Below are 144,179 nucleotides of genomic sequence, written 5' to 3'. Positions count from 1 at the left end.
GTTCGGTCATCTAGATCCTTCCTACATTCCGACAGTTGCCATAACCATACACCACTACTAGGCTTCCTCTGTTTCTCCATTATCATATTCCTGTAACTGTTTTTTCACGATTTCTTCTTCATTAGTCGCTTGGATATTAACGTGGCACTGTCTAATATGTCTCAGCTATTGTTTGTTAAGAAATCTTTTCAAATATCCAAATACATCACGTGGATTTGTATAAATCACATGTAATCTATCCTGATTAGCCCTTAAGAGGAATGATGATAATGGAGACGAACATTGGCCCCCCCATGTCGCTTCACCATTGGAAAAAGGTGAAAGCAATGTGTGATCCCTCATTAATGCAACATTTATTGCCTACATGTGGCAGCGAGCCGATAACCATCTTTGGTTGATTCAGCCTAACACGTCAGCAATGGTTGCTCTTTGTCTAAGTAAGAGTCAAACCCTCTTCCCTTACGATGCGTTGTTGAGATGTCGAACCACATCTGGACAAGGCTGCTCGACCAGTTGAGTGCCCTGCTCGACCGGTCAAGTGGCCCACTCGACCAGTCGAGGGCTAGCTTGACTCAAAGTCCAGCGAGCTATGATTTTTGGTTCTGAGGTGCTCGACCGGTCGAGGCCCATGCTCGACCAGTCGAGCAGCCAGTTTGACCAGTCGAGGTTACGCAGATTCGTTTTGTGGATTTGATACGGACTGCAGAAATTTGAGGCGATTTTCATAGAGGTGTGAAAGGGAAGTTGTCTAAACTATAAATATGGGTCCCTAGGGCTTTTTTAGGGTTATGGGAGTTATTCTAAAGTGTGGGCAAAGGGTTTTCTCTATACATCTAAAAGGAAACAGTTAGTATATTGCTTGTAATCTCATTTTCTTCATAGTGGAAGTTTGCACCCCTGGTTTTTTACCCTTGTTAGGGTTTTTTCACGTATATCATGTCTTGTGGTTTAGTTTAGAATGCTTTGATTCTTCTTCTAGATTATATTTCTTTCTGTTTATCGTTTGTGGGTGAGACCGGAGATTGAATCTCGATTCACTAGCATTATTGGCGTGCTACGCAACAACTGGTATCAAAGCTATGGTTTAGTTCTAGTGGGAGCGATGACGGAAGAAGGGAAGACTAGAATTGAGAAGTTTGATGGTTTAAACTTTGCCTTCTGAAATATGCAAATGGAGGATTATCTATATTAGAAGAACCTCTATATTCCTCTAGAAGGAAAAGAGAAGAAACCAGAGAATATGACAGATGATGAATGGTTTTTATTGGATCGGAAGGCTTTAGGAACGATCCGACTCTCTTTGTCTAAGAGCGTCGCCTTCAATATTTCTAAGGTGAAAACCACAAAAGAATTAATGGAAGCCCTAGCTACAATGTATGAAAAACCCTCAGCATCCAACAACGTTCATCTCATGAAACAGCTATTCAATATGAAGCTGTCAGATGGTGGGAGTGTAGCTGAACATCTAAACGAGTTTAATACAATCACGAGCCAGTTGGAATCCGTTGACATTATTTTTTAAGACGAGGTCAGGGCGTTATTGATCTTGTCTAGTTTGCCAGACAGTTTGAATGGTTTGGTGATTGCCATGAGCAATTCTTCAGGGTTGACAAAACTGAAATTCGATGATGTGGCCGGTCTAATTCTCAGCGAAGAATCTAGAAGAAAGACATCGGGAGTTTCAGGGGATTCAGGGAATGCTCTAAACATTAAAGGAAGAGGAAGATTGCTAAACAAAAGAGGCAATAAACACGGACGTTCTAAGTCGAGGAAGAAGTCCAAGGGACCGAAAGACAAAGACGGGTGTTGGCATTATGGGAAGAAGGGGCATATGAAATATGATTGCAGGGCTCTTAAGAAACAAAAAGGAAGCTCTCAAGGCGGGAAGGATTTAGTAAATCTATCTGAGGAGAGTAACACAGAAGTGTTGATCTTGTCTTTTAATGCGAGGAATGCGTCTTGGGTCATAGACTCGGGTGCTTCGTTTCATGCCACTTCTTGTAAGTAAGTTCTATGTGATTATGTATCAGGTGACTTTGAGAGAGTCTACCTGGGTGATGATAAGCCATGCAGTAATGTTGGAAAGGAAGATGTTCATATAAATCAGAAAGATGGAACGATTTTAAAATTGAAGAATGTCAGACATGTACCGAGTTTGAAACAGAACTTGATCTCAGTGGGGTAGTTGGCCGATACCAGATATGTGACGACCTTCACTAGTGATTCTTAGAAGATCACAAAAGGTGTCTTGGTGATATCTCAAGGCAAGAAGGAAGGTACTTTGTACTTGACTTCAGGATCATATAGTTCACTCGCAGTCGCATCAACTGGAGTGAACGGACAGTTATGACATCAGAGGTTAGGACGTATGAGTGAGAAAGGGATGAAAGTGTTATTGTCAAAAGGGAAGCTACCAGGGCTGAAGTCTATCGACTTGGAATTATTCGAGGATTGCATGTATGGCAAGCAGAAGAGGGTAAGTTTCAAGAAAACAAGACGCGCTCCAAAGACACATCTGTTGAAGCTTGTATACACTGATGTGTGGGGACCGGCACAGGTATCATCTCTTAGTGGCTCACATTATTTTGTTTCTTTTATTGATGATGCTAGTAGAAAACTGTGCATCTATTTCTTAAATCATAAATCTGATGCATTTGATATATTTAAGAAGTGAAAAGTAATAGTAGAAAACGAGACAGGTAAAACAGTAAAATATCTTAGATCAGAAAATGGGGGAGAGTACTGTGATAAGAGGTTTGAGGAGTATTGTGCAGCAAATGGAATCAAACATTAGAAAATGATTCTAGGGACACCACAACAGAACGGTGTGACTGAGCGCATTAACAAAACCATCCTTGAGCGCGCCAGGAGCATGAGGTTACATGCAGGGTTGCCTAAGACGTTTTGGGCAGATGCTGGGAATACTGCCGCATATCTCATTAATAGAAGTCTCTCAGTACCGTTGGATGGTGGGCTACCAGAAGAAACGTGGACTGGGAAAGAAGTGAATCTTGTACATCTCAAAGTGTTCAGTTGCACTTCATATCTTCACATTGATGAGAGCACAGAAACAAGTTGGATGTGAAGTCCAAGAGGTGCACATTTATAGACTACGGGTAACATGATTTTGACTATAAGTTTTAGGATACAGAAAATAGAAAAATCATCAGAAGCAAAGATGTAGTCTTCAATAAAAAAAGTGATGCATAAGGATAATGTGCAGTAAAATAAGGCCGATAAAAAAGAATTGGTAGAGTTGGAAGAGTTACTAGACACAGGTGTTACAGCGCCACAGGATGATCATGCATAGGAGCATTATGAGGCAGAGCCGCTCTGCAGACATCGATTGTGAGGAGATCTACTTAGGAGAGGAGACCCATGGTCCGATACTCACCCTCCTTACATTATCTGCTGCTGACAGATAATGGTGAACCAGAGTGTTTTGAAGAGGCATTATAGTCATATACACGGGTTAAGTGGGAGCAAGTCATAGATGATGAGATGGACTCTCTTGAGTCTAATCGTACGTGGGAGCTAGTCACTCTACCCAAGGGTAAGAAAGCTCTTCATAACAAGTGGGTTTACAGACTGAAGGAGGAGCATGATGGTTTAAAATGGTACAAGGCTAGATTAGTTATGAAAGGGTTCTAATAAAAGGCAGGTATCGACTTCACTGAAATAGTTTCACTTGTGGTGAAAATGTCTACTATTCGCATGGTCTTGAGTATAGTGGCTACAAAGAACTTACATCTAGTACAGAGAACTTACATCTAGAGTAGCTAGATGTTAAGACAACCTTTCTTCATGGGGACCTTGAAGAAAAGATATATGCATCAGCCGATAGGATACGTGGAACTAGGAAAGGATAAGAAGGTGTGTAGACTGAAGAAGAGTCTATATGGCCTGAAGCAGGCCCCGAAGCAGTGGTACAAGAAGTACGACAGTTTCATGTCAAGAAACGATTTTAGGAGATGTCATGTAGACCATTGTTGCTATTTGAAGAAGTTTGATACATCATACATCATCCTTCTTCTGTACGTTAATGATATGCTTGTGGCCGAATCAAGCATGAAGAACATCTCAGATATCAAAAGACAACTGTCTAGAGAATTTGCTATTTTTAGGAGTTGCAAAATAAATCCTAGGCATGAGGATAAAGCATGATAAAGAAAACAAGAAACTAGTTTTGTCACAGGCAGAGGACATAGCCATGGTACTTGATCGATTCAGTATAGGAGGTGCTAAGACTACATGGCTAAAGTCTCATACGCGTCAGTTATTGGGAGTCTCATGTGTGCTATGGTGAGCACGAAGCCAGACATTGCTCAAGCAGTGGGAGTTGTTAGCAGGTTCATGAACAACCCCGGGAAGGAACATTAGGAAGCTGTGAAGTGGATCCTCAGATACCTGGTAGGTACTAAGGATATAGGGATGTGCTATGGAGGATCAAAGATCAAGCTATAAGGCTACATAGATTCAAATTTGGCAGGAGATATCGACGGCAGAAGAAGCACTACAGGGTATGTCTTTACTCTAGGTAGTGCTGCAGTCAGTTGGGTCTCCCAATTACAGAAGATAGTATCTATCAGTACAACGGAAGTAGAATATGTTGCAGCTACAGAAGCGTGCAAGGAGATGGTATGGATGTAAGGTTTTATGGAAGAGTTGGGAAAGAAACAAGTAAATTGCAAGTTGTACAGTGACAGTCAGAGTGCAATATACTTGGCTAAGAATCCAGCCTTTCATTCAAGGACCAAGCATATTGACATCAGATATCACTTCATACATTCGTTCCTAGAAGATCGATCGATTGCTCTGGAGAAGATTCATACAAGTAAGAATCTTGCGGATATACTGACCAAGGCGGTCACATGGGAGAGGATGAAGCTCTGTTCAGCTTTAATTGGTCTTCAGGCTTGAAGACAGGCCCAAACTCGGAAATCGGATTCATAGGAATCCCGATCGCCGAATCTAGTGCCGATAGCCTCCATAGTACCCCATTTTCAGATCCTAGCGTCCATACGCCAGATTCCGATCTTGGGATCCTATAAGGAGGATTTTTTTAATGTACATTTAACTCGTAATAAGTATAACCACAAGTATACCCAAATCACAAAGACAACATCATCATCACATATCCACTAATATAAACTTTTGAATACAGTGCTGAAAGGAAAATACATATGTCAATAATTAAAGCTCCAGAAGTCCGTTATATGCTCCAAGGTCAACGCTGCTGCAACCTATCGCCACCTACACGCATCTATCGTGCATAAGCTTATAGAAAACTTAGAGGGTAGTGAAAGTTTATGTATAAGGTAAGTGCCAAGTAAGCAATATTAGAGTAATCAGAATAAGCGGAAATACTGACAAGCCCATAAATCATACAATATCAGAGAAATGCGAAAACATGCTAATAGGCCCATAAATACCATCAGCCTTATCCAAATGATGCGATGCAACAATATAATAAAAATAATATCATATACTGATGAAGCATTGTAGATCAGTTATGCAATGCGGAGACAGTAAGCTAAATATCAGATGTCAATGATGCAATGCAATATGCAATGCGAATGAAATGACTAAGCTGGAGTGAAGTCGAGATGATAGTACGTAGTATCGCAGGCTATGGGGTCCATCACAAGGGGCTTCTATCCAAACCAGTCTCATACCTAAATTTGGATAGCCAGACTCAATGTAGTAGACTCCTGATCTCAAGTTAGTCGCACGCCCAACCGAAATCCTGGTCATGCGAAGGTACACGTGACAAATAGTTACGTACTACCAACCCGAGTGGATAGTGAATGAATGAATATGCAATTCCTGCTCAATAAGTCCACATATCAGTACGCTTGCTCTCTGGAGAAATCACCGGGGTCTATTACACTCCAAACCAAATTGTTCCCCATCGCGTGCAACAAGATGGGTGGAAGAGACCTCATTATCCGCCTATTAATATCGAGTTTAGCTCGCCGATAGCGGACCCATTCCTTGAGCTGGTCAGACTCAGCCTAGCATTGCCCCCTCCTCTTGGGCAGGTAAGGCTGTACCTCCCCTTCCAACCGACCACGACACAATGGGAGACGCGACCTAATGTATACAGCCCTCATGTGCTCATGCATCCACTCGGTCTAGACGTTGGAGCAACCTCTGGAACCAAGAGGGTTTAGGGACTTTCACCCAGGGATATCTATAGCACCCTGTGCAGAACAGATTTTCGGTGTCCCATCTGGCCATCCACGATACGCCTGTGGAGGCTACGGCCCTGATGTTGCTAGGGCGTACAGTAATCATAATGCAAGATGCATGAGTCATACAATCCAGTCATGCATCAATCCTGCCCATACCGTGCGCTCATGTGAGATAACCTCCGCCTATCAGGGAGTCTCATAACAACATGCTCAATGAGATATGTAATGATCAACCTCATTTCATAACAAACATGCAGATGATGCGTATGGGCATGTATCATGATGCTATGTTGTCACATACTCATAATCGGCATCAACAACCGGCATCGACAATCGACCTCTATAACGTGGATTGCCCTCGAGGAAAGACCCACATAAAGCCTAATATATAGTAGATTCATGGCCTCATACAAGGACCTAATATACAACACCATGGGCCTTACTCAAGGGCCACATATATACAATAGGTGGGCCCTGCTCATGGGCTTCAAATACATGACATGTGGGCCCTACACATGGGTCATGAATACATCAAACGCATCATACATCATGGGCCTAATACATATCACAATGGCCTTGCCCGTAGGCTACGAATACATAACAATGGGCCTTGCCCATGGGCCATGAATACATCACAGTAGGCCTCAACTATGGTTCGCATATACATCATATAGGTCTCGACAATTGGAATCGACACTTGGAATCAGCCTCAACAATCGGGGTCGTCCTATACAATCGACCTCAACAATCGGAATCAGCTTCGATACTCGGCCTCGCCAATCTAATCGATCGATAATCGAGAATCGGTAAATCGGTCACGATAATCACCTCGATCGCTAATCGAATCGACAAATCGGTCACGACAATCGAATCGATCGATAATCGTAATCGATAAATCGGTCACGATAATCGAAATCGATCGATAATCGTAGTCGGCAAATCGGTCATGACAATCGGATCGATCGATAATCGAAATTGGCAAATCGGTCACAATAATCGGATCGATCAATAATCGAATTGGCAACTCGGTCACGACAATCGAATTGATCAATAATCAAAATCGATAAATTGGTCATGATAATCGAATCGATCAATAATCAAAATTGGCAAATCGGTCACGACAATCAGGATCGATCGATAATCGGAGTCGGTAAATTGGTCACGACAATCGGATAGATCGATAATCGAATTGACAAATCGGTCACGATAATTGGAATCGGCCGATAATTAAAGTCGGCAAATCGGTCCACGACAATCGGATCGATCAATAATCGAATCGGCAAATCGGTCACGATAATCGGGATCGATTGATAGTCAGTCGAAAATCGGTCATGATAATCGGATCGATCGATAATCATAATCGGCAAATCGGTCATGAAAATCGGAATCGGCCCATTTGTTCAGGTTAACCCACTAGAGAATGAGGAGAATAGGCCTAACAAGACCCAAGGGAAAGTCACAATGTGGACATTCAACCATCATTGCCCATCAATGTGGACATTTAACTAACACTGCTCCCAAGTAGTAGCCCACATAGGGCCGAACATACAGTGGGCCCACGGCCTCACACAAGGACTTAATATGCATCACAATGAGCCTCACTCAAAGGCCACATACAACTACCATGAGCCGTATCAATAGGTCGCACCAACGAGCCTCTTATACACAACAGGTGGGCCCTGCCCATGGGCCATAAATACATTACATTGGCCGCACGAAATGGGCCACATATACATCGTATTGGGCCTCGCCCATGGGCCTCAAATACATCACAATGGACCACAACCCATGGGCTTCAAATACACAATAGATGGGCCCTGCACTTGGGCCTCATACATATCAAGTGGGCTACATCCACGGGCCGCACTAAAGGGCCTCAAATATATCCTGGTGGGCCTCATGGATGAGCCGTAAATACATCAAGGTAGGGCCCACCATAATGTTTATTTTCTATTCAATCTATTCATACGGTCACAAAGACCTAAATTCAAGAGGAAAACAGATATTATATTGATCTAAAACTCCTGTGACCCAAAAAGGATTCCAATGGTAGCCGTTCAATCTCCGTGGTTTTCTATAGTGTGGTTCACCTGGTAGATCGACGATGTGGATCTCACATATTCAACCAAGGTGGATCTCACCGTCCACCATTATGGACGGTGCAGATACAACAGATACATTAGGGTGGGGTCCACAGATGTGACCCACCAGCAAAAGGATGGACAGTGTGTATATAACACACACGTCAGAGTGGGAGATGTCCCGCCGTTCTGGGGTAGATGGACGGACACTGGATATAAAACACGTATGTCAAGGTGGGTCTCATACAATCTGGATGGCCCAGATAAAATACATAAATCATGGTGGGTCCCACAGACCTTCCACTGAACGGTGGTGGATCAAAGCACACGTCAGGTGGCCCTACAGCTGCTGGACATCACTCCAACAACATGCACAAATAGATGGTCGTGGATGAAACATACATCAGTGGTGGGCCTGTTGTCTGCTGACCCGCACGCTGGCCGTTGGTCCTGGCCCTAAAATGATTTGGAAAACTGGATGGGCGGTGTAGATGCATCCCACAATGGTGTGGGGCCCATGCTAGTGGACCGGATGGCATGAATAAAACACTTACATAATGGTGGGTCCCACGTCCATACAATGGACGGTGAGGACAGCACTGATACATCAGGGTTGGTCCCTGAAATACATAAATCATGGTGGGTCCACGTGGAAGTGGCCCACATAAATATGTATTATATTATTAATATATATATATATATTACATATATAATATTTATAATATATTATATTTATAATATTTATAATCTAATGTTACACCATCCAGTCCAGTGTCCAGATTTTCCGGACGTGTTGGACTGACGGTGGATGCATGGCACGTACATTCAAGATGGGTCCCACGTATGTGCTGGCCACACGTGCAATTAAGGTGGGTCCCACGTATGTGTGGACCACGCATACCATCAAGGCCAGCCCACAACTGCTGATGGTGTAGATTTAAAACACATACATCGTACATCATATGGGCCACATCCACATAAATCGCTTACGTCGCTATAGTGGGCCCACAGTCCTGAAATCTGATGGACGACAGAGATGAAATGCATATATCAAGGTGGGTCCCATGTCAAGGAAAATAGATGAACGGTGGGAATACAACACCACGGTCCAACAAAGGTGAGAATGATATACATGAGGTGGGTCTCACGTGATGGCCACCCTTCCCAATAACGTAATACTATAATATTACATATTATAATAATATTATATATATATATATTTTTGCTTTCTTTTGTTGCAGGTGGCTAGTACACCCCCACTGTCAGTTTACACTTCATTGCTCGCCATGTCCAGCGTCCAAGGACGCTGGACGGACAGTGTGGATATGTACGCATCAAGGTGGATCCCACCGTCTATTGCTGGACGGTGGTGATAAAATACAAACATCAAGGTGGCCCCACCCCCTTCACACGTGCAGGGTGGGTCCCACACAAGCCACGTGGACCCCCACTACAAGGAAACAAGCTAATATTTGTGTCTCCCTCTCAACCAGCCCTGTCCAGACGGACAGGCAGCTGGCCTGCTCGCTGGACAGGCTGCAAAGGTGGGCCCCACGTATGGGCGGTGGAGATAAACCCATACATCACAGTGGGGTCCACGTATGTGGGTCACTCAACTAGGATCAAGCCGATATTTGAGTTTTTTTTTTCCTTTCATTTGGGCCAGCTCAAAATGGACAGCAAGGTAGGCCCCATACATGGCAGCGAGGTGGGCCCACTTGGACAGCAGTGTGGTCCACGTAGTGGACAGCATGGGTAAAAAAAATACATCATGATGGGCCACAAAATAAAAAAGAGAGATAGAGAGGGAGAGAGAAGCACCCACCTTCCTTATTCCTCCCTAATGCTCCGAAGCTCCAATGGGGCTCCTTCAACAGTGGAGATGAGTTTTTGATGGCAGGATATGGGGGATCTAAGGTGAGAAAGGGCTGGGAATCTTGGAGAGCTTGGGACGTCCAAGGTCTTGCTACAATGGTGGAAATGGAGAATGAAAAAGGGAAGAGAGATGAAGGGGAGAGAGTAATGATGATAGCTCTCTCTCACTCTTAGCTAGGTAATAAGTGTTTTGGGGAAAAGGGAGTAATTATGGGCTATGGTCATTATTGCTTTGACTAGTAATTATGGATGGCTTAGAGTGATGTCATCCTAGCCTTGGGAAAAGTGTCATTGTGATAGGTGGGTCCCACCAAAACACAATCAATGGTCCAACTAGAGCGTGACCTATATCCTTTGATGTATAACTCGGATTGTCACATGAGACGCGGCGTTGGAACCGCAGCGACGATGCGGTCGCAATGACATAGGTCTTAGGTCAAGCCGACTGACTAAGGCGGTCATACGGGAGAAGCTGAAGCTTTGTTCATCTTTGATTGGTCTTCAGGCTTGAAGATGGGGAGGTGGGGTACTCCGGATGTAGAAAGACGTGGGTTTATGGTGATGTGTCTCTAAGTGGGACATTGTTGGGATGTGGAGTCACATCTGTATAGGGTTGCTTGACCAGTCGAGTGCCCTGCTCGACCCGTCGAGGGCTGGCTCGATTCAAAGTCCAGCGAGCATCATTTTTTTGGTTCTGAGGTGCTTGACCGGTTGAGGCACATGCTCGACCAGTCGAGGTTACGTACTTCGTTTTTTGAATTTGATACGAGCTGCGAAAATTCAAGTCGGTTTCGTGAAGGTGAGAAAGGGAAGTTGCCTAAACTATAAATAGGGGTCCCTATGACTTTTCTAGGGTTATGGGAGTTATTCTAAAGTGTGGGCAAGGGGTTTTCTCTATACATCTAAAGGGAAAAGGTTAGTATATTACTTGTAATCTCATTTTCTTTATAATGAAAGTTTGCACCCGTGGTTTTTTACCCTTGTTGGGGTTTTTCCACGTATATCCTATCTTGTGGTTTGGTTTGGAATGCTTTGATTCTTCTTCTAGATTATATTTCTTCCTGTTTATCGTTTGTGGGTGAGACCGGAGATTGAATCTTGGTTCACTAGCGTTGTTGGTGTGTTGCGCAACTTGCACACCTCTAGGAACCCTTAGATCCCTTGAGAAATCATTCACAAGCCCTTTGCAAGTGTAGAAAACCCTCTCCCTTAGCAAACGCTAGCCCCTTGAGAGAAAACACTTGAATTGGAATAAAGTCCTAATGACAAATTAGACTTAAATATCCTATTTCACGCAAAATCATGATACTCGACGATCGAACCATGGTTGACCGTCGACCATAAACATCACAACTAGTCACAGTCGACAGTGACTCATAGTGAGTCCCGGTCGATTGTGCCCTGCAGAATGTAAGGCATTTGCACAACAAATCGTGGCATCCCATGTCTGGCCTATTTTGATTAAATGTTGTTATCGCTACATTCTTTCTCTATTGTCTCCCAACTAATAATTTTTTTTTAATGATTGTGATGCAACCATTTGGGGGATTTTTGGCACATGGGAAATTCATGGTAAGGTCCACAATATCAACGGTTTGGATCATTGAGGTATGTGCACATCTTTTACTAATTAAAAACCAAATGCTTATATAAACTCTCCCAAGCATTTTACAATGGGGTTTTGCTAATTCTACACACATGTGGAAGCTATATATCGTGTTCAATAATGTAATGCATGTGTGAGATTTGAGCTTTACATTTGTTAGTTTTTACAAAAGATCAAATGACATTATCAATCTTCTCTCTCCAATTCGAGTATATGCTCTATGACTCGTCGGGATATCAGATCATGCCTATCAAAAACTAGGATTGATTGGATTTCGATCACTTCTCCAAGTAGATGAGTCTGAGTAAAGAAGTCTTTCCCGATCCATCACTTAAAGTAGGCAACGCTTTGCCACGCTATTGAAATTTGACGCCTTTAATCTGTGTTGGAAAAAAAATAAATTGCTTTTGTGGAATTCTTTTGCTATGTTTTTATTATTTTGAAATTCAAATGCTCTCTCTCTCTCTCTCTCTCTCTCTCTCTCTCTCTCTCTCTCTCTCACACACACACACACACACACACACACACACACACACCTCTCTTTATTTCTCACCATTTTGCAAGGAAACCACTCTATCAAATGACATTATCAATCTTCTCTCTCTATGTGTTAGGATTTATTTATTAGGAGCAGGCTAAAGTTCTAAGGATACACTGGTGATGGTACTCTGCCACCCTACAAACTTAGTATATGCCCTATTGTATGATTTTCATTTAACCATAGACCCTAAATGATAAAATCTCTCCACTCACCCTGGCCACCATCCTTAGCCAAAATCACATGCCAGCCTAAGATAAAGATAAATAAATCTTAAAATTGGATATTCATCAAGCATGGTTTAAAACAAATAAGAACGGATGGACATGATGAGGTCGATTGGTCGAAGCTAAACGATAACAGTTGAAAGCTCTCAATTAACCAATAAAGACTTTAGATACATTGGCTAGCCTTTAAAATACTTGATAAACAATCTAAAAATAAGATCTGCCCAAAAGAGTGTCTCAAGTAATCAAATGGATCCCATCTTAAATTGTATGTGACAGACCCTAACTTATGTGATCAGCTACACCCACTTTTATTGGTCATTAGATGACCTTGTAAAGTGAGCCAAAGCACATGTAATTAAAATCTCTCATACCACATATCCTCAGGTATAGGGACCATCAGGTATAGGGACCATCAGATCTAGTGCCCCATAAGTTGATCTAGTTTGGGCATTATAGGTTTTCCAATTTACTGGCTTCTACTTGATCCAACCAATGTAAGTGCCTAATAGGTCCAAACCAAAAGCCTAGACCCATGGTATACTCATACTTACATGTGTAGGGCCAAGACCCATTAAGTCGTTGTCATGTCCAACTGTGAAGACCTTCTATCTTGACTCGTCGTCAGTCTCTTCACACAAGATGATCAAGATAAGAGTACCATGTAATTATCCTACAAGTTCTTAAGTGGTCATAACTAAACTGGGTACTAAGATCCATGGCCCTACAACTCTCCATTCACCGGTAGTTAACCTATCTAATTTCAAGTTCTCGAGGACAACTAGAAGAATCCCTCTCCATATCCTATGTGATTTTCATGTTTCACACATACTACTGAGGCTAATGAATAAATATATCATATAATAAACTAATGTATGAGAGTGTAATGGTGGTTTTCCATGGCTAACCTAATACCATTGGGTGAGATACATTGTATATATCTGCTACCATGAAATTCAAGTTATTTTACACCTAAGGATGCTACAACATATATATATATATATATATATATATATATATAATGACTACAAAGAAATTTTAACCATCAATTTAGGGGGCTTCTTTACAAATAACAGCTTATAGCTTATTTCTTTCTTTAGAAAAAAAAAAAAGCTTTTAAATTATCTAGTAAGAGTCTAATTAGAGTGCTTATTTATTTAGAAAGTAGCAAATAAGCTCCAATTTTATGAGTTATGGAAGAGTTACTTTTTGAAACGAAGCTTATTTGGCTTTAATGGGTAGACATTTTGGACTAATTTTTGGACAAGTTTATCCTTAAACTTTCCAAGTAATTCCCATCTTATCCTCTTCTCTTCTCTTTACAATCTCTTTAAGGTAGGTCCATATGATGAGCTACTCATATTGAAGGTGGGCCCCATATCAAAGGTAGGCCCACATAATGCAAGGTCATATTAAAGGTGAGCCCCGCATAATGGACAATCCACATCAAGTAAGCCCTACCCGATGGATGGTCCACATCAAAGGTAAAACCCACATGATGGATGGTAGACATCAAAGGTGGGACCACATGATGGAAGGTTGACATTAAAGGCGGGTCCACATGATGAATGACCCATATTGAAGGTTTGGCCGCGCATGCTAGATGATCCACAATAAAGGTGGGACCATGCATGACGGATGATGGACATCGAAGGTGCGTCCCACATGATGGATGGCTCATATCAAAATGTAGCCCCACATGATGGACTATCCACATCAAGTGGGCCCCACATGATAGATGGTTCATAACAAATGTGGGACCCACAAGACTTGTACCTTTGCGACTGCGCCGTCGCCGCGATTCTGACTCCGCGTATTACGCGTTGAGGCGATAACTGGGCCAGGAGATGTGGGCCTGCGTTCATTTCAAGAAAAATGCCGCGCGTTACAAATATCGAGGGAATCTCTACGGCACATTACATCAATCCATCATTTCACAAGTCAAGTACACCACTCATGCTCCATGCCACCTCACCCCTCATAAGTCAACTCTCTCTCTCCCCACCCATACCTTCTTTACACTATTTTCAAACCAACCCATACCTTCCCTTTCCCATCTCTTACAACAACCACACCTTATTAATCCATCCCATCCTTTCTCTCTCTCTCTCTCTCTCATTTTTCTCCATTTTACAAGCAACCAACCCAATGTCCATGAGAGCTTCCCATGAGAGAGCTAGTGTGGCCCACCTTCCTATCTCTCATCTCCACCATCCAAAGTCCATCTAAACCGTTGGATCCTTGGAGCTCTAGATCGCATTGGCGGAAGAAGGAAGAAGAGATCTTGAGGTGGGTGATCTTATCTTTTAATTTTATGATTTGAGGACCACTTGTTGTGGGACCCATCATGGTGTATGCATTGTATAGGGAGGGCCCATAGTGGCGGGGTCCCTCCCCTTCTCACTGGTCTCTCTCTCTCTCTCTCTCTCTCTCTCTCTCTCTCTCTCTCTCTCTCTCTCTCTCTCTCTCTCTTTTGATGGGCGTGGCCCACTAGATCCACACTGATCATGGGCCCACTGTGTATGTATTTTATTCATGCCCACACGGGCCTCACCTGGCGTACGTCCCTCATCTAGGTCGTTCGTCCGTTTGGCGGATTCCAGCGTCCCTGTATGGAGTGAGAATGCAAATATCAGCTCGATCAATACATGGGGCCCACCTTATAGATATGTTGTACCCCGTAGTGTGACCCACTGTTATAGAAAGCAGATTGGCAGGTGTACCTGTTGTATTGAGGCCAGCAAGTGATGTGGGTTCCATCCCAACCATCCATTCACAGCCCACCTTAATGTATTAACGTCATCAAGTATGTGGGCCACACCATGTTGTATTGGTTCCGTCCACACTGTCCAGATGATCTGGATGGTGCTGGAGTGAGTGGTCGGTGCACAACTGCCACTGTGATGCATGAGGAGTAACTCCACATTATCCAGGAGCGTGGATAAATTCCACACCGTCCAAGAGTGTCCAAACCCCCCTGGACGCTGGACCATTTAATAAAACAATATATATATATATAGTAACAATAATAATATAACATATAAATATATATATATACGTGTATAATATATAGATGGAGGTGGGCCACACACACGTGGGACCCACCTGATAAGCGGATTGGAGGGCGTGCCTCACACACGCTGGTTGCTGTGAGGTTGACATCAGCAAGTTCTGTTGGGACCCACTGTAGCTGCATGTGTTTTATCTGCACTGTCCATCTGGACGGGGCCACGTTCATCCCACCCCTGGTAGATGTGTTCCATCCAAACCGTCCATCCTTTTTGGCATGCTCATTTTAAGGCTTGGGACTAAAAATGAGGCAGAGCTGATGATCTAGTGGGCCACACTGCAGAAAACAGTGTTGAGTAGATGTCCACCATTGAAAGCCTTTTTGGGGTCACAAAAGTTTGGAACAATATGAGATTTATTTTTTTCACCCTCTTAATTTAGGTCCTTGTGACCTTATGAGCAGATTGGATAGAACATAAATATTATGGTGGCCCTGTGGGGTTTTAATGGTAGAAATCATTATCAACACCGTTATTTGGTGTGCGGTCTAGATAATTTTTCGATATGATTTTTTTGTGAAATGCTCTAGAATGATCTTTTATCATATAGTTGAATCGTGTAGATGGTGAGGCCCATTAATGCAGCCCATAAAATGTGACCCACATGATATATGAGGCTCGATATTGAGGCCCATGGGTAAGGCCCAATATGATGTATTCAAGGCCCATGGGTGTGGCCCACTTGTGGCCCATCTGTAAGGCCCACCTTGATATATTTGTAGCCCACCTGATGTATGCGCTATATTCTCACCGTCCTGATGGTGGAACCCGCCTTGATAAAGTTTGCAGCCACGCCGTCCACATGTTTTGGCTGCCAATGTGAGGCCCACCTTAAGTATGTGTTGTATACCTGTGCCATCCACTCATGTAGCCCACCGCAATGTATGTTGAACCCACGCTGCCCATCTGGTGGGGCTCATTGGCTGAATGTGCGAGGCCCACCTGTTATGTGCATGTGATAGGGCCCACCTTGGTGTATGTATTCTATATTCACACTGTCCACCTTTGGATGATGCCACGTGGGGCCTACCATTGATGCGTGAATTGTATATTTATGTTGTTTGGCCTACCAGGATGTGTGTGTCGCATGCACACAGTTCATTCACTTTTCTAGGCCCATCGGTGAGGCCCATTGATGCGGCCCACTTGAGGAATATGAGGCCCATTGGTGCGGCCCACTTGATGCATTTATGGCTCATTCGTTAAGGCCCACCTTGATGCAATTGCAGCCCATGTGATGAGGCCCATGTGATGTGTATTAGGCCGTGGGACGTGGCCCATTGTGATATATTTCCGGCCCATTTGGTAAGACCTATTATGATATATTTCTGGCCCATATAGGTGGCCCAATGTGATGTTTATGTGGCCCATTTGGTGAGACCCATTATGATGTACTGAGGCCCATGGGTCATGTCTCATTGAGATGTATTTTCGGCCCATATGTCGTGGCCCATTGTGATATATTTCCGGCCCATACGATTAGGCCCATTGTGAAGTGATGAGACCCATCGTAATGTATATTAGGTCCTTATGCGAGGCCATGGGCCCACTATGTGTTTGGTTCTATGTGGACCATTGCTTGGGAGCAACGTCGGTTAAATGTCCACATTGATGGGTGATGGTGGTCAAATGTCCACATTATAACCTTCCCTTAGGCGGATTATCGATTAATACCGATTGTCGTAGCCGATTGCCGATCATTGATCAATTCTAATTGTTGTGGCCGATTACAGATTATCGTGGCCGATTGCCGATTCCGATTGTCGAGGCCCAATGTGATGTATATAGGGCCCATATTTGAGGCCCATTGTGATGTGCATTTGGCCCAAGTTTGAGGCCCAATGTGTTGTATATGTGGCCCGTATTTGAGGCCCGTTGTGATGTGTATTTAGTCTGTGTCAAGGCCCCAATGTGATGTCTATGAGGCCTATGTAATGAGGCCCATTATGATGCATTTGAGGGCCGGGCGATGGAGCCCAATGTGATGTGTGTTAGGCCCATGTGAAAGGCCCATCATGATGTGTATTAAGCTCTCGAGTGAGGCTCATGGTGTTATGTATTTAGCCCTTATGTGAAGTCGTGGACCACTATATGTTAGGCTCTATGTGGGCCACTCCTTGGGGGCAATGTTGGTTAAATGTCCACATTGTCGAGATCGACTGTCGATGTCAATTATCGAGGCCAGTTATTGGTACCGATTATGAGTATGTAACAGCATAGCATCATGATACATGTCATACGCATCATCTGCATGTTTGTTATGAGAAGTGGTTGATCATCGCATATGTCATTGGGCAGATTGTTATGAGGCTCCCTGATAAGAGGAGGTTATCTCACATGAGCGCAAGGTATGCGCATGATTGATGTATGACTCATGCGTCTTGCATAGTGTGTTGTGATTACTGTACGCCCTAGCAACTTCAAGGTCGTAGCCTTCACAGGCATGTCGTGGATGGGTAGATGGGACACCGAAAATATTTTGTTCGAGCATCTGGGCACTTTGGATGTCCGTGGGTGAAAGTCTCTAAACCTCTGAGGCCAGGAGACGCCCCAACATCGAGACCGAGTGGATACATGAGCGCCCGAGTACCGAATACCAGGAGGTCGCGTCTCTCACTATGTCGTGGTCGGTTAGGAGGGGGTGTGGCCTTACCCACCCGAGAGTAGGGGGCATAGCTAGGCTGAGTTTGACCAGCTCGTAAATGGGTCCACTATCGACATGCTGGGTAGATATTGGCTGACTACTGGCCAGGTGGATAGTGAGGTCTCTTCCACTTACATGTTTGCGTGTCTAGTGGCGATTGCATATAGAGTGTACTAAACCCCGGTGATGATCCCAGAGATGTACAGTACTGATATGTGGACTTATTGAGCAGGAGTTGCATACTCATTTATTCATTCATTCACTATTCACTCGGGCTGGTGGTGCGCAACTATCTGTTACGTGTACCTTCGCAATGGCCAGAATTTCGGTTAAGGTGCATGACTAACCTGAGGTCAGGAGTTTACCACATTGAGTCCGACTATACAAATTAGGTATGAGACTAGTTTGGAAAGAAGTCCCTTGTGATGGACCACATAGCTTGCGATACTACGTACTATCATCCCTACTTCACACTCTAGCATAATCATTCCATTCGCATCCCAACTTTACACTCCAGTATGGTCATTCCATTCGCACCGCATATTGCTTTACATTCGCGGCATATGGTATTTTGGGTTACTGTGTTTCTGCATTTATATGGTCTAGATACGGCATCTGATATTTGATTCTTTATGACTCCTTATTTGTATAGCTGATTTATATTGCGTACTCTGATATTATTTGACTCATGGATTTGTCAGTATTTTCGCTTACTCTGATATCGTATGATTTATGATCTTACCTATATTTTCGACATTGTATGATTATGATGTTGTATTTGTGTGCTTGGCACTTATCTTGCGCACACACTTTCACCACCCTCTAAGCTTTCTATAAGCTTATGCATGGTAGATGTGTGCAGGAGATGATAAGTTGAGCTTGGAGCGTGCAGCTGTCTTTTGGAGCTTTGATTTTATTTTGACATACGTATTTCCCTTTCAGCATTGTAATCAAAGTTTATATTAGTGGATATGTGATGATGATGTTGTTTTGTGATTTGGGTAAACTTGTGGTTATACTTCTTACGAGATAAATGTACGTTGAAAAAAATCCTCCTTGTAGGATCCCAAGATCGGAACCTAACATATGAGCGCTGAGAACTGAGAATGGGGTACTACGGAGGCTGTCGGCATCGAATTCGGCAATCGAAATTCCTGTGAATCCGATCTCCGGGTTTGGGGCGTGATAAAAGGTGGGTCCCACATTATGGATGGTGGACATCAAAGGTGGGTCTCACATGAGGGATTGTCCACATCAAGTGGGCCCCACATGATAGATGGCCCAAAATAAAGGTGGGACCACATGATGGATGGTGGACATCAAAGGTGGGGTCTTCATGATGAACGACTCATATTGAATGTAGGCCCCCACATCAAGGTGAGCCTACGTAATGAACAGATCACATCATAGCTGGGCCCTACATGATATATGGCCTATGTCAAAGTGTGGTTAATCATGATAGAACATGCACATCAAGTGCATCTCATTTGATGGGTAGTCCACATCAAAGGTGGGACCCATATGATGGATGATGGTCATTGAAGGTGGGCCCACATGATGGCCAGTTGACATCAAAGGTGGGCCCACATGATGAATGACCCATGTTGAAGATGGGGCCCCACACAATGAATGTTTCACATCAAGGTGGGCCCACATAATAGACAGAGTGATCTTCACATGATGGATAGCCCACATCAAGGTGTGGCCTCTCATAATGGATAGTCCACATCAAGTGGGCCCCACCTAATGGATGGTCCACATCTAAGTTCTCGCATGATGGGTAACCCATATCCAAAGTGGGCCACATGATGGATGATCTGCATAGAAGGTGTGCCCCACATGATGAATGCTAGATATCAAAAGTGGGCCTCACATGAAGGACAATCCACTTCGAAGGTAGGGCCTACACTATGGACACATCAAATGTGGACTCCACATGATGGGTGATGGGTAGTGGATATTGAGGGGCCCCACGTAAAGCACAATTAGCATTAATGTTGGGCCCCATATTATGGATAACCTACATCAAGTTGGGCCTCTAGTGATGAATGGTCCACATCCAAGATGGGCCTTGTATGATGGACGACCCACTTTGAAAGTTTAGCTCATACAATGGGCAGTCCGCATCAAAGGTGGGCTCCATATGATGGTTGATCCACATGTAATGTACAACATAATGGATAACCCATATGTCTTAAAATATGAAGATTGTAGTCTTCCAGTCTTTTGTCATTTGGGGTATGCTTCATTTATAGTGAGATCCACTAAAACAACTATTTGGATTGCTCTTATAATAGAGTTGTTGTAATCTTTTAAAATGACGTTAATTATTCCTTAAAAAATGTCTTATTTAAAATATTTACTAACCGTGCTTATTTCAAATAAAAAAATTATTTAAAATAATTTTACTAAACAAGCTTATTTAAAACAAATAAAATTTATTGGAGTTGCTTTCATTGAAAAAGTTATTATTGAATTAGAGTAAAGATGTCAGACCAGCTCTTCTTTTGTACGTGGTGGCCCACCTGAAGAGAAATTATATGAGTTTTACACAATATCTAGGTAGTATTTTCCAGCCTTATGAAAAGCTCAGTTCGGACACGTGTTTCGTGCTTGCATGAGTACCTCTGTTTGAAAGTGTACAACTCGTGCATGGAACTAGCCAACCTCATTTATGATACCTACTCTTTTTCAAAGTGAGTTGAATAAGACCAAATCAAGGTGGATCACTTGCTCTCCCATCTTTTATACACCCATATTTTTTTCTATGGCCTAGACTCCTGTGATAGTTTGCCACCAGTTTAAACTTGGTGATGACCCTTTAATCGTAAACATGTTATAGTTGCATGGCAATCCAGACCGTCGAAATCACTATCCAATTGTGGATGAAGTATAAATAGTAATCATCCAATATGTTTCCTTGGATATTCAAACCTATCTTATTTTAATCCATCCATTTGATAGCCACCAATTGCATGTAGGGATAGTGTTGAGGCACAAAAAATGCACGAGTCAATAAGAGTTTGGTTTGTTATGCATCAATGATCTAAGATAGGCAGCCCTGCCCATTTCGTGGCCCTCTCTCTATCTCCCTAGATCTCTCATTGCGCATCATTCTCCTATTTGTGCAGCCCTCTCTCTATCATCCCTCTCTCTAAAAAATCTGTTGCGCATGAATAGTGTTGTGCGATGAATAGTGTTGTATGATGAATAGTGTTGCGCGTGAACAGTGTTGCATAAGAATAGTGCTGTTGCGTAGGATGGGGCCCATGGCACATAATTTGAGGTCTCACATATATAAAAGTCTATAAATACCCCATCCCCCTCTCATTTGCATCATCAAAAGTTCCAGAGAGAAAAGGACTAGGTACTGGGAATAGTGTTGCGTAATGAATAGTGTTGCGTGGTGAATAGTGTTGTGCAGTAAATAGTGTTGCATAGACCCGCGGAACAAAGATGTGTTGTGCACACTCGCACAACAGGGTACACTGCATAAGAGTACAACAAGTGTCCACACAGCTCTATTCTTTACAGTTTTGTGGATTCTTTTACGATTCGACTTACAATATATATATATTCAGTGAATGTCGGCTTGGAGTAAGGATCTTGGACCCACACAACTCTTCTGTCACCCCGATGGATGCAAAACATGTTGAAATGCTGCCGAAATTGTCATTGGATTACTTCTTTTTCATGTCATTATGTTGATTCATTGTACTTTGTTATAGAATCAAGGGAAACACGAGAATGTAAATGAACCTAAAATTAATGAAATCTATAATGATGAATTTTCTTCGTTATTATTGAATGATAATTCCCCTATTAAACGACATTTCGTTTCTTATTGAAACAAAATAGCGACTCGACTAGGGATTGTTATTATTTAATGATAACTTAGAAAATATTTATAGGATTTTCATCACTGTTTTGCGTCGTATAGACACCAAAATGGCGACTCTCAAAGGAAACATCCTCCCCTTCATCTCTAAAACAAAATACAACTTTATTAAATTAAAGTAACTGATACTCTATTTTGAATAGTAGGTATTATGTCCTTATGTAACCGGAATGGCTTTTCTCCCGACTAACATGGTTGTCTACTTCACACCCAATGGATTCGTTGTGGATTACATCGACAATACGTGATTAATACTATAAAAAAGTACTAAAGAATGTTAAATCAGTTATGATCAAGGATAGGCGATGTCATGTGATATCCGGAATATTGGTCTCTGCTTCACCAGTAGCGCAGCAAGATGATGAAGGATGGATAATAGTAACATCCAAAAGACAAAGGGTTCGATCTACCCCCATAAGAAGTATCATCCCATTAAGTAGGTTAGAGGGTTGATTATGAAAAATGTCTTGAGACGCAATCTTACCTTAGTCACGCAGTCATTTCATTCGAAAATGACTAACAAGCCCATTACTCCCGAATGTCTTCTAGTACTGCCAACTACAACTGTAAAGACATCTTCTACAGAATCATTATGAATTTAGAAGAATAAAAGGAAAGTCGTTATGACAAGCAACTATTCGCTTACAACACCCCCCCTAAAAGAATTTAACACGAATGTTGAGTATGAAATATTGTATATTTTTCCCTATTTATACCTTAGTTTTATAAAATGATATTGCTTAATTGATCTAATTATGTGTGTTTTCATGTGCAAAGTGATTTCAAGAGCTTAATGTGAAATTGATGTCAAAAGGAATATTTATACTCAAAAGATTACTAAATGAAGATTTAGAGATTTGGAAGTCATTAATGAAGAATTCACATGTCAAAAGATCCAAGGAAACATAGTGAGGAATGAAAAGAATCAAAGATTTGAAGTGAATAAAAAGAAAAGGAATCCTGAAAATTGTCTTAAAAAACAGATTCCTGAAAAAACCTATTATGAAACTCCAAGATTAAAAAATGAAAGTTCTGGAAGTCTATTTTGGAAAACTAAGCAGTGTGTGTAAATTTAAGGCAGTTTCTAGATTTTTTCAACTTGGTGCGAAAGTTAGAGATCCAAAACTATAAATAGGACTTCCTAAGATGCTCTAAAGCATCTTTTAAGGTTTAGAATGTCTCAAGGAGCGTAGCACAAGGGTGGAGTAGCTGTTAAAGAGTTTTTCTTCGTCTCTAGTTTATTTTTCATGCTTTGTTTAAGAGATTTAATTTCAATCATGCCTATGGTTGACTAAACCTCTTAGCTAGGTTTTTATTTAGCGTGTTTGGATGATTATTTTGCTTTGATTCTTATTTTTATTGAACCTCATTGATTTATAGTTTGATATTAAAGGAATATTTTCAGTTTTCTATGATTTATTGTGACTCAAATTACAATAAATGTTGTGATAGCTTTGGATATTTTTTTTTCTTGTTTTAAGATTGTAAGATTGGTAAATCTTATTGTTTACCTTATCTCTTGGGTATGGTAAGGTGATGGAATCCCTTCCAATCATCACAATTCTCCTTCATTGAGAATTAGGTCAATGAAAAGTTCAGATTTGATTTAAATTGCTTTATCTTCCAATTGGATAGGATATGATTCTAATTCTAATTGTGTTCCTTGAATCAAGTAAGGTAGCATCTTGATAGCTACAAGTGGATCCTTGGCACGCCAGTTCTCACCTTTAAATTCATAAGTTTTAATCAACATTATTCACCATTACTCGTAATTATTCAGATTTCAAGTTAGATCTTTCTAGTTCTAGTTCCAGTTATTTTCAGAATATGTACAAGTTTAGTCCCTGTGAATTCGACCTCGATCTTACCAAGTTATTACTACATCGCAACCATTCACTTGAGGTTGTGAACAATGAACTCATGCACCAAGGATATTGTGATTCGAGTCAGTTAGTCCTTCGAAGCGGTAGTACGCTGGTTTTGAATTAAACAATAGTTCATCTTCCACAATAGCACTGGCAATGCAGCGCTCGTTTCTTCTTTCAATATTAGAACGATTGAAGAATAAAGAAACAGAAGTCTTGCCAGCAGACATCAATCAGCCCAATCAGTCTTCACCAGATAAGCACGCGGCTAAAGAAATCCATAATCTTCCAGTAGTGACTGTCGTGAACAACATTGAACCACAAGTAGAAAGGCCACAACCACAAGTGGTTAGATTTCAGGGGTCTGTGCCAAATATTCCTCAAATCATAACACAGGAAGAAATTCGATAGATTGTTATAAAAAACATTCATCTAGAGAAAGAACGAAATCAGAATAAAAAGTTCCGATACCAGACACCATATCCTCATGAAATAGAAGAAGTACCATTTTCGGCTGACTTCAAACACCCGAACTTTCAGAAATTTAATAGGGACGAATCACCCAAAGAACACATGATGCACTTCATAATAATAATAAGAAATCTTTCTAAAGTTCCTCAATATTGTTTACGATCATTCGGGTCATCTCTAATAGGAAAAGCCTTTAGATGGTATTTAGCTTTGGATCCATGGTCTATTCATACTTGGGAACAAATGCAAGTTCTTTTATGGTAAACTTTTTCTCTTCCGACAGAGAAGTCAATTTGACTAAATTAGCCTTTACACACCAACGAGAAGACGAACCAGTCGAAGAATTCATCAGTCGACGGAAAGACTTGGGGGCATCATGTCAATATCTTCTAGGAGAATCGGATCAGGTCAAGTTATGTTTGGAAGGTATAAGACCAGAAGTGGCATGTAACCTGATTAGTGCAGACTTATAGAACTTTCGTGATCTTACTACTAAGGCTCATACTCTTAAAAATATGATTGAAAAAGTGTCTGTTTTTTTACATAAAGTCATTATATCAAAATCTTCATGAAACATCAACCAATATCGTTAGCAAATAAAAAAAGAAAGAAGATTATCAGAATGAAGGAAGAAATAGCGGTGAAGAAAATTGGAAAAGTCATATGATTAGGATGATGTATGAAAAATGCAAACAATATAAAACCCATAAGAAATGGGCATTGAATGAACTGTTGGCTAGAGATGAAATTAAGCTACCTCAGTCAAAGCACTGTAAAGAAACAGAGAAGATGATAGCAAAAGGATATTGTCAATATCATCGTACGTTCAAGCATCAGACTGAAAATTGCTATGATATTAAAGATATACTCCAAAGGATGATTGACAATGGTGAACTTATTATGGAAGAATATGATAGAGAGAGAAGAATGGTGAGTCAATATAATTTTCGTTTGAAACATGGCATCGGCAACTCCTCAAGAAATGAGATGTGATCTTAAGTAGTAGCACGGTCCATTATGCTTATGCGCTAGAAGGAAAATTAGAATGGCTATGCAATAGCATAATAAGACAAGCAATAGTTCAGTCATATATTTTCATGAACCTTCATTCTCTAGTGAAGTAAGAATAAAGACTGATCAATGAATAGATATACAATTTCTGAATGTTCTTTTTAAACATATCCTTCTGAACAATTGTGCAAGACTCTTGATCCTTTGATCCCAAAAAAGATAATTGTTGATTTCCTGAGATGATAATTGTCAATATTAATTTTTTGCAAGACAACACTGGGGCCAGAACCATTACCACGTTTAGTTATTATATATTGACACTCAAGCTCGGGATTATTATTGTAGTTAGATTATTGCTGCGACCTTCAAAAGTATCATCAAAATTATATATTCTAAAAAGGCTATTGCAAAATATTTTAGAGATTACTGCCGATTATCTCTGAGCCCTGGCCAGTTATCTGCAAAGATTTATTGAGCAACAATTATATCCAAATTATCACCAATTATCAAGTTTATAATGCCAATCAAAACATGGAGATATTCAATATATATATTCTTCAAGAAAGGCAATATACTACAGACTTATCAATCCATGAATCAGAATAAACAGAGTGTCGGAATGCCTGCAAATATTCATTCTATCAAAATTATTGTTCTTGAAAGATAAAGAAGTTTTGATTGTAAAGATTCTTAGAAAAAATCTCATCCAATCAAAATGGGGCAGATCAGGCAACAATTATATAATAGATGCAATAAGCATACTATCGCCTGAAGCTCTATCAAAATCACAAGTCTGTTTACTATCTTCAGCAAGCAATGATTATTGGCATTAAGGTGATAGCTACCTTATATCATTCTTATGACATAATATTATATCAGTCAACCGACAAAATCATTGCCAAATAATTATCGTCTTATATACATTACAGGGCATTGCCGATTACTGAGATGGTCATTGCTGACATTACCGATGATTAATGACTATGAAATATTTGAAAGCTCCATATAAAGCTCTAAAATATTCGATCGCTAATAAAAAGTAAAATTGTGATTGAAGAAATATTAAGATAATATACTATCACCAAGCAAAACTACGAGAGCAAAGCTATCTTGATATTATTGCTGGGCAAAGCCACGAGAGCAAAAGCATCTTGATATCATTGTCAAGCTGATATATTTCTCTATTATCATTATCATTATCATTTATATATGACAGTAATGAGCGCCCAACAAGGCCAATGACACATAAGCCCTGTATTATCAGCGATGGCGATTCATTTATATACAGCAGCAGTGAGCGCCCGAGCAGGCCAACTACGCATGAGACATACGTAAGAGACTTATATCGAATGGTCTAATGACTTAAGAGCCTAAACTATGAATGCTCCAATAACTTAAGAGCCTAAACTGTGAATGCCCCAATAACTTAAGAGCCTAAACTGTGAATGCACAAAATCGGCGGTAAACCATAATTACTCTTTGAGCCCAGTCAAATCAAGTCCGGTCAAGTCGAAGTCAAGTCTAGTCAAAGTATATTTAGTCAAAGTTATATTCGCCCCAATACCTTAAGAGCTTAAACTGTGGCCTGAAGTTGACATAACTAAATTCTTAAACAAAGAATGTAACAAATGCAATGCAAAGTATGCTGACAAGCACGGAAAATGAAATGACCAAATCATTATCATATTACACATTGCAAATAAAAAGGAACATTGCAAATAAAAAAAGAACATTACAAATAAAGGGAACATGCAGTTCAAATCGTTATACAATTTAATTCCTCCAAAGTCATTAATACATTGTGATGATTTCAAAATTGTTAATATATTACAATCATTCTAAAGCCTTTAATATATTTTGAATTTACCAATATATCATGAAACTAAATTATGAAATTATGAATATTCTGATACACTAATTCTAATTAATTTGGTAGGAAATATTATCATTTGAAATCCTAGATTATGCAGGCCATGAATAAAGGAGACATTCTCAAAGATTGTTGCAGTAGGAACATCATTAAAGAATAATTCTCTAGTCACGAAATTCAAAGAAAGAGTTGTTGGAGCTGATCAAAGAGATTGTTGCAGTAGGAGCAGCATTAAAGGACAATTCTCTGACCAAGTTACTCAAAGATGGAGTCGCCACAGTTATTATAACGACAAGTTCCGATGAAAAGAGAATCTCACGAATAAGGAGAATAAAAACTATGGAGGATGAAATTGTAGCCTTATTCATAGAAAGTCGTTCTATATGGTTGACCGCTATGTAGACAAAGCGCTTTCGTTATCCTCCATATCGAAGCATTCACTCATTGGTTCTAACTGGGGGCATTCAGTCTTTCGTTCAAGCATGATCATTTAGTCTTTCGTTCGAGCATAATCATTCAGTCTTCTGTTCGAGCACGACCATCTAATCACTATTCAAGTATAATTCTATTGAGTATGATTCTCTATTCGGAAATGATCACTCAATCATTGTTCAAACGCGATTCCTTCGACAGCAATCCATTCAAGTGTGATTCTCTGTTTGAACGCGATTCTTCAGTTTTCTATTCGAGCTTGACTTTTGAGTTCTCCGTTCAAGCAATGTTTCTTCATTGTGCGACCAGTTCTACCTCCATCGTGACAGAATTTTTGTACAAAAGAAGATCGATCCTCCATTTGATTTCGTAAATCAATTAAAGAAGGATCGATGGGGCATCTATTGGGGCACAAAAAATACATGAGTCAATAGGAGTTTGGTTTGTTGCACATCAAAGATCCAAGATAGGCAACCTTGCCCATTTCACGGCCTTCTCTCTATCTCCCTAGATCTCCCATTGCGTAACATTCTTCTACTTGTGCAGCCATCTCTCTATCATCCCTCTCTCTGGAAAATCTGTTGTACGTAAATAGTGTTGCACAGGAATAGTGTTGCGTGGTGAATAGTGTTGCACGGACCTGTGCAATAGAGATGTGTTATGCACACTCGCACAAAAGGGTAAACTGCATATGAGCACAAGAAGTGTCCCCACGTCTCTATTCTTTGCAGTTTTGTGGATTCTTTTACGATCCGATCTTCAATATATATATATATATATATATATATATTCAGCAAATGTCAGCTTGGAGCAAGGATCTTGGACCCGCACGACCCTTCTGTCGCCCCGACAGATGCAAAACACGCTGAAATGCTGCTGAAATTGCCATTGGATTACTTCTTTTTCATATCATTGTGTTGATTCATTGTACTTTGTTGCAAAATCAAGGGAAACATGAGGATATAAACGAACCTAAAATTAATGAAATCTATAATGATGAATGTTCTTCTATTTTCTTCATTATTATTGAATGATAATTCCCCTATCAAACCACATTTCATTTCTTGTCGAAACAGATGGATCGATCTGTGTGGTTTAAGAGATGTGCTTTATCCTCAATGTGCGCCTTGGTTTAGATGGCTTGTCCCACATGTAAGAAGGACGGGTCACAAACATTTTCAAAATGGTGATGAACAGTAGTTTTACCAATTCTCTTCCCATTATTCAAAACCTCGATCTAGTCCCTTTTAGGGGCTTCTATTTGTTGAAATTTACCACCAGATACATAATACTTTTCCTTTGAACACTCCTCATTTTTGTCTAATGCTTGAAAGAGGATTAGGGCATTGTGTACATGATCTGGTCCAAAAATAACATTGGTCTGCTCATTGGGTGGGCTGCAGTGGGAGATAACATGTACTGAATCTAGAGGCACATCTCTGTCTACCCATCTCCTATACAATGTGTGTGAGAATGACACAAGGATGGATGTGATGAGGTTGAGCACCATCTTCCTCAGGGATAACTACTTCGAATTCACGGAGTTTCTTTGGACTCCTCACATAGATCTCTCGAATCCAGGAGAGGAGATAGAAAATAGAAATAAATTCTAAATAAATATGAAATAAATTGATCGATAATAAAAATGAGTTTACAATTCCTTAAATAGTGATATGAACCCTAGGAAGAAGTTTCAGAATCAAACTCCAACTCAAACCCTCTAAAATTGTGACTTACTATAAATAGTAAACTTACTATTTATAGACTGTAATGATTTCCACTAGACCTCATGGTTTTCTGCCAAAACTAGTAAGTGTCCTATTTGGCTTAACCATGTTATTCTCCTAATAATTTTTCTAAGAACTTTTCATGTTGGACACAACTCTTAAAACTCAATGGATCAAAAGTTATGATGGAACTAAAACTTACTATAAATAGTAAAAATGGAAATAAAAATGATTTTCGACCATCGATTTTATAGAATCTCGCAAATTCGGCATAGGCAACCTGGCACAGCAGAGTTGGTTGGCTAAAGTAGCTTCTCCTACCACAAAATTATATATGGTACATCAAATAACTCATTCCGATTTGCGAGATATGCCTTTTTAAGATTCCGATGATCCGGATCACATCCGCCTCCGATTGGGCCTTCTCTGGTCCATCTTGGCCATGAAATTGTCCCTGACCTGCTCTACATCAGAGAAGGTTCAAAGGCCATCATGATGAGTTGAGTTTCTGTTCACTGCAGGCTAAGGCCCATATTTCCATGTCATATTCCTAACGAGATTAATGGTGTGGAGGACACATTGGCCAGAGTGGAGAGTGGGTCTCAATGCAGTAGAGAATTCTTGGAGGTTGGTAATTAAAGGCTCCCTTTTCCTTGACCGTGTGGGCTTAGGTAACCTAAGGAGGGGTGTTCTGTAAAGGGACCCTAGGCTGTCAAAGGATATATAATAGGAGAGCCTAAGCTGATTATTTTAGGCGTTGGGCTATCCTGAATACGTGTACTTCTGAGTGTTCTGCTCTTTTCCTACTAAATAAAAAAATTTTTCAAAAAAAAAAAAATTCTTTACACAACATCAGTACAAGAAAAATATCATCCAAATAAATAGGAGGTACTGGGCAAAAAGACTCCTACGAAATCAACTCTAAAGACAAAGGGCACATTTGGATGTAAGAAAAGTTACCCCTCAGCGCATGTTGTCTGAATTAGAAAGCTATACGTTGCACTGTAAATGTTACATGTGTCACCATCTATTTTAAGCTCGTCATATGTCACACATGTCATAGTCGATTTTACACCTTGTTTTAGGATATTTAACAAATAGAGAACAAAATAGCTAGCCTATAACAATAATAACCTAAATAACCTATTCAAGACAATTCGACCTAAACAATCTATCAAGAAAACACAACTTAGCTTGCATCCAAACAGATCCAAAGTACCCAAAAAAAAAAAGGTACCTCCCCTTTCCATGGTACCTAGTCAAAATCACATCTAGCAAACATGTTTTTCCAAAATAAAGGAATTTAGAAAAATGTGTGTGTGTGTGTGTGTGTGTGTATAATGATTTTAGCATGCATCCAAACGCACCTAGATGACTAAGAAAATAATATTTTTCTCTACTTGGCCGACAGTTTTTGTCATACATGGTAATCAAGGCTGCCCATGCATCTGTCAAGATCTAAGATTGATTAACGACTCTTCAATTTCTTATAATGAGGACAATTACAAAGTGGAAGTAGTTAAACCACGTCATTATTTTACTCCAACTTCATATATCTCATATTTATAAGCACATGGTCATCTTTTTTACTGCTGACCCTGACCGTGCTCAATCACCAAGTCTGAGTCAACTCGAACAAGTTGCATCCCAAACTGGATAGTTAATCATCCCGACACTTGATACACAGGCACTCAAATATTGTACACTATGTATATATTAGCTGAAATTATGTACACTATGTATATATAAGCTGAAATTAAACTAAGTTGTGGGACGTACTGTTGCTAAGTCGGTCCCATAATCAAATCGGTCCAACTTTTCTAACCTTTGTTGAAATAGGACCATTTGATATTTTTAAATCTTCAATCCTCCAATAAATGACCACTGATCATAGTCAGCCAATCAAATAAGCATACTTTCTGGTTCATGGCACATTTAATCTAGGACCCACAGTCTGTACAGTTTAATAAGGAAAATGCTCCAATGCTGTCAAAGCACTGCACTGTAACTTATAATGCTTCTGGTTGCATTGGGTCACTTCTACAGTATAATTAACCAATTTGAACTGTCTGTTAAGTCTAGAATTCATTTAATGAGTTATCGTATAAAAATCACACTAATTGGTTGATGCAATCCATCCTTGATTAGGCCTTATTTTTTATAACCATCCTTTTTCTTTTCTTTTCTTTTTTTTCTAAACCATTGATGGAATGGTTAAGATATCCAAATAAAAGTGATCCTTTATTATCATAAGCAATCCATGATGGGCCTAACGAAAACACACATCAAACTGTTGACTTGAGTTATTTTTTTGAGTAAATGATCTTGGCCATCAATATTCAATGCTACATTGATCATATGGTTAAGATTGTCAGATCGGTGTAATGTTTGCATGGCAGCTTAGTAAACGAGCATTAAACCTAATGAACAGTCTAGATCAATGGATCAGAATATCTAAGTGTCATAACACAGCTGGGACTATTGTTACAAGATGATAAATCCGATCCTGTTTGATACCATAAGTAAGAATTTTTTAAAGTTGAACCATTCCAACTTCGATTGGTGCGTTTTCTATCTTTTTAAATTTCAATTTCATTTGAGTAAGTTAATAAATTTATTATTATAATAATAATAATAATAATAATAATAGTGAGTCCTCACTTGACTCAGGGTTGAAAGAATCCATCAGGGAGTCTTCTACCTTAGCTAACAATATCTCTCCAATTAAATTATTTGTGTTCCAAGTATGTAATTTCTTGACAATTTAGAAATCCATGCGTATCATCTGTCACACTCCATAAGAGTATCAATGTATTTTATTTTTTTCCATGACTTTAATTATTGCATGGATGTATGTGGACGGGTTCCATGACTAAATTGCATGGATGTAGGTAGACGCAGAAAAAGGCACGTGCATGGATGCCTTTTTCAAGGGGTGACTCAGCATGACAAGGACTGTTGGGGCATGTAGAAAGAAAGATTGCCAAAGACATTGATGTAAGGTTTGGTGGGTGAGTGACAAGATTTTTGGATGACGTTAACATTGGGTTAGGAAAGCTAATGATGAATGCTAATTCCACAAGGGTCGTCTTCAAGTGCCAAACACAAATGTACCATCGGTGCCACACACGCTTCACATGTGTGCAGATTATTCGCAGGAGGCAGCTGTCATATGGACCACACATAATTAAAAAGAATGGCGACAAACAGTCGAGATTCAACACGGACGTATGGGTCACTTGTTGAATGGTGCCCCTCTGATTTTTATGACTGGATGCGTTGTGAGGTAATAGTATGATGGAAGCATGTGGTGTTGTGCAGCACGCCAACAACGCAGTGAACCGAGATCCAATCTCTGGTCTCACCCACAAACGATAAACATGAAGAAATATAAACTCGAAAAAAGAAAAATCAAAGCATTCCAAACAAACCACAAGATAAGATATACGTAGAAAAACCACAACAAAGGTAAAAAAGCAATGGATGCAAACTTTCACTATGAAAAAAAATGAAGATTACAAGGCAATATACTAACCACTTCCTTGGAAGTACAGAGAAAACCATTTTTTCATACCTTATAATAACTCACATTATACCTAGAAAAGCCCTAGGGACCCTTATTTATAGTTTAGACAACTCCTCATTCGCACTTCTGCGAAAACCGACTCAAAAATTTGCAGTCTGCACCAAATCCAGAAACGAATCTGCGTAACCTCAACTGGTCGAGTAGTGTGCTCGACTAGTCGAGCGGACCCTCAACTGGTCAAGCATGGGCCTCGACCGGTTGAGTACTGTGGAACCAAAAAACCGATGCTCGCTGGACTTTGAGTCCAGTCAGTCCACGACTGGTCGAATGGGCCACTCGACCAGTCGAGCGGCCGTACAAATGTGGCTCCACATCTCAACAATCTCCCAATTGGAGACACATCATCATAAACCTTTGTCTTCTTCATTCGGAGTACACCACCTCCCCGTCTTCAAGTCTGAAGACCAATCAAAGCTGAACAGAGCTTCAGCTTCTCCCATGTGACCGCCTTGGTCTGCATATCTGTAGGATTCTCATTTGTATGAATCTTCTTCAGAGCAATCGATCCATCTTCCAGTAACGAACGTATAAAATGATATCTGATGTCAATATGCTTGATCCTTGAATGAAAGGCTGAATTCTTAGCCAAGTGTACTATACTCTGACTGTCACTGTATAACTTGCAATTTGCTTGTTTCTTACCCAACTCTTCCATGAAACCTTACATCCACACCATCTCCTTGCACACTTCTATAGTTGCAACATATTCTGTTTCCGTCATACTGATAGATACTATCTTCTCTAACTGAGAAACCCAACTAACTGCAGCACTACCTAGAGTAGTGCTTCTTCTGCTGTCGATATCTCCTGCCAAATCTGAATTTATGTAGCCTTGTAGCTTGATTTCTGATCCACCATAACATAGCCCTATATCCACAGTACCTACTAGGTATCTGAGGATCCACTTCATAACTTCCCAATGTTCCTTCCCAGGGTTATTCATGAACCTACTAACAACTCCCACTGATTGAGCAATGTCTGGTCTCGTGCTCACCATAGCATACATGAGACTCCCAATAGCTGACGTGTATGGGACTTTAGCCATGTAGTCCCGTTCCTCCTACGTCTTTGCACCTTGCTCCTTAGAAAGCTTGAAGTGGTTGGCTAATGGAGTGCTAACCAGCTTAGCACCTCCCATATTGAATCGATCAAGTACCTTAGCTATGTACTCTGCCTATGACAAAACTAATTTCTTGTTTTCCCTGTCACGCTTTATCCTCATGCCTAGGATTTGTTTTGCAGCTCCTAAATCCTTCATGGAAAATTCTTTAGACAGTTTTTTCTGAGATGTCCTTTATGCTTGAACCGGCCACAAGTATATCATCAACGTACAAAATAAAGATGATGTATGACGTATTAAACTTCTTCAAATAACAACAGTGGTCTGCATGACATATCCTAAAAATATTTTTCGACATGAAACTGTCGAACTTTTTGTACCACTGCCTCGGGGCCTGCTTCATGCCATATAGACTCTTTTTCAGTCTACACACCTTGTACTCCTTTCCTGGTGCCATGTATCCTGTCGGCTGATGCATATATATCTCTTCTTCAAGGTCCCCATGAAGAAAGGTTGTCTTAACATTTAGCTCATCTAAATGTAAGTCCTCTGTAGCCACTATACTCAAGACCATGCGAATCGTAGACATTTTCACTACCGATTAAAATATTTTAGTGAAATCGATACCTGCCTTTTGTTGAAACCTTTCACAACCAATCTGACCTTGTACCATTTCAAACCATCGTACTCCTCCTTCAGTCTGTAAACTCACTTGTTATGAAGAGCTTTCTTACCCTTAGGTAGAGTGACTAGCTCCCATGTACGATTAGACTCAAGAGAGTCCATCTCATTATCCATGACCTGCTCCCACTTAACTCGTGTATCTAACTGTAATACCTCTTCAAAACACTCTGGTTCACCATTATCTATCAGCAGTAGATAATGTAAGGAGGGTGAGTATCGGACCGTGGGTCTCCTCTCCCGAGTAGACCTCCTCACAACCGGTGTTTGCGGCTCTGCCTCATAATGCTCCTGTGCATGATCATCTTATAGCGTTGTAGCACTCGTGTCCGGTAACTCTTCCAACTCTAGGAATTCTTTCTCATTGGCCTTATTTTCCTGCACAGTCCTTATGCATCACTTTTTCATTGAAGACTACGTTCTTGCTTCTGATGATTTTCCTATTTTCTGTATCCCAAAACCTGTAGCCAAAACCATGCTACCCATAGCCTATAAACGTGCACCCTTTGGACTTCGCATCCAGCGTGTTTCTGTGCTCTGCATCAATGTGAACGTATAAAGTGCAACCAAACACTTTAAGATGTGCATGGTTTACTTCTTTCCCAGTCCACGTCTCTTCTGATAGCCCACCATCCAATGGTACTGAGGGACTTCTATTGATGAGATATGCGGTAGTATTCACAACATCTGTCTAAAACATCTTAAGCAACCCTGCATGTAACCTCATGCTCCTGGCACGCTCAAGGATGATCCTTTTAATGCGCTCCGCCACACCGTTCTGCTGCAATGTCCCTGAAATCATTTTCTGATGTTTGATTCCATTTGCTACATAATACTCTTCAAACCTCTTATCACAGTACTCTCCCCCATTATTAGATCTGAGACATTTTACTGTTTTACCTGTCTCATTTTCTACCATAACTTTCCACTACTTAAATACATTAAATACATCAAATTTGTGCTTTAAGAAATAAACCCATAGTTTTCTACTGGAATCATCAATAAAAGAAATAAAATAACGTGAGCCACCAAGAGATGATACATATGCCGGTCTGCACACATCAGTGTGTACAAGCTCTAACAGATGCATCTTTGGAGCACATCCTATTTTCTTGAAACTTACCCTCTTCTACTTTCTATACACGCAGTCCTCGTAGAATTCCAAGTCAATAGACTTCAGCCTTGGTAGCTTCCCTTTTGATAATAGCACTTTCATCCCCTTCTCACTTATATGTCCCAACCTTTGATGTCATAACTGCCCATTTACTCCAGTTGATGCGACTGCTAGTGAACTTTACGATCCTGAAGTCACGTACAAAGTACCTTCCTTCTTACCTCGAGATATCACCAAGGCACCTTTGTGATCTTCCAGGAATTACTGGTGAATGTTGTCACATAACCGGTATCGGCCAACTGCCACACTGAGATCAAGTTTCGTCTCAAAATCAGTACATGTCTGACATCCTTCAATTTCAAAGTCGTTCCGTCTTTCTAATTTATATGAACGTCTCCCTTTCCAACAATACTGCACGGCTCATCATCACCCAGGTAGACTCTCCCGAAGTCACTTGATACATAATTATGCAGGACTTCCTTACATGAAGTGGCATGAAATGAAGCACCCGAGTCTATGACCCAAGACTCATTCATCGCATTAAGAGATAAGATTAACGCCTGTGTCACTCTCCTCAGATAGATTCACTAAATCCTTCCTGCCTTGAGAGCTTCCTTCTTGTTTCTTGAGCGCCCTATAATCACGTTTCATGTGCCCTTTCTTCTCGCAATACCAACACTTGTCTTTATCTTTCGGTCTCTTAGACTTCTTCCTCGACTTAAAACGTCCATATTTATTGCCTCCTTTGTTCAGCGATCTTCTTCTTCCTTCAATGTTTAGAACATTCCCTGAATCCCCTGAAACTCCCGATGCCTTTCTTTTAGATTTTTCGCTGAGAATTAGACCGGCCACATCATCAAATTTTAGCTTTGTCGACCTTAAAGAATTGCTCACAGCAATCACCAAACCATCCTAACTGTCTGATAAACTGGACAAGATCAATAACGCCCTGACCTCGTCCTCAAAAATAATGTCAACAGATTCCAATTGGCTCGTGACTGTATTGAACTCGTTTAGATATTCAGCCACGCTCCCACCATCTGACATCTTCATGTTAAATAGTTGTTTCATAAGATGAATCTTGTTGGATGCTGAGGGTTTTTCATATATGGTGGCTAGGGCTTCCATTAATTCTTTTGTAGTTTTCATTTCTTTGACAAAGAGAGTAGAATCATTCCTAAAGCCTTCCGATCCAATAAAAATCATTCATCATCTGTCATCTTTTCTTATTTCTTCTCTTTTCCTCCTAGAGGAATATAGAGCTCCTTCTGATACAGATAATCCTCCATCTGCATCTTCCAGAAGGCAAAGTTTGAACCATTAAACTTCTCAATTCTAGTCTTCTCTTCTTCCGTCATCGCTCCCAATAGAACTAAACCAATAGCTCTGATATCAGTTGTTGCGCAGCACGCCAACAACGCAGTGAACTGAGATCCAATCTCCGGTGTCACCCACAAATGCTAAACAAGAAGAAATGTAAACTAGAAAAAAATTAAAGCATTCCAAATAAACCACAAAACAAGATATACGTAGAAAAACCCCAACAAGGGTAAAAAACCATAGATGCAAACTTCCACTATGAAGAAAAATGAAGATTACAAGGTAATATACTAACCTCTCCCTTGAAAGTACAAAGAAAATCATTTACCCACACCTTGAAATAACTCTCATTATACCTATAAAAGCCTTAGGGACCCATATTTATAGTTTAGGCAACTCCCCTTTCGCACCTCTGCGAAAACTGACTCAAAAATCCGTAGTCCGCATCAAATCCGGAAACGAATCTGCATAACCTCGACTAGTCTAGCAGGGTGCTCGACTGGTCGAGCGGACCCCCGACTGGTCGAGCATGGGCCTCGACCGATCGAGTACCGTAAAATTAAAAAACCGATGGTTGTTGGACTTTGAGTCCAGTCAATCCACGACTGGTCGAGTGGGCCACTCGACTGGTCGAGCGGCCGTCCAGATGTGGTTCCACATCTCAACATGTGGAAGACTCCACAGTCTACAAGCGTGTTGCATTTGAAGCTTTCTCCAGATTATGGGGTGGTAGGAACTAGCATTTTAGCAGGAAGCGGATTTTCAAGAAGCCACCTTGATATTTGTGAAAATTTTGCCTGTCCATTCATTTTGCAAAACCATTTTATATTTTATAACATGGGATAAAAATTAGACATGTCCAAAACTCAAGTGGACCGGAGGTCTACTATTGAAACCTTCCTAGTTCTTTTATGATGTCATGATTCAAGTACCAATTGTGGGGAAATCCCACTGAAGTGTAAGTGTGTATAAAAATAAAATAAAAAATAAAAGAGAGAGAGAGAGAGAGAGAGAGAGAATAAAGGGTGCAGGCTACTCGCATCAAGAGATTAAAATGACATGATCCTGAGTAGCCGAAATCATCACTACTCATGAGGTAGAAGAGGTACAATGTGCTGATAAGTAAGCAAAAGTATACCTCCATGTACATTCAATATTCCTACTCTTTTGAGAATATTTGGGTGGGTAAAGTTGCATGTGGATATTGGCATTATATATGCACACACAAATACATATATATATTGTTGTGGAGAGGAAAGATTATGTTTCTATATTTGTGGGTGGTGTTAATATGGGTGGTGCTAATATGGAATGTGTGCTAATATGGTTGGTGTTAATATAGAATGTGTGATAATATGGGTGGTGCTATTTTTGGTTCTTTTCTTAGCCTAGAAGCTTCTTGTATCTCTATATATTGAGGTGCTCTCATATGAGCAACCATGAATAAGAAATCCTTCTCTCTTCTTCTCCCGTTGAGGTAAGCTACTAGGCCGAACCACATAAATTTCAACTGTGTTAAGTATGTGATTGTGTTTATTAGCTTCATCATGGTATCAAAGCTATCGTTTTGATCCAGCTCTCATTTGTCCGTTGATTTGGGAAGAAGTGAGACCGTGAAAATCAAGCACACTTCCGACATTCATAACTTTTCGATCCTCCGAATCAGCAAGAAGGCGGGGGGCTGCCTCTTACATTCGAGATTTTTCAATCGAGACTTGCACAATACAACACTTCCTGTAAGTTCTCTCCACTATTTTTCCTTAATGGTTGAATTTGATAGTAATAATAACCCAAGCATGAGGTTCTCATCGGTTCTCTTGAATGGTTTAAACTATGTTCCCTGGTCCCGAGTAGTCTCTTTATCACTTGGTGGAAAGTTGAAATTAGGGCACATCAACGGAACGAAAAATGAACCTAAGATGGATGACCCCAAGTTCGAAGAATGACAGTCTCCATGGAATCAAAGATTGTTGAAATATTCACTTTTTCTGAATCCGCTAAGGATCTTTGGAAATCCGTTAGGAATTTATATGACCACCAAAATAACGTTGCCCAAATCTTCTAGTTGAAATAAGAGATTAACGAATCCAAACAGGGAGACAATTTCTTTACAGAGCACTTAGGCAAGATGAAAAGTATGTGGGATGAACTCGATATGTATCGTCCTCCTACAATAGATCTCAAAATACTACAACAAGGGTAGAGCAAGACAAGGTGTTTCAGTTATTGGGTAGTTTAGAGTCTGAGTTTGAGAATCTTCGAAGCCATATTTTAATGGGATGGAATGTTCCCTCCCTGTCCAATATGTGTGCTACCATTCAGCAAGAGGAAACCAGAAAAAGGGCCATGAGCAATGAGCGTAACTCTACCACCATCCCTTATAAAGCAAGTGTTTTATTGGTGGATAAAATGAAGGATGACAAGAAGCAAGGGAACAATTCTAGTAAGGATCAAAATTATTCTCTTAATCAAGGGAAAGGACGTCATTGTGAACACTGCAACAAAATTGGGCACACTAAAGATCATTGTTGGATTGCTCATCCCAATCTCAAGCCAAAGTTTGATAAGGTTGACAAGGCTGATAGAGCAGCCAAAAGTGTCACCTCCGATACCGTCATCTCCATTGGGCAATTGGCTAAACTTCTATAGCAACTGGGTAAGCCTAACTCCTCCATTCCTGAATCATCACCCTCTACCCATGCCTCAGGTGATCTCCAAGCCTTTCTTTCCACCACCTCTAATTCCCACACTTGGATTATTGATTCTGGTGCCACATATCATATGACTAATGAATTGGTTGGCTTATCCAATTTTACCTCACATGCTAATAAAACTGTCTCAGTTGCAAATGGGTCTTCTGCTTCTATTCATGGTTGTGGACAAATTAATTGTTTTCCTAACTACCCTGATTCTGAGGCACTTTACATTCCTTCTTTTCCTTCAAAATTACTTTTTGTTGGAAAACTGACTAATGCCTTGAACTGTGATGTTATATTTTCTCCCACTTTTGTGATTTTTTAGGATCGAGTTACAGGGAAGAGGATTGGTGAGGGCATATATTCACATGGGTTGTACTTGCTGAAATATGACTCTCAAGCTCCCACTAATTGGCACAAGCGTATGGGACATCCTTCTAATCACATTTTATCCTTACTTTTTTCCCACTGAACCTAGCCTTTCTGGTACTTGTGAAGTGTGTCAATTGGCTAAACAGACTCGTTTACCATTTAATCCCTCATTGTCTGTGTCTGCTGAACCTTTTCAATTAATTCATTCTGATGTTTGGGGCCCTGCTCCTTTTGATTCACATGATGGTTATAAGTATTTTATTACTTTTATTGATGATAAATCACGTGCCACTTGGATTTATCTATTGAAATTTAAAAGTGAAGTTGTTTCTGCCTTCCAAACTTTTCATTCCACGATTATAAATCAGTTTGGTGCTCATGTCAAAATTCTTCGATCAGACATTGGTACTGAATATACTAAGAATCTTTTCTCTAATTATGTTAATAAGCACGATATCATTCACCAAACTAGTTGTGTGGGTACTCCCCAACAAAATGGCTTGGCCGAACGAAAAAATAGGCATTTATTGGAAACTACTAGATCTCTCATGTTTCAAATGAATGTTCCAAAAAAAAAAATTGGTCCCATGGGGTTCTCACATCTGCCTACTTAATCAATAGACTTCCTAGCCATGTTCTTGAATTTAAATCTCCTCTCAAAGTCCTCAAACAATGCCCTATTGATCTCTCACACCTTCATGTGTTTGGTTGTCTATGCTATGTTCATGTTTCTACTCCTCATCGTGACAAACTTGATGCCCGTGCTATCAAATGTGTGTTTTTGGGCTACTCTTCTACTCGGAAGGGGTACAAGTGTTATGACCCAGCGAGTAGGAAGCTTCTTGTTTCTCAAGATGTTCTTTTTATTGAGACTGAACCTTCTTTAAGGCTCATTCCCAGGGGGAGTGTTTTAGTGATCTGGTCCCTCTCCCAACCGTCGGTCATGAACAGTAAAGAGAACTAATTACAACCCCATTCGAGCCACCAGTCACTCCATCAGAAGATGCCTCACCAATTGCAGCTCCTAGCTCCACATCAAAACACATTGCGTCGATTGACCAGATCCTCCCAACCCCCTATGAAGTTGCAGGATTTCTATACCTATCATGCCACCACATTTCCCATTTAGAATCATTTGACATATAATAATGTGTCCTTAGCTTTTTTGAGTTATATTTCTGATGAGCCCAAAAGCTTTCCTGAAGACAATGTTTAACCAATATGGAGAAAGGCCATGGATGAAGAACTTCAAACTCTTTACAAAAATTATACTTGGGACCTTGTCAAATTACCTAAAGGCAAGAAGACTGTGGGGTGTAAGTAGGTGTACAAAATCAAGTATAATAGTGATGGGACAGTTGAAAGGCACATGGCTTGATTGGTGGCCAAAGGGTTCACACAAACCTATGGGGTTGATTACAAAGAAACTTATGCTCCTGTTGCAAAGATGAATACTGTTCGGGTCCTTTTGTCTGTTGCTGTTAACCTGGATTGGTCTTTGTTTCAGATGGATGTTAAAAATGCTTTCCTCCATGGAGACTTGGAAGAAGAAATTTACATGAGCCTTCCACCAGGATACCCTCAAGAGTTGAATTCGGAATTGGCTTGCAAATTAAATAAGGATTTGTATGGACTTAAGCAATCTCCTAGAGCTTGGTATGCCAAATTGATTTCTGCTCTTTTGAGTTATGGGTTTAGTAGAAGTTCGACTGACTCCCTATTCACAAAAAGAGGTATTCATGGAACTATAATTGTTCTTGTTTATATGGATGACCTCATCATTACAGGGGATAACAATCAAGACATTGCAGCAGTAAAATCTCTTCTTCACAAGAAGTTTGCTATCAAAGATCTGAGTGTATTAAAATATTTTTTGGGTATGGAAATCGCTCGCTCCAAAAAAGGCCTATTCCTAAATCAAAGAAATTATGTCTTGGATTTACTACAAGAAACTAGCAAATTGAGTGTCAAACCTGTTGATACTCCAACTGATAGCTCTTTTAAACTTACTGTGGAAGGAGATATTTTAGAGAATGTTGGTCAATTTCAAAGACTGGTGGGAAAACTCATTTATCTAACCATCACTCGCCCAGACATCACTTATGCAATCAAGTTAGTCAGTCAGTTCATGCATGCTCCTAGGGAAAGTCATATGAATGCAATTCATAGAATCCTACAGTACCTCAAAGCCTCCCCTGGACGTGGCATTTGGATGCGCAAAAATAGTCATACCTCCATCACAAGCTATATTGATGCAGATTGGGTTGCAAGCCCGGTTGATAGACGGTCTACTACTGGGTATTGCACATTTGTTGGGGGGAACTTAGTCATATGGAGAAGTAAAACACAGAATGTTGTTGCTCGATCCAATGCCGAGGCTGAATATAGGGCCATGGCATCCACTGCAAGCGAGTTAACTTGGCCCTACTCTCTTTTGCAAGATTTGGGCCTTCCGACCCCCTTACCAATGAATATGTTCTGTGACAATCAATCAGTCATACACATTGCTTCTAACCCAGTATTTCATGAACAAACTAAACACATTGAAGTTGATTGTCATTTTGTCAGAGAAAAGGTCCAACCAATATTATTCGCACTCCTTACATTTGCAGTGATGATCAACTGGCTGATATCTTTACCAAGGGTATACCCTCAGCAAAGTTTCATGCAATCTAGTCCAAGTTGGGCTCGATCGACATCTAGGCTCCAACTTGAGGGGGAGTATTATGGAGATGAAAGATTATGTTTCTATATTTGTGGGTGGTGTTAATATGGGTGGTGCTAATATGGAATGTGTGCTAGTATGGGTGGTGCTAATGTGGGTGGTGTTAATATGGAATGTGTGCTAATATGGGTGATGCTATTTTTGGTTCCTTTCTTAGCCTAGAAGCTTCTTGTATCTCTATATATTAAGGTGCTCTCATATGAGCAACCATGCATGAATAAGAAATCTTTCTCTATTCTTCTCCCGTGGAGGTAAGCTACCAGGCCGAACCACATAAATTTCAATTGTGTTAAGTGTGTGATTGTGTTTATTAGTTTCTTCATATATATATATATATATATATATATAGAGAGAGAGAGAGAGAGAGAGATGTCATACACAAGTAATCTGACTAATTTATCTAATTTAGAAATTAATTAATGCTAATAAATGCTTGGAGAGGAGAATTATTTAGCATTATTTTGAAAAAAATGGTGCCAATTGAGGTGGGGCCCACTGTAGCGTTAATGTTAAATCCATCCCAACCATCAAGTGTGTTACCTCAACCCAAAGTCCAAAAATCAGCCTCATCCATGACTCAGGTGGATTACATGATAAAAAGCAATGTACAATTAAAAGCTCACCCTCCAAATTATTTCCCTTGGAGTGGCCCACTTAAATCACAGATGGCCTTACTTTTGGGCCCCAAGCCTAAGTTCTAATATGGCATCTAATGGTTGGAGTGGATTTCATATAATCATCATAGTAGACCCTGCAAAAATCAAGGGTGGATATCTCTTGCAACTAATTCCCTTAGTGTGGCCTGAATCACGAGTTAGCTTGTTTTTTAGCTTTGAGCCTAAAATGGGATTATATATCTAATGGTTGGAGCAGATCTCACATACACATCATGTTGTGCCCCTTTAAAAATAAGGCGGTCGTGGAGTAAAATTCCTTTTTTTTTTAATGAGTAGGTACCATATGTCTAACGGACTGGACCATAGGTTAAGGTCTAAAGTAGCAGATAACTTCCAACCTTTCATGTGTATCTGATATTCAACCCAAAAAAATTCAAAAAAGTTGGCCATCATGAGCATTATCTTTTGGAAAACTACAAAAAAACCACTCATCAAGTGGATTAGACTTGTGTTTTATTAATGACTAATATTTGAATATTATTTTATATAGTAAGGACCACAAGATATATAGACCAACCTTACACTATGCGATCAAAATGCAGGATCAATCTACTAAGCCCAAATCAAAAATCAAAAATCAAGCTAACATGTGTTTCAGGTGAGCCACACCAAAGAAAATGGTTAGGAGGGAGACATCCACCCTTGATTTTTACAAGGCCTATCATGATGAGTATATGAAATTCACTCCAACTGTCACGCCCCGAACTCGGAAACTGGGCTCACAAAATTTCCGATCGCCAAATCCGGCGCCGACAGCCTCCGTAGAACCCCATTCTCGGCTCCCGGCACCCATTTACCCAGTTCCAATCCTAAGATCCTACAAGGAGGATTTCTAATATTAATTTAATTCGTAATGAGCATAACCAAAAGCATAATACACGAACAATAACCACAAGAACACCATCACAAAATCTACTATGATAAAAAACTTTTAAGGCATATCAAAGGGAAATACAATATAATGAAAATAACGAAAACTCCAAAAGCTCGACTACACGCTCCTGCTGTGACAAGGATACGGCTGCGTCCTGGTGTCACCTATACGCATCAATCGTGCATAAGCTTATAGAAAGCTTAGAGGGTGGTGTAAGTGTGTGCGCAATATAAGCGTGCTCAGAATGCAAGGTCAGAGTAATGCGGAATCATGGTGATGAGTACATGAATGCAATCAGCCGTACCAAGGCTATACGGTACAAGATATGAATGCTATCGGCCATAACACGGCCATGCGATGCGAGATGCAACTCAAGCAAGCCCATCCTCATCATGTATCAGTACAGTTCTCATTCTGGATAATCACCGGGGTTTAGTACACTCCAAGTGGCACTGCCGCTCTCCTAGCTGCATAGTTCAAGTGAGCGTAAAAAACCTCACTATTTGCCTGGCCAATGGTCTGCCAATACCTATCCGGCATGTCAATAGCGGACCCATTCATGAGCTGGTCGAACTCAACCTAGTATTGCCCCCTACCCTCGGGTGAGTAAGGCCACACCCCTTTCCAATCGACCACGACACAGTGGGAGACGCGGCCTCCTGGTATTCGGCCCTCGTGCGCTCATATATCCACTCGGTCTCGACGTTGGAGTCATCCTCTGGTATCATCGGGTTTAGAGATTTTCACCCAGGGACATCTATGACGCCCGTATGCTAGAACCAAACATTTTCGGTATCCAACCCAGCCACCCACGATGTGTCTGTGGAGCCTATGGCCCTGATGTTGATAGGGCATACAATAATCATGATCACAAAAATTCAAGTGCATGAATCACCCTACCAAACATGCAACAATCTTGCGCGTACCAAGCGCTCATGTGGGGCGACTCTGCCTATCAGGGAGCCCATAAACGATCCATCCGAAGGCATATGCTATAATCAGTGACTTCTCATATCAGGCATACATATGATGCGTATGATCATGAATCATGGATCTATGTTATACATGTTATGTGGTGATGGGCTCTGATCAAAACAAAGATGGGCCTAGACGGCTTACACACCGCAAGTATGGGCCTATTAATGGGCCCTAGGGAGAGTGACAATGCGGACATTTAACCAACATCATCCTTGTAATGTGGACATCAAACCATCATTGCTCCCAAAGCATAGCCCACTATAAGGGTCGACACATATACCATGGTGGAATCACACTACAATGGGCCTTATGTGTGTCCTATTAGGCCTTGACCCATAGGCCTCTAGTATATCAAATGGGCCTCATAACATGGGTTTCGTAAATATATCAATGTAGGCCTCAACAACGGGCCACAAATACATTAAGATGGGCCCAATCACATGCGCCTCTTGTGTATTAAAGTGGGCCTACATAAGGTACTCACATACAACTCATGGGACCTCAAATGGGCCGAGCAAATGGGCCAATCAAATGGACCGAGTCAAACGGGCCGAGTCAAGTGGGCCCCTAAATACATCAAATCAGCCTTAACCCATGGGCCCCAAATAAGTCATGTAGGCCGATTCCAACCACACCATCCATCTACTACTAGAGATCAATTTCGAGCATTATTTCAAAATAAATGAATCATATTCAAGGATCATCTAGACCACACCACATATGGCAGTGGTGACAATGATTCACACTGTTAAAATTTAGAGGGCATACCATAGAATTTATTTTCCATCTAGACTATTCATAAGGTCACAAAGATCCAGATTTAGAAAAATATCATATGGGTTCAAAACTTCTATAATCCCAAAAAGGGTTCCAATGGTGGGTGCCCAATCCACTGCCTCCTGCAGTGTGGTCCATCTGGTAGATGGATCTGTCTTATTATTATTATTATTATTATTATTATTATATATATTAGTCTCAAGCCTTGAGACAATCTTGTCAAATGGATGGACGGTTAAGATATAACACATGTATCATGGTGGATACATGTATCATGGTGGGGTCCACAGACGTCACTATCCCAGGTGGATTTCCAAGTTGGGACGCAACACATACGGTGGGGTCCACAGAGTTTGGTGATGTCGACAGTAGCTGAACAGCGGCTGTGAGATGCACCTGCCAACCCTGTCTAAACAAGTGGGTCCCACGTGGGGCCCACCGTAATGCTTATTTATCATCCAATCTGTTGATAGGGTCACACGTACCCTGTTGAAGAGGAAAACAAATTTCATATTGACCCAAAACCTCTGTACCGCCCAAAAGAGGTTTCAATGGCAGCTATTTAATCACCGCTGTGTCCTATGATGTGGGCTACCCGAGTTGTGGATAGGGCTGGTTTTTGGGGGTGGCCGCTGATCAGAAGGGGGCCATCAGAATGCACGGTGTTGATTTTCTAAAACATCAAGGTGGGGTCCACGGCTGGGACCAGTGGTCCCATCCCAGCCCGTCCACATGCAGCAGCCGCCTGCGCTGCACGGCGTGCTGCTGCTTATATACTTATTTTTATTTTTATTTTTGAAAAACCATTTTTCTGTGGTTTTTCTGTGGTAGGGCCCACATCATAAGAATCTGCTCCAGCCATTGGATCTTACAGCTCAAGACCGACCAAACAAGTCCAATATGCGGCATGTTTTTTGGCGAGTAAAAGATCAAGGTGGGTTTCAACGGTAAACACCACTATTTCCTATGGTATGGCCCGCAAGAAAATGCGATCAGCTTCATTTTTCGGCTCAACGCCTAAAATGAGATGGAGAATGGAATGGACGGCGTGGATTAACTTCATACACTAAGGTGGGGCCTGCATGGACAGCCCACTCCAAAAAGGCCCCTTTTTTTTTGTTTTTATTAGCTTGTAAGTACACACCCCTGTTAGTATACACACTCCATGGATAAACACATGCATTGTGGTGGGTCCCACATGGACGTGGCCCACCAACTATATATATATATATATATATATATATATATATATATATATATATATGTTCATATATTAGCATAGTATAAATATAATATATTGTGTGTGTGTGTGTGTGTGTGTGTATCTGCATGTGGGACTTCCCACCGGATGGTGGATTTTGCCTAAAATGTGATGGGCCACACCATTGATGAATGGAGTGGATTTAACATGATTTGGTGGGGCCCACTACATTCTAGGGAGAGGAAAGAGAGAGAGAGAGAGAGAGAGAGAGAGAGAGAGAAAGATATGGTGATAGAGAGGAGAGACCTGCCACTATGGGCCCTCCATTGATACATCACATACATCGAAATGGGTCTCACAACAAGTGGACCCTTAAAGTTGAAATAAACGATGGATCACTCACCTCTAGGCCTCCTTCTTACTCCCTTAGCCTCCTTAGCTCCTTGCCTTCTCTTTTGATGGTGGTAAATGATGGATCAACGGTTGAGATGGGAGATGAGAGAGTAAGGAAAGTGGGCCACACTTGGCATTTGGGAGGGAGAAGCTTAGACGTGTGAGAGGGGTGTTGCTTGGAGAGATTTTTGAGAAATGAGGAAGAGAGAGAAGTGATGGGTGAAAAGGATGGGTGAGGTGTGATGGGTGATGGGTGGAGTGATGAGTTGTAAGAAAGGGATGGGTAGAGAGAGAGAGAGTTGACTTTGGGTAGCTTGTGTAAGAGAGAGGTAAGGATAGGGTATGGGTTGCTTGTACTTGACTTGATGTGTGATGTGTACTTGATTGATGGGATTGATTGATTGATTGATGAGATAGGTCATAGAGATTCTCTCGCAATTCGTAAGCGCAGCGTTTTCTTCGAATTGAACGTGGGCCTACATCTTCTACCCTGGGTATCGGTTTAGTGCGCGAGTCGCAGCATTGGAACCGCGGCGATGGCACGGTCGCTAAGGTACAGGTTTCAGTTCGAACCGACTTCGGTATGCAGGTCTCGGCTTAGGATCGTGCGCAAATGTCAGATACGGGTCGAGGATTGCCAGAATTCGACCGGAAAGACCGCGGAAGCCAACGGAATGGTACGAACTAGGACACGGGTCTTACACCAACCATTAGTCGTGGCATTAAAATCTAGGCTAATCACCCAAAACTTAGGCCCATATGTCATTCAAGTGGACCACACCAAGGGAAACAACTTAGAGGGTGAGCTTTTTCTTATACACCGTTTCCAATCGTATGGTCCACATGAACCACAGATGGGGTTAATTTTCGAGCCCGATGTCTAACAATATGGGGTGATGCACTTAATGGTGGGGTGAATTTTGAAAATGCTGAGCTATATGTCCTAGAGGGGGGGGTGAATAGGACTATGCCAAATTAAAATGATAACAGCGGAATTTAAACAATTAAAGCAAAGATAGCACTATAAACAATCCATAATACGGAAATGAAAAGCAATCTCAAAATTCTAGTATTGAGAAGTTGATACAAATGTTGTTCTAAGAACAACCTTACACCATAAAAACCAAGGGATTATGGCAAGACAACCTTGCTAGAATGATTTGTGTATCAAAAACTCAAACTGAAGAGGAATAAAAAGAAAATATCAAGAAAGAAAATCTAAGCTATTACAACATTCCCCACAATGCTGAAATGTAAAGATTATAACATCACATCCACAAATGCATCTCACAATCTTAAATGATAAAAGATATAGAAAATAAATCACACATCCACAAAACACAGAATTATAGTGGTTCGCTTGTGTGTACACCAACTGTTAAACAACAGCCAAACAGCTACTCCACTCCTAATATCCTCACACAGTGGATATTAGCATTCACTATGAAAATAGATTTTTTCAGGTTCACCTAAAACCCTCACAATTGTATCTTTCAAGTGCGCTTACACAATTCAAAAACCCCATACTCTAAGTTTTCTGGCTCTCCTCGGATAACCAAAAGAATGAGATTTTTCTGGCTCAATCTCAAAAGAAACCAAAAACAGAAGATTTACACAAATGTAAAATACCTAGATTTCTCCTTTTGTTGCAGGTCGGAAGAACCAAATCGGAGTAGAAGTTCGAATATAGAAGTTCAATGTCAACACTCACTTTGATATAGTTATAGGTTCTAATTGATTTTAAATTAAATCAAGTTGGGCTAGCTCTTATTTAATTTTGATTCCAAGAAGTGAGAATTCTTTAATCCCTCTTTCAAATCAGATTGGAATGCAGAATACAAAATCAATTATAAAAAGCTAATAAAAGAGAATATTAAATATACACAACATAACTTAAAAAGATTACAAACTTATCTCTCAGAGCGATGTCTTGATTATACTTGAATTGGATATCAAACTCTGAAATTTGTCATCTATTTATAAGTGCAAAAGTCGCACCTTCGACTGGTCCTATAGACACTACGACTGGTCGTAGGACCAATGAATTTTTGAAATTTTGAGCGCGATCGAATAAAACCGTTCCACGACTGGTCGTAGGCACTTCACGATTGATCATGAGGCCTCTACGACTAGTCGTGACCTACCCACGACTGGTCATGAGGAGCCAGGAATAGTTGGTGGAGTTTGAGTCGTAGCTGTAGGACTGGTCGTGAACGAGTCATGCACTGTTCACATGACCGGTCGAGCAGTCTCCAAGACTGGTCGTGGCTTAACTAAAAAAATTTAAAAATTTACAACAACTTAGGACTGGTCGTGGAATTTCATGGACTGGTCGAGCTAGTGCTGGGACTAGTCGAACAAAGTCCAGGACTAGTCGTACAACAGACCAAATACTTATAAAATAATTCAATTTGAATTATGTGTTCAAAATGACCTACCCTAAGGTTAATCTAAGGTCTTTCATACCTTAACCATGACATATGAACATTGACCTTCTTTTCTTTAGATGATAGATGATCTTTGAAGTTCATGAAGCTTGAGATCTCGACACGTGATGAAGCTTGTACTTGAGATCTTTTGAAGCTTGAATTTGTAGTACATGAGTTGTACTTCACCTTGAGTCTTCAGTATGAATAGTTGACTTGTCTTTCAATGTATTGACCTTTGAAGCTTAAAGTAGTGAACAATGTACTTGATCTTGCATTTCTTAAAGTAGATCTTTGTTCTTGACTTGAACCATTGTCCTTGTACGTGTGATGAATTGCCTTGAATATATATATATATATATATATATATCAGTGTACTACATAAGACACAGATTGTGGTTTTAGCACTACAAAATTTGACAATCAAAGGAGCAAAAAACCATAGCACTAACAGATTTAATATTAACACCATAGTGGGGCCCACCCAAGCCGCAATCCCTTTTTCCAAAGTGACATGAAATAAGTTCCCTTTGAACATTTATTAACATTAATTAATTCTTAAATATGGCTTACAACCAGCTCTATATATGAGCATTTGTCTCACTTTCTCTACGTCTAAGTAGTTAACCTAATTTGTAAGGTTGGTTAACCTCATCAGTTTCTAACTTGTAAGTCAAAGGTTCAAGTCTTAGTACCAAACTTCTTAATAACCTAATTTAGGGATTAATTAATGTTAATAAATGTTCGAAGATGATTTATTTCACGTCACTTGAAAAATGAGCCCCGATTAATTAATTCCTAAATTAGGCGACCTAGTCGGATGTAACTAGTGTGTGTGAGCATCTCTCTCTCTCTCTCTCTCTCTCTCTCTCTCTCTCTCTCTCTCTCCCATTCAACTAGCATGGAAACTCATGATTAATTATTATAGAGGGGTAGTGTTTATGTGTTATCCACTCCGACCACTATGTCCCACTCCATGTTAGGCTTAAGACCCAAAAGTCAACCTCATTTGTGATTGAGGTGGACCACAAAATTAGAAATAATGTACACATCAAAGTTCACCCTTGAAATTATTTCCCTTGGTGCAACCAGCGTGAATCACTAATGAGCCTGATTTTTGGACCCCAACACTATGTTTTAGTGTGGCATCCAATAATTGGAGTGAATTCAATATAATAATCATAGTAGGCCCGTAAAAGTTAGGTGGACGTCTCTCCCCCAACCATTTTCATTGTTATGCCCTACTTGAATCGCAGGTCAGTCTGATTTTTTGAATCCGGAAACATATAATGGTTGGTATGAATCTCAGATACACATCAAGTTGGACCCGTAAAAAATCAAGGGAGGGCATACGTAAAATTTAATGGAAATAATGAGAAGGTCTAAGGTCCAACTGGTTGGAATATAGTTTAAGGTCCAACTAGAGTTAACCTTCCAACTTTTCATGCATATACAATTAACATCCAACCCATGTAATAGCTTTACCCCATCATGATCATCACCTTTTTAAAAACTTAATAATAGCCATTCATTGAGTGGACCATACTTGTGTTTCGTTATTTACCAATATCTAAACATTTTATATGGTGTGGCTCAATTGATGTGTAGATAGGACTAAGCATTGCACTAGGGGATCCTCATGGTGGGGTCAACTTGCTGGAAGGGTTGGATGTCACATGAACTAAATACTTTGGAACTAATCGTATGGCTATGCACTAGCTTATGGCCAAATGAGTTAGACTAAAATACTACTTTTTGGGGAATAATAGTTTTATCCTTAGGAACTAGGGGGGATGTTGATTTTTTACGGCGCCCACCATGATGTGTATATGAGATTCATATTAACCATTATGTGTAATCCCATTTTAAGCCCAAAACCAAAAACTCAGGTTGACCTGTCTGTTATTCAAGTGAGGCATGCCAATGGAAATAGTTGGGAGAGAGACGTCTGTTGGGGGTACGCGTGGAAGCAACCCCGAGTTATAATCAAGTAATAAGAGATCAATCAAACCAAGCACAAAGAGAACACAAGGTTTTACTTGGAAAAATTCTCGCGGGAAAAAATTACAGCATAAAGCGACATTGAATCCACTATGAAATTAATGTTACAAGAGTTGGAAGAGCTTACCGATCCGAGAATACACCCCGAATACCACGAAAATCCTAGTTTTGAACTCCCTTCACTCACCAAAAGCCCTAAGCACATTCTCTAATCCCTAATCCCCGATTACAAATCCTTAAATAGGATTAAAACTGAAATAAGAAACAAAACTTGCAATTCCGCAACTACACAAGTCGATCAATGGGAGTTTCGTTCATATCGAGTGTCATCGACGACCCATCAATGGGATCGAATCCACGTTCGAATTGATTGATTAATGACCCATAAACTGTCCAGAGAGCAAAGACCAAAAACTGAATTTTCTCGATGGGATTGATAGCTGCTTAATGGGATCAAGTGGTCCGTCGACGTCATCGACAAACCCTTGACAAAACTAGTTACAAACAAATTTTAGACATCTAACAATAATCTCCACCATGTCTTCAATCTTCACAAACCACGGCTCCAAGCTCCATCTCTAATTGCCTTCATCATTACTCACTATTGTCACCTCTTCTCATGCACACTCTGCCATCATTAAGCCTTTATCAGGCCTAGAGAAGGCCTAGAGAAGTTGCACAGAACTTGAACTTTTATATAGGAACCACCTTCGTAAGTATGTCGGCTAGATTCACGCTTGTGTAGATCTTCTCTATAGTCACACCTCCTTCCTCAAGCACCTATCGAATAAAATGATAACGAACATCATATGTTTTGTATGTGAGTAATAAACAAATTTCTTCACCAAATTAATCGCGCTTTCGTTTTCACTATTAACCGGCACAGCCTCCTACTAAAGCCCAAGATGATTTATCATTCCTCTCAACCAAATACCTTCTTTCAATGCCTCTGTCACCGCCATATACTCAGCTTCAATTGTGGAAAGAGCCACCATAGACTGAAGCTTCAACATCCAACTAATTGCTCACCCGATAGCACAAACTAGTAGTCGAAAATCGATCTCCAGTTATCCACATAGCCTATCAACCTGTCCTATGATCTTTCAAATGTTAAGATGTAGACTATTATACTTCATATATACCGAAGTAACCATTTCACTGCCTTGAAGTGTTCCTTATCGGGGTTATCCATGTATCTGCTCACAACACCTACTACATGTGGAATATCTGGTCTCGTAGAGACCATGGCATACATCAAACTGCCAACGACGTTCGAATAAGGCACACGAGACATCACTTATTTTTCTTCATACATAACAGGACATTATTCTTAATAAAGCTTAAAGAGAGCAGCATATGGTGTGCTAACTGGTTTTGCCTTATCCATATCGAACTTAACCAATACGGCTTTCTCAAGATATTCTTCCTATGATAACCGTAGCATGCTCCTATGTTTGTCTCCGTGAATATCTATACTGAGAATCTTCTTTACAGCCCTCAGATATTTCATTTCAAATGTCCCTGACAACTGAGTCTTCAACGTATTGATCTCATACATCTTATGGTAGGAAATAAGCATGTCATCTACGTACAATGTCAATATATGGACACTGGGATCCCAGACCGGAACTGACTCAAGGTCACTTTCCCATGAGTTACCTCTTTCGAGGCCTTTTGAGCTTGTGGATTGATTGATTTGTGTTTGACCAGAGTCGCCACTAACCAATTTCTTCGTCTCTAAAGTCGGCTAAACTCGATAAAAACATTAGGGTGGGGATCCGAAGATTTTCTGCCCTAAGATAAATCTTTAGATTTGCGATCAGATATTCTGAGTAAGGGACTGCGATTACTAAGAGGGAAGGTGTTAGGCACCTACTTCGCCCGTATAGATGTACGGTCTCTACTTCACAGGATCTTTCTCTGAGGATTAGGATTCATTTCTCATATATGAATGTATGCAATACTTATGACAAAATGTAAAGTAATTGGCAAGTTTTCTGTTGGGCAGGATCTGTTTAAACCGACAAGCCTCATAACATACTTTCGAGCCAATTTGGTGAAAGAGTGTTGAATGATGAGATGAATGTTATGCTATGCAAATGTTATGGGCGAGATGAAGTTTGATTGAAAATAATTGGGTGGACAGTAGTGTCGCAAGGATTATATCGAGTGGCTTGGATTGAACTTGGGCTAGTTCAAGAGGCTAGGGTCAGGGCTAGACCTAGGCTAGGCTCTCGTTCTCACCCTCACTCTCCCTGGTGGGGTGGATGGCTAAGGGGTTTTTAAATGCTTCTAGATTAATAAGAATACTTGATTGTGGATGAATGAGGCTTGGGAGATTATTCAGGATGCTTGAAATGTTAAGGGAATGAAGTATTTATAACCCTCCAACTAAGTTTTCTAGTAATTCCTATAAAGCTTAAGGTTAAAAAGGATTTGGTTGGTTGAGATTTGATATTTTCATGTAGCATGATCTCATGTATTGGTTTGGATGGCATAAGGTGTAATTTTGGCTCAAGGGAGGGGCATCGAAGTAATTGCCGAGTTTTGCACATGCATGAAAAAAGTAGGGAGGACAGCAACACAGGAGTGCCCCTTTAGAAACTTTAAGTACCATGTTATAACTAGTGAACTTAAAACCAAGTGCCTCAAGAGCCCTTACAGAAATAAGATTCTTCCTGAGGTCAGGAATGTGTCTCACATCTGTCAGGATATGCTACATCTCATCGAACATACTGATGCGCACCAAATCGATACCAATCACCTTACAGGCAATGTCATTACCTATAAAAACCTATCAACTATCACACTTATTATAACTAGTAAACCAATCTCTATAAGAAGTCATGCGGTATGAGGCTTCTGAATCCAAAATATAGTCGTTACTATGGTAAGCAAATTGAGATGCTGTCAAGACATCACCACCATCCACCTCCTCGTATGATTGCGTTGTATTGGCCTCTTTTGGTGCATTCTCATATTTTTCTCCCTTTTAAGCCTTAGGGTTCTTACAGTCCTTCTTCATATGCCCTACCATCCTACAATTTCAGCACTTCATCTTGCCCTTCCCTTTCGATTTAGATCTAGATCGAGAATTTTCTTTCTCCCGTTTAGAATTTCTTCCCCTGGCAACCAACGCATCTGTAAAAGTACCATTGCCACTATCTTTCCTTCACAATTGCGTCTCATGAAGGGTTGAAATGACAGTTTCAACATCAACGGTATCCCTACCATGGATCAGAGTGTCTACAAGATTCTCCTAAGAGGTGGAAGCGAATTCAACAGAATTAAGACTTTATCTTCATCTTCGATTTTAACATCTGATTCATTAGTTTATAGAGCAATTTGTTGAACATGCTCATGCATTCGCTAATATTATATCCCTCTGTCATCTTAAGATTGTAGTTGTTTCTTAAGATATAGACAACTTCTTAGGAATTTTTTTATGTACAAACTATCCAATTCCGTCCATACCCTTGCGGCGGTTTTTAAATCCAAGACATTATAGAGAATGTTGTCTACTAGACACGATTGGATCGAGGTTGTAGCCCAATCATTTAGTTCAACTCACTCTTCATCAATCATAAATGGAGGATGCTTCGCCTTATCAAGGAGATCATGTTGCAATCTTTGTTGAACTAAGAGACCTCTCACAATAACCTCCCATAGTTTAATGTTATTTCTCCTAGTGAACTTTTCTGTTTCATACGTAATATTAGATCCCTTAAAAGACATGTTTTCATATTCAATATACTCAAAACCCTAACGTTTGCTCTAATGCCACTTGTTGGGAAGACACGTGGAAGTAACTCCGAGTTATAATCAAATAATAAGGGATTAATCAAATCAAGCACAAAGAGAATATAAGGTTTTACATGAAAAAACTCTCGTAAAAAAAAACCATAGCACAAAGCAATTGCGAATTCACTGGGAAATCAATGTCGTAAGAGATGGAAGAGCCTATTGATCCGAGAATACAGCCCGAATACCATAAAAACACTAGCTTTGAACTCCATTTGCTCTACAAAAATTCTAAGCACGTTCCCTAATCCCTAATCCCCGATTACAAACACTTAAATAGGATTAAAACCGAAATAGGAAATAAAACCCGCAATTATGTAAAATTGTGCAAGTCGGTCAATAGAAGCTTCAATCATATCGAGTGCCATCGACGGCCCATAAATGGGATCGAAGACACCTTTGATCAAATTGATTAATAACCCATAAACTGTCCAGCGAGCAAAGACCAAAAATGCGAACTTCAAACATTTCCCTATTTTTAATTGTGTGGTATATATAATGAAGTAACCATTTCACTGCCTTGCAGTGTTCCTTGCCGGGGTTATCCATGTATCTGCTCATAACACCCATTGCATGTGGAATATCTGGTCTCGTAAAGACCATGGCATATATCAAACTACCAACGACGTTCGAATAAGGCACATAAGACATCACTCATTTTTCTTCATACGTAGCAGGACATTATTCTTTAGAAAGCTTAAAGTGAGCAGCATATGGTGTACTAACCGGTTTCACCTTATCATACCAAACTTAACCAATACGACATTCTCAAGGTATTCTACTTATAATAACTGTAGCATGCTCCTATGTCTATCTTCGTGAATATCTATACTGAAAATCTTCTTTGCAGCCCCCAGATATTTCATTTCAAATGTCCCTGACAATTGAGTCTTCAACGTATCGATCTCAGACATGTTATGATAAGCGATAAGCATGTCATCTACGTACAATACCAATATGTGGACACTGGGATCCCAAACCGAAATTGACTTAAGGCCACTTTCCCATGAGTTGCCTCTTTCGAGGCCTTTTGAGCTTGTGGATTGATTGATTTGTGTTTAACCAAATTCGCCTCTAAGCAATTTCTTCATCTTTAGAGTCGGCTAAACCCGATAAAAACATTAGGGTGGGGATCCGAAGATTTCCTGCCCTAAGATAAATCTTTGGTTCTGCGATCAGAGATCCTAAGTAAGAGACCGCGATTACTAAGAGAGAAGGTGTTAGGCACCTGCTCTGCCCATATAGATGTACAGTCTCTACTTCACAGGATCTGTCTTTGAGGGTTAGGATTCAATTCTCATATATGAATGTATGCAATGCCTGTGACAAAATGTGAAGTAATTGGCAAGTTTTCTGTTGGGCAGGATCTATTTAAATCAACAAGCCTCGAAGCATACTTTCGAGCTAATTTGGTGAAAAGTGTGTTGAATGATGAGATAAATGTTATGTTATGCAAATGTTATGGGCTAGATGAAGTTTGATTGAAAATAATTGGGTAGACAGTGGTGTCACAAGGATTATATCGAGTAGCTTGGATTGAACTTGGGCTGGTTTCAGAGACTAGGGTCAGGGCTAGACCTAGGCTAGGCTCTCTTTCTCACCCTCACTCTCCTTAGTGGGGTGGATGGCTAAGGGGTTTTTAAATGCTTCTAGATTGATAAGAATACTTGATTGTGTATGGACGAGGCTTGGGAGATTATTCAGGATGCTTAAAATGTTAAGGGAATGGGGTATTTATAACCCTCCAACCTAGTTTTCTGGTAATTCCTATAAAGCTTAAGGTTAAAAAGGATTTGGATGGCTGAGAGTTGATATTTTCATGTAGCATGATCTCATGAATTGGTTTGGATGGCATAAGGTGTAATTTTGGCTTAAGGGAGGGGCATCGAAGTAATTGCCGAGTTTTGCACATGCGTGAAATAAGTAGGGAGGACAACAGCACAAGAGTGCCCCTTTAGAAACTTTAAGTACCATGTCATAACTAGTGAACTTAAAACCAAGTGCCTTAAGAGCCCCTACAGAGATAAGATTCTTCCTGAGGTCAGGAAGGTGTCTTACATCCATCGGGGTATGCTACATCCCATCGAACATACTGATGTGTACCGAATCGATACCAATCACCTTACAAGCAATGTCATTACCCATAAAAACTTGTCAACCATTGTACTTGTTGTAACTAGTGAACCAATCTCTATAAGAAGTCATGTGGTATGAGGCTCCTGAATCCAAAATATAGTCGTTAATATGATAAGCAGATTTAGATGCAGTCAAGACATCACCACCATCCACCTCCTCGATGATTGCATTGTGTTGGCATATTTTGGTGCATTCGCATATTTTTCTGCCTTTTAAGTCTTAGGGTTCTTACAGTCCTTCATATGCCCTGTCATCCTACAATTTCGGCACTTCATCTTGTCATTCCCTTTCAATTTAGATTTAAATCGAGAATTTTCCTTCTCCCATTTAGAATTTCCTCCCCTGGCAACCAACGCATCTGTATAGATACCATTGCCACTATCTTTCTTCCACAGTTGCGTCTCACGAAGGACTGAAATGACAGTTTCAATATCAATGGTATCCCTACCGTGGATCAGAGTGTCTACGAGATTCTCCTAAGAGGTGGAAGCGAATTCAGCAGAATTAAGACTTGATCTTCATCTTCAATCTTAACATCTAATTCATTAGTTTATAGAGCACTTTGTTGAACCTGCTTATGTGTTCACTGATATCATATCCCTCTGTCATCTTAAGATTATAGTTGTTTCTTAAGATATAGACAACTTCCCAGGAATTTTTTCATGTACAAACTATCCAATTATGTCTATACCCTTGCAGCGATTTTTTAATCCAAGACATTGTAGAGAACGTGGTCTGCTAGACACGATTGGATCGAGGTTGTAGCCCTATCATCTAGTTCAACTCACTCTTCATCAGTCATAAATGGAGGATGCTTCGCTTTGTCAAGGAGAGCATGTTGCAATCCTTGTTGAACTAAGAGGCCTCTCACAATAACCTCTCATAGTTTAAAGTTATTTCTCCCAGTGAACTTTTTTGTTTCATACTTAATATTAGATCTATTAAAGGACATGTTTTCATATTCAATATACTCAAAACCCTAACGTTAGCTTTAATATTACTTGTTGGGAAGACGCGTGGAAGCAACCCCGAGTTATAATCAAATAATAAGAGATCAATCAAACTAAGCACAAAGAGAATATAAGGTTTTACATGAAAAAACCCTTGTAAGAAAAGACCATAGCACAAAACAACTGCAAATTCACTATGAAATCAATGTTGTAAGAGATGGAAGAGCTTACTGATCTAAGAATACAGCTCGAACACCACAAAAACACTAGCTTTGAACTCCATTTGCTCCACAAAAATTCTAAGCACATTCCCTAATCCTTAATCCCTAATTACAAACCCTTAAATAGGATTAAAACCGAAAGAGGAAATAAAACCCGCAATTATGTAAAATTGTGCAAGTCGGTCGATAGAAGCTTCAATCATATCGAGTGCCATCGACAGCCCATAAATGGGATCGAAGACAGCTTCGATCAAATCGATTAATAACCCATAAACTGTCCAGCGAGCAAAGACCAAAAATGCAAACTTCCAACATTTCCCTATTTTTAATTGTGTGGTACATCTCAATCACAGATGAGACTGACTTTTAGGTACGGGGGGTAACATAGAGTTACGCACGCGGTGGTTAGCTAGCGTGGATTGCATATAAACACCATGGTGGGGTCCACCTAAGCTGTAAGCTGGAACCTCTTTTCCTTCTCTCTCTGCATCTACCGACAATAATTAATTGTGAGTTTCTATTGTGGTTGGACCTGAGTTATCTTTTAAATCGGGTCCCACGGCTCAATGTTCAAGACCATTGATCTGTCAGACCCTGCAAGCTGAGAGGTTTGCTGGAATAGATACTACCATACATCCGTTGCGTTCGCATTCTTTTCAATGCCCGGGACCGTTCATGTGATGGGCTCCGCTTGGATGGGGATGTCCATGAGAACTCCCAAATTAAATATTTCAACCTTACGATTGTTAGAAGGTCACAGTGACCATCCAATTCAAAGCGAAAGAAATAATTTGATTTAAGAGCTCTTATTTGTCATCTATTTAGTATCCATCATAAAATGTAAGACCCATTGAATAAACGGCTTGGATGATTAGAAGATGTCCTAAATTCAAAGGTTAAAGTCCCTTATAATACATTGGAGTATATTCTAACAAACCTCTTCTTTCAATAGAGCTACAATGACGCAGCCCATGGTTCTGTGGTCCCAACGGTTCTATGGCCGCCTCAAAGGACAAAAAATCTACCAAACCAATAGATTCTAGCCATACAATCTTTTACACTTTTGATTGAATGCAGACTTTTGATATGTTTTCTTTTTTATGTTTGGATGTGGATTGTTGTTATGTTTTCTTTCCCAATCATTCATCTATTTACTCCCACTAATTTAAAAGTTAGAATTTTCCCTGTCAAGATTTTTGGAGGTGGGAGAATGTGCACAAGATCCACCGTCCATCTGGTGTGTTGCCTCGTAGCTCAGGAGGAGGCTGCACTAGGGAAGAGTTGGGATAGGGACTCGCATCATTATTTGTGTGTGCGGCCACGATAGTTTATATTTGCCATCCAATCCATTCACATGACACATCTCACCGGGATGAAGGGATATTCCAAAAATGACGCTATTCTGACACGAAAGTGAGACACGCCACGTGAATTTAGAGGTTTTAAGCATGATTTGACACTGTTTCAAATAGAGAGGCCCACCTGAGTTTGGGATCAGTATGATATTCGGAGACATGATCAAACATCGGGTGGCACACCTGATGGATGTTGTGGATCTCATGCACGCAAATTGACATTCCCCCTGTAGAAGTAGAAACCATGCCCGGAGTATCTACAGGAGTCAAGCAAGAGTTTTTGGCAATCAGCCACTCATTCCCCCTATACTACGTAACTTTCTAGCATTAATGACTTGAACATTAACTGGATCATGAATTGAATAGCTTTGATGCCTATTTTCAAATTAATTAAGTGCATGATAAATAAGAAAAGTAAGAGATTACTGTCTTCTTTCTCTGTGATGATTTTTAAACCTTGATAGAGTAAAAATACCTCTCAAAACAGATATTGGTGAGAACAAATGAATAATGTATCTTGATATGATAAACTTTCCTAAAATAATAAATTTATTAAGAGTAAAACTTAAATTTTTCTAGAAGACTCGAAACGAAGGTTTATGTAATTAAGTAATTACAAGACCCTTACCCTACAACAGTTAAAAGTAGCAAAATTTTAGCTTTCTTTAGAAAGTTTGAATTGAAGCTAATATTTGATTGATAATATTATTTTATTTTATTTTTTTCCTTTACTTTAGCCATGATGTGAAACTTATCTATAACTTTTCAACAACATATCACAAAGATATGACAACCAGAAGCCAACCTTGGATTGAACTTTCTAGACCAAATTCTTTTAATGCTAGCCATCCATGAAATACTCGTTGATGTATCCAAGTCGTCCATGAGACTGTTCTTGACTTTCTCCTACATCACAGTTCCATAAATTCTTCCCCATCCAAAGATGGACGAATGTAAAGGGGGCAGCCCATGCATTTTCACAAGATTTCGAGATTCCTGCTAGAGACTGCCAGAGAGTTTGTTTTTAAGTGAATGATTCATTCTTGGATAATTCCTGTAGTTCCCAAATAAACACAAGCATTGGTTCCTTTAGTTCCATTTATGCCAAATGACAAAGGAGAAACAAAGCTCTGCCATTATTGCCCTCTTACCAAAACCTTGAAATAGGCCCAAGAAAGAATTGGAGATGATCGATCTGTTGAAGGTCTCGGCCCCCTAATCTGGCATCGTAGAGAATGCATCCGTCAACAGTATTGAGCTGATAATGGTTAGGGCCATCAATGGACCAGGCAAAATCACATTTTGAATAGGCCCAGCCCAAACAGTTCAAAATTTCAGCCGAAGCCAACCCTGGACCCGGCCTGTTGAGTTTGAAAAGGCAAGCCCAAACAGTTCAAAATCCTGGCTGAAGCCAACACTGGGCTCTGCATATTGACAGCCCTGTTAATGGCTATTCATGGCCCCCTTTGTTCTACCAACTGAAAACTAGGGGTGGTAATTATGTTCAACACGAGGTTCGCCCTAAAAGAGCAGAACCCTAAGGCCTAACTTAGCCTAGGCCCTCATCCTAGAGGACCAGGCTGTGCTAGGGCATGGCCAAGTCAGATCAACATCAGGCCAGGGCCAACCCTATAAATTAAAGATAAGTTACACATAAAATATGTCTACAATTGCTGAGTGTGGGTTTACGAGCAATCGTACGCTTTCAAAGTTTTTCTATGGCACACCTGTGCCCAATAAGATCATTCATCCGCCATGCATATGCCCCACTAAATTACCTATGGTATGAATAGACTTATCCATCAATGCATTGCTTGCCATATAAACTAATGTCCATGATTTTTATGGTTTATAAGTGCCTCCATGTCATCCGAGGAGTAGTCGAGGGTAAACACAAGACCTACTACATACACATCAAAGGAATTGGCTGGCCTGGGCTGGGCTATTGATCATTGACATGGCCCAGCCCAGCCTAAAAACTAGGACTAGATTCAAGTCCTAAACGAGGACTCAGACCATGTCTAGTGGCCCAAGCCCTGGCCCTTTAGCATCAGGTCAAAGGGTACCCAGCCCATTGACACCCTTACTAAAACCTAGTAGCCAAACAGTACATACTTTCAAGTGGAGCATTGCATAATGAGAAATGATCCATTGCTCTCACTGGCTATAGATCCTGAACATCCATGCTCTTGAGATATAGGCCTTTGTATTTGCAACTCACCTGTTACATGGACAACAACAAATCAGAACTGGTACGCTAAATCTAAAAAAGAGTTCGAGTTTTCTTGCCATCCCCATCAGAAGATTCATAATCTGCATTGACGTTCACTAGTTCATATTCCATCGCTTCCTCTGTAGATTTGATTCCAAATATGAGAGGTGAAGCGCCCAACTCCTGATTGGCAAATTCTCAGTTTCAATACCTACTGGAGACACCTGCCCATGGGAACCATTCGATAAGTCTGTCCATTTAACCTCTGATCAATGAAAATGCTTCTCCGTATCCCATCCCATCAACAGCGAGAAAGCAGAAAGCTAAGAGCCCACTAATTTGGGTTTGTTCTCTGCACCACCATCAATCTGATTAATGAAGTAACGCAGCTGCCATTGATGCAGTCGCACTTCCAGACCACCCCAAATTACCATATTGAAATTGCAGTCTACTCCTCGAATCAAACCATCAATTTGTTTCAAGGATGATGCTGAATTTCTTCTAAATAGCTTATATTTCTTATGGACTTTGTACTGTCGGTGTTAACAGGGCCGTTGCAATATGAATGTGCTATAACAGCAAAGCAGATGACATCCAATTACAGTGGCCATCCCAGGCTAGATTACAAACATTGCAATGGTTAGCCCAGAACAATAATACATTTGAAAAGTAACAGGAGTTATGAGCTAAGGAGTTGTAGCAGGCAGTTACAATAGTATATTTCCTTTTAAAAAGTTCAATTTCCAGCCTCATAACACCATTTGTACGGTCATACACCATTAGAGCTTCTAAGGAGAAAAGAACATTGTCAATCATCACAAGGCCAGAAAAAAAAAAAAAAATTGTTCTACCTACACAATGGTGGGCCACACTGCCATAACACTTTGTCAAACCTTTCATATTACATTTTTACAAAAGGCTATTACAAGTAGAGGATACATGTTTCATACAAAGTTTTATTCAGAAGATAGTTGAATACACATGCATAGTACTAAAATTACAAGGACGAAAGTATTCTAATTATCATTGGAAGAGACTATAACAAGTTTACACTAATATATACATATACATGGGGCGTGCTCCAGTGGTACTGGCACCACAGTAAGCTCCAGTGATACTAGGCAGACGTGGAGCACATGCAATGCATGCATAAATTCCAACCCATCCATCATATGCATCAGTGCATGTTATTGCCAGGGCCCTAAAATCAGGCTGATCCATGAATCAGGTCTGCCACCCCACAGGGAAATAGTTGGGAGGGAGTGTCCACTCTTGATTTGCATGGAGGGCCCACCATGTTGTATATATAAAATCCAGGCCATTCAAACCCTTCATCTGGTCTGGATGAAGGGTCAGGCTGTTTTGAAATTCAGGTGGACCCGTGTTTAAATCAACGGTGGGTGCCCCCTCTCACACTGTTCCGTGTTGTGGCCCACCTGCAGGTTGGATCAGGCTGAATTTTGGTACCTGAGGATAATTTGAGATGATGCATCTGATGGACAAGTTGAACAGCCTTCATACATCACCAGGGCCCCACATTTTACGGTGGCAGTGGTACCACTCGAGCACGCCCTATATACATACATAACCACCTATTTAAGGTAGGGACTTACCTTCCAATCGCCTCCTGCAGGAAAAACAAACCTAGTTGCTAGAGATAATTGAAGTCCGAGGAGCCTTGACCCTGTGGAGACTGCCGATTGGGAGACGACTGGGACATATGGAGCTGCTGGGTTTGCTGGCTACCTACTAGATGATGCAACTGCTGTGGGTGAGAGAAAAATGCAGGAGCTGACTGCTGTTGTACTCTGTTGAAGGCATTGTTGTTGACGTTTTGGACTTGGCCGGTTGCTATCTTAAGCCGCTGTACTTCTTCCCTCAGTGCTTCATTGAGAGCTGTAGACATGCCAAAAATATGCATGGTTAACATCAGTAGCCCACAGTGGTCATTAATTATTGATATGAAACATATATGAAAAGGTTATTGCACTATGAGTAGCGATCAATGTTCTCAAAATTGTTATTGTATCGCAATATCGTAATGGGGATCGAATCGTATCGAATTGCAAATCGTATTGATTTTTCTGATTTCTTTAAAAAAAATTGAAAACATCTGAAAAAATACAAATAGATCAGAAAAAAAAATTTAAAAAATTAAAAAATTTAAACTCGTCAATAATCCATTTCTCATCAATATACACCGTGAAAAGTAATAGCATATCATGATATTATCGATTGAGAACATGCATGTAGTATAACATATCATGTGTAAAAAGGTAAGACGGGGAGAAGAAGAAAAAATGGGTAAAAAGAAAGAAGAAAAAATCAATAAGGACAGGAGGGCAATTTTCATGTTCTTATGAGCAAAAAGATAAAAACAAATGTTGATTTTTCATGTAATTTTGGGCCCATTAACGCAATTCTAAGATTCTAGTAGGAGATAATCGTCCGATTCGAAATGATTCTTACAGTAATCATATGATTATTTAAGATTTGTGATTTTGGCATATGGGATACGTATGTACGATTTGGACAACACTGGTTGTGATTGCCGTATAAGTTTGTTTGGAGTTATGCTCATATGAGTAGGGGTGGTAATGGGTCGGATCAGCCCATGGGTCACCTAGACCCTCTTATAATGCAAGGTCTGGGCCACGCTAAATGGATAGTGAGTTGGGTTCGGGAGTCTTCTCGGTGCGATCTGTCTATGGTGTCTTATCGAAGCCGAGTCTGCAGTTCCCCGCAGTCATACTAACCCAGTGTGGTCGTATGGAGCTCCCCCCAAAAGTAGCAGCGTTTGCTTGGCTGGTGGGGAAGAACTGAGTGCTGACGCTGGACAACCTCTGTAAAAGAGGCCTCATTCTCCTGAATGCTTGATTTCTTTGTCTAGCTGAATGCTGATGCAGAATCGGTGGCCCATTTGTTTCTGCATTGTCCCTTTTCTTCGGTGGTCTGGAGCAGGATTCTATCCCAGGCTAAGGTCTCGTGGGTGGTGCCCTACTCAATAGAAGGTCATTTTCAGTCCTGACATTTGAAAGGAGGAAAGTTCAGGAAGAAGAGGTTGAGATTAGCTCTTCTGGCTACCCTTTGGGACCATCAGGACAGAAAGAAACAATCGTTGCTTCATCAATAAGAAGGGCTCGTCATTGGGGGTTTCTATCCATTGTATTGCAAAATCTCATAGAGTGGTCCTCTTGAGAGTTTGTTGGTGGTCTGCCAGCCATGGGGCTGTTTTGTGTTTCTGGTTTTGTTGTTCAGTTTCTTTGTTGTCCTGTCGTGTTTTGTTTCAGTTGTCTTCTCTTTTTTCTGGCTTCAGCCCAATAAAGTAATCATCTTTCCAACAAAAAAACAAGAAATTTGTTCCTTTTAAGTAAATGAGTCGAGCTCAGGTCAAAATCCACCCAACCCAACCCAACCCATCCATATAGTTCATTAATGCAAATAGGCCAGATCACCTGACACTATCTGGTCCAAAATACAAAACAAATTGATAGACATCAAGTACAGATTGCACTCACATGCTGTATGTATGTTTGTGTATCCACTAATTGACCAGGGCCACTCGTAAATTGAACCCCATATTCCATTCTTAAACCTGAGCATGGTCATGCCAGTTCAGGTTGGGTCTGGTTGGTTGAACCCAACCGGATTACAATTAAACGGGTTGGGTTTGATTGAGCTTGGGCTTTCAGTGGGTCGGGTCAGGCCATAGGGTAATGGATCGTAGATCAGGCTCAGGCCAGAATTCTTGGCCAGTTTATCCATTACCACCCTAACATATAAGCATGCATCAACCCACAATAAATGCATGGAGGGATGAACAGTCTTAGCTCAGCTGCTGAGGAAAAAACCCGCATGGAGGGACAGTAGGATGATCAGAACCTCAACCTTCTAAGAGCTACTCAGGATGGGTGCCATCAGAAAGTCACACAAAAAACTATAAACATCCTGACCATTGAAAATTGTCAACCTTCCGCAAACAGGCAAACAGTGAAGTTCAGCAAGATTTTTGAACCATGGCCCATCTACAGTAAGACCCAGAAGATGGACTGTTTGATCGTATGACCATCTCTGCAAGGAGGTGAATGGGATAATGCCAGATTTCCAATTTGTCAAGATAATTCCTTGTCATAGACACGCCATTGGAATCAGTGCACACTTCAGTGGAAGATTCTTCAGCAAGGTTCAAAATGGGTGTATTATGTAACATACCGTTCACCACCAATACCATTACATATCACCCCTTCACACCTTGTATAGGGGTGTTTCGGGCCAATACACCCCTATCATTCATGGGCGATACTGGTCATATCAGGCAATACGTAGTGGTTTCAGAATTCAGACAATGCTTCAAACCTTGTTCTTCGGTTAGTCAAGGTATCGAATGCATGGCAACACGTAGAGGGGTCAGTCGGCCAGTGAGGCAATGGGGGACACCATGGTTTTAAGACTTGGATGAGGCGACTCATCTGGTGCAACTTGGATTTGGAACTACCCTATCCAGTCTGATACCACAACTCGACTACAGACCAAACAAGTCGATCCAAGTTTGAAAACCATGGGACAAGCCTCATCATTGAAAGCAGAACAGCCCAAAACATAAGCTAAGGCCCTTGAATGAACACTACATGACAAAGGATACAAAGATCACTAGTTTGTGTACAAGCAACTGCCTCCTCAAAGGATGCACCATTGCTCACTAGTCAAGTGCTGAATAGGATCAAGTGTTTTATGGATACTATGGCATTTCAAATTGATATATGGGGGAGTAATCTACTTAGTGGGAAGCTCCTGCATGAATTGTCTGCTTAGAGGAAAGCTCCTGTGCTGAGCAGGGGGGTGAATGGAGTTAAAAACAACATGTTGGCTCAAGTAACGCAAACATCGGTGAGAATCTAATGCCTTGAAAACCTAATCAGATCGACTAACACAAACATTGGTGGGAATTTAATGCCTCGAAACCTAGTCAGCTGAGTAACATGAACTAGGTAAGGATTGAATCCACAAAAACCTAACAGGCTGTTTGGATTGGTGGAAAACAGGACTCAACCAAGGAAAAGGAAAGTGGTTCCTCATATGTGATGGTTTTCCCTCGTTTGCAAAAGACAAGACAACTGAGGAAATTGGTTTTCCTTTCCCATTACCACCCCTACTTATATGAGTATGGCTCCAACCCTTCTTGATAGAGAACTCACTTCTAAACCATTGACCATTCCATATTTCCATTGAAATCATGTATACCAAAATAAACAGGTTATTTATGGATTTTATTCCACAGCTTTCCTATTCCATAGTTTTCCACAGATGTGACATTTTCCTTTTCTCATCTACTTTCTGGTTTCCACCAACCCATACTCGCCCTGAGGGTCTTTCCAGAAGGTTCATCCCAATGGATCATCTCAAATCCTCACACCCCAACCAGATGGGACTCCATACCCTAGGAAGGAATTTTTCTTTCCTTCTTCCAATGAAAAAAGTTCTTCCATCAGTAGAAAACCTTGTTCCTACAACCTTTCATAATTATCCACATCCTAGGCCTAACAAAAATGATTGGGGTACCATTCGAAAAAAATAAAACAAATGGGGTGCCGACATATACACTTAAAATAGAGGAAGTCTGGCGCAAGTAATTGGAAATGTCAGAAAAATGAGTAATAAACTCAATACCAATGATTCTATGGGCAATTTGGGGGGAGCGCAACAATCGGACCTTTCGAGACAAGGTCTTGCCACATGGACTTTGTGGTGTTTAAAGCGAAGAATTTGATTTGCATTCAGGATTCAGGGAGATAATTATCCGGATGCTTTGGGGGAGGCCTCTCTTTCCCCATTGTACCTTGGATGATTTCTTATCATCTCCATTTGTATAGTTTCCATTATTTAATGAAACTACGTTTTCCATTAAAATAAAAAATAAAAATCAATACCATTCATTTTAATATATTTCCTATTATCTTCAATGAAACATGTCCAAATTCCTACCTCTAAATTAACATATATGCCGCCCTACAACGTCTTGAATGGACATGATCAAAAGCCCATCTTATCAGTTATCATTCAATAAGCACCCATAATGCAGGGGCATTTTCACACCGGCTTGAGTGGGGTAGCCTGTGGGATGCAAGGACACACTCGGGGTGGGCGGCCCGTGTGAGGCGGGTGGCTCGTGTGAGGCAGTACTCATGTGATGTGGGGCCCACGAGGAGGGTTCGGCCAAGGTCCCAACCCATGCGATGTGGGGCCTGGGCTATGAGATAAAGGGATTAATTCGCCATGCTCTATCAATTCAAGCTTTTAAAGCAAATGGTTAATTGTCCTACATCAAAGTGGTATCAGAGCGAGAGGTCTCGTGTTCGAAATTCCTCACTGGGGGTGATTAATGCAGGAGCATTTTCACACCGGGCTTGAGTGGGGTAGCCTATGAGATGTGGGGACACACTCGAGGTGGGCGGCCCGTATGAGGCAGGTGGCTCGTGTGAGGTGGTACCCATATGATGTGGGGCCCACGAGGGGGGTTCGGTCGAGGTCCTAACCCATGCAATGTGGGGCCTGGGCTATGAGATAAAGGGATTAATTCGCCATAATCTATCAGTTCAAGCTTTTAGAGCAAGCAGTTAATTGTCCTGCACTAAAGATTAATGCAGGGGCATTTTCACACCGAGCTCGAGTGGGGTTGCCTGTGGGATGCAGGGGCACACTTGGGTTGGGCAGCCCGTATGAGGCGGTACCCATATGATTTGGGGCCCACGAGGGGAGTTCGTCCGAGGTCCTAACCCATGAGATGTGGAGCCTAGGCTATGAGATAAAGGGATACATTCGCCATGCTCTATCAGTTTGAGCTTTTAGAGCAAATGGTTAATTGTCCTGCATCAGCCCACCTTATCAGTTATCATTCAATAAGCGACCATTTTATCAATCCTACAACCAAAGCAATCACTATCATGTCATCCATATGGGATAGTTCCACACAATTTTCATTTTTGAGGAATTATATGATCCTCAGCCCATAGTTTTTTAATAGATCTTACGTCAAAAACTGCTAACCAAGAACCAAAACTGTGGGAGATCAAACAAAACTGGTCGGGATAGAGCTTGAACTGTAGTATTGTTTTCCTGATCGGCAGCGTAGATGTTGGAGACGGAATCCCCATCTACAATTGCACATAAGAGCAGACATCCCCATCTACAATTGCAGGCATCCCCATCTACAATTGCACATAAGAGCAGACATCGAAGCACTTTTCATTGCTCTCTCTTATTTTTCTTGCTAGTTCAGTTGATTTTTTTATTCAACAACTGACGAGTAATAACCGCCTTATCATGACCATGTGTCCTTCCCTTTTCAACTACTTTCAGTCCAATACCACAACCGAGGATGCTGATGGAGACCCCTATAACATGTCCACTTCTCCTTCTGTCTTCATCATTACACAATTACCTCTCGTCAATCCAAGTCATGACCCTCATGATGGAGAGAGGAACCATGTTGCAGTATCATCTGCCAGCTCACAATATTGAAGCTTGAGCCTAGACCCCTTCCGTTCAGAGTTCCGACCAATATCATTTTTTGAATTGCATGCCTTGCCCTACTGTCTGGTGCATATACTGCCTTGGCAAAATCTTCATCCACAATCAAAGATTTTTGAATGATCAATCCACGCTGTCCATCATCATCCCCATTCACCAAGATCTTCTCATTCAGGCCCTATGCTAAGCTTGCCCACCAATCGAGCTACTCGACAAAGGTACTTGGTAAGGTCAGACAGCCCAGCCAATCCATTCTACCCTTCCACAAATGAGTCCTCAATAGAAATGATAAATAACCTTGTTGGATTTGGCACCTCTATGTGCTTCCTGCCATCTAGAAGGACCTCCAGTCGCCCTCACCAAGCAAATTTTCTTTAAAAGAATGATTTTTGGAATTAGGTGACTTGAATCCTCAATTAAAGGGCCCCCACTAGGAGCCGGCTAGGCCATTGCAGCTATGAGCTTCTGGTTCAGGACTTCTGAGCCATATTTTGCGAGATTCACCCTGAGTTTATAACTTGTAATGACCCAACCATCCGGCTGTCACTTGCATCATCAGTTGTATCTTTCTTCCCAATCTCGAAATTGTGAAATCGCCCCAAAGTCTCTGTATATCGGCAAGACAAGGATGACAACCTCTGAACCTCCCTAAATTTTCCAAAATGCCTATAAAATTTAGATTTATTCTCATCATACCAAAAACCATAGATAAAAAGTCTAAAGGTTTCCAAAATTTCAAAGCCACAACTAGTTTCTATATTGGACTGAAAGCCATTCTCCAGCAGACTCCATCTCTCTAAAATCAATCTCTGATATGCTTTACTCAAATAGAGACTAAAGCAACACCCAGTTTCACTAACTCATGGGGAGGCATTCGGCTCATCCCCTTGATCCATACTACATCTGAAGTGTCAATTTATCTTCCCAGAATAGGCAATAGAATCCTACTACACTAAGAGAAGGAGAGGCATCTAGCACATCCCCTTGATCCTCGATAGGGGTGTCAATAGGCAGACTTAGGGCCGGGCCATGCTCTGTCCAAGCCCAGCCCACTTTAGTCAACCTAATCCCAAACCTGGCCCCGGCCCATCACAGGCCATCAAGCCCCAGCCCCAGCCCGGAATATTTATGCAAGGCCTGGCCCGAATCCATGCCTAAAAGAAGCTTTGGTAAAATAAAATTTTGGTGGGTCCCACACCTGCCTCGAACCGATCCATGATTTGGTAGGTCCTACGATCAAGGAGGAGAAAGAGAGAGGCCTAACCTACTGCAATGGCGAGGGACATTGCTGCTACAAGGGGGACAAGCTTTTGTCACAACAAGGGTTGGTTGTAGCGCAGAGAGAAATGTAAGGAGTGGATTAGAGGTGATTGTGGGTTGGAGGAGGTGAGAGGGATGGTAATAAATCTTCTACAGAAGTGATGTATTGTATTGCTTTGAGCATTAAGGAGAAAATCCACACCAGTTAGGGTTACTGGCTTGAGTGGGCCCCGCCATCGTGTCTATGTGAAATCCACCCTGACCCACAAGGTCCGTCACCTCATGCTAAGCATAGAGCCAAAAAAATATCCCATGTCCATGTTTAAGGTGGACCACATGAGTGAAAATTGTGTACAGGGCAGCGTTCACCCTCTAAATTGTTTCCCTTCGTGTAGCCCACCTGAAACATGAATGGGCTTGATGTTTGGGTAACGGGCATATGTTTTAGTGTGGTATTGAATCGTTGGAGTAGATTTTATATGATCATCACGGTAGGCCCTATAAATATCAAGGGTGGATGTCTATCTCCCAACTGTTTCCCTTTGTGTGGCCCACTTGAATCACTGGTCAGCCTGATTTTTTGGCCATAGGCATAGTGTAGTATTATACATCTAATGGTCGGAGTGGATTTTACCTACCTCGTTACAGTGGGCCCCATAAAAAATCAATGGTGGGCATCTTCCAACCATTCAAAGCTTAGAAGAGAGAGAGAGAGAGAGAGAGAGAGAGAGAGAGAGAGAGAGAGTTATAAGGAAAGCACACCCTTGATTTTCATGGGGCCAACCATGACGTGTATGTGAGATCTGCTCGGACCATTAAATGTGCAACCTTACCTTAGGCCAAAGGAAAACAAATTAGACTGACCCGTGATTCAGGTGGGCCATACCAAGGCAAACAATTCGGAGGGTAAGCATTATCTTGTGTACTATTTCCAATTGTGTGGCCCACTTAAATTAAGTATAGGGCTGATTTTTGGGCCATAGGCCTAACATGGTGTGACACACTTGATGGAAGGGGTGAATTTCACATCAAAATTGTGAAGTCCACCAATGCCATGACCCACTTTCCAAAATATCATAATGATGAAACTTTCCCAGGACAACCCATGTGATGTATGTACGAACTAGATTTCCTCAGGACCCACCTTTTATTTTGTAGGGGACCCACAATGATGTGTATGTGAGATCCACTCCAACCATTAAGATGTATAATACTACATATGCCTATGGAAAAAAATTAGGATGACCTGTGGTTCAGATGGACCACACCAAGTGAACCAGTTGAGAGGAGGATACGATGATTCCAACGTATGTTTTTTAATTAATCGCTAATTAATATTAATGATATATGGACCATTACCCAATCTTGTGACAATTTCTAAAGATGTTTGACACTCTCGTTGTAACTCATAATGGACATTGTAATAGTAATTAAACAATTGTTTATCAGCATTATAATCCAAGGGTTAGTAATTATAAAAGGATCTTTGGATTCGGGTTTTGATACATGATACATCGAAATATAGTGAAATAGACTCCTTCCCTCCATTTTCTCCTTATGTGTTTTTCGGATGCGAATTATGTGGTGACCCCAACACCACGTAGCTCAGTGGTGTTGGGACGTGGCAGGATTTGATTGGGACACGTGCCACTGTCAAAGATGGGACCCACGCAAAGCATGCTAAGAAGTTTGTTAGGTCAATCACGTACTAACCAGCCCACTTCTAACGTGGCACATGGCCCAATCAAATCCCAAAATGCCCCAACACCACCGAGCTACGTGGTGTTGGGGTCACCACGCAATCCGAGTCCATATTTTTTTACTTTGGAGAGATAAATGTGTGATTCTTCTCTAAAGTTGTTTATGCAAGTGAAGTGTGCAACCTCAACCCAACCGCAAGTAACATTTCTGCACCTATTATACCAAGATATTTAAACTGAATGGGCACAATTCATTTTAAAGCGAGTGGCCTAGTCTGTACGTGAACTCTACGGTTCTTTCTACAACTGTGAACCTCTTCGTCTCTCTTTTTCAATTTCAAAAAATCCAACATACACAGTTATTATCTAAATTGTCCACAATAGATTTAAGCTTGAATATAATTTACCATACTCGACTAGAGCATGATACAGTAAATGTTCAAGTGATCGCCAATATCATTGACAATATCTACGATAATATCGTTGTTGCTAGGTTGGCAATATAGATAACACGGGAAATGCAAAAAAGATCCTGGTATCCACGAAATGTCACCAAAATATCACCATTGTTTCGTTTCATTAATTATCGCCACAATCCCAATATAAAGTTTCCAAGTATCAATGATATTATTGCCGATACAACTGGTTTTAGGGAAAAACTAGAAAAAAACATGCAAAGATCAGAAAAAATAAAAATAAAAAATTGCTTTTTTGGTGAAATTTTTCTCCTTCTTTTTTGGTAATTTGGTTAAGAACTAGATTTCAAACACTACTTCATTCTCTTACTGAATCAAATCTTAGATTTTGAGGGGGAAATCAACATTCGGAAACATAGCTGGGCTGAAACACAAAAGGCAAGAAATTTTCAAAATGAACCTTTATATTCTTAGATCTTGCAATGGATTTCACTACGAATCCACGTCTATGCATGATTGTCATGCATTGACATAGATTTGAATTGAAAATTTCACCATTTGGAAGGTGGAAATTGGGAAAAATTAGAAGAAATCTAATTTTCTGCATGTTTCTCCCCTAAAATTGGTAATTAAAGAGTGAACTTTTTTTTTTTTTTGTCGATGAGAGGTTGCCAATCTATCGATTCGCCAAAAACTTTCCATATTTTGAAAAAAAGAAAATATTTAAAATCACGAGAGAAAAAAAAAACAAAAAAAAACTGTTTTATTGTAAAAAATAATGAATATTGTTTCATGAGATAGAAATACATATTATTTTTTTGTAATAATGAAATGGATGTTGAGGAATGAAGTGTTGCGTTTTCAATAAAAAATTATTTTTTCAAAGATTTAAAAATTATGGGGAAAAAAAATATTTACATTTAAAAAAGGGGAATTTTGCAAAACACTAACTAATTATTATGGAATTGACATTCCGGTACCTTTTCAAAAAGCTACCTCATTAATTGAGGTAATTTTCATTCCACTACTACCATCACGGCTACTCATGCAAGCAAATGAGTCAGTGGCTCGGGTGGGCCCCATTGTGATGTTTATGTAAATCCACCCCGACCACCAGGTGTCTCACACCATGTTACATTTTAAAAAGGGGAATTTTGCAAAACACTAACTAATTAATATGGAATTGACATTCGGGTACCTTTTTCAAAAAGCTACCTCATTAATTGAGGTAATTTTCATTCCACTACTACCATCACGGCTGCTCGTGCAGGCAAATGAGTCGCTCAGGTGGGCCCCATTGTGATGTTTATGTAAAATCCACCCCGACCACCAGGTGTCTCACACCATGTGTGCCAAGGTCCCAAAAATCAACTTCATCTATGATTTAGGTGGACTAAATGATTGGAAACAGTATACAAGGCAACGCTTGCCCTTCAAACTGTTTCCGTTGGGATGGCCCACTTGAATCAGGGATGAGAATGATTTTTGGGCAAGGCGCCTAAATTTGTGTGAAATCTAATGGTTGGAGTGGATTTCATATAATTATCACGATGGGCCATGTAAAATCAAGTTTGGGCATCTCTCTCCTAACTGTTTCCTTTGGTTTGGTCCACCAGAATCATAAGTCAGCATGATTTTTTTGTATCTGGGCCTAATATGGTACTAAATATCTAATGGTCAGAGTAGATCTTACATAAACATCACGGTGAACCCCGTCAAAATCAAGAGCAGCATCCCCTAAATTTCTCTTCTTTTTTCTAAATAATCTCTCCATATAGTTCGAAAGGGACGCCCCACCTAATTTCTCGCGGGGCTCACCCTGATGTGCATGTAATCCAAGTTTAGGCCCAAAGCCAAAAAAATAAGCCGACTTAGGTGGACCACACCAAAGAAAACAGTAAGGAGAGATATCCACCCTTGATTTTTACAGGACCCACCGTGATGATTACACGATCCACTCCAACCATTAGATACCACACCAAAATTTAGGCCCAAGGACCAGAGATCAAGCTCATCCATGATTCAGGTGGGCCACTAAGGGAACAATTTAAAGGAGATTGTTGTGTTGTACATTGTTTTCAATCATGTGGTCCACCTAAATTAAGGATGGGAGTGATTCTTGGGCCTTGGCCTAACATGAGGTGACAGATCTAACGGTCAAGGTGGATTTACATGAGCATCACAGTGGGGCCCACCCAAGCAGCAGACCCATTTGCTCGCACGCCCACACGACCAGCCATTAAACAGCTATAACGGAAGGTATTGGAATGATAATTATATCGATTAATGAGGTAGCTTTTTTAAACTTTTTTTGAAAGGTATCGGAATGTAAATTCCATATTGATTAGGTAATTTTTTTATAAAATTCCCAAAAAAAATATGTTATTTCATAATTATGTATGTATGGATAGATGTATGATATATATGTGGATGTGTGTATTGAGGGATGGGTGAATGGATGTGTCATGGATGGATGCGTGTTACACATATATAGAAGTATCATGTATGAATGGATTGATAGATGTGTATGAATGCATGCATGTCAGTATGCATCCATGTATGCATGCATGGATGGATGATGGATGATGCATCTATGTATGCATGGATGGATAGATGGTTGGATGATGGATGATGTATCTATGTATGTATGCATTCATGGATGGAACATGTAGGTATGTATGCGCATGGTTTAGGCCCCTACTAAATCGAAATTATTATGTATGGTTTTTTTACCCCTAAATACGTAAACATGTGACTTTTGGCATCTCCTGAAGTTTCATTGAAAATTTCCACCTTTTTCTCCATGTTTCCCTCAGTTGGCGATATTTTCCCTGGTATCGGCGATATTGATACATGTTTCTGTAACCCTAGTCATCAATACATGTATCGATACCAATACTATGGACATTGGATTCAATGCACGATTCGTAACTAAGGTCTAAGTGAAGTTTGATACAAGATCCTCCCTAAAGCATACCATCACGAAGATGCGCTTGTTGCTCCATAGCCTGCAGCCGCAGTTTGAGTTCCTTGTTCTCAGCAGTTAAACCAGTAGTGTCTCTCTGTGTAATTTGGGGGGGGGGAACCTCATTAGTCAATATATAGCAAGATTGCAATAAATGAGATATCACATGGTTCGATCTTTGTAGTAAACAACTCACACAATGATATGCATATGACATTCATAAGTTATATAAGAAAACCTAAGAGATTATAGCCACAGTAACAAACAATGCCAATATTTTGAAATCTCACTACACTTTCTCAAGCATTTATGTAAAACAATCATCATCATAATAGCCTTCATCAAAGTTACTTGGGTCGGTTTGTCAGGAAGACGATAAACATTAAATCAACAGGACATACAGAAAAAAGTATGTTATCTGAGGTTGGGTTTCTCTCTATTAGACAGCACACAGAAGCTCCCCACAAGGGCCCTGCATTCAAGAGATGCAGGCATTCCAAGCAATTAATCAAGAGATTCAAGACCATTCATTTAGCCCAATTCACTCTTCAGGGGGGCACTGCAAATGAATCCGATCAGATGTCCTATTCTCCAAACATTCACCTTGTCTTTTACAATTTCCTGATTTCCAAACCATAGATAGGATGCTTACTACTGTACTATCGAAATAATCTTTAAGAACTGTAGGCAATAAAAGGAGGTCCTATTAGGAGGAGGATGATGAGATATCATCCTACAATTCCACATACAGAGATCATGAAAGGCCTCCCAAAAGGCTGAAAATAGCTTCCATGTTACAAGTTTCTCAAGCTTTTATGTAAAATGATCCTTAGTCTTACAAACCTTGTAAAGGGTAAGCCCCAAAAAATCTTCCCTTATAAATGATACCATGCATCTTTTAGTGGATTGATTGGATAGATAGGAATATTGAAACAAAGATCAAATTACTGGTTTCAAAAGGCAACTCATCTGAATCCGAAAGTGGTAACCATATCCAAAACCAGACATACCAGTCCAAAACCAGACAAGCAGCAACAACCAAACCAATAAATTATTAAACTCACTAAAAAAAAACTCATTTCATTGTTAATCTCTTTCCTTGACAAATAAGATGATACAAAATGGCAAAAGCAACCCTAGCTTCTTACTTGAAATCAATTGGTGGTTGTGATTGAAATGGTATTTCTGTCAATCTCTTAAATGCCTCAGAAGATGCAATGAAATGAAAACAGTCACATATCTTTCTCAAGGCATTTGCTAAGTTAGGTGAATAACCTAGAAATGAGCGAGGCATTGTTAGTTGTTGGTGAATAAAGGTGGACAATGTCAGGATACGTGTTATAGAGAGGGGACTTACTTTCTATCATTTCTTTTCAAGTGTTTCATGTACAGGTGTGCTTGTGCAGTCATGGGGAGTACCATATTGGACTCCGCTTATTATTAGTAAGTGTATTAGTCTCGTTAGACTAACATGAGATTATGCCCTAAACTCTTCCCTATAAGGTGTGCTTGTATTATTGGGTTGGGGTTTGGAATTGGGGGGGTCTAATGTTGACATTAGAATGTTGTCTATTTGAGCCTCCAACATGGCTGGTTCCGGAGCCTGGTTAAATGAAGAAGGTCGATGCAACGTCAAAATTGTAAAACTTTTGCCAGTCTACCATTTAAAAGACCAAATTCTTGGGAGAAAAGACAATAACAATTATGATGATGGTGATGATAATCCTACGGATGGGAGTGAGAGAAAAATGATCGAATAGACAGGAACATATGAATGGCGTGCCATTTGCACCATGGGCAAGCTACAATGAATTCAATAGCCCAGAAAGGAAAGGCTCAAAATGTTTGATGCATGGTAAAGAAAAATCAAAAGCACATAAAGAACAATGTAGGAAGGCAATGTTGTCAAAATCGTTGGATTTACAATCCAAGTCATACCATATATATGATGCAATTTTTTCTCCAAACTGCAAATCTGCATGAAGCATATTATCGTACAATTGTTGTATGAATCATACGATTATCGTATCGAATTGTATGATTATTGTGGACAGCGTAAATGGAGCCAAACTTACACAAAAATCAATCTTTTCATTTTTTTTTAATGCATTTTTTCTTCTTGTTTTATACACTTAACGGTTGTTAAACATGTAAAAGGCTCTCCCTAATTAGAAGATCCTCATTTTTGTCTTGAAAGTGAGAAAGGAGATTTGGTGATTTTGATAGTCGGAAATCCAAGAAAAAAGAAAAGAAATCAGAATATCTTTTTCGTTGGCCAAAAAAATCGATTGCCACTTTTTCAGTGTGATTCTACACTCAACAAAGTACAAAGAACATAATTATTGAAGGGCTCTCATATGTTTCTTAAGGTAAATTTCTTGAAAGACAAAATACAAAGGAACGATGAATCCTCTAACGTTATCACAATGTATACCGTATACAAGTTCTCGATTGTCAATATCATGATATGTATTGCTTTTCTTGGTGCAAATTGATGGCAAATGGATAATTGATGGGTTTTAAAATTTTCTAATTATTTATATTTCAGAATTTCTCAAATTTTAAACAGAATCGAAAAAAATCTTACAATTTGTGATTCATTACAACTTGACCCCTATTACAATTTACTATAAGAAAACAATTTTGACAACATTGCAGGATCCAGGCATAACTCTGGGCAAGATCACTTTCCTTATAGAAGATGAGCCACCAAACCTAGAAGAATGGCTAGCTGGCCATACAAAGTTCACATCCCCACTGCACTAAGTGCAAAGGATGACAAGCTCCTCTCTCTCTCCACCCCAAACCCTAATTTTTTAAAAGAGGGGAGTACAATAATGCTTGGGTGTGGGACCTTATGGTCTCAATATAGATCACCATGAGGTAAATACCCCATGGCCTCAACTTAATTATGAAGGATACCATCATTGCCCTATATGTTAAGGAGCTCTTCACGCACATGAGCTCCATCAATTCACCTATGCTATAGTCCTATCCCCCCACTTTATCATCACTGCTCCATCAACTACCTCAGGTCTCAAAGTGAACCCCACCCAGGGCGTAGAAAGCTTCTCCATGTCTACGTTTTTAAAGAGTTATAGGTAAGTTGACAACAACATTCCTACATCGTTACCAATTAGAAGAGTGTCACTAACATAGAATCAAAGACTATATGGCTCCCACTAAACTTTGCATATCACAAGTTTCCTCAAAATTTTGGGTGAAACCGAACAACGTGATGGCCTTGTCAAAGCAACATTCGAACTTCCAGATGCTTGCTTAAAGGCCATAGATCAACTAACTTAGCTTGCACACCTTGTTCTCATGACCTGCAGGAACAAACCTTAGGGCTTGTTCCCTGTAGATCTCTTCTTCAAGAATCCCATTTGAGAAGGTTGCTGGCACATCTACCTGTCAGATCTTGTAATCATAGCATGCAGTTATTGGCACCAAAAAATTAATAAAAAAGATAAAAACTGAATGGGGTTAACATGGCAACAAGCAAAAAAGTTTCCCCATAATTGATACCCTATTTCTAAGTATAACCTTTCACAACTAGTTGGCCTTACAGGTTTTCATGTTTCCATCAACTCCTCGTTTCCTCTTGCATAGCCATTTTGAAATGTCAGTATCGCGACAAATTTCGCTGGCCGGGGATACAAAAACAAATATCGACATCGCCAATAATGTCACTGATAACCGAAAATGCGGGGAAACATGGGGAAAACGGTGGAATTTTTCAATGAAACTTTAGGAGATGCTAAAATACACATATTTGCATATTTAGGAATAAAAAATTTGCAAAAACATGCATACATGATAAGTTTGCATTTAATAGAGGCCTAAAAGCATGTGTTGTCATAGGAAATTAGTCCAACCATCCCATATATCCATCTAACCTCCAACCTTCCATCCAAACATCCATCGATATTTTGGAATATCGGCAACACACGATATTTCCCAATAAATCGTCGATAACTGGAAAGGAAACGAAAGATTGTGGCCTCAATATCATCTATGTTGCGATAACAATGATATTGCAATATTATCGTCGACAAATTGAGCACTACATGCAACAACATGCCCATAAAAAATATGAAATGGGAATCTTTTTAATAAACAAATTTTCGGCGATATCAATACATTTGCGATATTATCGAAATATTGCTGATACACTGGCGATACAAGTGACATAGAGAATTTACACAGTTGAAAATATTAGCAATACATTGGCAATACAAGCGACACCTGGAATTTACACGGTTGAAATATTGGTGATGCATTGACAATATCGATACATTGGTGATACTTAGCGATACATCGTTGATACTTGGAATTTCTAATACTTCCAGTATTATCAGTATCGCTACTAGTGTTATCAGTATCATCGAGCTAAAGATATAGATAATATCGAGGATATTTCGATAATATCGGAGATACTTCAAACAATGGGTGGGTCTACAAGTTCCCAAACTTGAATGGAAGATAGAATCTATTTCAAACTACATTGCTTTCATCCAATGATTTTCATTCAAGGAATAAGATGAAAGAGGTTCATGATAGGAAGTTGGACCTATCTCCTTTAACTAAGACACCCTCGAGAATAATTTCCCTTGATATAAGAAAAAATCTAAATGGATTTTGTAAGAACAGGAGAGAAGGTTTCCACACAGTCGATACCCTCTTAGTGTAACCTTTCACAATAGGTAGACCCTATAAGTTCCCACATTTCCATCGACTCCTCATTTTCTCTTGCAAACCCATTTGTATCAAATAGGTTGAAGGTAGGTGTGCAAGTTCACAAACTTGATTGGAAGACATCGAATAAATTTTAGACTACATAGCTTTCATCCATTGAATTTACATCTGACTATGAAACAGGTTCACCTCCTTTGTTTCAGACATGATCGAGAATACTTTCCCACGATATACCAAAAAAAAAAAAAAACTTGGATGCCTAAGTGCAAGGACAGTCTCAGGATTCTCTTGGCTGCTTGTGACCATGGGACTCTGAGGTTAAGGAACCTCGAGTGCACCCTTAATAAGACTCTATGGTCTAAAGACCTCATGTTCTGAATACTCATGAATTTCTTCAAGGAAAATGTCATGGTTCCTTTTCCCATTCAACATTATCTTCAAGAAAGATGACATTCCTACTTACCACAATCTACTTACCAAAATTTATAAGATTTCGAACCAAGTTTACCAGTTTCAATGCACTTGCCATGTGCTAAACATGACCAGATTTTCATATAACCATAAAGGGCTTACAGCCAAACCACCATTCATTTGGTGTTCTACTACGGATTTTATAAGGACTCTATTCAAGAGATACGCAAGGGTTTCTAAAAGGAATTTGTGTATGCCCACTTCCCAGGCTGGTATCCACACTGTGTAGTGTAAAAATAGTGGCACCAAAATTGCTATTGGGTCTATTCACTTTTTTTTAGCCCGTATGACCTATGTTTCACATGCTAATAAGACCCAAGTGTTAGTGAACCCTTAGAGGGGTATTTTTTACATTTACCTCATGAAAGGGTGGCTTTTAGGGTTAGTTATGTTGGGGTTAAGAGAGAGTTACGATTTTTTGTTATTTTTCGGTGTTTTGAGAGCCTCTAAGGGGAGAGAGCTAGGGTTTTTTGTTTTTCTCTCCATCCCTATAATCTTCTTTGAATAGTAGATTGATCTTCGCTTTGTACCGTGGCTTTTTCCCGCAAGGGTTTTGCATGTAAAAATCGTGCGTTCTTTGTGTGTGGTTGCTTGGATTTTTCGTTTTTCTCTTATTTGTTTCAATCCAGATTAAGGTGCTTCCGCAAGGCCGGTTCTCCAACATGTAGTCCCCTAGGGAGGACTGTTTCTCGATGGAAGGAAACCATTTGCTACTGGCCCATTTAATAATCTTGGCAAGCCATATATCGTGTCTAAAGGATGTTTTTTTTTTTTTTTTCAAAACAGTTTTAAAGATAAAACAAAGTCTTTTTGTTTTCTGAAAAGGTTTTCTATTTGGGGTCATAGATGATAACAAATCTAATGGTAAATCTTCAAGTTCTATATGGTGAGGTACACTTTGAGACTTGGCCCATCTAGATCAAGTGGATTGGAGGGATAGACATATGGTGTAGACAAATAGGCATGAGCTCATGTGTGCTATGAGCCTATGACCTCCTCAATGCATGGGATAATGATGGCATCCTTTGTAATTAAGTTGAGGCCATGAGGTATTTATCTTGTGAAGCTTTATAAATGGCCCCATGAGGTCTCGCACCCATATATTATTGTGCTCTCCCTCTCTTAGAAAATTAGGGTTGGGGGGTGGAGGGAGAAAAGGGAGTAGGGTTGAGCACCACTTAAATGTTTGGTGACGAATCGTCTCCAACTAGAAGGATCTTCTTTCTCCTCAAGAGGTATGCCTAGATCCCCCCTCCAATGCTTTTGGTTTTGTTGCTTGCCTTAGCATCACATATTTTTTAGTACCACTTAAGTGGCGATTAATTCGTTTTAGCCTAACAATCTGAGAGGTTGCAAGCAAGACAAGATATATTTTGGTGTGTCCCCCATTTCCTACATTCCCTCCCACAAAAAGCAAGGTTACATCAACACATGGCACAAAAAGTGCCAAAGTGTTTGACTAGATGTGCTGAAAAGAGAACTTTATTTGGAACACTCTTGAACACTAGTATATTAATAAATAAAATATAGGATAGAATAATCATAAACAAAATAAAAAGGAAAAAAATTATGTCAATATCAATGTCAATACCATCATCATCAAAGCCTTATCACACTTAATTGAGGTCAACTACATGAATCCTGTTCTGCCATACCACTCTATCAAGGGCCAACTTCATTTAGACCATAGGTCTTGCAGTCTTTTCTTACTACCTCCATCCACATCCTTTTGGGCCTTTCCTTTGCCCTTTTAGAGCCTTCAAGCTGCACAAACTCACTCCTAACTAGTGTGGTTCTTGGTCTCCATTGCACGTGAATAAACCATCTAAGTCTATTTCCCCTCATCTTATTACCTATCATTGCTACTCCTAAGGGCCCTCGAATGCAATCAATATCATCAATTTTTTAAAATTTAACCCAACCAATCAATTAAGATAACAATAAACATTATTCAATAACTATTTAAAAGCATCATTGCCCATATGAGCACTACATGCAGTTAATCGCATCACATTAGAATTTAGAAAATTCCCACCCAAAGTAAAACAATACAAATAGCCCAAATTTATTTTGGTGTACTACTTGTAGTATAAAAAGGAGATAAAATGTGAAAGTAAACACGAGAGTGTACGAGTCACCTGCAAATAGTTTCCTTAACAGCAAGAGAGTGGTTACAAGCTCGAGTATGATGAAGGTTAGGGGAATCTTCAACATAAAAATAAAAACTTACTTGATAAGATAATGAAGGAAAGTGAAAATGAAAAGAAAACAAAACCATAAAACGGCAAGCTCGAATATTGCTTGTTTTTAATTGTAACCTTCAACTCCACATTGTCCTTGTACTTAAAAGACGGCACTATAAAGTCATTCTTCTTAATTGTAATGTCAACTCCACACAGTCTTAGAATACTATGATATATACAATGACATAAGGTTCTTCTTATGTCTGTTGGGATTCGCATCAACGATCTCTTGCACAAATCAACTTAGCATTTCTTACCAAGGGTGCTGCATTGGCATGCATGCTGGTCTCCTTAATAGATAAATGCCCCTAACTTTCTCTTTTATAACAACGTTCTGTATTTTAATTACTTCTCTTGATTTTCTAATATTTCCTAATCTTCGGGTCATGGCAATCAATTCAATATGGCTCAAGAGAGTCTTCAGGTTTTTAAACCGTGGAATCTCATTTAGCTATCAACTTAAAGATAAAAGTTGCTTATTTGATAGATAAGAGACTTAGATGGGCCTTGCATGAATGGGCAAGGTTTTTTCTTTACCATTACATGATGGATATAGCCAAGCATGATATTGGAATTTCTCAGAGAAAATATTCTTGAGAGAGGAGAAGATGCTCTCACTTGGGGGTATTTAATATCCTTTATATTTTCAATTAAGGAGACTTTTGAGGGAGGTTAATGCATGAGAAGAGAAAAGGACCAGGAGTTTACGTAGTGGGGTAAATATCTTTTTTAGCAATGTTGCAGGGACACTTTTTAACATGACGACACTTGAAATCCTTTATTTTTTCAAGGGAACAACACTTGGAAGCACTGTGACATGATACTCCTCAACTCAACAGAAGATATATGAAGTGTTCTCATCAAGAAGTAGCATATCCATGGTAGGGCTGTAAACAGGTCTAATACAGGTCGGACAAGGTAATATCCATATCCGACCTCCTTACAAGTCGGGTAATTAGGTAAAAGATTCCATCACTGTATCTGATTGTCTGAGATAGGATACGGGTAATCACGTTAGGAGATATCCATTGCCAGCGCTATATACAACCATTTGGCCCGGCCATTGACCATTGTATAATTCTGTCTAGTTTATACTGGTGAATTTGGACCCTAGTTGCCCATTTTGTGCCCACTAGTTGGATGGTTAGGCCCATCTTACCAACCTGCTTTTAGGACTCCATCCAAAATGCAGCCAAGATGAGAAAACCATTCTTAAAATCATAGACTACTTTCTTGAATAAATATCTTCCAAGAGGTCCCTAAACCAGCAATAATAGCCCCAAAGTAAACCCCACGAATCATAACTTGTCCAACAAGAAACCCTTCGCTTCCCAAGATATTCAATAAAAGTAGCAGTGGCCGTAATGGCTAGCCTCATGGCTGTTGCGACCCAGTGTATTAAATAGCACCCGTAGCATAGCGGTAGTGTATGCTACATAGCGGTAGCGTATGCTATGTAGCGCTGTTGTAGCACTACGTAGCATGCCTACACTACAGATGCGTAGCGTGTAGCGCAGGTAGCGTGCGCTACACTACACCTTTTTAAATTTTTCTTTGTTAAAAATTGTGGTGAACACACACCACAAGAACTCCTAAAATTACTTTTTAAAAAAGAAAGCATTGAATAGGGTTTTCGAAACCCCTTGGAAGGCCCTTACCGAACACAACTTCTTCTCCCTCCCTTCAATCTTGCGATCCAAAAGCTTTGGCCAATTGTTGGAGCCTATACGGAAGTCCATTTGGTGCAATTTCACGATTATTGGAGAAGAGATGAAGGAGAAATCAGATTTCCCCAATTCCGGACAGCTATGGAGCTTCAAATTTCAGAGTTTTCATTGATAGAGATCTCCTCTTGAGACAACAATAAGTACGTTTGTTCCACTTAGTGAGTTTCTTTTGATGTACAATGAAAATAATTTGTTATTTCAAGGTTTTTTTTTTTTCATTTTTTTCTTTTTAAAATGCCCGTCACTATGCATTTTTTGTTCTTTATCATTTTTTTCATTTCTTTTTCAATATCTCTATGGCTATGCATTGTTTTCTATGGTATGGCCCATGTGGGGCCCACTGAAGTGTGTGCATGGGTGGATTTGCATCGTTTTCTATGGTGTGGCCCACATGGGGACCACTGTGGTGTGCGTATGTGTGGATGTGCATTGTTTTCTATGGTGTGGCCCACATGGGGACCACTGTGTTGTGCATGTACGTGTTTGTGCATTGTTTTTTATTGTGTGGTCTACAAGGGAACCACTATAGTGTGCATATAGGTGGTTGTCCATTGTTTTCTATGGTGTAGGCCCACGTGGGGACCACTGTGGTGTGTGTATGGCTGATTGTGCATTGTTTTCTAGTCCATCATGTGGGCCACCACTCTCTTATGGTGGTTTTTTCACAAGTTAATGTTGATCTTTGTGATTCATTGATTTGTTTGTGACGTGTTAATTTTTTTTTTAGTGTAGTGAACTAAAGAGAGAAGAATGTTTGAAGAAAAAGAGAGATTTTGCTTGGAAATACGTTGCTAATAATCCACTTGGACAATCTCATAGAAATTATGTGCATTGCAAATTTTGTGGTCAAAGGTGTACAGGAGGCGTGACTCGCCTAAAGAATCATTTGGCCGGAACCTACAATGGGATAAAGTCGTGCCCAAAAGTGATGGAAGTAGCCAAGGAGGAGTATAGAAAGGCTTTAAAGGAATATTATGACGGAAAAAATAAAAGAAATGAGGTGTTTCGAGATATAGGGAATGGAGGATCAACATATATTTCTGGTTCTGCAAGTGAGAGCATCAATGTGGGTAAAGATGCTTTCATTGGCAGCCAACTTGGCAATGGATCTTCTGGTAATCAACTAATGACAAGAGCAAGGGATCCTATGGATCAATATGTTAGCGGCGAGCAACATCAATCCACATTGAATTCAAGGTGGAAGAAGCAAGAAAGAAAAGAAGTCAGGGTGATTGAAAGAATTTTATTTTATTTTTATTTTTTTTTGGGTATGCTTTGTCGTTCAACCTGTGTAATGGCCCGTACTTTTCAGCATTGTGTGACGCTATTGGAAAGTTTGGATCGAGATTGAAGCCATCATCCATGCATGAGATGAGAACATGAATACTAAAAGAGAAGGTTGCTAATATTGATAGCTTAATGAAAGCACACAGATTCCTGAAAAACTTACGAATGTTCAATTATGTCTGATAGTCGGACAGATGGAAAGAATAGAAGCATCATTAACTTTTTGATTAATTCTTCGATCAGAACAATGTTTTACAAGTCTATTGAAGCTTCAAATTCAATAAAAGATGAAAATTTGTTATTTAAATATCTTGATGAAATTGTGGAAGAAATTGGAGAAGAAAATGTGGTTCAGGTTATCACGGATAATCATTCAAGCTATGTGAGTGATGGGAAGAAGTTGATGGATAAGAGGAAAATGATATATTGGACTCCCTGTGCTGCCCACTGCATAGATCTAATGTTAGAGGATATCGAAAAAATGAAAATGTATTCTGAAACGCTTAAAAAGGCAAGGACAATGACCAAGTTTATTTATGGGCATGGAATTGTATTGAGCATGATGAGAAGCTTCACGAATAATAATGAGCCTCTACTGTCGGCAATGACACTCTTTCCAACAGCATACCTCACCCTCCAAAGTATTTACAAGCAAAAGAATGGTCTTATAGCCATGTTCGCATCAAAACAATGGTGTTCATGTTCTTGGGCTAAAAAACCTGAAGGAATAAAGGTACGAGCTATTATAATGTTTGATCAAAAGTTTTGGCCGAATGTTGCCTTATGTGTTAAGAGCACCATGCCTTTGGTAAGCATTTTAAGAGAAGTAGATTCGGAAGAGAGGCCAGCAATGGGGTTCATTATGAATTTATGGGCTCGGCAAAGGAGAAGATTGCATTTAATTGCAATAATCTAAAAAAGAGATATGTTCCAATTTGGAACAAAATAGATGAGAGATGGACTCCTCAGCTTCATCGTCCTCTACATGCAGCGGGTACTATTTAAACCCTCAAATATGGTACTGAGATAAGCTCTCTACACACCCTGAGATAAAAGGGGGGTTGTTGGAGTGCATGGATAGGATGATCCCCCATGAAGAGCATGTTGATGCTGATATTCAGTTGAATGAATATGAGAAGAGGAGGGGATTTTGGCCCTCGCCTGTCACTCAAAACCAAGACAAAGCATTCCCCAAGTAATTTATAATTTTATATTTTGATATTTTCGTTTTTATGTAAATTATATTTCTATAATTGGTGAAAGCATTTCATTAATTTATAAATTATAACTAATTTGTGTAGCTGATTGGTTAGAACGCTTTGGAGATAGAACTCCATAGCTTACGAAGTTTGCAATATGAGTTTTAAGCCTCACATGCAGTGCTTCTAGCTATAAGAGAAATTGGAGTACTTTTGAGCAGGTGACTTTTGTACCATTCAATATTCTATATTGCTAATTTTTATTTAGTAGATTAGCAAGTGTTTGATAATTGACTGACGTATATCATCATATGATTATATCCACACAAAGAAGAGAAATCAGCTAGAGCAACAAAGGCTCAACTCTCTAGTATATGTGATGTATAATATAAAATTGAGAGAAAGAAGCATGAAGAGGAAGGCGGCAATGGATCCTATATTGGTGGACCACATTGCTTTAGATGATGAATGGATTGCTGAGAAAGAAGACCCTATTCTCCCAACTAATCCATCATGGCTCTAAGATCAAAATATGACCTTTGATCAAGGTGTCCCGTATCGATATCGGTTGGCGTAACGGTGCCCTCCGAAACTGATACGGATATGGGGGCGTAACGGCTCGTAACGGCGCAAATTTTTTTTTTTACCAAAAAAATATGAAAAAATATGGATTAAATCCGGAATATTCTAAGCATTCCAAATATGCATTCATTTATAAATTGGAACATGTTTATGGTGGTGTAACGGTCCACTCTTTGGTGAGAAGTTGTATCAGACTGTCTAATGAATTTATGAACCAGATAACCTAAATTTGACTACAAAATTCATATATTTAATTTTCTAAATATCTAATTTATATACTTAACAATTTGATATCATTTCTCCCAATAGTTCTTTTAAAAAATGAAATTAAATTCAGGTAGATCGCGTTGCCAATTTGGGGTTGACTTGGAGGACCAATCCATACCCCAAATCAGCCTCAAATTCATGCAATTTATTGGCATTATCCCACTTGTGAATTGGTGGACATTTATTGGATAGTGAATCATGAAAAAAAAATAATAATAATAAGCATCCACAAATTAACAATTAAAACTATTCAAACAATTTGATTTTCGCATTTTGAGTTAGCAATTACAGTCCATAATTTAATTGGTAAATTTTAAGTTAATACATGTCTCGTGTACAATTTTTTAAGAGCCCGAATTAGGTAGGACTCAGATTGTGAAGTGTAGCACACGAGTGTCAAAGTTTTTTGGACCCCACTCGTGATGAATGTGTTGTATCCACACCGTCCATCCATTTTACCAAATAATTTTAGGGCATGAGCCCCCAAAAATAGGCAGATCCAAAGCTCAGGTGGACCGCACCATAAGAAACAATAATAATTAAACGACTATCATTAAAAATTTATCGGGGCTACAAAAGTTTTAGATCAAGCTGACATGTGTGTTTTCCCTTCATCAACATTAGTGTGACCCTATTAACAGGTTAGATGGAAAATAAACATTACAGTGGACCCTAAGAAATTTTTAATGGTGAGCATTCTATAACCACTGTTTCCTTTGTTGTGGTCCACCTGAGATTTGGATCTTACTAATTTTTTGAATCATAATCTAAAATGATGAGGCAAAATGGATGGACGCATGGATAAAATACTTACAGCATGGTGGGGCCCATGTGGCATGTATACAATTTTATTAAATTGTGCAACGTGCTGCGTAACGCGTACCAGTCCATTCATTTGACGCAAGCAAGTCCTGTGGGTCTGATCATGAGGTATATGTTATATCTAAACCGTCCATTCATTTGATGAGCTTGTCTTAAGGCTTGACACGAAAAATAATACAGATCCAATTATCAAGTGGACCACACTGCAAAAAGCAGTGGGGGATTGAACGTCTACCATTGAAACCCTTTTTGGGATCACAGAACTTTTGGATCAATATGAAATTTGTTTTTCCTCTTCATTCAGGTCCTTTTGACCTTTTGAACAAATTGGATGGAAAATAAATGTTATGGTGGGCCTACAAATTTTTTGACGGTGAAAATCATCATCTTGCTGCTATTTTTGGTGTGGTCTAGACGATCTTTGGATACGATTCATTTTTTGGCTAATGCTCTAAAATGATATTTAAAAATAGATGAACGGTGTAGATATAATAAATACATCGCTGTGGAGCCCATGTAACTTTGATCTCCTTTGAACCGTTCGTACAACTTAGAGCTCGAGGACTGTCAGCGCTCGTCTTAGCGTGACACGTACCTATTACAGCAGCTAAGCTGTGTGGTACACCAGCGGAAAAATAAAAAAAAATAAAAAAAGGAGAGAGGGAAACCAAAAAGAACAAAGAGGGAAAGAAGAGAGAAGAAAAAAGAGGGAAAGAGGGAAAGAACAGAGAGAGAGAGAGAGAGAGAGAGAGAGGAAAAGAAGAAAAGGAACTGCAGCCGCAGCCGCAGCTGAAATTGAGTGAAAGAAGCATAAAGAGGAAGGCGGCAATGGATCCTATATTGGTGGAGCACATTGCTTTAGATGATGAATGGATTGCTGAGAAAGAAGACCCTATTCCCCCAACTGATCCATTGTGGCTCTAAGATCAAAATATGACCTTTGATATTAGTGCCCTTGCAACTATTTCGGAGTCTAATGATCCAGCTGATGGCAATGCACCATTAACATCTAATATTTTTGAAGGAGTGTGCCTCCCACCTTCCTCAAACAAAAGGAAGGCAACTAATTTAAGTAAGTGCTTCTAGTTATAGATTAAGGTACATGAACATTTTTAACAAAGTAAAAGACCAATGAATCTCTTTTTTTTAAGTGTAGGTGGTCCTATGGAAGGTTTCTTACTCCTATAGGAGAGGAATGAGATATAGGAATGATTGTTCATAGTGTGGATGATGTACATGCAGATGCAGATGTTGATGATGAAAGGCCTAGACCTGGTGAAGAAGTGAATGAGGATGAAGATGACAATGATGATGATGATCTATTAGGTGTAGATGACCTTTAGACACTAGAGTCTAGAGACTATTGATTGAGAATTTGAGATTTTGATTTCTGAGGAATGTGACATTTGTATTGTACTTGATGCTCTTACCTGTGGGATTTTTATTTTGAAAAACGTGACATTTTTATATATATTTTTTGCTTTTTTTTACTATTTATCATATTCTTCTTTTTTTAAATAAAAAATAGAAGTATCGTGTAGCTTACGCTACGCTATTTCGCTACACGCTACAAAGGATTGATCGCTACGCAACACACTACCGCTATTTAAAACACTAACGATATAGGTAGTAACAGCCGTTGCAGCCCTATAACTGTCAAAAAAAAATTAAAAAAAATAACATCATCATCATCTAAGCCTTATGCCAACTAATTGGGTCAGGGACATGAATCCCTTTCCACCATTCCATTCTATTGAGGGTCACAACCTCAGTTAGACTATAGGTCATCAAGTCTTTTCTTACTACCTCCACCCACGTCCTTTTGAGCCTTCCCCTTTCCCTTTTAAAACCTTCAACTTGCATAAACTCCTAACTGGCAATCCTTGTCTCGATGCACCAATATTTTAAATAGCGGTATTTTGTTGCGTAGCGTTCAACCCTCTATAGCATGTAGCATAAGTAGTGTAACAGGTAGCGTAAACTACACAATACTACTATTTTTAAATTTAATATATATATATATAGATATATATATATATATATATATATGGGAAAAGGTACTATGCGCTCGACCTCACGAGTTCGTCCCATGAGGTCGAGCTGTGTGGGCCCCATCGTGATGCGTTTCGAACATCTACCCCATCAGTTAGATGCACCATTCCGTCGTGGGCCTAGGTCTCAAAAATCAAGTCAATCCGTGACTTGTGTGGACCACACAGCATATAGAAGTGGAGAGGGGCCGTGCACCATTAAAACATTCATAATCATTTTTTGGGCCCACCGAGATGTGGTTTGCAAATCTAGCCCATCTATTATGTGTGTCCCACTTGGATGAGGGTTCAGACCAAGTTTCAGGCGCATGCAAATTTCAGGTGGGCCCCACCAAGTGCTTTTATATGATTTAACGGTGTCTTCACATGATTTTAGATGGTATGGCCCACCTGAGTTCCATATACGGATGATTTTTGGGATATCTCATAATTTAAAGGGGACCCATCAAATGCACGGTGTTGATGGTCAACAAGCATCACGGTGGGGCCCACACAACTCAACCTCATGGGAGCTTATTGTGAGGTCGAGCGCATGTACCTTTTCCCTATATATATGTAGAAATGGTACTATATGCTCGACCGTATTATACCTTTTGTAAGGTTGAGTGCTGGCGGCATGTTATTCGTGATGCGGAATCCCATGAAACCTCATGTGACAAATTTTCACCCTGATCTAAAATTCTGGTGGGCCATAGCAAAGAGATGCAAATCAAGGGAGAAAACTGTTTTCATTTTTCATAGCCCATCAAAGTTTTAGATCAAAGTAAAACTTGGTCCGGGGGGTTTCACGAGGTGCTTCTTCACATGAACAGTTCAGATTTTGTATCCACATCACGTATGATGGGTTCTCAAAAAAGTTCGTATGTAGTACGTACGAACTGGTTCGCAGGTGAGCGTTTCCGTGTGTGTGTGTGTGTGTGTATATATATATATATATATATATAATAGTAAGAATAAATATACGCCTAATAGATTATTCATTTTTTCAAGTATAAGCATGTTCAAATAAGTTATTAATTATCATTAATCAAAAGCAAATCCACATATATAAACCAAATCAAATCATTATCACATCAACAACTTTTTAAGCAAACCACTTTAATTAATAATGTTTAATTGAAATCACAAGTATGAAAAGAAATTAAAATCCCAAAGGTTGAGAGTATCAAATAAAAAATAAAAAATACAAAATACAATTATCTTTTATTTATAAAAAAATAAAAAATACCATTCGCCACATCCGCTACGTGTACGCTATGACCCATGCAGCATAAGCTACAGGGGATTTACGCTATTTATTAATGCTACATAGCATCGTAGCTACGGGCACTATTCAAAACACTGCCACGCACATGACCAAATGACGCAGGACAGCCCTAATTATGATGCATGCTCATGGACACAATTAAACAGCGGAAATAAAAGGAATAAATGATCTAAAATTCTAACAGTAATCATCATAACTGAGAAAATCATAAAGGAAACATGCAATGGAGCAGGCCATCACCACAACCATGGATTATGGAATTCAATTACTACTTAGGTTGGATCCGGCGAGGGATGAGACCTCCCGATCTTGCATGGTCACACCCAATCGATCAACGAAGATCACTAGTCCGAAGAACCAAGAAGTTTCTTAGATTAGGGATTTAAGAATTTGGGAGTTTAGGGTTTAGATCGGTTCTCAAGATTTTGATCGAAGAAGGATTAGCCAAAACTGGAAAATAGAAGGAAGAAAATTATTACCTTGAAGAAGTTGGAGGGGCACAAGAAGAAATTAGAAGAAAAAGATCAAGGGAAGAGAAGAAGCACCATTAGAGAGAAGAGAGGAAGGAGGCAACCAAAGGGTTTGCTTTTCATTAATCAATAGTTAAAATTCGAGTTTAGGGCTTTAGCCCACTTAAATAAGCAAATAAAGACATAAAATTACTAAAATACCCCTAGGATAAGCAAATAAAGACATAGAATTACTAAAAAACCCCTAACTACTTAAAAAACGCGCAAATAACATAAGTATGGGAAAGTTTGGGCGCTCGGTCTTCTTTCTCCAATCTTCCTTCACATGTGTCTTCCCTAAGTGGGGTCTTCTATATGTCCAATCACATGTGAAAGGTCTTCAGCTCCTCAATAGTCGCCTATCCACAAGGACGGCACTTGTGGTTGACGCTTTCTTCGTTGGTACACCTTGAATGCGCTTGTGTCCGCATCACCAAACCATCCCAAGCCTACTTTCCCTCATCTTATTACCTATTGGTGCTACTCTTAAATTCCCTCGAATGCATTCATTTCTAATTTTATTTGTCTTCCCACTCATCCATTTCAACATCCTATGGACGTTGTTCATTAGTTTTCCAACATTCTGTCCCATAAAGCATGACTGGTCTTATAGCCATCCTATAAATTTTCCATTTCTAGTTGAGTGGCACATGACAATCACATAAAGCTCCAGATGCACATCTCCATTTCTTCCACCTTGTTTGAATTCTATGGCGAACACAATTCTCAATTTCTCCATTCTCATGATGATTTACTGGAAGTTGATTTGATATTCAAGAACTCGGTCTTCATGAATCAGCTAGATGTAAATTAGAATTTTATGAATTCAAATCAAAATTTTCATATTTGAAGCTAATGTATCGTGAATTCAATCTTCCAAATCTAATATCTAGAAATTCTCATATTTGAAAGAAAAACCAGAGAAAAAATGAAGAAGAAAGAGAAAAGAGAAAAAGGAAGTAAGAGAAATCTAGTTGAAATGAGAGAGAAATGGAGGGAAGAAGATTCTTTTGAAATGAGGAGATTTCTCATATTTATAGATGAAGAAAGCTATTACGTGGCACTCTTTGATAGGTCCACCTAATCACTAACTGTCAGTTGGGCGACAGCTCCTCCAACTAAGCAACACTTGCCACGTGGCATTCCACATCATCCAACTTACTTAACCCATGCATCATGTTTTCCTCTATGCAAAGAGATCTTAAATTCCAAATCACAAGTGCAATCCTAGGATTTCACCTCGATACACATCTTTTGGGAACTTAGACAATCATTCTTCTAAATCTCTCATTTACATATCATTATGGACTTCATCAACCAAATCTAATCTTAATCATTCATCCTCCATCTCACATCAATTTACTCTTCCACTCTAGTACATCGCCTAAATCTTTAGCCCCGTATTGTGCCATCCCATCTAGCCTCTTGTGGTCTAGAGTTTGCGTCTCAGTTATAGACTCGGCAGCTTCTTGGCATACTTTGGTGACACGGGTTCTTCAGCCTTCAATACCGTCAACCGATTCCTTCGCACATGTAATTCAAAAGTGCAAGCAACCCACTTTTCTACTTTGGTCAAAACCCGTGGCCACTGAATACAGAGATGTCTGTTGAAGAGAAATATCATCATGAAGACTATCCACGTGGAGGTAGTGTTCATCTTCATTGCCATCACTATATAGAGCATCAATCAAATTAAACGCGACTATGTGAGTTTAGCAGTGGTATGACTGTTTCAAAACTTCAAGTTAAGAGAATTTGATACAACAGCTTTGGACTTTCAAAGCATCAGTTTTGGCATGGTGAAATCAGTGATACTCCCATATACGATAAACACAAGAGTTCACTTCAAGCAGTACCGCTCAGTTTCAGATGAGGTACAGGGGCATATGCATCATTTTCTTCCGTTTCTACGATCGCATATATTTGGGATTTTTAGTAGGATTACACCTGGACCAGCAAGCTTACAGAACAGTAATGACCATATCCTTCACTGCAATTGAATTTTACTAATGATCGCCTATTGAGCCCAAGTGGGGGGCATCTGCTGATGTGTGAAAAGTCACACTTTGTAAAATGCTGAAAATTGGACAGCACTGGTAGCCCATGTTTAAGTTGATTTCTGAGCTATCAAGGTGATTTTTAATCTACCAGAAAGGTTATCGAGTCTGCTTTCACCCAAAATTCGTTTCACCGCAATCCAAGTTATAACGAGAGAGATCCACCCTAAACAATTAAGATGCACGCTACTAATTAGACAACCGAAAGTGAGGATGCCCCAACTGTGTTGCGGCTCCCATTTGGTAGACATAAACGATGTCCGATCGACTTGATTCAAAGTCCGGATGATAGCCCTTCGGGTTAGCTTTCCAATAAGTACAAGATCACCCTAATCCAACCATTAACAAGGAAGATATGGTTGTTTTCCTAAGACTGTTCTGCAGGGAGGAAAACAGGATGCGTAAGTTTGATGACGTGGAATGCCACGTGGAAAGTATTGCTTAGTTGGATGCACTTGTCAGCAAATGATTAAGTGGACCTATCTCCCTCCTTTTCTAATAAATAGGAGAAATATCTCCATTCAAAGGGATCTTTTTCTTTCCTCTAATGCCATTACTTTGACTAGATTTCTCTTGCTCCCTTTCCCTCTTTTCTCTTTCTTCTTCATTTCTTCTCTGATTTCGAAATCTGAGAATTTTCATATCTTATATCTGGAAGATCGAATTCACAATACATCATATTCAAATCTGGAAATTCCGGCTCAGATTCATAAAGTTCTAATCTACATCTAACTAATTCATGAAAACCGAGTACCTGAATATCAGATCAAGTTCCAACAAATCAGACATCGGAGGCCATTATTCGTCTAACGACTATCCAAGTCTGAATTGAGAAGATCTTCAATGTTTGAAGTCTGAGATTTGTCTTCCCTTCTTCTTCAATATCCCATTCTTTAAGCTTCATTAATGCCCTGATCTGCGCTCCATTAGAGCTCAGATGTAAGCTCTATCAGAGCTCCGAATTCTGCAGCATCAAACCTCTATCACATCTTCGAATTCAGGCTCCATTGCTTGTCAAACATCAGCCTCTGTTTAGCATGTAGCAGCAGGTGCCAACTTTGAGAATCCTGCTCTCCGTTTCTTAGAAGATGAGTTGTTGTCTGCTTGTAGCAGATCATGCCTACACCACTTATCATCAATTGAAAACTGAAGATCCTTACTTCAAGAATCCAGATCTGGACAAGGTCACTCAGATTGTCCAGCAGATGACCTACTTTCCAGATTTGCTCAGATCCAGGCCCATTTAAAAGAGTTGCTGATCGTTCATCTGTTTACATATAGAAATCATTCTCCGTTAACGGCAAATTGTTGTTGTCCATATACAAACTACTGATGTCGTGAGGAGGGATTCTCGACCGTCCACTTATTGACGAGATGAAGAAGATATGCCACGTCTGCACCTAGAGCGTCAGGCCAGCACACCAATCAAACAAACCACGATCAACCCTTCGATTTCCATTGTCCACCAGAGATGCATAATATCAGATGGTCAGGATCCCAGCAGCTCCTCTTCTGCATGTGGCAAATTCTCAAGGCATCCAACATGTGTATACCTTAAAAGGTGCACACCTTCCATCTCGTGATCAGGACCGTTCATCATGTGGTCTACTCATCACATGCAGCCCACATGATGAACGTGTGACCCTGCTTGTTACATATGTGGCCCATCATATCATGATCCGGGCCCATTTTTGGCCTTCATCATCATCTTATTGTTGTTTACACACCAACCCAGCTACTGGTCAGCACATGGATTTATTTGGACATACCACAAAAGAATAAATGGCTCACAACCCCTTTGAATGATCCGTGGGCCCATGTAATGGGTTTATGACTCACTAGATCATGATTCAGATCATCATATGGTTCAGATCATGACTTATCTTAAGTACTGGACATGATCCATCCTATGGCCCCTCACGTGCAGCGCCCATTATACACTCACAATGTCTGATGGTCTTGGGCCCATTTCACACTCAAAATAAATCAGACAGTCATTAATCCATCCATGCCCATGAATCCATCAGAAGGCCCATTCATATGTTCAATATTTAGGCCCACTTGAATGACCCATTGCCTATACGGCCCATCTACCTCATGGACTGTAGCTCGCATGGATAGCCCACAGCCCATTCAAGTGACATGTGATCTAATCTTCATGACTCAAAGACCATTTGGTATTCACGGCTTACTCGCACGCTCATGGCCCACTAACGCACTCACAGCCTACCTAGCTGGCCCGTGGCTGGTATTCGTGGCGTGCAGCCTGCTCCACAACCTGTGGCCCATTTATGTTGTCCACGGTCCATCTCACAGATCTACTTGATTAGTTTACATACTAATTACTTGGTCTAATTGCTATTCATATTGATCTACTTAATCTATAGATTCATTGTTTTACCATTGCTACTTGTACATGCTAATCATTTGACATTCATGCTTGCCATATGAGCATTATGCACTCTATCTGCAACGCAATGCATCATGTGCATTCTTATACTTTCATTCCATTATGATGATTCTATCCCTGGAGACTATATAGCCAGAAAACTTATTTGTATCTCTTGATACCTCTATAATAATAAAAGCTCTAGCTTTCTCCATGGAGTAGGAAGATTCTGAAATAGGGAAATCGCCGAATCACGTAAATCTCTTTTGTTGTGGTTTGACTCTCTTTTAGTCTTGTAGCCCGTATCAGCCAAGTCCTCTCGATTGCATCTTGAGAACTCCACCTAATATGGTCTTATTGACTTCCTTTATATGTGGATTATTTACATTCCTTCTGCATGGTAAGCTTACTTCATTTACTCCTTTATTTATATCTTACATTAGAATCAAGGGCTATCCAAAGAGATGTAATTAAGGGCTTGTGGTATGTCACAGCCTGGAATGTATTTGAACTCAGAAAATAAGTCTTTCAAGTGGGTACGCTCTTGTTTCTCTTGTGTGGATATGGCAATGTAATGAGAATGACTTGCGAATGTCTATGAATGAATGATAATAAATGTGATCCCGAGGAATATTTACATTTGTCCCAAAACCACATCAACACATGAATTATCGAACCAAGATATTGAAAGTGGTCATTTTGAGAAACTTCTTGATCAACAATCTATGACCAGCATCATTCTCAATCTCTCCACTCTTATATTATCAACCCAAGATATTGAAAGTGGTCATTTTGGGAAACTTGTTGATCAGCAATCTTTACTAATTCCTCATTCCCACTCCCATTGTTACTAAAATTACACTCCATATACTCTGTTTTAGTTCGACTAATTTTAAATCGTTTATATTCTAAAGTACCTCTCTACAAATCAAGTTTTGTGTTTACACACTCCCTCGTCTTGTCAATCAAAACTATTCCATCTGCAAACAACATACACTATGGGATCTCTTCCTACAAATGTGTTGTTACCTTGTCCATAATGAATCAAAAAGGTACTGGGCTCAATGCTGACCCCCGGTGCAAGCCTACAGTAATTGGGAATTCAATCGTCTCTCCACTAGTCATCCCCATTTTGTTATTGCTCCCTTATGCATATCCTTAATCATGTTAGTATATCCTCTTGGAACTCCTTTCTCTCCCAAAAACCACCAGATTAGTTCTCTAGGAACCCTATTGTAGGCTTTCTTTAAGTCAATAACGACGACATGGAGATCCCTCCTCTCTCATGATATTTCTCCATCAATTGTCGCCCGAAAGGAGTGGATTCAAATGATCGAAAAGTAGAAACATAGCTTTAACAGTAGACCTCCCTGGCATGAAACCAAACTGATTTTCTAATATATTTGTCGCATGCCTTAATCTTTGCTCAATCACTCTTTCCCAAAGTTTCAGAGTATTTCCCATGAGTTTAATCCCACAATTGTTAGTGCAGCTCTTTATGTCTCCTTTATTCTTATAAATAGTTGTCATGGTACTTTTCCTCCATTCATCTGACATTTTCTTCATCTTACAGTCACTTTGAACAACTTTATTAATCGAAATAACCCAATATATCATACATTTCCAAACCTCTACTAGTATACCATCTAGTCCAGGGGCCTTTCCTGTTTTCATCTTTCTCAAAGCTTCTTTCCCTTCAGATATCCTAGTCCTACGAAAGCATCAATGGACGCCAACGTTATTTGAGTTTATGGTTCCTTCTATCTTTATGCTCTCAGAGTGATTGTCATTTAACAAGTTCTGAAATAACTTCTCCACCTTTCATTTATCTCATTGTCCTTGACTAGTAACCTCTAGTCATTACTCTAAATGAATCTATCATGATCTACATCCCTACTCTTCCTCTCTCTCATTTTTGCAAATTTGAAGACATCGTTCTGATGCAGGGATATGTGATGACCTAATCATAGATGTATGTATAATCAGGTTAAAGAATATTCAAATAAATACATTAATCAACTAACCGTTTCCAATCAAAGGGATTAGGTATATCTCAACACAAAGATGAAGTCATTCCGTCAAGATCATGCCCATTAGTTAAAAATCACATAAACGATAAAAAGGAAGGACCTATGGATATGAGGATATCCCAGCATAAGTCAGTCCACAGTCAAGATTGGATCTGATTTTACTGACTAATCATTCCTCTTTTCCGTTCAAACCAAAAGGGGGATATCCGGATAAAAACGACATGGGTGGAGAATGAAGGGTTCGAAAGGAAGAAAGTACAGGTCCTTTGTCATCAAAAGAAAAGAAGGCAGATGATTCTTACATTTTCCTGCACCTCGAAGATCTAGAAAGAATGAAACCTGAAATCGGGGCGAAATCCTCAACACACCCAAGGGCCAATCTTGAAACCCTAATCTCTTGATAAAAGATGAAGAAAATATACGAATTTCTATTCATTCAATAATAATTAAAATAGGGTTTCTCACAATATATATATAAGCCATAGAAAAAGTAAAAGTGCACTAAAGCCCCTGAAAACGAGAAAAATAACAAAGACGAAAAAATAAAGAAAGTGTAATAAAGCCCATAAAACAAAGAAAATGAACAAAAAAACGTCTAAAACTAAAACACCGATGTGGTAGGGTGTGAAATCCGACTTATGGATCTGTGGTCAGGGTGTGGTCATGCCGCTCCTACACTCGTAGCGCATCAAAAAATGGGTCCGATGGACCCAACGTCCATCCACATCAACTCCTCCACTCTGGTACTCTGTCGGTGACGCCTCCTCCTCTGGTACACTCTAAAGGGTGCACGGTGCACCACTGATGTCCACATCATGTTCCCACCTTCTCTAATCCCCAATCTATTGTAAAGATCATTGTAAACCTTAAGTTTAGCCTCACTTACCACTTTCTTAGCAATCTTTTTGGCATTTCTATATTGATTAAGATTTTCACTATTTCTAGTCCCTCGCCAACCATAAATTTTATTTTATTTTTTGTAGGAAGAAAATGTAAGCCCAGTAGCAGTCGTTACAAGCCTTTTTTTTAGAACAAATGTTACAGACCTGTATCCCGTAACAGGTCCCACGATTACCATATGTAACAAACATTACATGACAGTTTTCTAATACCATGTCGCTTCCCCTTTAAGGAACCTTGAATTTATTACATAAGAAACCCAAAATGTATCACCTGCGCTTTAGCATGCCATAGAAGAAACTATGAGTTTGTTCTGCAGGTAACCCAAAACATTTTTCTGAAACTACCCTTAGACTTTTATTTGAATACCCTATTACATCTTCAACTATTTCATTGAGCCAGACAAGTTTTGTCCCCTTGGAACTCCCTTTCTACGTACGGTAACAAGTTTTCAAGTGTTTTTGCTACATTAACTCCCCCTAGCAGAACTCAGCTCCAACAAGTTGAGTTCCACATGTCAATCATAGAGGTCCTTGTTCAGCTTCTGCAATTCATCTTTGGAAATCCAGGTGCATTTTGTTGTTACTTTTCCTTCCCACTTAACAAGGATTTCTTAATGACACCATTTAGCATCAACATCATCTTCACATCAAGTTTGTCTTCAGCCTCTTCCACTGGTTTCTTTGGAAGTTGCTTGACCCATGTTTCTGTATCATTGGCATCATCAGAACTTCTTAGCCTTCAGCTTGTGATAAGTGCCCTGTGGAAATCTTCCCTTCTTCAACCAAATCAGGCCCTCTGCTTATATCTTTCTTTATCGACTTCAATGGTTTGCAAACCTCATCATGCAGTTGTTGCCTGTTATCTGCATATGCTTAAGCATGAGTGCCAGTATGCATATTACTAGGCAGAGGAACCAGGTCTAGCGAATGATTCACTATCTTCCCATTGGCAACTTCAAGTGGTGCTCGACCGGCTGTCTCGATGACTCTGCATGTTATTGTGAGCCAAGGAACAGGTAGCCATCTTGTAATATATACTTTGCAACCAACTGGCCAATTTCGACACAGAGACATGCTGCATCAGGTCCTGTACCTTCAGCAGTAGTCTTGTCCATGAACAAAGGAAGGCCAAGAGACTGACAGAACTAGCTACACAACTGACAGCAGGCTTGAGAGCAGGTTCTGAACAAAAAGTGAGTTTAACTTGGGAAGTTTTACCCAAACTAGGCCAATTGAAGAAGCTGCTCTCAGAGCTAACCCAAATAAGGCCCTGGGGCCTGACGGGTTCAATGGGTTTTTCTTCAGCCTGTTGGCCGATTATCGGTCCAAATGTTGTCAAAGCGGTCAAATCCTTTTTCAGATCTGGGAACATGTGTGCCTTAAATGATACTTTTATGACCCTCACCCCTAAAGAGGATCCTCCTTCTTCCCCAAGAAGTTCTGGCCAATTGCTCTTGCGAACTTTCTTTTTAAGAGTATTGCCAAGATTCAGAGTAAGCTTCTAAAGGAAGTTATGAGCTCCATCATGTCTCTCTCAACCCACTTTCACCCCGTGTATAAGTATTTTTGACAATACCCTGGCATCCCATGATCTGATTCATGATTTCCACACCATCCATGTGCGAAAAAGAAAGTGCATTAAAGTGGACCTCAAAAAAAGCCTTTGATGGGGTCAATTGGCCATATCTATTAGCGATTACAGAAGCCATGGGGTTCTCAACAATCTGGATAGGCTGGATCAAGGAATGTATATTGTATACACACTCCTAAATTTTCAATTGGCCGCACATGGATTCTTCAAATCTAGCCAGGATCTTCATCAAGGAGCGTTGTGGATATTATCTCCCACATGATTCACCATTGTGCAAATTTAAAGATCATTAAGTTACCCTTTGCTAAAGCTGAGATTATTATTCCCCATATTATGTTTGTTGATAATCTGATGATCTTCCCTAACCCATATGTAATTTCATCAGAAATGAAAGACAGTCTAAATGAATTTCAGGACTTTTCAGGTTAGGTATCAACCTAAACAAGTGTGGCATCTTTTTTCTCAGCTAGCGTCAGAGATCATAAGTAGACCATACTTAACATCATCTACATGCCTGGTGGTGATTGGCCAGTTAACTATCTAGGGTTGCCACTACTGACTTGTAGAATTAGAACAGCTGACCATGGCGAGCTCCTCAATAGAATTCAGCACAAGCTTGGAGGTTGGAAGGCCAAGCCCTTTCCTTTTGCAGGGTGCTTCCAGTTGATTAAGTCTTCCCTTTATCTCTCGATGTTTATTGGATATCTGCATTTCTTCTCCCTTTAGGGTTCCTAGACTCGGTGGACATGTTTACACAAATTCCTATAAGAATGGGATCAGAGACGTATTTGCCTCATTAGTTGGTCAGATATCTGTCAATTATTTGAGTGGTAAAGGGCTCAATATTAAAAAAGTAAGAAAGAAAGAAAAGAAAAAGAAAAAGAAAATGTAAGGAAGCTTGTCTGCCCCACTGCGTTTGAGATCTGGTAAAGGGGCATTATTACATCTGGAAAAACTGGAAAAAAGCTAAACATTTGTGGGGTAACAATGTTTGAAATGTAAATGCAGCCAAAAGGCCTCCCAAAGATGGAAAGTGATTGCCAACGTGAGAGACAAACTGAAGTAATTTAAATGGCAACAAAACTAGCTTTTGGTTTGACCCATGGCTCCTTGATGGTAGCATTTGGGATAGATTTGGTTGGCAGCCTACCTACGATCTAGTTAGAGGCAGTTCCTTGATTGTTCATAATTTCATTCAGGATGGGCAGCGGACGCTCCCTTCCCCGACTTTAGATGATCTCAGCATTATTTGGAAGTCAGGAGAATTCATCTTCCCTCATATCTCCTTCAAGATGAAATAGTGTGGAAACCTTCCTCTGGGGGTTGGTTCTCAACCTCTTTTGCTAATTCTATGCTGGTGGACCCGGCTTTCTTGTCCATCTGCATGAGCATAAGCATGCTCGTATGGCTTGGTTTGCTATTAAAGGTAAGCTGAAAACAAAAGAATCTCTCTCTAATGGAGGTATTCATGTAAGCCTTGTGTTTTTTATAACTCAGTTCCTAAATCTTGCATACATTTGTACCTTTAATGTTCCTTCTCGAGCTTGATTTGGAGCAAGATATGTGTAAAGATGGGTTTTTCGTTTTCCGCGCTTCGCTCTCCCGCAAAATACTTGATAAATGTTGCCTTGACAGTTGTCAATTGCCTTCCAATTCTCCAGAGATCAAATCAGCCTGACTATATTTTGTTGCTTCAATTTTTCATATTTGGAACAAGATATATTACAAGACAAGCTGTAACGGCTGTTACAGCTAATACAAGCCCTAATGCAGGAGCATTTTTACACCAGGCTCGAGTGGGGTAGCCCGTAGGATGCAGGGACACACTCGGGGTGGGTGACCCATGTGATTTAGGGCCCACGGAGGAGATCTCGTGTTCGAGACTCCTCACCAAGGGTGATTAATGCGCCTTTCACACCGGGCTCGAGTGGGGTAGCCCGTGGGATGCAAGGACACACTCGGGGTGGACGGCTCATGTGATTTGGGGCCCACGATGGGGGTTCGGCCGAAGTCCTAACCCATGCGATGTGGGGCCTGGGCAATGAGATAAAGGGATTAATTTACCATACTCTAACAGTTCAAGCTTTTAGAACAAGTGGTTAATTGTCCTGCAAATTGGTATCAAAGCGGGAGGTCTCATGTTTGAGACTCCTCACTGGGGGTGATTAATGCAGGGGCATTTTCACACCTGGCTCGAGTGGGTTAGCCCATGGGATGCAGGAACACACTCGGGGTGGGTGACCCATGTGATTTGGGGCCCACGGGAGAGATCTCATGTTTGAGACTCCTCACCGGGGGTGATTAATGCGCATTTCACACCGGGCTCGAATGAGGTAGCCCGTGGGATGCGGGGATACTCGGGGTAGGCGGCCCATGTGATTTGGGGCCTACGAAGGGGGTTCGGCCGAGGTCCTAACCCATGTGATGTGGGGCCTGGGCTATGAGATAAAGGGATTAATTCATCATACTCTAACAGTTCGAGCTTTTAGAGTAGGTGGTTAATTGTCCTGCATCAAGCCCACACCCTACCGTAGGGCTAAACATTTGTTGATCGTTGGAATAGGGTTTTTTTTTTTTTTTTTAAGAGCGATAAGAAATTTTATTAGAAAAGCAGCAAAAGCAGGCAAAGAATATAGAAGAGCCCCCAAAGGGAGAAACCCAAACTCAACAATTGCTCAAAAGAGCTTTCCATTGAGAAACTGAAAACCTGGCTGAACCAATAATCGCCTCAACCAATCGAGAAGAATCCCGAAAACAGCGGCTGTTTCTTTCTCCCCAAATCGCCCACCAGCGGCCAGCAGCACCAACAACCAACTTTAATGGCCCACAGAAGCTCCATGACAGAACCCAGCATAACCCAAGCTTACCCGAACTGCCCTAAGAAGTAATCCCAAATAGAGGAAGAGAAAGGGTAAAATATAAACAAATGATCAATGGATTCAGCATCCATTTGACAAAAGCTAAATATGTTTGGGATTATCATGGATCTCTTTTGTAGATTATCTATTGTCAAAACCCTTTTTCTGCCCACTAGCCAAGTAAAAGTTGCAACCTTAGGGGGAGCCCCGTAGAACCAGAAGTGGTACGCAAACTCTTCCTCTTGAGAAGCGAAGACATCCCTCGTGAGGAGCTTATAGAAAGACTTTACCCAGAAACGGCTAGAACTATGACCCTTCCACACTAGGGAAACCGCATTAATCGACGGAATAAGGTGATGCAAACGACCCAAAAGATTAGCAAAGTCGTCAGTTTCGGCGTCCAATAACGCTCGTCTACAAGGGGTGACCCACACAACCGAGGGCCCTATGGAGGAGAAGCACTTGGCCACCTTAATGTTGATGTTGGGGGCAAGTTTGGCAACTGAATGCAAAGCGGAGAATCATCGATCCATACATCTTTCCAGAATCTTATCTTGCTCCCGTCCCCACAGAAAAGGAAACCCCTCACTAGAAAACCGCTCCAATAGCAAAAACAGATTTCCAAATGAAGGAAGCTCGATGTGCGGATGAACGTCTAGTCCCCCAACCCCCCTTCTTGAGCCCGTATTAGGAAGCCACGATCTCTTGCCAAAAACTTCCTTCTTCCACCCCAAACTGCCAAAGCCATTTACCAAGCAATGTCGTATTCATAGCTCCCAACCGACAAAGACCCACTCCACCTAACTCCACTGGCTTGCACACCTCCTCCCATTTTAAGAAATGGAATTTTCTGCCTTTTGCCCCTTCCCATAGGAAGTCTCTCCTCATCTTGTCTAGTTTGTCTAGTATGGATTGGGGGCATTTAAATAAAGACAAGTACAATGGCATATTAGTGAAGGCGTTCTTGATGAGAGTGATTCGACCACCAAGCGACATGTGACGCCCCTTCCACTTTGAAAGCTTACTACCGATTCTCTTGATCACCTTGTCCCATAGGTAAGTGTGTGCTATAGTTGGACACATGCCTGGTAAGTGTTGTGGCTTGCCAAACCTCATTACGTTGCTATACCGATTAATATATAATACATACTCTTAAAAAATGAACAATATTACTATCAGAATTAGCTGACCAGATTTCAATTGGCCAAAGATGGTGAACTTGGACATGGACTCAGACCAACTAGACCTGACTTTTTATCGGGTCCAAATGGTGGACACAAACTGGACCTGATAACTAAACTCGTATGAGAAATTGGATCCAAACCCATTAAAATCAGGTCAGGTGGATCGGGTACTGGGGATCCAAGTACCCATTGACAGCCCTAGTTGCTCCACTCTTAAGTGAGGGCATCATATGATCTTGGTCATTCCCTTTGATTAATAAAAATAAAAGCAAAAATAACTAAAAATGTAAACGATCTGTGGCCCAACCACACGCAGTGGCTATGGACACACGCCTTTCTGATCATGTGGGACCCACATGTCTGGTCAAGAAAGCCCGGCCCCTGGGAAGGGCTTGGTCGTGTCAAGGCACGATTAGAAAGCCTCTTTCTCAAGACAATATTAACATTTTTCATCAGAAACATAGAAATAACATACCAATTCAAGTCATAAGAGTCTTCTAGTCAATCAGACACCTCTGTAAAAGAATGCAGCATTCAGAGGTATAGAAGTTCCCAGAGAAACTCATGATCAGTTTCACCATGAATCCATTCCTTGTTGAGAACTCCAACAGCACATAGTGAGCACCAAAAAAGAGAGAAGGCATATCTTATAATGGATGGGTATTTCAAAGAAGCACTAGTAACTTCCATTGAACACAGTCCTGACTACAAATGAGCACTGAATTAAGCATACCAATCATTTCGCCATACTGCATAGACAAAGCCAAACTAATGAAAACACTTCATAGTCCATACCTGTAGAAGTGTAAGCTGCGCCGACAACGTGGTAGCCTCCGTTTGAAGCGTTTGCACCTTCCTCTCCAGCTCACTTGTGTACCTTATCTTTCTCTCTTTTGACCGCGCTGCTGATTGCCTATTAGCTAGAATCCTGATTAAGCAAACAAAAACTGAAATTAACCCCTTAACCGACAAAATAGACGAAAAGAACATTCCTCTGTTGCTTCGAAAAGTAGAAATCAACAGATGAAAAAACAAAGGAAACTGTATAATCAGTAAACCCACGGAATAATAAAACAGCTGAAACAAAATACATAAACAAATTCCAACCAAGATACCCAAACAAACACGTATTTCCATAATAGAATCAGACTAAGAAAAAATCCAAAACATCCAATCTTATAAAGATAACAGGAAACAAAGTATCTGTAAACTTACAGGAAAACCAATGAAATAATAACACTAAAGGTGTGTTTGGTTACACCAAATATCATGATATTTCTCGATTAATCAGTCTGATTTGGTGAAAAATGTCATGAAGTTTCATGATATTTAGTGCAACCAACCCAAATATCATAAGATTTCATGATATTTTGTGCCAAATTACTGATTAATCATGAAACTTCCATGACATTTGGTTCAACCAAAGGCACCGTTAGTGTTATCATTGCATTGGTTTTCCTTTAATTTTATCAATATCTTTGTTGACTGTTATATCCATAAAATTGAGTGATTTCATGATATTTTTAGACTGATTAATCATGAAATGTCATGAAATTTCACTATTTGGTGCAACCAAACGCAGCCTACACAAAGAAAGACAATATCGAAATTCTCCACCCCAACAACTAAAACAAGAAATGGAACAAAAAAACCAACCAACGTATCAACAACCCAAAAAACTAACTCCCAAAATCAAAGACAAGAAAGAAATGTGTGAAATCAGAGGAAACAATAACACGACGAAAGCAAAATACCGCAATAGATTTCAGTGACAAACACCCAAAAAAAGAAATTTATTGGAAAATGGATGAAACTATCCAATCCCCAAAATACAAAATTTTTGAAAATTCACAGATAAGAAGGAAACAAGCCTCTTTGCTCTCTTTGGATCAATCAGCGCCAGCTCAGCCAGCTTATCTGCCGCCATCGCCTTCTTCGTGTAATCTGACAACGAATCCGCTTCAAACGAAGACGACGACCCATCCATAGAATTGCTGTGTCGGTGCATCCTCTTCTCCTGAACACCCCTCCCACCAGCACCCGGCTTCTCGCCCTGCCCTTCGCCGCCGTTGACCAACGGCTGGAATCCCAACCCCTCGAAGAACGCAGCATCAACCGATAAGCTCCTGAAGTGGTTGCTAATGTTTCCAACAGGCCTCGAGCTGGAGTCATCCCTGCCGTTGGATTCCTCCGATTTGGCAGCGGAAGAATCGACGTGCGTCGGGAAAGCGGAGTCCTGCAGGGACAGTGTCGGGATGTCGATGTCAGCAAGGGAGAAGTCAGTGTCGGCGGCATCAAAGAGGATGTCATCGTCGTCGTCAGGGAGGCGGAAGGAGGTGTCGGAGTGGGCCCGGCGATGGGACCCGCGACGGGGGGTCTCGGGCATCTGGTCCAGGTCGTTTCGGCCGATATATCGGCCGAAATATGGTTTGGCGGAGGATGTTTCGGAGTAGTTGGGTGGTGGAGGCGGTGCTTCCATCTCTCTCCGCTGTAGTTGCTCTCTCTCTCTCTCTCTCTCGTCTGTTCGTTGCAGCCGCTGCTGCTGCTGTTGCCGTGTAGACTTTGGCAGAAAGGGGGAAAGTGGCTCGGATTTCTTTCTCCGGATATATGAGAAATGACAACACTCGGAGCGAGGGACGCGGATTAGATACTGACAGGTTCAGCAGCCAACTCGCTACTGAAGTGACGTCACCAAGTTCTGTGGGACGCACCCTCATGTATGGGTTGTATCTGCACAGTCCATCCCTTTCGGGAGATCATTTTAAGGCATGAGACAGAACGAGTCATATCGAAATATGGAGGGGACCCACCGTAGAAAACAGTGGGAAGAGGGATGCTCACCGTTAAAACTTTCTGAAGGGTTGCAAAAGTTTTCGATCAAGTTTAATTTTATTTGTTTCCTTCTTTCGTCTCTGTCGTAGCTTATAAGCAGGTGAGATCTCAAATAAATGTCATGGTGATCCTTAAGAAGGTTTCAACCGTGGGCATCCCTCTCCCCACTGTTTTCCGTATTTGGGACCGCTCGCAGATACAACACATATCATGGTGAGCCTGGCGAAACTTAGTTACGTCACTTCAGTAGCTAGTCTGGCTACTCAAGCTATCAGTATCTAATCCGCGTCCCAAGACAGCGACCCATGGTCTTACAGCCCGATGAATGCGGGTGATGGAAGAGAGGGATACTTTGGTACTCTAGCAGATGTAATTGATGATACACGGGCGCTTAAGTCTGGAATACTAGAAGTAATTAATATTAAACCGTAATGTATATGTGTCCGAGTATGGAAGCATAAGAGACCCAAATTCACTCCGATTTGATTAGTGGACCACCGGATTGCTTCTCATTTATTGATGAATGGTTGGTAATGAGGAATATCTAATGATACTGTTTCAACAAACAAGTGTCGGGGAACCGATGGTTGGATTATTTAAACTCTATGTGGTATTGTGACCTAACAACAACAGCTTCCATTATTTAATCGGCTGAGCTGGGGTTGATGTTCTTGCGTATCAAGTGGCATTCCCTACCACAGTATCAAATAGCTCCCCAGTAGTAGATGATCAGGTAGTTCCAAGACCATATAAAACCCGGCAATGGGCTAGGCCAAGCCAAAAAACTCAAAATTTTAAAGCCTGTTTACAACACTGGTTTATATGAATTAGACTGCATTAGGTAAAATTAAGACTATTATTACATAATGATTATATGTTTGGAAATAGTGTGGTATTTTGACTGTCAAATCAAACTCTTCCCTCTAAAAAACATGTATTAAGTGAAACTAGTGTTTGGGGGACTATGGAATTATAACTAACCAACACAATTTTAGAATTGATGCCGGACTGCCAGTAGCCTATATGTATATGTAACTCGATTGTCACATATGAATGACACATATGATGAATGAAGCCCTTAAAACACATGCATCAACATAAGGCCCATATATGCAATAGATTTCAAAATTTACCATTAATCCCTCTATATTTGTTGCTGGGTATAATGATTGGATTAATCCGATCCTATCCATCATTTCCAAATACCAAATGAAAATTACATTAGACTAAATGCAATTCCATAACATCTAATACAACTTAATCCCACGTTTCAAATAGGCCTTAATAGGCACCACAGAAGATCGAGCCTCCGCAATTGAAAATTCAAGCCCTGGCCGGCCTATTGTCGGGCCTAATATTAACGTAAATCACCAATAATAGATGGGCAAATGACATGGTCCTACTCATGGATTGGGAGGGCACTGACCCTTTAAGTGACCCACCTGTGCTTTTGAGATTGGAAGGTCCCACAATCAGGTCGCTAGAAATGATGGCCCATGTTTACTTCTCTTGGGGCGCTTTGTTAGAGGAAACAACCATTGGGTGTGGTGTGGCCGAACAGAGTCGTCCTTATTTGGAAGTCTTCAAGTCAAAAAGTAAGCTATGTTGGATGCAGCATCTTTGTTTTCTTCATTTTCAAACCCAGATGTGGCCGTTGTGGCATCTTGGTACTGCTTATTTATGAGTTAGTGGTCCTTGACTATAGACAGGCCTTGTCACCTTTTAATAAAGTCCGGACGAACTCAGTGGTGTCTGTGGTTTTGCCGTTGCTATATCATTTCCCATATTGTCTTCAGTGGTGTTGCCGTCACTAAATCAACATGATCAAAGAAATGATTTATGAACTTTTTTTTGGGTCCGTCCAGGATAGAACGATTCCATCAGGCAACGTAAGACAACCAATCGAATGTGCCCATGAAGAGACAGCTTCCTTTCTCGTCATTGTCTGCAATATTACTATGTAGTATTGGGGCTTGGAAGTGGTACAGACTGTAACTGGTGGAGTCATTTCCATCGTACATTTGTAGATGCTGGTATTTGAACTTGGTCCATCGATCCTGGGTTTGATGGATTGGTGCCTTTGCACTTTTTATCAGACTTGTGCTTAATTTCTTGGAGCACTCTTTTGTGTTGCTTCTTTGTTATCTATTGCTTCATTATTCAATGGATGGCACGCTTGAAGAATTTATGTAGCATACATGTATGCACGGCGAATTAATACTCACTATAAAATTTGAAACACTTATGTAACATCGTTGAAGCGATAACGCGAAGGGTTAGGCTGAGAAAGACGCAATAGTGGCATACATCTATTTCATCCATCCATTTCCTAACTTGAGAAAGGGCAAGTTTCTATTCAAGTCGACATTAACCCTTTATCTGAATCTGAGGGAGGGGAGAATTAGATTATCAAAGATGACCCTCTTTGAAGATCTGGCCTCTCATGGACTGCAGTGTTGAACTGATTCTAACCCTTGAGCTGACTGGAATCCTTGAATTCGACCAGGGAAGAGGTATCTTATGCAGTTCAGATGATCTCGAAGACAACCAGACAATAATTCTATCATTGAAAAACTCATTGATTCCCGAAGCCGAGCTACTATTGGTATAGTTTTCAATCCCAACCACGGTGCACATAAGCTTAGAAAAGCATGACAAAGCCGGTGGTTAGGCAGATGCCCCATTGTTCGTGGTGTTGTAATGAATCCCAGTGGATCATCCTCATGGAAGAGGTGATCTAGGAGATGTTTTTTTATTTAATATTTTGCTGATGGTACTGTGATTCAATCGGAGCATCTACAACCCTTATAGTTAGAGGGTCTTGATCATGTTTATTAGCCTATCAGTCTTCTTATTTACTTCCAATAACTTGAACACTGGCGATTATTGGGAAATCACCTTCGATTGGATCCTTCGCTGAGGACTGATGCCCTTGTTTACTCTAAGAGGGGTATTTAGCCCCCAGCAGTTCTTCTTGGACATGCCCTTTGGTCACTATGGACCTTTTCATTTGTAAAATCTCTAACTCAATTAACCTAGAACATTGTCCACATAGCTCACTTTCTTGTGTTTTACTAACCATGTAGAAAAGAGTAGAGAAGAGTGTGAAATTGTAAGAAGAAAATAACCGTCTTCCTCACATAATTAAGACCTTGAATATATAATATGAGTATTTTCCTCATGTAATCAAAACCTCGAATCCATAAAGTGAGTTTTTGAATTTACAAAAAGAAAGAGAGAAAATTAGAGTACTTTTTTATTACATAATGATCCAAGGTTACTTAATTACATCACTTGTATGGAAGGCCTAAAATTCTAATTTGTTCCTAAATTACCTAAAATAGCAAAATCTCCCTAAAAGCTAAATTTGTCAAAAATTGAAACATCCAATTAGACCTTTCCAGAACATTCCCAGTATTATTATAGGAAACTTCTACAAAATATGAAAATCCTAAAACTACAACAATATGAAAATTTGAAAAAAAATGAAAATTACCAAAAATAATAAATTTTTCTTTACATCTCAATCTTAACACGAAGGTGTGCATTTTTCCACGAATAGATGAATTTGACCAGCATGGCAAGTTGGTTGACCCCGAATGCATTGTTACATAAAGACCAATAGGTTGTATAGTTTGTAACGATACATGAATCAAAAGTTACGATTATTTTACGGCCAACACTCGACAATTTCTCCATATTCGGAATGAGTCTCTTCAAACCGGACGTGCTTATGGCCCAATTACATCATACCCTATGCAGGATTGGGCATGGTTCTAACGGACTACTGCTTTTGCTCGATCTTCTTTTGGTCTAGTTGTGTTGAGAATGCATCTATGGCCCACTCTACATCACCTATTACCTTGATGGCAATGATCAATTTCTCGTATTCTTTACCTAATTAGAAGCAACTTTGAACTTTAGTAATCTAAAACTGGTTACTTGTAAAGAGCATACGATTTTTCTTTTACTTCTTAATGTTTCTCTTCCGATGATGACTACATTGTTGCTCTCACTCTTGGCTTTAGGGCTAGTAATGAGCGAAGGAACATGCAAGCCATTACAACATAGTAGTGACTTGTGTAAAGCTTCTATTAGGTGGCCCCACGTAATTAGTAGTTTGAATTTGATAGTTAAATTATTTTTACTAAATATTCTATTAGGCCCATAATAATTGTGATCAGTTTAAATACATAAGAGGTTGTGTGGTTGGATTGTACTATGTAAGTGATTTTTTCATGGACATAGATTCTTATAGTGTGGAAACTCATGTAGGAGGATGAGTAGTGATGGGTTGAACTACTATGACCCTAATTGCTATAAATAAAGTCTTGGTTCTCTCACTTATACATACAGAAAATTTTATTATCCAATTGCAGGTTTCTATAATGGTGGAAGGTGTTGAAGATCAAGAGGCATGTGATTCAACTTAACCTTCATGCTATTTGATTCTCGTCCAAAGTAAACTACTACCATTAAAGTATGTGAATAGTTCCTTATCTTTGTGTTTAATGCATAGTGTGATTTTTCATTCTACAGATTAAATTGACAATTAGTATCAGAGATTGTCTATGTATCAATAATATTGGATTTGGTTGAAAAAGAAATGTTTTGGATAGGTCCGCTTTAGATAAGTCATTGATCCAAAATCAAATGCATTTGGCTATTTTGATCCATAATTATAGGTATCTCTTTTTTAAATTTGGCTATTAAAATCAAAAGTCGCGACCTTATTCAACACTATCTCTAAAGCTAATGCTAAATCTTATTGTACTTTACTGAAAATGTTAGCCTATTGCTCTTTCCATTTTAGAACGGGTTTTAAGATCGTAGATATGCAAATAATCGATTTATGGAAAAAGCTCAAAATTTTTTAAAGAATGATTGGATTGAATCATTGTAAAGACATATCGTGTGGGGTTCATAAAAGTTCCAGCCATACCAATCCTTCACGCGTCCATACGGTCGTTGGCGTGAGAGGAGAGGAGGTGATATCATCACCTCTCTCTCTCTCTCTCTCTCTCTCTCTCTCTCTCTCTCTCTCTCTCTCTCTCTCTCTTGCTTTCCTTTTTTTATTTCAATTTGATTAGGTTTTTAATTTTGGGTTATTTCTAAAATTATAATCATATTAATATTCCTAAATACAAAATCAAGATTTTGAGATTTTTTTTAAAAAAAATTTAAAACTTGTAATCTTGGAGGCCTACATGTCCCTACACAATCGAATTCATGCATTTTGTTCATAATGTATATCTCATAAATGAGGAATCACATATCTTGGATAAATTTAAGATTTGTGAAGTTGAAGTCAAGAATTAACTCAAAAGAAAATTCAAATTCGTCACATCTAATAATGGTGATAATACTATAAAAAAGTGTGATAAATCAAGCAAAATTCAAGGCCTTTTGCTAAATACTATAGGATTGTGGCATTGTTACCCAATACACCATGCCTGGAACACAAGAATAGAATGATGTTGCTCAAAGACGCAATCGTACTTTAAAGTACATGTGTACAATATGATTAGTTATTTTATATTTACAAAATCTCTGTATGGTAACATGATAAAAAATATATAATGCATACACTTAATCAAGTCCCAAGTAAAGATATATCAAAAATCCCATTTGAATTATGGTCTTTGAGAAAACCTATTTTGTGATATTTTCATGTATGGGTTGTCCTACAAAAGGCAAGCTCTATGATTTGCAAAAAAAAAAAAAAACTTGACCCCAAGACAGTTAATTTTTTTAATTAGATATCAATAAAGACAAAAAAGTTTTAGATTATATTATCATTCTCACTCAATTATAATTATGGATATTGGAAATGCTAGGTATATTGAGGACACTGAAAATAATAAGAGCATAAACAAAAAGAATATTGTATTTGAAGAAGCACGAATTATGATTTCCACGACAAATATTCCTAGTAATGTGCATATTCATCTTGTAGTTGAGTATGAAATCATTGCAGATTACCATGATTGTGATTTTCACCACAATTATTCCTAGTGACGTGTCTATTCATCGTATTATTGAGTATGAAATCACTATAGATTGTCATGTAAACACAATTCATTGAAGAGGAAATACAAAATCCAATTTTGTTGCCTCTAGGTTTCGAATTTAGTCATGTGGTATGTGTGGGCATACCAGAATTGAATGTGCGGCTCAATTCAAACTGAACAACTAAGACACCAAGCATCAAGATAGACAGATCTGTTGAAATCGACCGTATATGACTGAGATTGAATAACAACGGTCACCTATTCAACCACTTACACAACGTTGTTTAAGATGGTCAGGCAATTATCAAAGGATGGGGTTCATCTCCTGAAAATGGTTTGCACATTTGCCTTATGTATGAAAGGACTTCATCAATATAGATAAAATAAAAAGAAAATCCTTATAGTTGGTCACGAAGAACAACTGTAAAGCTCCTTTCTAAATGGAGAACTTGCTTGATATTTGAAATAAGTCTAGCGCATGAGCATAAACCCGAATTACGACTAAAGTTGACAGCTACTCAATTATTGATACCAATTATATTAAGGAATGTAAACGACTGATAATGCTAAGGAGCATACAGTAATTGAAAGATAAATTTAATTTGATTTAGTTGGTATGAGACGCCTTCTTCTACTATATTCCCTTGCTATTTATAGCCTTAAATAGACTATTTGAATGCTTCCCATGTTCTGAGGGTTATTATAACCGTTTTAGCACTAAGTTAGCCACATATCCTGGTAACCACTCCAGGCTTCCTCGTCGACTCGACCACGTTCCGCTCAGCTACTCTTGCTTTGTAGATGATGTGGCATCACTCGATAAACACTACCTGTATTACCGAAAAATCCTCGTGAAGTATCTCTGCAGATCTTGAATACATCATGCAACTCTTGTAAAACTACACATGTCCCTTTCTGGTTGGCCCTCATGAGAACGAACAAAAATAGGGTAGAACATTACCCTCCCCCCACCCACTTCGCCTTTGGGTAAAAGGTGAAAGCGGCATGTGACCCCTCATAATTGCAGTCATCCTTTGGGCCACATGGCGATGTCTCATTTACCACGCCTGACTGAGACAATTTCAAATGACGTTCATGTTTTCCTTTTTTGAACAGAGAACTACTCCCATGGCAATAAGTGTATAACATCATACCATATGATAATATGATTATACCCTAATTAATGCACCTGATTTGGCCAATATAAACACCATTTAAATACGTTTTTCACTTTCTCATACTTTCTTCCCTATTTCTTCGTCTTCAAAATCCTAACTTTCTTATTCCTACAATGGTTGCTTTCTCATTCGATCTCCCTAACTTTCCACTAAGATGATCTAATATATACATTAGATGGTCTTTCTAAAAATTTCATCAATGAGATCATCTTCAAATCACCAATCGAAGATTATTACGGCCTTGGACCAGCTTTCTCTGCCGAAGTCGACACTAATGAGATCCATCTATTGGATTGCTTCTTTTAAAACTATCATGGTGAGAACATGTTAATCCAATCCCATTCGATTTTGGATCCTTTCAATGCTTTAAAAACCTTATTATCCTAGGCAAAACCCTTAATAAGATGGTGTGATTGGTTTGATCACATCGTTGCACAATATGAAGGTTCTTAGAGAGAGATTGGCATTTACGAATGTATTAAGCTGTTATTGTTTGATTACACATACGATTGTTGAGGGTCAAATATTGTATATTAGACCCCAATTATCACATGGTTTTACGTACATGATAATGTTTAACGTCTTATTTTAATCAGGTTTTTATTGCGAGGTGAATTTAAGAGCTTAGACTGAAAATGGTGCTAAAGGCATAGATTTGATGCTCAAAGATCACTAAGGCAAGGAACGGATCTTAGGGGACCGAGATCGAAGAATTTACATGTCAAAGATCCAAGAAAATCAAGTGATTGAAGTTAAAGGAGCCCGAAAGTCATCCTGGATGCAAGATCACAGGGTTCCCACCATTCGTTTAGCTCGAAACTTTATATCTAGCATAAGGACCCTAAATTAACCATATACATCAAAATTCAACCCTTGGATCCTTTTGAAAGTGGTCCAACGGACAGATCATCCCATAAAATACAGATTTGGGGCCCACCTAATATCTGGATATGCTTCAGTTTTGGTCTCAACCCTTAAATTTGATGGCAAAATGTATGGACGGAGCAAATTTCTCATAAACATCACAGTGGGCCACACGGGGGGACGTGCGAGTGCACAAGCAGTGCACTCCCACACCGCACTAGGCCAGCCAGCCCGGTCAAAGTCGGGCTGACCCGACCCTTCTCCGCCCTACGTCCAGCGAGCGGATACTGTCTCGCTGGGCACATGTAGTGGGCCACCATCATGGTCCTGATGATGATCAGGACCGTTCATTTGATCTAGGGGGTGGCCACGACCCTAGCCATGATGATTTCTTGGTCCCATGCACGTGTACACACGTAGATCGCCGTAAAACGTAGGATGAATGTCGAAAAGATTTAATATAGTGGGTCACACCTAACTCAACCAAAACCACCCCTTTCCAACTAAAATCACGTTAGGAATCCAATGGACGGGGTGGATTTCTCCGAAAACATCATTGTGGGGCCCACCGAGCATCGCAGCGAATCCACGTGCGCATGGTTTACGTCCGGGAAATTCGAAAATTCTGGGGAGTTGTGGGCCATGATCATTGATCGTTTCGACAATCTGAACCGTACAAATGGAAGCCCAGCCAAGGACGACCCTAGCCATGGAGAAATTCCAAAGCCAAGGATGTTCACTGTCTCGCAAACACATTCAAAAACACAAGTTGGTGCGTTTCTTCGCTACGCACGTTGTTACGGAAGCCTCCAGCCAAACCGACTTGCTGCGCAACTTGTCCACTGACTCTCAGCCTTTCAGCCACCGATCCTACTGGCTTTATAAAAGGGAGAGAGTAAGAGAGAGGAGGCCATCAGATCAGCCGTGAAGGCGTGGAGAGAAAGATGGGAATGAGAGAGAGAGGAAGACGTGTAGCGGGCTAGCATGGAGTTTTCTTCTCCTTCTCCTTTTCTTCTTTAGGTTTTTTCTTCCTTGAATGTTTCTTAGAGATTTTAGTTTGATCATGTCTATGATCGGCTAAACCTCTTAGCTAGGGCTAAGAGGTGAAGCTTGTAGCATGATCGGGATATTTTCTTTGCTTTGATTCATGTTCATTGAACTCTCTTGGATTCTATGTTGATTATGAAGGAATACTTTTAGTTTTTAATGGTTTGTTGTGACTCAAATTACAATAGATCTGCGATAGCTTGAGATATCTTCTTTTTATATATTGAGATTGTGAAATTAGGCAATCCCATTGTTCACCATCGTCTCCTGAGCATGGTTGGGTGATGGAATCCTCCTAATCTTCTCAATTCTCTTATGATTGGTTGTGGGTTTGGTAAATTGTTATTGTTTGCCTTGTCTCCTAGGCATGGTTAGGTGACGGAATCACTTCCAAATCTTCACCACTCTCATCCTTTAATGATTAAGATCCATGAGAAATTCAGAGATTTGACAAATCTCTTCTTACTAACTGGAGAAGATAGGACTCTGATTCCAGTTATGTCCTTGAACCATGTAAGGTAGTTTCCAATTGCTACAAGTGGATCCTTAGCACCCTAGTTTCCCACATTTGAATTTTACAAGTTTTAGTTTAATAATTCATCATTATTCTCTCAAATTTTCTGATTTAGATTACATCTTCTTTTAGTTCTAGTTCTGGTTACTTTCACAATAAGTACAAGGTTCAGTCCATGTAGATTCGACCTCGGTCTTACCGAGATTATTACTACATCACGACCCTACACTTGGGGTTGTGAACACCGATCTCCCTCTTCTTACTGCCACATCAACATTTTGAAATCTGTTAACCAACAGTTTCTTCTTCGGATGCGGTTCCATGAGTCCAACAATTTTGGATGTTTGTGCTCTTACCCAACTTCTACCTTTTAATGACGCTATATTTTCAAGTTTTGCTCACGATGAATAAAGACATTTTAGTAACAAAGCTATCAAGGCCTATTCTCATTTCATGCTCACATACCATAAATATGAAGGTCGAGTTGAGTATGAAGAACACACAACCTTCCAATTACTATAAATCTACTGTCACTTGCTCTGTGTAAATGCTCTCTAGATTACTAATGAGTACATTCAATCGGCAGAGGCACTTGCACATGGTCGAAAATTAGCCCTTGCGCCCTTTATACTTGGTCACCTGCATATAAGTATGTACGAGCTAACAACCAAAGGTTTATTTCACAGCTGTTGGAGCATAAAAATCAGTAAAGAAGATATTATGAAAGTACAAAGTTTTAAGTAGAAAAATAGAAAGAAGAAAGATTTCCAAAAGAATAGAGCAGAGAGATTCGTTGCACGAGCGCAATGGATCTGTTGTGCATTCCAGTTGCACGGCGCAATGAGTTCTTTCTGTGGCCCGTGCAAAAGGGGTAGGTGGCTAATGGATCGAGGCCACACATATGAGATGCTTATAAATACCCCTTCACCCCTCTCATTTGAGGCATGCAAAAGTCCAGAGCTCTAAGAGATTCTGAAGAAATACCTTAGGTATCCTACTGGAGGAGAAGGAGAAGGAGAAGGAGAAAGAAGATACAAGGAGGGATTCCTTGTTGCGCAAGTGGTACGTAACAGGATCCGTTTGCGGGTCGCTCAATACCACTGTTGCGCGCATGACTCTTTCAAGTAGCCTGGATATTTTGATTTTTTGCCCTGATCACAATCCTTCATGATGGAAATTCATCATTTCCTTGGAATTATCATCTCAGACAAATCAATTGGAAGATGAAGGATTTGTGAGAGATTCCTAGATCCGCACAACACATCTTACATAAAAAAGAGCTCATTACAAGCCGAAATGCTGCTGAAATCATTTTCAGATTATAACATACAACTTCATTTTATTCATTATCTGTACTTTGTATTCGAATCAAGAGAAATATGAGGATGTAACGAATTCCAGAATTAATAAAATATCCGATGATGATTGTTCTCCCATTTTCTTTGTTATTATTAAATGATGATCCCCTATCAAAATACATTCGTTTCTTGTTAAAACAAAATGACGACTCCACTAAGGATTTCAATATTAACTTAAAATTTATTTAAAGAACTCTTATCCTCACTCGGCGTCCTTGCGACGCTAAAATGGTGACTCCCAATAGGAACATTCTCCCCTTCATCTCTAGTGCAAAGTATAGTTCTTCCTTATCTCCATCACTAACATATCGTTGTCCACCTCAAGAACTTCAAATTCTTTAAGATCGTGATGTCTTCTCTCTCAAGTCCTCGAATCAAGAGACTCAGTCAATTTTGATTATAAACAACAAACCATGAGTTATGACTGGATAGTTTTTGCATCACCAATATTACAAGACGATAAAGAAGGGTGAACTGTGTTATCATCAAGAAGGTTTAAGACTCGATCTCCTATAACCATATGTCCGATACCGTCACAAATAATCTAAGAACCAATTACACGAAATATAGCTAGGCCAGCACTAACTCCATCTTCATTACACTCAAAGTAAAACTATTTCTTTCATCCTGCAAGATTTCCCAGCTCTTCCGGCTATGACTACCCGAAAAACTCATAAGGAGAAAGAAAACATATTCTGTGTATGTGCATAAGTGAATATAACTAATACTGTACTAACCAATCGAGAAATAAGTTTACAGATAATAAAAGCAAGTAATGAAGAAGTTAAGCATCCGGAGACAGTCCTTGAACAGATAGAAGATAGGACAACCGACAGTTGACGCATTACGAGAAGTCACCTGGGAATAGAAAAGCAACCCCGAAATACTTACATAAGTGCCAGCCTATCGGAACAGGAAACTAATCAGTATGTTGAATTGTTAAAAAGAAACAGAGATGTATTCACTTGGACATACGCAAAGATGTCCGGTCTGGAACCAACAATAGTAATGCATCGACTTAATATCTCTAAAGACAAGAGACCGATTAAACAAGCATAAAGATGATTCCACCCTTATTTAATACATCTAATAGAAGAAGAGGTGAAAAACTGATTAAAGTCGATTTTATAAGGGAATTCAAATACCCCAAGTGGATTTCTAATTTCGTCCCTGTGAAAAAGAAGAGTGGACATATTAGATTATGTGCCGATTTCAGAGACTTGAATGAAGTATGTCCGAAAGAGGACTTTTCCTTGTCTATAACAGAGTTGCTAATCGACAGTACAACGAAATATGCGGTTATGTCCTTCATGGATGGATACACAGGTTATAATCATATACGTATAGCGCCCAAAGATGAAGAATCTATGGCATTCTCGACATCCCTATGAATTTATTGTTATAAAATTATGTCATTCGAACTCAAAAATGCCGGAGCCACGTACCAAAGAGCGATGTAGAATATTTTTCAAGATATGATGCATAAACAAGTTGAATGTTATGTTGATGATTTGGTAGTGGAATCAAATAATCATGAAGAATATCGAGAACATTTATCCTATGTTTTCCGCCAGCTTAGAAAGAAATAGTTGAAAATGAATCCGACAAAATGTGTATTTGGTGCATCATCAAGTAAATTCCTCAGGTTCGTCGTTAGGCTTCGATGAATCAAAGTTGATCAAGGAAAGATCAAAGCTATTAAGGAGAATACATGTAATGTCCATGTGTAGGACCTACTGCCTTGTGTTTGCATATAGGTTGCCTTGTGTATGCACCTAGAATTGTCCTTATGTAGGACATGTTGCCTTGTGTAGGCATATAGGTTGCCTTGTGTAGGCTCCTTAGTTTAACCTTATATAGGTTGTAAAGGTCCATGGTTAACCTGATTTAAAACCATTGGATAGTGAAATCCGGTACACTCATGAGTTGAGTACGTCCGCCGGGAGTGGAGTAGGCAAGTAGTCGAACCACTATATATGATCGTGTTTGGGATTGTCTTTATGCATTTGTTAATTATACTTATGTGCTTTAAATGCTTAATTATAATGCATTATTAGATGAATGTTTATGATTGATAGGAATCACATCCTATACACTCATATACACTATCTCTCTAGGCTAGTTGCTTATTTGCATATATTTTATAGTCTATGTGATTGAACCCTTTATGGCTTAGAAGCCTTAGAGTTAAATTGCCTTGATTAGTTTGATTGGAAATAGTTTAATTTAGGCAGTTTAAGTTTTTAACAGGCATAATTTTTAAAAGGTCTTATTCACCCCTTATAAAACACTTGGACATAATTGCGTACTTCAATTAGTGGTTTAACCGTAATTTCAATTAGTATCAAGGCAGATTCCTCTTAAAGGGTTTAACAACCTAGAGGAAGATCCTAACTAAAGTTGAAAATGTGACCATGGGAGAAGGAACATCAATCTCTCGTCCACCTAGCTTCGATGGTTCAAATTATGCATATCGAAAAGCTAAGATGAGCATATTTTTGGAATCTTTGGATCATGATGTTTAATGATGGCATTACTGTCTCTAAACCAAAACCAAAGTCAATGTGGACTGACTATGAGAAACAAAGGAAAACATGTGATGCTAAAGCGATGAATGTTATTTATTGTGTAGTTTCACAAGAAGAATTTAAGTAAATTTATATGTGTGAAACTTCAAAAGAAGAATGAGATTTATTGGAAACTACCTATGAATGAACAAGCACAGTGAAACGCTCAAATGAACGAACATGAGACATTCATGGAGTTTTACACAAAATTGAATGATATATATAACTCCATGTGGGGACTTGGAGAGAGAGTTCCGGTACTTAAAATGTAACGTCCCAGATTTTCAATATTTTGGATTTTCAAAAACCCTTGATTTTTTTTCATTATAATTAACTTACGCTATCACTTACTGACCATTAACACTCCATGTTAACCTATATGCGGGTGGTACCAATAAAGAATGACACAAATCTGATTAATCAACCATAGGAAGCCAATGAATCCGGCCAATCACTTAAACATCGAGTTTAGGCACATGATTTACTCACACCGAGCCCAAATCTAACCGACCTATCGCTAACTAATCAAGACAAGGACAACTAAATAAAGACCTACTAAAATCTGAGATAACTAGTGGTCAAATCTTAATTAATAAACCAAACTAACCCACTTATCCTTTTAGCCTAAGAACCAATGGCTTAGGGTGATTATAACCAAATCGCTATTTTTTATAGTTACAAATAGGACACCCTATGAACTTAGCTAATCCAAACCCTAATAATTACGCACAAGAAATCTCGCAACCCAATTCATTTTAGAAATGCCCTGATTATCCAAACAAGCTCGAGACCGCTCGTTACTGGGCCATTAAATTCGAGACTATAGAAATACATTCGTCTTAGTGAGCTTGATGTCTATCATGCGACATCGAGCCGAGATCGTGTCTCGAATCGTTCAACTTAGACTCGCAAGGCGAGTGCTTAAGTTGTGCGAATACCTTATATGAAAATTTGGAACTTAAGTGAAATTAGTACCTTTGTTCTTCACAAAGTTGTAACTTTTGGACCGTCGATTCACGACCAAATTCGAGGTGCCGACTAAAGACATTTCACCACATATATCTGTATAGCTATGGCCCCGATTGATCATTGCTGACTGTCGATTTAACTTAGGGCCTTCCCAGTTGATCGGTACACCCGATCATCATGTATTTATGTCCAAACAAATATCACATTTTTGGACACCTATTTCATGTTTTAAATTGACCCATATGCCTTCCGTCAGGTCTCATTAGTGGAAAACTGAAAGTGCCCTAGTTTGTCAATTAGCGTGAGTGTTGAGTTAGCTAGACTGCAGAGCCTAATAGGAAGATCAATTCAAAGCATTTACCTCAACCGGATGTGTGCAAGCTTGCCACAAGTAAATCTAAGCCTCACATCCCATGTCTCAAAACACCAAGTATATAAAATCCTTAAAACAAACTAGAACATCATAGGGTTTTTAAGTTGAGAAAACTGTTTCAAAAATTAGAAAATTCTCTAAGTTTTCTTGCTTTGTCGATTTTATCGATACACATATCGATATGATCGACCCGTGCTGTTGATGTCCTCGATGCTTAAACGATATCATCGATATGAGGACAAAATACGTCTAGCGATCACATATATCTCTGGATGGATTTATTGATGTATTGATATAGTATCGATATCAACGATATTTGAATCTCGAGTCCATCGAAGGTGACTCGATAATATCGACATATAAATCTCCGGTGCCCCTGTTTTTACTTAAGAAAATCACATATGTATCGATATATCGAAGCCCTTCTTGATACCATCGAAATTCAAATCTCGATGATTCGGAAGGCCCGCAATGTTATCGATCATGGGCGCAGGGTGGTTTATCTATGATCGAGGGTCACTTGATAGAATCGATATTCAAATATCGATGATATCGGTACAATTTTGATGATATCGAACAGGGACAGAAATTGTCCAACAAGCTTAAACAAAAATCCCTTCGATTTATCGATACCTTGACATAGATATCAATATCATCGACATTCAAATTCCAATGACCTCGAAGGTACCTCGATCATCCTTGTAAACCTGAAATATTTCATAGTAAGTTTCTCTCATTTTTTCAAAGTATCGATGAATCGATCTTCTCATCGATGATATCGGAGTTCGAAATCCGATGACATCGACATATGTTTCGATTCCATCGACTAGCTGGCACAAGGGTTCAAAAGCGTATGACATTTGAGTTTATGTCATCGAGTGGTAAGTCAATGCAATCGAGAGTATACGCTCAATGATATCGACCCTGCTCTCTGATATCGAACTCTGTCATAAATGTGATCGTTTTATATCCATTGGAACCTTTTGTCTATATAAAGAGATCTTATCTATTGTTGCTGGCAGAGAAAGAAGAGAAAGCTTTTGAGTGTTTCACCTTAGATCATATACCCAAAGCCCTTTCTCTCATGGGAGTTCATCCTCCAATCCACCCTCATCATTGATATTCAATAGAGTGGATTGGGGAATGAACTTCCGCATTCAAGGATCCTCCAGCTACTACCTTAATGGCAAATCATTAAGCTGGGATGCCTTGAATGCATAGATGACTGGAATCACTCTATCTTCCTTATAGGAAAACATTTTATAGAGTAGGATTCCGTCTTCACCTTAACCCAACCCAAAGCCTTGTATTGGTACGTCATTTGTGTTGCGGATCAAGGAAGCAGAAGATTCTTCGTCAACAAAGGAAGAGATCTTCGTCAACGTGTTGAATGAGAAAGTTACTAGAGTCTAGAGGACACTTGTGGTCATTCCTTTTTAAGATTGGGTCTAAGGTGTTTCTCACCCTTGCAAAGCCTCGTAGGAGGCCTCCGGCGGGAGTGTACGTGGTGGGTGCGTTGTGTTAACCCTTGCTCTGTGAAGAGCATAAATAGAGGTTCCTTGTGAGGATCCTTGGCCAGTGTGCTTAAAACCGGGTGCGTTGTGTTGACTCTTGCTCGTGGGAGCATAAACAGAGGTTCCTTGTGTGGATCCTTAGCCCGTGTGCCTAAAACCGGGTGCTATGTGTTGACCCTTGCTCAGGGAGCATAAACAGTCAGCCTTAGTGTAGGTTGTAAAGGTTGAAGGTGAACCTGATTTAAAACCTTACGCTTGAGGTGAACTACTGTGAAACCTCCTTAGTGAAATTCGGCACACTCGAGGGTTGAGTGCGTCTGCCGAGAGTGGAGTAGACAAGTAGTCGAACCACTATAAAAATGACTGTGTTTGTGATTGATCTTTGTCTCTTATTATTTGTGTGATTTCTTTAAATGCTTTTATATTTAATCACACTTCACACACAATCACATCCATCATAGAGAATAAACTGTTTCATGTTTATCATTCAAATAGCTTTGTGATTGGATCCTCAATTTGGCTTGGAAGCCATTTGAGTTACTCTATTAATATCCTGATGCTCTCCATGCCTAATTACTCAGGATTAGATTAATAGGGTTGTTAATAAGCATAAAATTTTAAAAAGTCCCATTCACCCCCCTCTAAGACTATTTGCATACTCCTACTTCAACTTAAGTGGTCATTACCACAATTTCAATTGGTATCAGAGCGGGTCTCTCTTTAAGGGCTTCACCGCCTAGAGAGTGATCTTGACTGAAGTTGGAAATATGGCCAAAGGAGAGGGCTCATCAGTCACCAGGCCTCCAGTTTTTGACGGCTCAAATTACGCATACTGGAAGGCTAGGATGCACTACTTTCTAAGATCTTTGGATCATGATGTTTGGGAGATAATTGAAAGTAGATATGTCCCACCAACTGAACAAATCGTACTTGACAGTGGCACAACTATCACAAAACCTAAACCCAAAGAAAAGTGGATGACGTTCGATACAGAAAAATAGACAGCTGAAGCTAAAGCTATGAACACCATCTACTGTGCCGTGTCCGAAGATATATTCAATCAAATAAGTATGTGTGGGACATCTAAAGAAGCATGAGATTTATTGGAAACAACCCATGAAGGCACAAGCACTGTGAAGAGATCCAAACTACAACTCCTTACTTCATAGTTCGAAAGTCTCATAATGGAAGAGCATGAGACCTTTATGGAGTTTTTCATAAAGTTGAATATCATTTACAACTCCATGGGTGGATTGGGAGAAAAAGTTCCGGTTCCTAAAATCTGTAGGAAAATACTGAGATCACTGCCAGAATAGTTTAATCCCAAAATAACAACCATTGAAGAGTGTAGGAATACTGATGAAATGAAAGTTAAAGAACTAGTAGGTTCCCTACAAACTTTTGAACTACACTTCAAACAGATCCCAAAATCCAAAACAACTGTCCTAAAAACTTTAAAAGAAAACAATGAATGAGGACAGTGGAAGTGAAAAGGAAGATGAAGATGAGGAAGTGGCTTTGCTGGCACAATGATTCAGGAAATTCTTTCAAAAGAATTGTGGCCATCCTTCTAGAGGAAGATGAGTGGACAACAAACCTTCGGCAGACAAATTTGGTAGAAAGACCAAATAACCACAATGCTATACCTGTCAGAAGTATGGACACCTATCTACTGAATGCCCAAACAGAAAAACTAAGGGGAAGGCGATGGCTGCCACATGGGATGATACAGAAGAGTCAAACTCAGAATCTAGTGACTCAGAGAGTGATGGAGACTAGAAATCCTTAAAAATTCTTATGGTCTCCACTACTCCAATCACTCCCATTGCAACTGAGAATCTGCAAGTCACTGAATCATTTTCTTCTGATAATGAGGAAACTGGAGAAGAAGAAGAGGAAGAAAAGGATAAACTGCAAGATGCTTATAATCAACTCTACATTCATAGCATAAATATCCTTAAAAGACTCGGAATAACGGAAAATAAAAGTAAGTTACTGTAGAAAGATTTAGACAAAACACTGGAAATCAACACACAACTAATGAATGATCTAAGCAATATCATTCAGATAATAATAGATTAGAAAACGTGAATATTTTCTTAGAATCTGAAACTGAAAAATTGAAAAAACAAGTCGAGTTACTCAAAGATAAGAATATGCTCTTTCAAAATGAGAATCATATACTCCTGTTTGATCTAGAAGAATCCAGAAAAATGGTTAAGATAAACTATAAGTTTTCCTATAGTGGTGAAAAGCTAGAAAAACTATTAGGTATGGGAAGGCCTGGAAAAGACAAGAGCGGCTTAGGAAATGAAAATTTTAAGTCGAAATCTGGAAATGCAGCACCAATAACTGAAAAATCTGTTGCTTTAGGAAGCAAAACTAAGGCTACTCCAGTGTGTCATTTGTGTGGTGATTTAGGTCACTATAAGTTCGAATGCATGACCCCTAGGAGGGCTCAACACATCTCTGATCAGAATCATATTGATAAATTCAAACCAACCAGAGAAATGCAGAATTTCAAGAATTCACCTAGGAACATGGATAGAAGAAATACACTTCCATCACCAACCGAAATGACTAATAACATGAAAGAGTTATTTAATCAAGTGGATGAACTGAACACTAAAATTAAATCCGTCACAATTAAAAACTCTGCCATGAAATGGGTAAGGAAGAACTAGTTTAGATCATGCATCAAGATCTAGATATGTGCTGAAATGATGAAATTCTGCTGAGCTTCAAAATGTTACATCTGAATCTTCTTATGCATAAACATTGTGATGTTTATAATTTTGAGTTGTACAAAACTTGTACAATATTTTGGTGTGTATATCGTAAATTCAAGGATAAAATCCTATACTTTGATGTCTGTCAAACTGCGGAAGAATGAGAAATATTCAGAGTCGATATGTCTCCTGACAAGTCATTATCGATTAATCGATCAAGGGTCGATACCATTGACGACTCCTTAAAATAAGAAAAGTCATGCGATCGAGAATAATATCGAAGACAGGGCCGATAAAATCGATCAGGGTCTATCGATATTATTGAAACAAGGATCGATGATATCGATAGATGCCACCCGATATAAGGCGGTAGAGTGCCAATAAGGGATTTTTGTCTCAGAGTTCTCCTTTCTTCTTCCCTGCTCGATTCTCTCGACCGGACTGCTCAGACCCTCATCAGGCACCCCCAAACGTCCCACAAATCTGGTAATACCTCTCCATACATCAAGAGTCCATCCTTCTTTTGGGTATTTTCGTTTCTGTTGGTTTTTTTATTTGATGTCCTCTTTCCCAAAAAATCCTTCAAACCCTCTTTTTGTCCACATGGGAAAAGACAAAGGAAAAGCATCTGGACCGAGTGAGTCTTCTAGATCCGCCCGATAAAAAATGCTTGCTCCAAAAGAAAGGGCAAGGGCCCTGGAACGTGGGACCCTTACAAGGTAGCGCATTAGATCACATGGCGGGTCCCAGTCCGATTCACCGTCACCTCCACCGGTAAAAGCAAATCTGGTCTTAGAAAAGTTCACTGGGAGAAAGGTTATTCAGGAGAGAAAATTCAATAAGAGTTGTCTAATTCCATATAACTTGGAACCTCTGTTTACTGCCATAGATTGGTTGCCCATTCTTGATTTTGGCGGGCCTTGTCATCTTGAAAGAACATATAATTTCTTCGCTGCCTGTCATTCTCCATTATCCGACCCTCCGTCCATCACTGTGACCGTCGATGGTGATGATTTGCAAATCACTCCTGAATCTATCGCAGGAATTTTCAATCTTACTCTATCACCTGTAGGACTCCCAAATATGGACATGAAAAATATTGAGATCAGGTCCAAGGTCAACAAATTCCTCTGTTATGATCGTGATGTTCAGTGGTACCAAGGCAATGCTGTGAAAGCTAAATTCATGGAACCACGATTTTGGGTCCTGCACGGTATCCTTGCTTCAAACATCTACTCTAGGGGCTCCAACAGGGCTGATCTCACAGCTTCATGACTACGATAATTTATTCGATCGCCTCTAGGATCAAGATTTGTCTGCCTACCCTCATCGTGCATCAGTTGGTTTATGCTTTTCAAATAGCTAGGGATGTTCACTTACCATATCCCTGGATCATACATACAATATGCAATGCAATAGGCTTTCCAACTACAAATGATCCTGAACTTCCTTTCCAAACCTTCAGCAAAAGCAATATACGAAGGATGGATTTGAAGTTTCATAGGTATCCCGAGGATCCAACTGAGGAAGGCATTCAAGTAGAAGGAGTAGGTAGTGCTAGTGATGCTCCCATGGAAGGGACTGAGACGGCTGGAGAAGGAGCTTCTGGACCTCATCATGCACTATCGACATCAGCTCCTGGGCATGCTAAACGCTTTAAGCTCCGCCAAGATTGGATTGGAGAAATTCAGAGGGATGTCCACTCAGTGCACGAAAGGCTCACCATGTTGGAGTGGCTGGTCCAAGGAGTGCAACAGACAATACAATAATTGGTTGAGCTAATCACATGCCGTTAAGACGATATGTGGCCATCCACCTCTACTCCTCCACCATAGTACAGGATTCTGGACACTATCACATTCACTCACACTTATTTCAACGTATGAGCACTAGTATCTTTTTGGATGCTCTATGCTCTCATGGATGAATGTGATAGCCTCTTGACAATTTGACATCTTTTTATCTTTTATATGTCCCGATGTGGGTTTGTTACTACTTCTGGGTGAAGGGCTTGTTTCTTTTTGTGAACTATTTTTTTTTCCTGCCAAAGTTGGGCGGTATGCACTTTGTTTTATCTAGGTTGGATATGGTGCGCATTGATCACTGTTCTTTACTGACATATTCATATATATGATTTCCGTTGTTTTGTTGGTTTGGGCTTATATTGTAAATGGTATGTGATGCATTTTGATCTATCTCACCACCTTAATAGATCTCCACTGCATACGTAGGATTCCAACATGAAGATATTTTAGATCTCTATTTAATCATTATGCATCTATTTGTTATATGCATATTCCTCTGGATGTTGGTTCTTCCCAATACTTCAAACTTCAGTCAATATCAACTGCTATATCTTTATCAATGACTAACAAAAAGGTGGAGAAGAGTTCAAACACCCCAAACGGAAAATTGTATATCTGCTTGAATGGCGCTGCAGGTGTTAAAGGGAGTAGCTGCACCAAGATAAGGAGAGTTTGCAGTTAGGGGGAGCAGATATTGGGTTGTGTACATGGTTTCACTAGAAATTGTAAAATTATGTAAAATGTATGTACACACAATTTAGGATGTGGTTATCTAGATATTGCTCTAGGGTATTTTGGTATTTTGTCACATAATTGACAAAGGGAGAGATTGAAAGTGCCCTAGTTTGTCAATTAGTGTGAGTGTTGAGTCAGCTAGGCTGCAGAGCCTCATAGGAAGAACAATTCAAAGCGTCTACCTCAACCAGATGTGTGCAAGCTCGCCACAGGTAAATCTAAGCCTCACATCCCATGTTCTAAAACACTAGGTATATAAAACCTTTAAAACAAATTAGAACATCATAGGGTTTTTAAGTTAAGAAAATTGTTTCAAAAATTAAAAAATTCTCTAAGTTTTCTTGCTTTGTCGATTTTATCGATACACATATCGATATGATTGAACCATGCTGTCGATGTCCTCGATGCTTAAACGATATCATTGATATGATGACAAAATACGTCCAGCAATTACATATATCTCTGCATGGATTTATCGATGTATCGATATCATCGATATTTGAATCTCAAGTCCATCGAAGGTGACTCGATAATATCAACAGATAGATCTCCGAGACTCCTATTTTTACTTAAGAAAATCACATGTGTATCGATATATCGAAGCCCTTCTCGATACCATCAAAATTCAAATCTTGATGATTCGGAAGGCCCGTAATGTTATCGATCATAGGCACCTAGTCTTCTAACAATTATTTCAGGGTGGTTTATCTATGGTCGAGGGTCACTCGATAAAATTGATATTCAAATATTGATGATATCAGCACGGTTTTGAAGGCATCGAACAGAGACAGAAACTGTCCAGCAAGCTTAAACAAAACTCCCTTAGATTTATCGATGCCTCAACACAGAAATCGATATCATCAACATTCAAATTCTGATGATCTCGAAGCTCCCTCGATCATCCTTGTAAACCTGAAATATTTCATAGCAAGTTTCTCTCATTTTTTCAAAGTATCGATGAATCGATCCTCTCATCGATGATATCGGAGTTTGAAATCCAATGACATTAACATGTGTTTCGATTCCATCAACCAGCTGGCAAAAGGGTTCAAAAGCGTATGATATTTGAGTTTGTATCATCGAGCGGCAAGTCAATGTAATTGAGAGTATACGCTCGATGATATTGAACTCTGTTGTAAATGTGATCGTTTTATATTCGTTGGAACCTTTTGCCTATATAAAGAGATCTTGTCTATTGTTGCTGGCAGAGAAAGAAGAAAGTGCTTTTGAGTGTTTTACTTTAGATCATATACCCAAAGCCCTTTCTTTCATGGGAGTTCATCCTCCAATCCACCCTCATCATTGATATTCAATAGAGTGGATTGGGGAATGAACTTCCACATTCAAGGATCCTCCAGCTACTACCTTAATGACAAATCATTAAGCGGGGATGCCTTGAATGCATAGATGACTAGAATCACTCTATCTTCCTTATAGGAAAACATTTTATAGAGTAGGATTCCGTCTTCACCTTGACCCAACCCGAAGCCTTGTATTGATACATCATCTATGTTGCGGATCAAGGAAGCAGAAGATTCTTCGTCAACAAAGGAGGAGATCTTCGTCAATGTGCTGAATGGGACTCATCCACTTATTTATTAGTTATTAGAGTTCAGAGGACATTTGTGATCATTCCTTTTTAGGATTGGGTCTAAGGTGTTTCTCACTCTTGCAAGCCCTCGTAGGAGGCCTCCGGCGGGAGTGTACGTGGTGGGTGCGTTGTGTTGACCCTTGCTCTGTGGAGAGCATAAACAGAGATTCCTTGTGTGGATCCTTGGCCGGTGTACCTAAAACTGGGTGCGTTGTGTTGATCCTTGCTCGTGGGAGCATAAATAGAGGTTCCTTGTGTGGATCTTTGGCCAGTGTGCCTAAAACCGGGTGCTATGTGTTGACCCTTGCTCAGGGAGCATAAATAGTCAGCCTCAACATAGGTTGTAAAGGTTGAAGGTGAACCTGATTTAAAACCTTAGGTTTGAGGTGAACCGCTGTGAAACCTCCTTAGTGAAATCTGGCACACTCAAGGGTTGAGTGCGTCTGCCGGGAGTGGAGTAGACAAGTAGTCGAACCACTATAAAAATGACTGTGTTTGTGATTGATCTTTGTCTCTTATTATTTATGTGATTTCTTTAAATGCTTTTATATTTGATCACACTTCACACAGTCACATCCATCATAGACTATAAACTGTTTCGTGTTTATCATTCAAATAGCTTTGGTTTTGATCCTCAATTTGGCTTGGAAGCCATTTGAGTTACTCTAATGATATCCTGATACTCTTCATGCCTAATCACTCAGGATTAGATTAATAGGATTGTTAATAAGCATAAAATTTTAAAAAGTCCTATTCACCCCCCTCTAGTACTATTGGCATACTCCTAATTCAACTTAAGTAGTCATTACCGCAATTTCAGAAACAACCTCCCTAGGGTTAGAATAATGGACAAGGGGCTATTGGAGCCATTTGTACACTTTCTGGCACTAATAAAGCCCTCATTTGGGCACCCCCTCTCCCCATACAAATTTTACCTTAGAAAGAAAGAGAAAAAAATGGAGAAAGGGAGAAGAGAAAGAGGAGAAAGGAGAAGAGAAAGAGCTTGGGGTGTGAGTGTTGGTGCATCACCACCCACTCATCCGCTTTCGAGCCGCCTTGCCATAACCGGAGCCATTGTCAAAGCTTTTTTGGCAATGATTGGAGGTAAGCATTGAATCCTACTTGTAATTTAAAGCTTAAATATGTGTTTGTACCTAATCTCACAAGCTTGTATGCTTATTTAGGCCTTTCAATGATATTTTCCTAACACTCTAATCCTATGAGAGCTGTGAGTCGAGCGGATTGTCACAAGGTGCGAACCATTATCTCTAGGTTATCATTTATCAACCCTTGAGGGTCTCAGTTAATGATTTTATTGTTCATTGATAGGTTGGTGTATGCTAACATGTTCACATTTCAAATTAATTATAACATGTGTGATTACTTGTTTATAGATGCTCACATGTTTGACAAAATGCCTAAGCGATTGAATGTGTTATTCTGTTGATGCTCACATGTTTAATGGATGCCTAGGTGAATATGTGATTTTATTAATGCTCACATGGTCGATGAAATGCCTAAGTGATGGTGATATGTTATTGATGCTCATATGTTCGATGAAATGCTTAAGTGCTTGTGTTGCTAAATTTAGATTTCACATAAAATCTTGTTGTGATTACTTGATGAATTGTTAGTCTTTAGCGATGTTTAGAATTGCTCAAGATATTGGGTCAGTTAGTGATTCACCCAAACCAAGGGGCAGCCGCCCTAAGCTTGTTCGATCGACATGGGTTGAACATAGACAACCGATAGTAGCTGGACTACATGGGATGCTTGCACCCAATGCCGGTTGCGCCAGAGTATCAAATTAGTCCACTAGCCGATTGATCCTGTATATTCATAATGTATAACACAACTAAATTAAATCTACGATACCTCGTTCTCAATGGATGAGTCCATTCATAACCATTAGTGCAATACGATCCCATTAAGACTCATGAGTTGGGCATAGTGGTATGGGACACCGTGTCTGAGCTGTCGACGTTTGCTGGGGTGACGACCCCCTTGGTAGTGACCAGTGAGCACTGATGGAGGTAGGATATTATTGTTCGAACGACTCCCGTCAAATTACCCGACTGATGGTTGCGTGCCAGAGTATCATTCGAATGACCCGGGCGTGAATGGAATTGGGTGACAAGCCCTTTCCTTTTATGGTGACTTGGTTTTATGTGACAAGCCCGCACCTCATAACTAAGTGATCATACTTGGTGTTTAGGTGATGACTCATAATGAGTTGATCCTCAAACATTTAGGTATTATACCGTACCTTTGGAATCATTAATTTGTGAGATAAACGGGTAATACCTAAATTTGGATCAAAGGACACTAGTGAAGAGCCGTTACGTGCCATGGTGAGCCTTGTGATCCAGATAAGGACTAGTGATATGACGTCGGTATCCTAGCTTCATCAATGTGCTGGATGAATGGAACTTAATAATTACTCAGCTAACATACGCATCAATCGCATTGCATTAGATAGGATGTGACGATTTGCCGTTGGAGTCACATGATGAGAGAGTGTTGGCATTTGTGAAATAGGCATTGAAGTTGCTTGTGAGGGAGTGTTGGATTATGAGGTGTATGCATTATTTCATAATTTCATTCATACATTTAACAAAAGTATTTAGAAAATGCTTGATGTCTTGTTTATCATTAACCGCGCCGATTGAGTCAATAATGTGTGTAACTTAGAACTAATGGAACCATTAAGTCAGCTACTCACTCCCACCTGGGACGGTGTTTTAAAACACAAATCAGGTAATATTATTGATGCAGGTACTAGCGATTCCTTAGACGGGTAGGCATAGATCAGCTTGTGCTACCGTCATTATGTTTTAGAGGATAGGGTGAAAATGGAAAACTTTACGCTTTAATCGTCTTGGATATGTATATTATGCCTGTATAATTTTCATTTGGGTGGACACCACTTTTTAATTGTACTTTGACTATTTTCTTATATTTGTTGATTTTTATTATCGCTACCTCACTTTGGTTCCGCTAAATTGAATTGCGCAACTTTGATTATTAGTGTGTTGAATAAATGTGAATCTGAATGAGGACACATCTGCATTTTATTAAGTTAACAGCTGAGAACTCAAGACTAGAGTGTAAGTACTTGGGTATTGATTTTCGGGGCGTTAGAAGTTGGTATCAGAGTGAAGTATTGAGATAACCAGGACCTTGGAAATGAGGACTGTACAAACCATAATAACTAGGTGTTGAGACGGTTAAAATTTAAAGTTTGAACCTTAAGGGGATCTCCCTAGTTTTAGGGGGTGTTTGGCACATTGTATTAGATCGGATTAGGTGGAATAGAATTGCATTTGGTCTTATGTGAGATTTCAGTGGATTTTGAAATCCACTGCACAAGTGGGCCCCAATTAATACATGTGTTTATCCATGCTGTCCATCCAGATACACCATTTACACGTGATATTCTGGTTAAATATGTGCAAGTGACTAAAATCCATTGAGAATTTGGTTTGTTGATTACAATTCCATGGTCCACCAAACCGGATTTTGCTTAATCCAGTGTTTTCCTTGTAGAAAGAATTTTATCCCAAACATGGGATTTGATGGCTATAATACCATGGTATTTCCAGACATGCAATCATTGTGCAATAATGGTGTTAATCCCATCTAATACAATTCCATACGATTTAATTCCACAACCAAACACATCCTTAGGAGTATCCAACGGTGTAGGAAATCTAGTAAATTAGGAATAATGAACCTAAGCAGCAAAATTCTCAGTTTGCTACAATTTTGAATTTAAACTTATAAATGATGAACAATGGGATCAAATCCCTAATTTTGTGATGCTTTCGAACTTTAACTTAGAAATCAGAAACTTCAGACCACCCTGGTTAATTTGATCACGTACGAAGTTCTTAAGTGCATGTTATTCCAACTTACAACTAGTAAATTCCGTAAATCATAGCTCTGGGGAATAAGATTTAACACATGGGTTTAGAGACTAAGTAGGATGAGTGATCCGGGCTTGGTAGAAACTCGACCAACAAGTATAAAGTTAAAGTTTTGTAGAATATGGACAGTGGGGCTCTATTCCTCAAAGTAATAGTTAGGGGTCATTTGGCACAATGGATTTGAGGGGATTTCAAATCCCCTGGTTGTTTAGTACCATAAAGTAACTGTGAGCTTCAAATCCTCTCAAAGAGGGGGTTTGAAATCCTCGGTGAGATCTTGGATGACATCTAAAATGCTTCTAAGAGTTGCATGTATAATATGTGTGTCACTAGACTATTAAACCATTGGGCACATGGCCCACTAATGATATCCTAAAACAACTAGATTATCAATTGCATCACTGTAATTACTTTAATATAATGATCAGTGCCATCTAAACATTGTCCATGTAAATCAACGATTAAAAATTGTTTGTTAGTCACTCGGACATGATCTTGTGCTTATGGCCTATCCGATACTTGGAATTTCATCACTTTTTAGCAAAGTACATATTTCAATGGGCTTATTATAACCATTATGTTAAACATTACATGCGTTCACTAATTAGAGATATTATAGTTGATTTAGTAATTAAATTAAAACCCTTGTAAATATACAATGTATAACTACTCTGAACCCATGGAGCTTCTCTGGACTACTCACAGAGATACCTCGAATCCACGAGGAAAAAATAAAATAATCGAATCCAGGGAAAATAAGAAAATAGAAATAAATTCTAGAAAATTTGAAATTTCATTGGTAGATAATAAAAACAAATTTACAATCCTTTAAATAGTGATACCAAACTTTGTAAGAAGTTTCAGAATCAAACTCCAACTCAAACTCTCAAAAATTCGTAACTTAATATAAATAGTAAATTTGATATTTATAGTAAGTGTCCTATCTGGCTTAACCACTTTATTCTTCTAATTTTTCTAAGCACTTTTCATGTTGGGCACAACTCCTAAAGCTCAAAGGATGAAGAGTTATAATCAAACTAAAACTTACTAAAAATAGTAAAAATGGAAATAAAATGAATTTTCGACCATCTACCTGATGGAATCTCGAAAAATAGCTAGGTTGGCTGGCTAAAGTAGCTTCTCCTACCTTGAAATCATATATGATACGTCGAATAACTCATTCTGATTTGTGATATATGCTTATTGAATGAATAAAGAAAAAAAGAAAGAAAAAGAAGGAAAAAAATATTTATATGCACATATATACATATTTACACATACATGCAGTAGAGAAAAAGATAGAAAAAAAAAGTTCTTTATGTCTATATATATCAAATTTATATTCGGCGGAACCACCACCGGAGCGGCGATGCCCCGCCGAAATCTGTCAGGCAGTGGTGGTGCCACCGCTAGAGCAGTAGCACCCCACCGGATCACTGGCTGTGCCACTGCCAAAGTGGCTGGGATGGGTGGCTCCATCGCCGGAAATTTTTGAAATTTTTTTACTTTCTATGCCAACTTTAAAAATTCATATCTCCTTAAATATAACTTCGATTAGGGTAATTCAAAATTTATATTAAAGGTCAATAAATCTAGTTTTATATAAAAATAATTAATAAATAAATTAAAATTTATATTATATTAAATTTTAGTATGCTTTGATAGTTGTACAAAAATCATTAGTTTCAGACAGCTGCTACTTCCAGAATTTTAATTATTTTTATACAACTCTTAATGAAATAAAATTTTACAGGATGAGTTTAAACTTAATGATAACATACTATAAAATTTTTAAAAATAATTCATTAATTACAAGTATGAAAAATGTTACAAGCAATAGAGGTATTTTGGAATCATATAGAAAATCGTTGGTTTTAGTTAGCTGGTACTTCTAGAATTTTTATAATTTTTATGAAAATTCAAATGAAATAAAATTTTGTGAAATAAAAATAAGCTTAATAATGGATTAGTCAAAAATTTATAAAAATAATTTAGTAACTAAAAGTGACAAAGATGTTACGAATAATAGAAGGGTTGGAACAAAAAAATTTTGCAACTACAAGTTGCCGATGGATCAGACGTATATTTTTCATCTTAAAGTTTTAGTATTCAGTGTCTATTTAGAATTATTTCTAATAATGCTAGGAATCATCTTGTGATATATATATATATATATATATATATATATATATATATATATATATATATATATATATATATATATATATATATATGTATGTATGTATATATCCATCTTAAGTAGTTTTCAATGCGATTGAATTAGGACCTTTGAGTATGTTTTAGTTTGATAGTTCATACTTTGTAAGTTCGTATTAGAGGCGAAATATGGTAGAATATTTTAAGTTTTCTTATTCTCTTGTGGATTCAAGGTTTATACCATGTAAAGGATATGATGTTCTTTCTCTTTCATTTTCATGCCCTTCTTAGCGTCGTCAGCCCTCCAAACCTTCGAAATATGTTATAACTTCCGATTCTTCATTCCCCCTTGAAATTAACGAAATTGAAGCATGGTTTGCTCATAATCCACTAGCCATAGGATTGAGACGGTAACATAAAGTACAATCTTAGGCCCTTGGAAACCTTCCGAGGATAATCGTTTAACTATAGGCATAATGAGAGATTCATTAATCATTAATTTGAATTGTAGACACTGAAAAATCGGTGCCCATGCTGATTAGTGTTGTTGTATTTTTAATATGGGTGATTATGGATGTTGAAGTCGCCACTAGCTGAATAATCTTAGAATCCCATAGTCGGCTAGAACTGCAGAATACGTAAAGTTGGAGAAATCTGAAGACTTCCCTCCTTTAGATTGACTCCTGGTCTACTATCCGAAATTATGGGTAAGGGACCTTGATTACAAAGAGGGAGGGTGTTAGGTACCCTCTCTGCCCATACAAATATACGGTCTCTACTTAGTGTAGTAAAACAATCTTAAGGGATGATGTATGCTGTGGTCGAGATGGGACTAGGCACACACGTGGATTTCTGATGTAGCAAGATCCGAGACTTCGGCAAGCCATAGAGCATTACGTCCAACGGCGTGTCTAGAAGGCGGATGTAATGATGCTTATGTAAAAAGGTAAAGAAGAATGGACTAGATCACTAGGAATTTCTGATGTGACAAGATCCGGTGTATGGTAAGTCACAGAGCATACGTTCACTAGAAATCTAGAGGAGCAGGGGGGTTGAGAAGGGAATAGATGTCATAGTGAATGTTTGTATGTAAAATGAATGGATCTTTGGCTTGATCTTTGAGTGAGCTAAGGTATGGATTGAACCATGATCAATCTAGGTTAGATTTATGGATTGGAAAGGTTGAGAGGAAGGCTAGGGGGTGGCTGGAAATTTGAGACCATTGAAGGCTTGGGAGCTCCTTCCCTTTCATTCACTCTCTTCCTCACTCTCTCCTTTTCTTTCTCACTTAGCCTTGAAAATGTGAAGTGGCTTGTTGGGGATGGCTCAAATGAGAAGAGGAGAGGGCTATTTATAGCTTTCTCCAATGGCATTATTGTAAATAGGGGGTAGGTAAGGGTTAAAATTAGGAAATGGAGGCTTGTGATTGGCTAGGGGGAGAGGAGTGCCACATGGCGTGTTCCCATTGGCTTTGGGGGCTGGTAAAATGGTAAATAGTGAAAATGGGGGGGGGGGGGGGGGTAAATACTAGAGAAAGTTGACTTTTGAACGCTGGGACAGTTGTCCACATGCGAGCCTCATGTGGCGGCACTCCGAGTACCGCCAGCAGTAGTCAGACTACTGCTCGGGCCGGGTTTGCACGTGCGGGCTTTGTCTGATGTGCTAGTTTAAACGGTGGCTTCATTCTGGGTTTTTATGACTCGACTAGGTTGGCTGTGCTTGGGTAACAGGTTTTAGTCATGGTATAAGGTATAGGCGGGGGCTGTGTGTGGATTGAAGTTTTGGATCAAGGTTTTGGATCTTGATTTGGAAGTTTTGAGGTTTTTGTGGTAGGGTTAAGTTTAGGCTAGGATTAGGGTTTGGTTTAAGGTGTGATCATGGTTCCTGGCCTGTCTTAGCCTTTTTTAAGATGTTATCCTAGGTGGGGTGTCTACAGATACCTCTCTTTGGCCGAGGTTGCAAGTAACCAAAGGCCAAAGTAAGTGGACACCCAACCCTTCTGGTCCGAAAGGATAGTGATTCGAATCTGTTGCCTGCCATTGTATCATTGTCAGTTGAATGTTTGGAAAAAGATGACTTGCACATATCACGAGGGTTGAGGAAAACGTTGTGATTATCCTCTGCGCGTTGGTGCGGTTTTACGAAGATTCCCGTACTGTTTGGTCTGTCGTGTCCTTTGCTACGTAATCACCCTAGGAGTATTTGGTCTGTTTGATTGTCAAAGTGGTTAGCTGCCCTGCGCATTGGTGCGGCCTTACGGGGAACTCACTACGCAGACTTGGACTCAATCAAAATTTCTGAACATCCCAGACTAGATATGTGCAGGTAATCCTTTGTCATGCAGTTTGCTGATTCTGATACTTTGATTACAATAGATTGTTGTCACTTTGAGTTTCGATTATTCTTCCCAGAGATAGATCCATTTACTTCTACTGGCATTCGTACAACTGTCCAGATATAGGGATTGGGCTGGTCATACATGTATCATGTACGGATTCGATCATCCTCCGGGGAAACCAGGAGAGATTGAATCTTATTTAGCTGTTTGCACTGACCGCAACTGGAGAATATGGAAGATTCCTCACTGTACTACATGCCGCGTGCATTTTTTTAAAAATTTTGTTTGAAAGCTATTCCCTTTGGACCTAGATTCCTTGGGGATTTTGTTTGAAAATATATTTTTTGGAAAATATCTGTTCGACTTCGTGAGTGGGCGTCACCATCCAGTTTTTATTTGCTGAAGATTTAAACGGCCTCCACTAATAAATTAATAGGGCTGCTGGTTTTAGAAGGATCATCCTTTCTTTGAGGTTATACTCCTTAAGGATTTACTTTATTTCTATTTTTATTTATTTATTTATTATTTTTATTTTGTTTTGTTTTTTTTTTAGATTTTCGATTGAGCACGTGGAGGTGCATTACTTGGTCCCATCCCTTTGGAGTGGGCCCTGGCGGAATTTTGCTCGAAATTGGGCCCGAGCAGTAGTCGGACTACCGCCGGCGGTAGTCGGACAATCGCCCATTGACTTTCACCCATTCTGTTTGTTCTGTCAAGTGCTACAGTGATTCAGTGATGACAATTCTTGCAACGGTACTCCAAATGCCGCTAGCAGTAATCCGATTACCGCCTCCATTCATCTTTTCTTCCAGTAAGCCCTCTTCTTCTCTGTTCATTCCTTCATGTCCCTTTCTGTTTATTCCTTTTGCCTAGGCCGTCCGATCCTTCTCTTTTGCCCCTTTATCTTTTGTCCCTTCTTTCCCTTGTCCTTTTCTTCTTTTGTCTTTTCTTTCCTTTTGGTGGCTGTTATGGGTGATCATGATGAGGGGGTTGATGGATTTATTAATGGTGAAGAGGTAGGTGGGCCCATAAATGGTGGAGAAGATTCATTTATGGATGGATTAATGGAGGTTGATGGTGGTGTAATGAGTTCTTTTAGAGAGATCAATGCCATTTATGACATGATCCCTACCACCATTAATGGAGGATATGAGGTTGGGTTGGATGGTTTAGATGGTTTTGATGGGTCCATATCAGATGTACCACCAGGATTTGGAGATGTTAGCATGGTGAGGATGGATGGTTTGGATGGTGAGGATTGCTCGACGATGGCGACTGATGGTTTGATTGAAGGAGGGATGGTTATGGGTGGTGTGAATAGTAGTACGACGATGATAGACAGTGCGGATGTGGTGGATCAGGCCTGGATGGGTGGCGGGTCCCATCTCAGCGGTTTGGGTGGCTTGGATCTGACAGGTGATGGACTTCTTGTGGATGGCCTGAGTTAGATCTTTGGTGCAAATTTCGAGGCAGTGATGGGACAGTCAGCTTCTGTCGGGCTCCAGAGTACAGATCTTATCAGCTACTGGGATGCACTAGGCGTTGTAGCTCCCGGGGCTTGTTCATTTCAAACTGCTCCTGAGGTAGCGATCATTGGTGGCTCGGGCCCGTCTATTGCAACTTTTCAGGACACTTTATGAGATGCGATGGGCGAGGCTGGCTTCTTCCATCATCATGAGATAGACCTGTTAGATGAGGGAATGCCTATAATTTGCCTGTGGACCCGGGGCTTCAGATTGTAGAGGGAGTGCCTGTTCAGACCTGCCGTTTACAGCCACACGGCACCTGTTCTGAGAGGTTGCATATCTGGATCGAGAGCTTGATCCAGTCGGAGATTTTTTAGTTGAGCTCCCTAGGCTTTCGAGAGGTTCTTCACTTCTACCGGATTCGCTTAGATTGGCGGTTATTGAGCACAGCTTTGTACGATTGGGTTCCCTCTCTGAATCTGTTTTCCTTCAATGATCTGGAGCTGGGCCTATCATTAGAGGAGTTCTCACATTTGTATAGGCTTCCCCTGACCCGGGAGCCTTATGTTCCCTCGTCCGAGCCGGTCCATTCTACTGATCTGATTTCCTGGTTTAGATTTCTTACTGCTCTCCCTGCTACGGAGGGTGGGGCCGGTGAGCTTACGCTCGAGGTCCTGTATGATCGTTGTTCTACTGCCCGAGGGGGTCTTGGGTTAGATCGCCAGCTTCAGTGCTTGAATGCACTGATTTTTTCTGTCTTGGCTGAGTTGCTTTTCTCAGGGTGAAGACAGTCATCGCTGGCAGTTTTACTGGATGTCTTCCGCCGTATCTTGCATCGCAAGAGCATTACTTCTGTGGTGTTGGCGGAGCTCTTCTTGGGGCTGACCGAGTGCTCTCTTGGACATACACGTATCCTCCGGGGTTGCTACTCATTCCTTCAGGTACTCTTTGTTCTGCTCCTTTCTTTTCCTTCATTTTCTGCTTGTAACTTGAGCTTGATTTATTCCTCTCCCAGGTGTGGTTATGGGAACACCTGCACATGACCCCTATGCTTGTGTGGCCTGATTCCCGCCACGATGATGTGTTGTCTTTATTGCTTGATGGCCTTCCCCTCGGTGCTGAGGCCACTAAGTTGTTGTA

At 39.8% G+C, this 144,179-nt stretch overlaps 1 protein-coding gene across 1 annotated transcript; it reads right to left on the bottom strand.

Annotated features, from left to right (window-relative positions):
• Nucleotides 1–63,935: 63,935 nt before the first annotated feature.
• LOC131235636 (transcription factor VIP1-like) lies at nucleotides 63,936–109,675 on the bottom strand. Its single transcript, XM_058232898.1, has 4 exons — nucleotides 108,937–109,675; nucleotides 107,861–107,993; nucleotides 76,944–77,028; nucleotides 63,936–64,959 (listed from the first exon to the last, which is right to left on the bottom strand). The coding sequence occupies exons 1-4, from the start codon at nucleotides 109,542–109,544 to the stop codon at nucleotides 64,715–64,717; spliced, it is 1,071 nt and encodes a 356-aa protein (XP_058088881.1). The 5' UTR covers nucleotides 109,545–109,675; the 3' UTR covers nucleotides 63,936–64,714.
• Between the last annotated feature and the right edge of the window lie 34,504 nt (nucleotides 109,676–144,179).

This window comes from Magnolia sinica, chromosome 19, assembly GCF_029962835.1.
Source record: "Magnolia sinica isolate HGM2019 chromosome 19, MsV1, whole genome shotgun sequence".
Classification (NCBI taxonomy): Eukaryota; Viridiplantae; Streptophyta; class Magnoliopsida; order Magnoliales; family Magnoliaceae; genus Magnolia; species Magnolia sinica.
This window is presented reverse-complemented; position numbering and strand designations above follow the sequence as displayed.

Excerpts from the sequence above, each read along its gene's own strand:
- LOC131235636 (XM_058232898.1), bottom strand. The coding sequence starts at position 109,544 with ATGGAAGCACCGCCTCCACCACCCAACTACTCCGAAACATCCTCCGCC. Across the intron at positions 107,994-108,936 it reads GATCCAAAGAGAGCAAAGAG|GATTCTAGCTAATAGGCAAT; the intron begins GCTTGTTTCCTT and ends TTGCTTAATCAG. Across the intron at positions 77,029-107,860 it reads CGCAGCTTACACTTCTACAG|AGAGACACTACTGGTTTAAC; the intron begins GTATGGACTATG and ends CAAATTACACAG.